General features: G+C 39.7%; 2 protein-coding genes and 1 long non-coding RNA gene across 15 annotated transcripts; 2 read left to right on the top strand and 1 right to left on the bottom strand.

The window, feature by feature from the left end:
- Window positions 1–944: 944 nt before the first annotated feature.
- AMN1 (antagonist of mitotic exit network 1 homolog) lies at window positions 945–57,274 on the top strand. Of its 5 annotated transcripts, none has more exons than XM_077870545.1 (9): window positions 966–1,108; window positions 15,995–16,400; window positions 27,139–27,271; window positions 27,665–27,820; window positions 32,303–32,447; window positions 34,736–34,953; window positions 35,279–35,335; window positions 42,402–42,513; window positions 53,012–54,226. In XM_077870545.1, the coding sequence occupies exons 2-9, from the start codon at window positions 16,342–16,344 to the stop codon at window positions 53,038–53,040; spliced, it is 909 nt and encodes a 302-aa protein (XP_077726671.1). In that variant the 5' UTR covers window positions 966–1,108; window positions 15,995–16,341; the 3' UTR covers window positions 53,041–54,226. The 5 variants fall into 5 exon arrangements, with proteins under 5 accessions (XP_077726672.1, XP_077726670.1, XP_077726671.1 ...); XM_077870543.1 differs by lacking the exon at window positions 53,012–54,226 and adding an exon at window positions 57,065–57,274 and having other exon boundaries at window positions 971–1,108; XM_077870546.1 differs by lacking the exons at window positions 15,995–16,400; window positions 53,012–54,226 and adding an exon at window positions 57,065–57,274 and having other exon boundaries at window positions 945–1,088.
- A 2,704-nt stretch (window positions 57,275–59,978) lies between these two features.
- On the bottom strand, window positions 59,979–67,244 carry ETFBKMT (electron transfer flavoprotein subunit beta lysine methyltransferase). 8 transcript variants are annotated; one of them, XM_077870550.1, is made up of 6 exons: window positions 66,976–67,239; window positions 65,776–65,910; window positions 64,836–65,375; window positions 63,838–64,279; window positions 61,638–61,768; window positions 59,979–60,512 (listed from the first exon to the last, which is right to left on the bottom strand). In XM_077870550.1, exons 4-6 carry the CDS (start codon window positions 64,161–64,163, stop codon window positions 60,169–60,171), a joined length of 801 nt encoding a protein of 266 aa, XP_077726676.1. In that variant the 5' UTR covers window positions 64,164–64,279; window positions 64,836–65,375; window positions 65,776–65,910; window positions 66,976–67,239; the 3' UTR covers window positions 59,979–60,168. The 8 variants fall into 8 exon arrangements, with proteins under 8 accessions (XP_077726676.1, XP_077726675.1, XP_077726678.1 ...); XM_077870549.1 differs by having other exon boundaries at window positions 65,733–65,910; XM_077870552.1 differs by lacking the exon at window positions 65,776–65,910.
- On the top strand, window positions 66,915–102,847 carry LOC144297023 (uncharacterized). 2 transcript variants are annotated; one of them, XR_013364060.1, is made up of 4 exons: window positions 94,048–94,085; window positions 95,285–95,489; window positions 101,870–102,076; window positions 102,473–102,847. It is a non-coding gene; the product is annotated as an uncharacterized LOC144297023 (long non-coding RNA). The 2 variants fall into 2 exon arrangements; XR_013364059.1 differs by lacking the exons at window positions 94,048–94,085; window positions 95,285–95,489 and adding an exon at window positions 66,915–68,696.
- The last annotated feature ends 7,344 nt before the right edge of the window (window positions 102,848–110,191 follow it).

Here is a 110,191-nt window from a genome sequence, read left to right on the forward strand (position 1 = left end):
CACCTTAAACTGTCTGTAGTCCCTGAGACCACAGTTTTCTCTGAACTGCCCCCCCTTTACTCAGGCATGGGTGTTTGCACAGAACTAACTTTATCTTAGCATTTAACAGTTATTCTCATTGCCCTTCTATTGGTCTGCTGCATGTGTTCACCACTGACCCCTCAGCACCAGCACTATCTCTACCCTCCTTCAGTGCTTGATAAATGTGTATAGACCGAAGAAGGAGTAGCATCCTGAAAAGAGGAACAAAACCGGGTTCCAACTTCCAGGAGCTTACAAAAGGCAGACAGACACATAAACAACAAATTAATCCACCAGGAAGAATGCAAAACACTGCAAAGCAGCCGGTACTCTGCAGCATCACTAACCAAAGAGAAATAATTCCACCTGGGGAATAGTGCCCCTTCTTCGGAATCCTTTCTGATTTGAACAGATTCCCCCTCCCCGCCCCCCACGATGACGTCCTTACAGAGCCTTGTTTGTTGGCATGCAGTGTCCTCATCTGTAACATGAGACTAAATAATTCCGACTTCGCAGGATTAAATGAATGTAGTTAAGAATTCAGAGCACGTAGCTCGGAACATGCCTCAGAGAAAGTACTCGGGAAGCCGCGGTCAGTCCTGTTTGCTCTAAAAGTCTCCGTTTCACGTTAATGGAGTCCACGATGCAAGGGGCGGGGGGGGGGGGAGTCTCCGGTGCGCGCCGCCAGAAGCACGGAGCCGCAGCAACCCCATCCCTGCAGAGCGAGCAGCGACCTCGGGGCAGAGCGCCGCCGCACGTGGCCCCGCCTAGGCTGCGCGCTGGGCTCCGCCCCTAAACGGAGCCGCGAGGCGGGAGAACTACAACTCCCGTCGTGCCTCACCGAGGTTAGGGCTGCTCTACATTTTATCACCTTCCCTTCTCTCCTTGCCCTCCGTAGTCACGAGCGAGGCTGCGTCCCGGTCGCCGGAAGAAGCCGTGTGACGTCACGAGGGCCTACGCGTCGCGCCGGGGGCCGGAGTTGACGGACGGTCTCTGGCTGCTCCGGGGCGGCCGGGGGACCGCGGAAGAGGCTCCCCGGGGCGGCCGCGATGCCTAGCTCGCGGCGGGTCAGTCAGCTCCTGGATCTGTGAGTCCACCCGGTCCCCGCCTTCCCCTCCGCCCCGCCCCGCCCCGCCGCAGCCGAGCTCTGGGCTCCCCCTCCCCTGCACCTCTGAGAAAGGCCCGGCTGGTGTTTCTGTGCCTGGGGTCCTGATTTGTCGGTTTCTCTTCGTAGAGGCCCGTTGTGCCAGGTGGGCTGCTGGGCGGGTCGGTCTCGGCAGCGCCGCGCCCAGCAGTCCCGGCAGCGGCCTGTTTGCGACGCGAGCTTGAAAGCCTCGGCGGAACAAAACAAAACCCTACACGTGGCTCTCGGAAGGTTCACCGGTTCGTGTGACGGGGATAGATAGCGATTTTTCGAGGCAGCGCCCCACCTTGCTCGCGGGGTTGCGATGGCTGGCCCTTCGCCAGCTGGGTAACCATGGAGACAGTAACTGGACCCACCGAATCCGCGAAGCGCCAGAGCCTCTCCCGTAGAGTTGCAGTGAGGAATGCGTTTAATCGGTGCAAAGCCCTTAGAGGGATGCCTGGTGTCAAAGGAAATTTCAAGGAAGCTTTACCTGATAAAACTATGACAGTGAGGGAGAAACGAGAATCTCAGAGTTTATGTCGTTGAAGGATGACTTACAAACAGGACGACCAGGTGGTTCAACCTTCACAGTGATTGGTTATCACAAGGCCTGGTTACTACAGTTTAAAGACCTGCAATGGGGTTGGTTAAAAGTGATTATCTGACACTGTTTTAACAGGGAGACGATTTAAGTCTTACGACTATTATCAGATTATGATAATGATCATGATGACTATCAGAGGAGCTTAGCGAGAAATACAACCTGTTAAATTCGCTCATGTTCATGAAATAAAATGTCACCTAACGGGCTGGGGAATTTTCAAGCATGATCTCCCATTTTATTTCACCAAAAAAAAAAAAAAAAAAAAAAAAGGACACCCCCCCCCCTTTTGGTCATTCCCTCAGCAAGCTGAAAGTGGGAGCCAGTATCCTGTTACCTTCACTCCCACTAGTGATGTAGTCACTGGGTTGCACGGTCGTGTAGTTGCATAGTCATCGTAGACATGGGCAGTGGGATTACGGAGTTCCTTGAGTTGTGCAGTCCTGACGGATGTCGTTTAGTGCGTGAGTGGCTGCTGAAAGGCATTTGATATTCTCAAGAGGATACCACGCACCAGTGTTAGAAGGTGGGAGAGGTAAAGTACCCTCCAGACCGAGTAGGCGCTTTGAAGCTGAAAAATAAAGCCACTCCATACTGTTTACACAGACCTTTTATTCAGGGTAACTATTGACAAGGGGGAGCCAGTGGATAGATGATCCAGGTGCTATGCACCTGTTCTCCACCCAATCCAAACCTTAGGCTATACTTTTATAGTGCAAGGGGCATTGTGGTGAGGTCAAAGGGTGGTTATCTAAAGAGGCCCCATCTATGCACCAGTCATCTATCCTACTTATCTAAAGTGGCGCCTTTTGTGCACCAGTCTGGCCTACTAGTTATCTAAAGTGCGCCTTCTGTGTGCCACTTGAGGGAAGATCAGCACACATTAACGTCCAAGAGGCCTGGAACATGTAGCCCTGAGGAGGTCATTGCATCAGCATAAACAAAACGGAGGGCCAAAGATGGAGTCAGCGTTGTCAGCACTCCTACAACTAGTGAGGTTAATATGATGTCTAAGAGGAAAATAACAGACAAGGATTGAAAAATTATTGGGAGCAGAGTCCCTGGGTGGCTCAGCAGTTTAGCGCCTGCCTTTGGCCTGGGGGGTGATCCTGGAGTCCCCGGATCGAGTCCTGCATCAGGCTCCATGCCTCTACCTGTGTCTCTGCCTCTCTCTCTCTCTCTCTGTCTCTCATGAATAAATAAAATCTGAGACACCTGGGTGGCTCAGCGGTTGGGCTTCTGCTTTTGGCTCAGGGCATGATCTCACATCGGGATTGAGTCCCACATCGGGCTCTGTGCAAGGAGCCTGCCTCTCCCTCTGTCTGTGTCTCTGCCTCTCTCTCTGTGTCTCTCATGAATAAATAAATAAATAAATAGTTTTTTAAAAAATGAATAAATAAAATCTTTTAAATAAATAAACCAGTGGAAGAAGCATCACCCATTTGATGAAAGATTGACATCTGATCTTTAAGATCTTTTTTTTTTAAGACTTTATTTATTCATGAGAGACACAGAGAGAAGGCAGAGACAGAGGCAGAAGGAGAAGCAGGGGGTGAAACCAGCTCCCCATGGGGAGCCCGATGTGGAACTCAATCCCAAAACTCCAGGATCACACCCTGAGCCACCCAGGCACCCCTGATCTTTATGATCTTTTAAACTGGGGTAATAACTCCTAATTTATTAACATGGTAATTAAAAAAAAAACGAGCATATGCATCTCCTTGTTAAGCGGTTAGGGTATCTAAGGCTGTGCAATTGTCTAATATAACTCTGGCTAGAGAGTTTCTAGATTTTTGTTGTAATTGTAGGTATTTTGCAGAAGAGATCTTTCCTAAAAAGATTTAAAAGCGATCTTTTGTTGGTGTCTTTTCCATTAAGTCTTTAAGTTTTAATGTCTTCTTTGGAATGATCACAGAAAGTTTATTAGACCTGGTGGAAAATAATTTTTAATATTGCGTTAGTGCCTTACGTTATTGGATCATGTTACGATTACTTAGGATGAACGTGAGAATGTCTTATTTCATGAGTGTTACATATGAGCTTCCACCTAAGTTGGGCCTCTATAAGGTATGAGCAATCAGGCATTTCTATGGAAACAAAAGAAATATAAAAATTAATCATTGGAGCAAATTACAAACTCAGTTTCTGAGTCTAGAGGGCAGCCAGTAAAGAAAATTCCTAGATTTGAGCTCAAAATACGTATAGATAGTAGAGGGAGGATGGCAGTTTCAATCTGTTAGATTTTCCTGGTTTGCAGTTTGAATGACTTTGATGATGTCATTAGGTGTTCCGGTGAACGCTATGAGTGGCCTGTATAGAAATAGGCAGGAAGATTGTCTGTACATGATCTGTCATGGTGATCTCTCTGAAGTTTATATCAAGTCGTCTGGCTTTAGGTTGTAGGGCTTGGATTAAAGGGCAATGTTAGTTTTTATTCAGAAGGGTAAGAGACAATTGGAAATGTTAGTTTGGAAAGTTGTAGCCAGATGTTGGAGGAAACTAGAAGAATTCAGGATCCATTACAGTTTACAGATAGATAACAAAATCTCAAAGATAATGAACAGGACTAGAATCTGCTACAGGTATGCTATAGTTTTCTATTGAAACATAATTTTTCTCTCCATAGTCACTTCGTTTTTACTAAAGATGATCACAATAAGACTGTTTGTTTGTAAAATAAGTCTAGTCTCATTACATTTAGCTTGTTATTTATATAAGTGCAGCAGAATAGTGATTTTATGCACATTTTCAAATATGATATTCCAGTCCAAGCTTTGGTACTTCAAACGGTTTTATTGGCTCTACAAATCAAACCTTAGTTTCCTAAAAACTATCTGGTAATAAATCTCAGATTAGATCTTTAAACACCCCTTCAGGGCAAGAAGCCAAGCCAAGGATTTATCCAATTGCATCCTGTTACGAAGAGAATAAATTTTTATTGAATTTATGCAAATACCTACACTGCCATAAAAATGAGTATACTCAGTAAGGGATTTTGTTGTTGTTGTTTTGTTTTGTCTTTAATTCTGAAAGGATCAGCAGAAAGAAAATGATAAATGTTTAATTTTAGTTTACAAAAGGTTACCAAATTGTGAAAAGCATATATATATATATATATATATATATATATATATATATATACACCTCTCTGTATATATATATACATACATATATATATACACACATACATATATACAGGTAAGTTTGGCTATTCTTGTGGCATACAACATTTAAAAATAATTGGTAACATTATATCAGGGCATATCAGATTCCTAGGAGTTCTATGCAATTTCTGGAACATTTATATTAATAATATATCCATTCAAATACAACCTAAGAAGATTAAGCATCCTCTTTACTTGATAATGTTTCCCATGCAATTTAACATTTGAAAAATCTATAGTTTAATGTCTCCCTTTTTATAAAAAGAGAAAAAGAACTTTGAGATCTTCCAGGAAGCCTTGGAAATATCCCAAAGTTAGTTCAAGGTCAAAAAGACTTCATTTAGAATTTGATTTCACAAAGTCTGTAAAAACTGTCAAAAGGTTTAAATCACTTAATTAGGGGTTCTGAGTTGCACAGTGAGTTAAGTGTCTGACTCTTGATTTCAGCTCAGGTCACGAACTCAGGATTGTGAGATCCAGCCCGATATCGAGCTCTGTGCTAGGCATGGAGCCTGCTTAAGATTCTCTCTACCCTGGGTGACGGGCACTGAGGGGGGCACTTAATGGGATGAGCACTGGGTATTATTCTATATGTTGGCAAATTGAACACCAGTAAATAATTTGAAGGCCTCAAAAAAAAAAAAAATTCTCTCTCCCTGTCCCCCTCCCCTACTCTTTGTCTCTGTCTCTCTCTCTCCCCCCCTTCCTCTCTCAAAAAAAACAAAAACAAAAACCTCATTTGATTAAATGGGATCACAAATCATTGTGAAATAATATTTAGTCATCTATTCAACCAAAGTGACAAAAAGATTTCAAAAGCAAATATAAAAAGCACATAGTTGTTTAAAAAAAAACCTTAGCTCTTTAAATATTAAAAAGATTGCTTTCCTAAGCAATCAAAAATCTGATAAAAACAAAGTGAAACACAAGTTATTTTCATAAGATATGGAATCTTTGTTTCCTAGACAAAATATACATAAGGTAAAGAAAAACCTTTCATAATCTCTTATTAAAAGCAGACTAACACTCTCAGAAACTTTGTTCTTTTAACAGAGAAAAAAAGTGTGGTTTGTATTAGTATATTATTCAACTCAGTTTTGGAAAACTTTGTAACTATATATGAATATAAATTATACATAATAAATATATTTATATAAAATATAAATTACAATAATATTACATATTATATATTTATAATTTATAAATCCGTTTAATTTTAGCTAACTTTGGCCATCCAACATTAAATTTCTTCACAAGTGTTCTATAACTTTCTGTATCTATTTAGATTTTTTTTTTTATTCGTTTTTTTCTTTCTCATTCTGGGATAACCAGTCATTTTACTCCTTTTTTCTTTCCTTAATAAAAACACATCCTACATTCTTTGCATTCTCTTCATATAAAAAACGCATCCCATTCTCCTCTCATACTTTGCATACAAAGTTGTTTTCTTTCATTCTTGTTTCTAATAGGCTTATTTTTATATATGGATTATAAATTTTAACCTTTAGAAACTTTTATTTTCCAGTGAAAACTAGGAAGCAGAAAGTTGTGAACTGTCTGGAATATATCAGCATCTTGTAGTAGATTAGCAGATTTATTAACACATTTTTAAAAATTATATTTTTAGAGACATCTGCATCTTCATAGTATATTTTTAATGCAGCAAAAGACATGTATCCAAATAAAAAAAAAACAAATAAATTGAAGTATCTTTTGTCTCTTTATAAAGTTTAAGCAGCCAAAAAAAAAATAAATTTAAACATGTGTTTTAATATATTACCTAATTTGGAAAGCATGTACATTTCATTTCTCTAGATTAGATGAATATCCATTATCTAATCTAATCGAGTTTATTTATTTGTTTTTAATATTTATGCTTGGATTAAACATGAAATACCTAACTAACATCTTAAGTTTTTCTTGCTTACAAATTTTGTAACAGAGATAGATAGCATCAGCTTATTTGACTAGTAAACCCAAGAAGAAAAGATTGTATGTTTGCACTATATTTAATGTTGACTACTGTGAAGGCATCCTGTTTTTATTAAGTCAACACATTTAAATTGTTTGCAAAGCTTTTATGCATTAAAGATTATCCCAGATCTTATGAACTTGAAAAGCATTTGGGTTAGTTTCTATATTTCTGAGAGTTTTAAGAATAATTTGTATGCTGTAAGAATTCTTTAGAGAACCTATTTTTGGAGTCATTTTGTCTTTTAGACACTTGGCATACCAACTAAAGAATACATTTATTGTCTTTAGGAAATATGTGGTCTCCTTTTTTTTAAAAAGGTGCCTAAGGGCTGAGTGAAGTAAGTCAGTCGGAGAAGGACAAACATTATATGTTCTCATTCATTTGGGGAATATAAATAATAGTGAAAGGGAATATAAGGGAAGGGAGAAGAAATGTGTGGGAAATATCAGAAAGGGAGACAGAACGTAAAGACTGCTAACTCTGGGAAACGAACTAGGGGTGGTAGAAGGGGAGGAGGGCGGGGGGTGGGAGTGAATGGGTGACGGGCACTGGGGGTTATTCTGTATGTTAGTAAATTGAACACCAATAAAAAATAAATTTAAAAAAAAAGAAACTCTGAACCATAAAAAAAAAAAAAAAAGGTGCCTAAGGGGGGGAAAAAGGTGCCTAAGGTGGGTTATTTTATCTAAGTTAAGGATTTTCCCAGGTGATCACTGCAGTTCCAGTTATTCTTTGTAAAGTTTGCCGATTTTCCAGAAAGGCATAAGATCCTGGTCTGAGTTTTAGACAAAGTAGAAACCATCTTTGTCTTATATTCCCTAAAAAATCTTAATTATCAGGGGTTCTGTTTTTCAACAGCTGTTCCAAAACAGAGGGAATCACACATTTCCCCCTCTTTTGTTTTTGTTTGTTTTTTTTTTTTTTAATTTTTTTATTTATTTATGATAGTCACAGAGAGAGAGAGAGAGAGAGGCAGAGACACAGGCAGAGGGAGAAGTAGGCTCCATGCACCGGGAGCCCGACGTGGGATTCGATCCCGGGTCTCCAGGATCGCGCCGTGGGCCAAAGGCAGGCACCAAACTGCTGCACCACCCAGTGATCCCCATTTCCCCCTCTTTTGAACAGAATAGCATGACTTACTGAAAAACTTCAACAAAGTTTGCTCAGTAAAAACCAGAGAGGTCAACACAAAGGGAGTAGAGTTTGGATCTGAGAAAGATTTACCCTGGAATTCCATGGTTAATAAGAAAGGAGTGTGCAATGGGTTTCATGGGTGTTGCACCAGCTGGCCTTGGGACTGAACAGGGGTCATCTTTGGATCCCACTTCTGACACCAGAAACTATCAAAAGAAAATTAAGAGTTTTACTTGATATGAATATTTTACTGGCTGAGAAACAATTTGTTAGCAAACAGAGAGACTTCAAATGAAAAGTGGTTAGAATCTCAGAGGTATGTCATTAGAAGATGGCTTATAAAGTGAGAACGAGGAAATTGTTTAACCTTTACAATGATTGGTTATTACAAGAGGAAATTACACAGTATAGAGGCTCCTCAGAAAGTTAAAAATAGGATCATTGTATGATCCAGTAATATCACTATTGAGTATTTACCTAAAGAATACAAAAACACTAATTCAAAAAAAAGAAATATATATATATATATATATATATATATATATATATATATATATATATACACTCCTATGTTTATTGCAGCATTGTTTTCAATAGCCAAATTATGGAAGCAACCCAAGTATCTACTGATAGATTAATGCATAAAGAAAATATGATACACACACAAACACACACACAGATACTGGAATATTATCCAGCCATAAAAAAAATGAAATCTTGCCATTTGCAAAACATGGATAGAGCTAGAGAATATAATGCTAAGTGAAATAAGGCAGTCAGAGACAAATACCATAGTATTTCGCTCATATGTGGAATTTAAGAAACAAAACAAGTGAGCAAAGGAAAAAAGAGAGACAAACCAAGTCTCAGATTCTGAAATACAGAGAATAGATTGATGGTTACCAGAGGGGTGGTGGGCAGGGGGAGGGGTGAAATAAGTGAGGGGGATTAAAGAGTACACCTATCATGATAAGCATTGAGTAATGTATAGAATTGTTGAATCACAGAGCACCTGGGCGTCTCAGTCAGTTAAGCATCTATCTCTTGATTTCAGCTCAAGTTATGATATCAGAGTTGTGAGATTGAGTCCCACGTTGGGCTCCATGCTTACTGTGGAGTCTGCCTGAGATTCTCTCTCTCCCTCTCTTTGTTCCACTCTCCCTGCTTGCACTCTCTCTCTCTGTCTCTAAAATCAATAAATAGGAGCACTTGGGTGACTCAATCAGTTAAGCATCTGCCATTGGCTTAGATCATGATCCCAGGCTCCTGGAATCAAGCCCCACATTGGGCTCTCCCTGCTTCTCCTTCTCCCTCTGCCTGCTACTCCTCCTGGTTGTACACTCTCCCTCTCTCTGTCAAATAAATAAAACCTTTAAAAATGAAAAAGTTAAATAAATAAAAATCTTTAAAAAAAAGAATTGTTGGGGATCCCTGGGTGGCGCAGCGGTTTGGCGCCTGCCTTTGGCCCAGGGCACGATCCTGGGGGCCCGGGATCGAATCCCACGTCAGGCTCCTGGTGCATGGAGCCTGCATGGAGCCTGCTTCTCCTTCTGCCTATGTCTCTGCCTCTCTCTCTCTCTCTGTGACTATCATAAATAAATAAAAATTTAAAAAAAAAAGAAAAAAAAAAAAGAATTGTTGAATCACTATATTGTACACCTGAAACTAATGTAACAACATATGTTAAGTATACTGGAATTAAAAATTTTTTTTAAATGGGAGTTTATAGATGGCAGGGGATTATTTAAAAGTGATTCTCATACCATTTTAGGAAGATGATTTAAGTGTTATCATTATCAGAGATATTTACAAGAAATAACCTAGGTTAAGCTTCTCTTGCATTCATGATATAAGCTAGATTAAGTTTCACTTATGTGACCTAACTGGTTTTGTCTGCTTGAGGAATTTTCAGGCTGATCTCCGTGTTATTTTATTTTAATACTAGCAAGTAATTAAACACCACTAAGTGTTAGTTACTGTTATTATTTCACATGAGATTTTTGTGTTGGAACTTGCAGTTACAATGGCAATTGCTTCTCTCCAGGAGCTTTCAGTTTGTTAATATTACATTAAAAATATTGCCATGTAAAAATTAAGGCTGAGGAGAACAATTATCGTAATCTGCTGAGTGCTTTTGAAATCACTGAGATGTAACATTTACATTATATCTCATAAACTTCTGGCCCTCAGTCCACAGTCATGTGTTTGTTTGTTTGGGTTTTTATAAGATTTTATTTGTTAGAGTGAGAGAGCACAAGCAGGGGGAAGAGCAAATGGAGAGAGAGAAGCAGACTCCCTTCTGAGTAGGCAGCCCCACATGGGGCTTGATCCCAGGACCCAGGGATTGTGATCTCAGCCAAAGGCAGACACTTAACCGACTGAGACACCCAGGCACCCCCACAGTCATTTTTTATAAGAGAGATTTGTTGATTTTTTATATAACTCAGGCTTGTGTAGAGTCCTGAGAACAGTATCTTGCTTTCATTCTTCGCTTAAATTTTATACCTAATCCAAATTGGAATTCCTTTCTGTCAATACAAACTGTTGGAGAAATAGTTAAGAGTGCAAGTTAGGGGATCCCTGGGTGGCGCAGCGGTTTAGCGCCTGCCTTTGGCCCAGGGCGCGATCCTGGAGACCCTGGATCGAATCCCACGTCGGGCTCCCGGTGCATGGAGCCTGCTTCTCCCTCTGCCTATGTCTCTGCCTCTCACTCTGTGTGACTATCATAAATAAATAAAAAAAAAAAAAAAAAAAAAGAGTGCAAGTTAGAAAGACAGACTAAAGCCTAGCTGAATACCTGGCTTTTAATTCCTGTCTTTATCCTGACACTTCCCTGACACATTCATACCAATGATCCTCTGAACTTCTATGGCCAGAAGTCTTTTATCTCTTCATAGCCACAGTTCCTTATTTTTAGGAGATGCTCAATATTCAATTAAGCATGTATTTAAAGTGCATATTTGGCATATGAAGCACTATGCTGATGATTGTGGGAAGTAACTAGCATTAAAAAGGTACAGTTTTGTGGAACCAGCATAAAGCAAATATATAAATAACTATAATATAGTTAGAATAATAGCACAAAAGAGGGATTAACAAAGTTTTGAAATTTCTGATGAGGAAAAGAATATAAAGACTAGGAGAAGGCTTTGTAAAGGGGGTTGTATTTGAAGATTGGTAGCATCTGACAGTTGGAAATGGAAAGAAATACATCCAAGAAGGAGTGGAATAATAAGGGCAAAGCCTTGACAAGCAGGAAAGGTAGAAATATGGGAGAAGGCCAGAAAGTAGCATTTCAATTTGTCTGGGGAATACAATATGAATAGCAGAGTACTGAGACATAAAGCCATATAATTAGGAGTAGAACTTTGGGGACCAGAATGCTATAACAGTGTTTAATTCTGTATGTAGCCATGGGAGCTATAAAAGGTTTTGGAACTATACTGGAGTAGAGAGAGATTTGAATTAGGGAGAAATTGGGAATAAAGAGATACTTAGGAAACTGTTGCAAAATCTTGGAAAGAGGTAAGGAGAGCCTAAACTGGAGACACACTTGTATGAAGATGTTCATTGTAGAATTCCACTGTGGTGACAAAGAATTTGCCCATCACTGGGAGAGGTGCCATCGAATATTATGCAGCTGTTAGGAAAATGAAGAGTAGGTGTATATGGATGGAACTTCAAAACATGGTGCTGGGGCACCTGGGTGGCTCAGTTGGTTAAGTGTCAGACTCTTGGTTTCAGCTCAGGCATGATCTTATGGGTGGTGGGATCAAGCCCCGTATCCAGATACATGTGCGCATGTGCTCTCTCTCTCATAAATAAATAAGTAAGTAAGTAAGTTTTTAAAAAAATCAAACATAGTGCTTGGTGAGTTAGGAAGAATGTTAGGTTTGAGGTTGGTGTTCAGAATAACGACCATGACTTCCAATGCTTTGACAAAACCTCAGATGTGAGGCTTTCTGGCCAAGCATCTGTGATTTCATATTGTTGGAACATTCACTGTATCCCTGGGGTTGCATCTTTCTGTAATTTTGCTGTGGTCTAATCAATACAGAAGGAGTATGCAGATTTATACAGAAATTATGATTCCTTGAAAGATTTTGAGGAGGTGAAGAAAGCTGGTATCTTTCAGAGTGCAAAGTGATTTTGAAACATAAAGAATTTGTTTGGGTTGAATTCCATGGGAGTTTGTCACTCACCTGTATTCCTGAACTAGGAAACATGAATATTGGATTATGGAATAGTTTCTCTTGATGAATAACTAACATATAATTAATAAATAAATAAAACAGTACTTAGTGAAAAAGAGGAAACAATAACACATTAAGAAAATTATCTAGACCTTGGAAATAAAGCAAAAAATGACCATATGACCTTTATTGTCATACTAAAGTGTTCCCCATATGAGAGTCCATATTTGCCTTGAGAATCATATTTCCTAATCTTTTTGGGGAAATGGATGTTCCGGCTGGTGGTTGGTCAGCAAGCTATTTCTAGATTGTAACAAGGTAAGGAGCTTGATCTAGGATAACAGTCAACTCTTACTGAGTGTACTGTTTAGTCCAGAGAATGGAACTTCTCTGTGAAGGAAACTGCTTGGTTTACATCCTTGCATGAGATCCCAGTCTCCTCACTTACTAGCACTTTGAATAGCACTGCCTTAGAGATTCCTTTGGATCCGGGATGTGGTCAATAGTTTTGAATAGAAGGATGAAAGAAAGGGAAAAGGCAAAACATATTCTAAAGTTTTTAGCTTTGTTGACCAGGAGAATTGTGATGTCATTAGATAATCATAGAGAAGTGTCTTATGAGGAAAATGAATCAGAACATCCAGTAGAAATATCATACAAGCAGATAAAGATACTATAATTTATAATCTGAAAGCAAGATCAAGGATTGAGTCTAAAATTAGAAGTAATATCTAATAAGTAATAGATGAAGCCATTTTTAAGTTTAAGAGAGAGAATATGGGGAGGAGAAAAGAAGACCAAGACTAAATTTTATGCAATATTCATAATAAAAGTAGGCCATTTTGCCAAAAATCATTTCTTGTTATATTAATTCACCATATAACTAATGGGTTAAATATAAATAAGTTGTTTCTTTTAACTACAAAATTTGGAGCAGTTCATATTGGATATCTATCTCTCCCCACCTCACCCTTTTTTTTTTTTTTTTTTTTTTTACAGCTTTTGAAGATTTTGCTAAGTTTTAGCTGGCCAGTTTTCATTTTGCTTGAGAACATAGACCACCTGTGTCAACTGTTAGGCCTGAAAACTGAGATCACTTATGTCAATATAACTTGCTCCAGAAAATTTTTGCAATCATTTTATCTAAACAAACATTTGGTTGTTAAAGCAAACATTATGTTTATCAGGATAGATTGTTCACCTGCTTTGAGACTCTGTGTCTATCAGTCTTACACTACTAAGTCACAGATTATGCCTAATATTAACCCATTCTCCATCTTGGAGGGAGAATCCTGATGTACTCTTTATGTAGCTCTTCCCTATTGAGACACTACCAAAATCCTGTCAAATCTGTGCTGCGGTAAATTTAATAAACTTTCTTGGTTTGACCAACAGACTTTTAGATAGTCTTCATGAGCTATGTAACACTTCTCAGGGCAGCATTTTTCAAAATGCTGAATTTGTTTGTGTCCCAGCTCACTGATGTTGCTGCTGGAGGGAACTGGAGCAGAAAGAGGAAACCATTGACTGTGGGAATACATGACACAGGCTAGACAGCTGAGCTCAAAGAGGACCCTAAAGGACTCAGATGAAAAAGACTTAGGGAGAGAGATGGGGCAGAAAAAAAAGGATGGCATTGTGGGGAAAAAGGAAACATTTAAAATATAGCTGCAATCTGCATAAAGGAAAATATAAGGGGAGTGAATATTAGTATAGAATTGATTTTACCCTTCTTATAAGCTAATACATTTTTTAGCCTGGTCTTGTTTCATGGACGCTGGTAGAACAAAGTCTCTTGGGTCAAAGGCACAATGGACTTTATTATTTATTGCACAACAAGCAGCATGAGCATTAGCATGTTTATGTCACTTCCTCTTGACCTCCAAGACACACAGAAGCAACACAGATGGCTCAGATGGATGCCAACACAAGCAGTGGGTAGCATTCCAGGAGAAAAACACAGCCCAAATGAATGTCTAATCAAGCCATGAGGTGCGTTACAGGAACGAAATTTGGGGACTTGCCATTGTATAGTAAGCAGTAAGCAACCTCTTTCTCCTGGAGGGAGACGTTACTTTATTGGACAGGGTTGATCATTTATAAACACAACCCTGAGAATGGACCAGATAAAACATATTAGGACCATGTATTCTTGTCATTCACAGCAAGATAGGCATGATGATGAAAAATCCAGAAAGAACTGCCTTTCCCAACATCCTACCTTTTGGTCCTACCATCTTGGCTCCTGACAAATTATCACATGAGCTTGACACTTTTTCAACCTCACTGATTAATTTGATCAGCAAAGGCTAGGACCAAATGTATTCAATTTGTATCATACAGCATTTAACAAAGGCTATTAATAGAGTTTCAAGAAGCAGGATGAGGCCAATCTGCAGTATTGACCTCAGTTCTGCCCCCAAGATCCCAGACTCGGCTAACTGAATAAATCCCAAGGGAGACCAATAGATCTTATTTCAGACAGCCAAGATGTAGAATAAGCCCAGAATAGTACCCATTATGACCTGCACAAGGAAATTTAAGCTCACCCATTAATCTTTGACAATATCATCAGTAATTACGAGGGACAATAGATGGGCCAAAGAGAAATCCTCAACCCAACTGAGAAATATTCCATAGCCTATTCTTCTCTACATATATCCATATAGACTAAAGAAACACAAGTCACTCTAGTTTGAATTTATCATTAAGCTTGATTTGGATCACTTTGACATCGTTTTGCTTATGCCACATGGGCAATGTCACTGCTTAATTGCAGCCTTAATTGTAATACAAGGAAGTTCAGAGCCATCCATATCCATGCAAATTTTTCTGGACAGGGATGAGAAACCCCACAGCAAGTCAGATTAACAGCTGCAGCTGCTGCTTGCCTCAGGTGGATCAAAAAATTGTCTTGCCAGAGTACATTGACTAGAGGTGGTATTTTTTTTTAAATACCATTTGGGTTGGAGCACAAATTGCTATAAATGAGGAGAGCATTTGCTACCACGTCTCAAAGAATCTCCTCATATCCCCAGACCTGGCCCACAGAACCTTTCTTTTCCCTCTTCCATAAAGCTCTGTTTCCATTAGCATCCAGTTCTCATCACAAAATCATTAGATCTACGACTTGATTTTACTTGAGACTGTTACTGTTTCGTGGATACTAGCAGAAGACACAAGATTTCTGGGCTAGAGACAAAGGACTTTGTTAAGGCATAGCAAGCCACAAGAGCAATTTGCCTCAGTTGCCCTTCTTCCCCAAATCCTATAAGGGTAACAACAGAGGGCTCAGATGGATGCCTGCACAGTGGGTATCTTACAGGAAAAAAACATTGAGCTTGAGTGATAACAGTTTCATAACTAGAAATAAGCAAACCTGTCTTTTCTTGGAGGGAGACAATGCCTTATCTCTCAGAACTGTTTGCTGCAAACACAATCTACCTGAGAAATGGCCCAAATAAAGAGCAGTCAGGACCTTACCTTCTGTGCATACCAATGGATGTAAAAGACCTAACTGTGACCCCCCAGCCAGAATTTGGAAAACTGTCTCACCTCAATTTTTTAAACAATTTACCAGTTTTATGGATTTTTTAAAATACATGAGTAGGTCTGTCTTTTGGTGAAATGTTTCTCACCATTTCTTTCCAAGAATTCTAGAATCAATTGGGATAGAAAGACCTCATACTGAAAAGTAATCAAACCTAAAATGACCAATTTATTTAAAGAGTCCAAGTACATCTTTGAAAGAAAAGGAGTTACCATGTTTCTTATTAATAGGATACAGGTGTTACATGGATGAGAAGATTGATGATATTTGGAAGACTTACAAAAAGACAACATGAGGAGCTCCACATTTGCTCCCTCGTTAAGTAAGAATAAAAGTTGAAAATTATAAAAGACAACAAACTGCTTAAAGTCTCTGGAAATCTTCCTAAGGGCATACAGCAAATGAAAAAACATTCATTCAATATAATCTTTTAAAACTCAATAAGAAAAATAAAATAAAACTCAATAAGAACAATGAGAGTCTACGCCACTCCAGATGGATATGGCTAAGGTGATGGGGCTACCTCTCCCCCAGAGCTCCTAGTCAAGGACTTCAGTATTTTCCTGAGAAGAACAGAATGCCAGCATTTCTTGTCACATTCCTCCCCCTGATGCTTGTTCACAGGCTAAATTATGGGTGAGTATGATCAACAGTTGGGGGATTGCTACCTTCACCTAACCCCTGCTTCTAGGGTAGAGGCTCTATTTCAGCATGGCATGTTGAGAATACTGGGATGCTGATCTCCCTTATCCCAGCTCATTCATGGGTAGAGGTTCCATCCTAGGAGAGGCAAGTTAGGGAGACCAGAGGCACTTCCCAGCACTCTGATCCTAAAGTAGGATTTCACTCAGAAAGATCATCCTTGGGGCACCTGGGTGTCTCACTGGTTGAGCATCTGCCTTTGGCTCAGGTCGTGATCCTGGGGTCCTAGGATCCATCCCCACATCAGGCTCTCCCCACAGGGAGCCTTCTTCTCACTCTGCATATGTCTCTGCCTCTGTGTGTGTATGTGTGTCTCATGAATAAATAAATAAAACCAGGAAGGAAGGAAGGAAGGAAGGAAGGGAGGGAGGGAGGGAGGGAGGGAGGGAGGGGAGAGAAAGAGAGAGAGAGAGAGAAAGAAAGAAAGAAAGAAAGAAAGAAAGAAAGAAAGAAAGAAAGAAAGAAAGAAAGAAAGAAAAGAAAGAAAGAAAAGAAAGAAAGAAAGAAAGAAAGAAAGAAAGAAAGAAAGAAAAAGAAAAAGAAGAAATCAGTCGTCCTTGTTTCCAGCTCTGAAATTGTAGCTTAGAGATTTGTCTCAGGAACAAAGAGGCTGCAAAACAATTCTAAAGCTGTCAAGAAGATTTTATTTGAAACAGAGAGTGGAGGAAATTCAAATCTAAATAAGTATTAACAGTCTGATAGCTTCATGTGAAATGCAAGCTGAACCATAGACCAGGAAATTCACCAGAGAGAACCAGGGAAAGGGACATCCAACAAGAGCCTGCCCTACAGTCAGAGCAAACCTTAAACACTGATCTCAAAAATGAATACTACAAAGGAGTCCAAAATGAAGTGGATGACATCAGAGGTTGCAGACAGTGAGGGAAATGGCCTTCACTAAAATATTCCAACCATGTCACTAAAGTAAATAATCAGAAATGTGTGGGATCAGTATCCAGAGTTACTACGTTATACTATCTAAACTGTCCTGTTTTCAAAAAAAACTTTTTTGAGACAAACAGAAACTTTGACCCATACATAGGGAAAAAATGGGCAGTAGAAACTGCCTTAGAGAGGACCCAGATGTTGGAGTTAGCAAGACTTCAGAGAAACTATTATAAATGTATTCAAAGAACTAAAGGAAGCCATATATTAAGACATAAAGGAGAAAACTGCTTGGCCATTCCTTAAGAAGTTAAACATAGAATTATCATATTACCCAGCAATTCTACTCCCAGGTATATATCCAAAAGAACTGAAACTAGATACTCAAATACTTGTATAATATATGTTCATAGCAGTAGTATTCACAATAGCCAAAAAGTGGAAACAACCGAAATGTCCATCACCAATGAATAAATAAAATGTGGGGGGTGTCTGGCTGGCTCAACCAGTAAAGCATGCTACTCTTGATCTCAGGAGGATTTTGAGTTCAAGTCCCATGTTGGGGGTAGAGATTACTTAAAAATAATTTTTTTTTAATGTGGTATACCCATTAATGAAATACCATTCAGCCATTAAAAAGAAATGAAGTAAAAAATAAATTAAAAAAAAAAAAGAAATAAAAAGAAATGAAGTACTGATACATGCAACAACATGGATGCACCTTGGAAACTATGCTGAGTGGATGAAGCCAGAAACAAAAGGCCACATATTATATGAATTCATTTATATGAAATATCTGAAATAGATAAATCCATAGCAACGGAGAGCTAGTTGGTAGTTGTCAAATATCCAGTGGAGAGAGGAATGGAGACTGAATCCTTAATAGGTACACATTTTCTTTTGAGCTAGTGCAGATGTTTTATAACTAGATAAAGGTGGCAGTTGCACAACATTTTGTACATTTGTGAATGTACAAAATGCCACCGAATTGTACACTTTAATTATTTTTTATGAATTTCACCTTGATTTCAGGAAAGATGATGACAGTGTCTCATCAAATAGACAATATCAGTAAGGAAATAGCAATTGTATATTCGAAAGAACCTAATGGAAATTCTGGAATTGAAAAAGTACAGTAATTGAAATGGAAGAACTTAAAAAATGTTATGCTAAGTAAAAGAAGCCAGTAATAAAAAACCATATATGGGGATCCCTGGGTGGCGCAGCGGTTTGGCGCCTGCCTTTGGCCCAGGGCGCGATCCTGGAGACCCGGGATCGAATCCCACGTCGGGCTCCCGGTGCATGGAGCCTGCTTCTCCCTCTGCCTGTGTCTCTGCCTCTCTCTCTCTCTCTCTCTCTCTGTGAGACTATCATAATAAATAAAAATTAAAAAAAAAAAACCATATATGATTCAATTTATGTGGATGTGCAGTACAGGCTAACCTAGAGAGACAAAATAGATTGGTGGGAGATGGGAGAGATTGGCAGCTGACTGCTAATGGGTACAAGATTTATTTTTTTTAAGATCTATTTATTTATTATGAGAGACACAGAGAGAGCGAGAGGCAGAGACACAGGCAGAGGGAGAAGCAGGCTCCATGCAGGAAGCCCGATGTGGGACTCGGTCCTGGGTCTCCAGGATCACACCCCGGGCTGCAGGCGGTGCTAAACCCCTGCGCCACCCGGGCTGCCCAAAGATTTATTTTTAGAGTAATGAAAATGTTCTGGAATTAGTGATGACAAATGCACAACTCTGGATATGCTAAAAAAAAGAAAAACCAATGTTATGTCAGTTAGATCTTAATAAAGCCATTACAAAATCTGGGAATGTTTTCATTAAGCTTTTAACTTTTAGAATAAATTATATAAATTTCTGTTGATGATGGAGTATCTGATTTCAATATAACAAAGTCAAGGAGAATGAGAGTTGGGAAATAAGAACTTACTACCCATTCAGTATGAATTACTTAAAATGTACAAACACCTAAATGAAAGGTAGTTTTGGAAAATGAGAGTGATACACATGGAGATGTGCCACTCAGATCACTCTTCTGGGAAGGACTTGCTGCTCACCCGTGGAGAGAATAGTCAACAGATAGTTTGCATTACTCAGCTCCTTCAGAATATACCCCTGCTGCAGAACCACCTAGCTTGAGGTTAATGCCCCACCCGCCAAGAGAAACCCGTATCCCCTAACAAGGATGTAAAGTCCCAGCCAAAAGTGAAATTCCTGTTGAAAAATTGATCTTTCATATTTATTATGCATAGGTGTATGGTTTGAATTTTCACCATGAATATGTTGCAGAAAGCTCAAGGTGAATAAATGACATTAACTTTGCTTTGGAACTTGTGAATACTCCTGGGATCTGCTATGGGCTAAATGTTTTTGTAAGCCCCAAATTCATATGTTAAAATCCTAAAACCCGCCCCTGGAGATCCCTGGGTGGCTCAGCGTTTTAGCACCTGCTTTCAGCCCAGGGCTGAAAGTGATCCTGGAGTCCGGGGTCAGGCTCTCTGCATGGAGCCTGCTTCTCCCTCTGCCTGTGTCTCTGCCTCTCTCTGTCTCTCATGAATAAATAAATAAAATCTTTAAAAAAATAATAAAAAATAAAAATAAAATAAAATCCTAACCCCCAAAGGTGATGGTATTAGTAGGTGTGGGCTTTTTGGAGGTGTTTAAATCATGAGAGTAAAGACCTCATGATTGGAATTAGTGCCCTTTAAAAATTTCCAGAGAAATCTCCATACCCTTCTACCATGTGAGGACAGAGAGATGGCACTGAATATGAACCAGGAAGAGGGCCCTTATTCAACCATGCTAGCTAGCACTCTGATCTCAGAATTACAGCATCCAGAGCTGTGAGGATTAAATTTGTATTGTTTATGAGTCTGCCAGTCTGTGGTATTTTGTGATTAAAGCCCAACCAGACAAACACAAGATCCTTAATCAGAGAAAACTCAAACCTTCACTATGGGAATGGCTTCACATCACAACACACAGGTCTCTCGTGCAAAACTACTTGAGTAAAAGACTTTAACAATAAAAACTTTTTTTAAAAAAAAGGAGGGTGGGTGGGCACCTGAGTAGAGTAGCTCAGTTGGTTAAGGGACCAACTCTTGATTTTGGCTCAAGTCATGATCTCAGGGTTGTGAGGCTGAGCCCTGCCTAGATCCCTGTGTCCAGCCTCACATCAGGCTCCAGACTCAGCAGGGAGTCTTCCTGAGATTAAAGAATTAAAAAAAAAGTCTACAAAAAAATAGCACGAAAGAGACTCAGCAGAAAATATAGAACTGACACTTGAAGAACTACAAATAATAGAATAATTTGAAAGGTATTTTAAAACAAATGTATTGAAAGTATTTAAAAACAAAGGAACAGGGGATCCCTGGGTGGCGCAGCGGTTTGGTGCCTGCCTTTGGCCCAGGGCGCAATCCTGGAGACCCGGGATCGAATCCCACATCGGGCTCCCGGTGCATGGAGCCTGCTTCTCCCTCTGCCTGTGTCTCAGCCTCTCTCTCTCTCTCCCTGTGACTATCATAAATAAATATAAAAAAAAATTAAAAAAAAACAAAGGAACAGTTATCCTTAAGAGAATACAAATAATAGATTTTTTTTAAAAGATGTTATTTATTTGAGAGAGCAAGAGAGCACAATCAGGGAGGAAAGGCAGAAGGAGAAGCTGACTCCTTACAGAGCAGGGAGCCTGATGTAGGGCTTGACTCCCAGGACCATGGGATCACATCCAAGCCAAAGGTAGACACTTAACTGACTGAGCCACCCAAGCACCCCAATTTTTTTCCTTTTAATTAGAATCCCTAAAAAAAACAATAGAATCCCTACAAAAGAAAAATATAGTCATTGAAACAACAATTTAAATTCCTTTGCATGTTTCATAGTGGATGATAGATTGGACAACATCTTGTCTGTCTAAAATAGACTTATTGTTCCTCCCCCCTCTTGCATACTTATTCACAGTTACCTGAGTCTGGGACCCTGGGGGTGCTGTCAAGGTCATTACTAAAGATGGGCTTTATCTTGCTACTTGGAATACTATTGATAGTAGCCTTAATTAAATGCTTTAAGAGACAAATTGAACAGATTTGGCTTCTGCCTTTGTTGGTCAAATTAATTAGAGTAGCTGACAGTGGTATACTCATACAAATATTTGAGTTCAGCCAAGAACATCTTGGGTAGATGTTGGGAGAAGCAATCTGCCATGAACCTTATGGGTATGCCAAGAATGTAGGATTTTTTTTTTTTAAGATTTTATTTATTTATTCATGAGAAACAGAGAGATAGAGGCAGAGACACAGGCAGAGGGAGAAGCAGGCTCCATGCAGGGAGCCTGATGTGGGACTTAATCCTGGGACTCCGGGATCACGCCCTGAGCCAAAAGCAAACACTCAACTGCTAAGCCACCCAGGCGTCCCAAGAATGTAGGATCTTGACTACTCTTTAGCTGGGGCATTGCTGAAGGTTGTTTGTGCAGCAAATATTGTCTCCTTCCCCCCAAAAAAGCAGACTTGCTTCAGTTTACTATAAAAGTTGTGAATCACCCAAGCTTAGTGTCGTCTTCTACAATATAACCTGCTGTGTGAGCAAGCATTCGTCTGAGCTCTATCTACATTATACTGTAGGACTTAAGACTGCATAGGGGGAAGAAATAAATTCTATTTTTTTAAAAAAAGGAGGGCATGGGAAACTAACATAAATGTGAAGCTCTGGCTACTGCTCTTGTCATGAGTAATAAAGCCCTTTTTCTTTGACCCAAGAATTTCTTGTTTTCTGCCAGCATTCAGAAATTGGTAATAGGCTCACTTGTAAGTTTGTAAGTGGGGTAAAACTCAGACACTGCATAGTTTTTTACACTTGCAACAATCAATTCCAGGTAGTTTTTATTTTTTTATTTCTTTTTTTTTTAAGATTTTATTTATTTATTCATGAGAACACAGAGAGAGAGAGAGGGGCAGAGACACAAGGCAGAGGGAGAAGCAGGCTCCATGCAGGGAGCCTAATGTGGGAGTCGATCCCGGGACTCCAAGATCATGCCGTGGGTGAAAGGTAGACGCTCAAACACTGAGCCACCCAGCCGTCCCCTCCAGGTAGTTTTTAAGTCGAAAACTAGGGGTGCCTGGCTGGCTCAATCAGTAGAGTATGCAACTCTTGATCTCAGGATTGTGAGTTTGAGCCCCACGTTGGGCATAGAGATCACTTAATTAAAAAATTTGTTTTTTAAGTGAAAGGTAAAACAATTCATGTAATGAATTTTTTTAGAAGAAAGCATAGCAGAATATCTTCATGAACTTAGGACATTGAAAGAGTTCATAAACAGAACACAAAAGAAATTTATCATAAAGAAAATATATTAGGCTGCATTAGATTATACTTCTCTTCAACATAAGACATAATTAAGAAAATGAAAAGACAATCCACAGAATGGGAAATATATTTGCAACATATATAACCAACAGAAAGCTCACATCCAAAATATAAAAGGAACTCTGCATACCACTAAGTAAAACATAGACCCCCCAAAAAACTGGGCAGGATACTTGAACAGATACTCCTCAAGAGACTATCCAAATTACAATAAAAAAATGAAAACATGCTCAAATTAATGAATAAATAAGGGACTACAATTCAAAGTCATATTGTGTTGCCACCATTATATTCATAAATTGGCTAAAATTAAAAAGACTGATAATGCTGAGTGTTGGCAAGGATATGGATTCCAGAAACTCCTATTGAATGAAAGTAGGATCAGTACAGTCATTTCAGAAAACGTTTGGCATTAAGCTAAACATTTGCATACCTTATGAGCCAGCAATTCCACTCCTAGGCATGTACTCGATCAAAACACAGGAACACATGCACCAAAAGACCTGTCCAAGAGTATTCATATGAATATTATTCATAATAGTAAATTATAAACCACCCAATTGTACATCAGCAGTTCAAACAATGGAGTATTATGCAGCATTGAAAATGGACATAAACAAAATTCAAATGGACAAACTACAGCTACCTGCAACAATTACAAGATGGTTCTTGTAATCATGTCAGCAAAGAAAGATGGTAGAACAATATTAAAAGCAGACTGAATACAATCTGATGTGAAAAATAATATGGATAGAGAGATATTACTTAATGATAAAGGGAATATTCCACAAGAAGATGTAATGATCATGAATTTGCCATTAACACCCAAGTCTTATAAAACAGGAAGATTGTCACATACAAGGACAATTGACAAGTTCAGCCATGGTAGGAAACTTAATACACTTCTCTACATTTTACAAGTATAGAAAACAGTGGCAGCCCGGTGGCTCAGCAGTTTAGCACCACCTTCAGCCCAGGGCATGATCCTGGAGACCTGGGATCAAGTCCCACGTTGGGCTCCATGCATGGAGCCTGCTTCTCCCTCTGCCTGTGTCTCTGCCTCTCTTTCTGTCTCTTATGAATAAATAAATAAAAACTTAAAAAATAAAAAAACAAGTATAGAAAACAATATTATTTATGCATATATACTATAGTTAAAATGATAATAAAATCATGGATACAAACTTTTTAAAAATTTCATGGTAGTGGTTACCTCTGCAAAGGGAGATAAAGAATAAACCTATGTGGATGTACACAGGAGGCTTTATTTATACCTGAAATATTTTATTTCTTTTTTTTTAATTTTTTTTTATTTTTATTTATTTATGATAGTTACAGAGAGAGAGAGAGGCAGAGACACAGGCAGAGAGAGGGAGAAGCAGGCTCCATGAACCAGGAGCCCGACGTGGGACTCGATTCCGGGTCTCCGGGAACACGCCCTGGGCCAAAGGCAGGCGCCAAACCGCTGCGCCACCCAGGGATCCCTGAAATATTTTATTTCTTAAGAAAGATCTGACACACTATGATAAAGAATAAATTTTGAATTTATTAAAAATTATTATTTTTTTTAAAGCTTTATTTTTTTTATATTTTTTTAATTTTTTTTTAATTTTTATTTATTTATGATAGTCACAGAGAGAGAGAGAGAGAGGCAGAGACACAGGCAGAGGGAGAAGCAGGCTCCATGCGCCGGGAGCCCGACGTGGGATTCGATCCCGGGTCTCCAGGATCGCGCCCTGGGCCAAAGGCAGGCGCCAAACCGCTGCGCCACCCAGGGATCCCGAATTTATTAAAAATTATTTAGAATTATTAAAAATTTAAAATTCTAGATTTATGCTGCATAGATTTTATGTCATCCTAGTTTATTTTTATGTATTTTTAAATTTTTCATTATAAAACAGTAATGTACAAAAAACAAAAACCAGTAGAAAGGAAAGTAAAATTTGATTTCAAAATATAAGTATTGTCAGGGCATGTGGGTGGCTCAGTCAGTTAAGCATCTGCCTTTGGCTCGGGTCATGATTCTGGGGTACTGGGATTGAGCCCACATCAGGCTCACTTCCCAGTAGAGAACCTGTTTCTCCTTTTCCCTCTGCATGCCCCCCATCCATGCATGGTCCATCTCAAATAAATAAAATCTTTTTTAAAAGTACAAGTATTGTAAATTAGAAATTCTACAAATTTAGGGGCGCCTGGGTGGCACAGTTGGTTAAGCATCCAGTTCTTGATTTCAGGTCAGGTCATGATCTCAGGGATGTGAGATCAAGCCCTGTGTCCAGATCCATATTCAGTGCAGTCTGCTCTTCCCCTCCACTCACACTTGTTCTGTCTCCCTAAAATAAATAAGATCTTTTTTAAAAAAAAGAGTTCTATAAATACTGTAGAAAAAATAACAGAAGAATTAAATAATACTATCATATTCACATAATATATCTGTGTACATATACATATACATGTAGAGATATATTTAGGCATACATGTAAAATACAACATTACATCTCTTCAAGAATATACATTCTCTGAATACTCATAAATACAAATTTAGTCATTTATTTGGCAAATAAAAAACAACTCTTAGAAATTTAAGTCAAAAAATAGCAAAATAGGCAAAGGAAATTAATAGACAATTTAGAGAAAAGCATATCCAGATGGCCAGCAAGTTCATGGAAAGATATCAAATTTACTAGTAATGAGAGAAATAAAAATTAAAGTAATAATGAGATACCACTTTTCACACATGAGACTGTCCAACATTTAAGGATAGGTACATCTTTTTTTTTTCTAATAAATTTATTTTTTATTGGTGTTCAATTTGCCAACTTACAGAATAACACCCAGTGCTCATCCCGTCAAGTGCCCCCCTCAGTGCCCGTCACCCATTCACCCCCACCCCCCAAGGATAGGTAGATCCTGAAAACATTGGTAAGTGAAAAACTAAACAAATCTGGGATCCCTGGGTGGCACAGCGGTTTGGCGCCTGCCTTTGGCCCAGGGCGCGATCCTGGAGACCCGGGATCGAATCCCACGTCGGGCTCCCAGAGCGTGGAGCCTGCTTCTCCCTCTGCCTGTGTCTCTGCCTCTCTCTCTCTCAATCTGTGTGACTATCATAAATAAATAAAAATTAAAAAAAAAAAACTAAACAAATCTATGACAAATACCAGATATGTAAATCAGAAATACAACAAGCATGTTAAAAGGACACATACAATGAAAGGATACACATTAGACATTAGAATGGATTCCTCGACTGGTGGGAGATGGGATTGGGAAACGGAGAAAACTGAGATAAATGGAAAAATAAAATGAACCTGTTGCTTGAAAGATGTAGAGGAATACAGTACTCTAGTACTGCTGATAAAAATATGAAGTATTACAGACTTTCTAGAAAACAATCTGACAATGTATATTAACATGTCCTAGAAACAGTGGAATGTTTGTAAGTAGGAGAATGACTAAATAAATCCTCCATGCTGTAAAATATATAAAGCCAGTAAAGAAGCATTAGAACTATACTTGATTTGAAGAATTTTGTAAGATATTATTGAATGAAAAAGGGTACAGAAAACTGAGTCTACAGGTGAGGCTATTTTAGGAAATAGTGATCCACCCCCAAAATGCAGGTGTGTGCACACGTACATATATATAAAAAAAGAATATACACTAGCTATTAGTGGGAGGAACTAATCTAACAGAAGGGGAAGGGATAGGGCAGAGAAATTCATGAACGTAAAATTATATATATGTGGAAGTATTTGTCATCAGAGGTTTAAGTAAGATTTATGTTTGTTTTTTGTTTGTTTGTTTATAGTATGAGTTTCTCAGAGAGTTGGAATTTCAGACTACATATGAGATATGTTGGTCATATGGGCCTTGGTTATTGCCTCCTCTGATAACTCTGCTTTATGCATATACATTCCTGGCACCAAGTTTGTTATCTCTATGACTTGTACAATTTGTGCAATCTTTGTGGTTGTAGTTCTCTCATGATTTCATTATATACATAACTTTTAAGAAAAATAGAGAAAATTTTGCTGCATTAATAGATAAAACTTGTCAGTTCGTAGGCCCTAGCTCAATATTTATTTAGGAATATGTAACTGAAATCTTGATAGTAACTATATCTTAGGAATTACAGAGGCTGCCTTAGGAAAAGGTTTTTTTTTTTTTTTTTGTAACTTAGAATGCATTTTAGTAAATGAGGTTTGCTGAGAAAAAAATGCAAAGGGAAAAGCCTCAGAGCCTAACCAGGCATGTGCAAGGCTTTTGAATCTTAGCAAGCTTTAGTTGCAAATATTAATAAACCATGTACACCCTGTTTATGAAAAGACTAAGTGCAAGCAAACAGCATAAGTTATTAGAAATCGGTACCAGTACCATGTAATTTATTATATTGTATTTGTATTTCAGATGCCTGTGGTGCTTCATGAAGAATATTTCCAGATATATCACAGACATTAAGCCTTTGCCTCCCAACATAAAAGATAGACTGATTAAAATAATGAGTACCCAGGGGCAGATAACAGATTCAAATATAAGTGAGGTAAGAGTGTACAATTGCAAAGCAAGCATATTATATTTTACTGTTTAGATATGGTTTCAGGGCCGCCCAGGTGGCTCAGCAGTTTGGTGCCACCTTTGGCCCAGGGTGTGATCCTGGAGACCCGGGATTGAGTCCCAGGTCAGGCTCCCTGCATGGAGCCTGCTTCTCCCTCTGCCCGTGTTTGCCTCTCTCTCTGTGTCTCCCATGAATAAATAAATAAAATTTTGAAAAAAAAAAAAAAGATATGGTTTCAGACTTTTGGAGCAATGACATATGGTGGGATTAGTAATAATTTTAAAATATAATAAAACATGGGGTTCTTTTTTTCCCCAGATAACCAAAATGTTCATGTGTAATAGTTACTAAAAATATCTTCTCTCACCATTCTTTTAGCTGCTCCCCTTGTCTTCATCCTACCAGCACCCTGGATCTCTACATTTTCAAAAAGTTTTCAGCTTTTTGATCAACTTTACCTCAATAAATCTGGAAAAAGTAAAAATAAAAATGCAAAATGAATACACAAATGGCAAAAAGAAAAAAAAACCTACAGTAAGGAATACATGCTATATTATGTCTCTGGTCCACAAACCACATTTACATGTAACCATACTATGTATAGCACACTTGGATATTTTCTACTTTATTCTATCTTATTTCAATTTACAGAAGTGTTGATCAGAGTCTACTAAATTGATTTTATCAATCAGCAGTTAGGGACACCTGGGTGGCTCAGTGGTTTAGCATCTGCCTTTGGCCCAGGACGTGATCCTGGAGTCCAGGGATCGGGTCCCACATCGGGCTCCCTGGTGAAGCCTGCTTCTCCCTCTGTCTATGTCTCTGCCTCTCTCTCTCTTTCTGTGTCTCTCATGGATAAATACAATCCTTTAAAAAATTTTTCTTTAAAAAAAAAAAAAAAACAATCAGCAGTTAAAAGCCACTCTTCTAAACTTCCCTAAAGTTAAAATAGCTAAAATTGGCTATTCTATAAGGCAATAAGTATAGTAAGGCCCTCCAGCCTGAATTAAAATCCTGGTTCTGCCACTCTTTCTGACATTGAGTCTCAGTTCTCTTAACTGTAAAATGGGTTTGCAGCCATCATCACTGTCTGCTGAGACTCTGCACTAGACTAGTCTACTACAGAAACTCTGGTTCTAATGACCAAAGCCTATGATCAAAAGAGAACAAACTGATGATAGCACTCCAGTACATGACTGTCCCTGTAACCTCGTATTGTAAATGCACTTAGACGTGCCATTACTGTTTCTTTTAACATTAACCCGATGTACCTCGAATGCTTTGTTTTCTTCATGACAGCTTGCATTGGAACATAGACATTTTAGTGTTGTAGTCTGCTTAGCTCTGTAAAGATAGAATAATATCCCTAGGTTCTTACTGTTGATGGTTCTGTGGATGTATATAGTTTGTGTGTGGCCCAAAGAAGAAATATTATGACACTACCCAAAACTGGTGGTTTTCTTCATTTTCCCATCATCTCCATTTTGTTCTCATCCTTTAGTCTATATTCCAGTGGCTTAAATTTTTGTTTTATGGCAATCCTTAATATTCATTTAAACCTAATTTTAATCTAAATAGAAAAGAGCTAAGGAGTGAATGAGATAGGAAAAAAAAAACTCAGGGTGCCTGGGTAGCTCAGTTGGCTGTTGCCTTCAGCTCAGTCATGATCCCAGAGTCCTGGGACCAAGCCCCTTGTCAGGTTCTCTGCTCAGCAGGGAGTCTGCTTCTCCCCCTTCCTCTGCTCCACCCCCAGCAAGCTATGCTCTCTCTCACACTCTATCTCAAATAAATAAATAAAATATTTTTTAAAGCCCAGAAGTATGATTTCTTTGTTGTTCTCCCTCAAATCTCTATCCGTATGAGTCCTGCTTATGAAATTATTCAAAAAGCCGGATTTAACATCTGTTGCAAAGTTGCATGCATCATTGGATGGCTCTCTTTGAAATATTTCCTAACTCTTTTTATAGTTGGATGGAGGAGGCCTTTCTAAACATGACACCAAAGTTAGAAACCAAGAAGAAAAAAGTTGATGGACTTGATTACGTAACAATATGAACTTATAGCAAGAAGAAAAAACAAGAAGCAGAGTCAAGTAACAAACTAGGAAAAATATTTGCCACACACATGCAACTCCATAAGTTTGTTATCTTGACAATTTAAAGAATCCCTACAAATTGATAAGAAAAATCAAAACAAATACTAAAAAGAATCAGGAAGTACTCAAAGGAAAAATACTAGGGGATCCCTGGGTGGCTCAGCAGTTTAGCGCCTGCCTTTGGCCCAGGGCGCGATCCTGGAGTCCCGGAATCGAGTCCCACATCGGGCTCCCAGCATGGAGCCTGCTTCTCCCTCCTCCTGTGTCTCTGCCTCCCTCTCTCTCTCTCTATGTCTATCATAAATAAACAAATCTTTAAAAAAAATACTAAAAAGAATCAGGAAGTACTCAAAGGAAAAAAACCGTATTAGTCATAACAGTCACAGTTTGCCTTTCAGTTTGGCAGACTTAAAAAATAATAATATCCAGTGTTGATAATAGTGTGGGCAATGGTCACTTTTATCTCCTGTTGGTGAGAGTGTAAATTGATTTAAAAAACCTTTTAGAAAACAATTTTTAAAAAAATTAAAAAAAAAAACTTTTAGCTAAAAGGACAGCTTGCCATTAACAGAAGTCCTAAAAATGTGCTTACTATTGTGACTCAACAATTTTAGTTCCAGTATTTTTCCAGTTTTATTGAAATATAATTGACATGTAACATTGTATAAGTTTAAAGCATGCAATATAATGTGATGATTTGACATGCTTATTTTTTAAGTGTTTGTTGTTGTTGTTTTATTTGAGACAGAGAAAGAAAGAAAGCACAAGCGGGGAGGAGAGTCGAGGGAGAAGAAGCAGAATCCTCACTGAGCAGGGGGCCTGATGGGGCCTCAATCCCAGGACCTTAAGATCATGACCTAAACTGAAGGCAGATGCTTAACTAAGCCACCCAGGCACCCCTTGATACATTTATACATTGCAAAATGATTACAATAGGGTTATTTAACATCTCCATCACTTTATATAATTACCATTTACTTCTGAGATTAATCCCCAGAAAATAATTGGGAAAGCACACAAGTATGCCTACCAAAATATCATTTATAATAATAGTTGACAGTTATATATAGCATATATTGTAAGCAAGCCACCTTTATTTCTCACAAAATATTATGCCCATTTTAAGAATGAGGATATTGAGGCGCACACACACACACACACACACACACACAAAGAGCTTGATCATACTTATAGGGTTCAATATCAGGCAGTCTGCCTCCAGAAGACATGTTCTTAACACTACACTATATTGGCTTCTAAATCAGCCTGAATGTTCAATTGAAGTGTTTGTCAAAACAGAGGATCATAGAAGAAGAGAGGAAAATATAAAATAAGGTGAAATCAGAGAGGGAAACAAACCATAAGAAACTCTTAATTATAGGAAGCAAACTGAGGTTCACTGAAAGGGAGGTGGGTGGGGAGATGGGGTAGCTGGGTAATGGGCTATAAGGAGGGCACTTAATGTAGTGAGCACTGGGTGTTATTTATAAGACTGATGAATCACTGACCTCTACCTCTGAAACCAATAATACATTATGCTAATTGAATTTAAATAAACTTTTAAAAATCATTTCTTTTAAATGAAGTATTGAGATCCCTGGGTGGCTCAGCAGTTTGGCACCTGCCTTCGGCCCAACGCATGATCCTGGAATCCCAGGATCGAGTTCCGCATCAGGCTCCCTGCGTGGAGCCTGCTTCTCCCTCTGCCTGTGTCTCTGCCTTTCTCTCAGTGTCTCTCATGAATAAATAAATATTTTTAAAATAAGTCCCAGATCGAGTCCCATATCGGGCTCCCTGCATGGAGCCTGCTTCTCCCTCTACCTGTGTCTCTCCCTCTCTCTCTCTCTCATGAATAAATAAATAAAATATTAAAAAAAAAAAAAAAAAGAAAGAGAGGCACCTTGGTGGCAGCCAGTAAACCATCCAACTCTTGATTTCAGCTCAAGTCATGATCAGGACTGTGAGATGGAGCCCCACACATCTGGCTCCAGGCTGGATGTGCAACCTGATTAAGATTCTCTCCCTCTTCCTCCGCCCCTCCCTATCCCCTCATTCTCAGAAAGGAGGGAAGGGAGGGAAGGAGGGAGGGAGGGAGGGAGGGAAGGAGGGAGGGAGGGAGGAAGGAAGGAAGGGAGGGAGGGAGGGAGGGAGGGAGGGAAAGAGCAAGACAAGGAAAAGAGCTCAGAACACTTTGAAATAAATTTGCTATTTGTTGCCCTCAAGTAAGCATTCAGTAATACTGAATTTGTTTGTACTCACAATAAGAATGAAGGAGGTAAATGTTCTAGATAAACAATACCAACATACTATAACCATCAATACGTAGCAATTAAAGACTCATACCTGCTGAGTAGAGGCACATAGGGAAAATCTCTAATGAGAGTCAGGAGCTACTAGAAAAAGATAAGCACATGCCACCACCTTGATTCTGCTTCACAGGTCTAGTGGATCCTTACTCTGTACCAGGCATCTCAACAATGCCATGTGTTCCAGTAAAGACTTTGGGGGCGCTAGAAACTGCACCTCCAGTTGAAAGTAGGCTTGTTTTTCCTGCTTAATGTATGTGTCTCCACTCAGATAGGTTTTTGTATTCTTTCTTTTTCTTTTTTTCTTTTTTTTTTTTTTAAGATTTTATTTATTTATGATAGTCACAGAGAGAGAGAGAGGGGCAGAGACACAGGCAGAGGGAGAAGCAGGCTCCATGCACCGGGAGCCTGACGTGGGATTCGATCCCGGGACTCCAGGATCGCGCCCTGGGCCAAAGGCAGGCGCCAAACCGCCGCGCCACCCAGGGATCCCTGTATTCTTTGTTATATTTTCCATCTACCATCTGTCATGACCACCAAGACACTGAATATGTAATATACATGTATATTTATAAGAAAAATTAATTTTTCAAAATCACGTATTTTTTTTTACAGATTTTACATCCTGAAGTCCAAACACTAGATCTAAGAAGCTGTGACATTTCAGATACTGCTCTCCTACACCTGTGCAACTGCAGAAAATTAAAGAAATTAAATATAAGTTCCTCAAAAGAAAACAGAATTTCCATAACTTCAAAAGGTATGTTTATTCACACTGAATAAATCAGTAGATTACTATTCACCATCTAGTATAATTTTGGAACAAAGGAGTAGTAAATATGTCAAAAGTGAGTATGAAGATGTTAAAGAAATAAAAACTGTATCAATAAAAATATTCAAACTAAGATAAAGACTCCAAATTAGAATTCCTGTTTATAACCATTGCTAAAAGTTAAGAAATACTCCTGGATAAGTCACTACTAGTAATTTAAATGTATCTGATATAGGGGCACCTGGGTGGTGCAGTCAGTTAAGCATCCAACTCTTAGTTTTGGCTCAGGATCATGATCTCAGGGTCATGAGATTGAGCCCCACATCCAGCTCCATGCTCAGTGAGGCATCTTCTTAGAGTTCCAATCTCCCTCTGACCCTCCTCCCCAGTCCCTGTGCTCTCTCGTGCATGCTCTCTCTCTCAAATAAATAAGTAAATCTTTAAAAAAAAAGAGAGAGAGAGAAACAAATTTAAAGTAAACGTGGATGGACATCTGTGTAAGAGAGCTCAGAACACTTTGAAATTGATTTGCCATTGACCAGTTCATACTTTGTTAGGGCTTTCTCAATGCAAAATTACAAGAGAAAGTTAAATCATCATCAGATTAAATTTACTAGCACTCTTCTATCAGTCTGTACAATGATAGCTTATTTTTTATTGAAAAAAAATTTTATTAGAGTTGACGTACAATGTTACATTAGTTTCAGATGTACAACTTCATGATTAGACAAACTGTATTTCATTATACTGTGTTCACCCCGTGTCACTACCATCTGTCACCATACAACACTATTATAATACCATTGACTGTATTCCCTATGCTGTACCTTTTATGCTGTACCTTTTATAACACATAGTTTTTTTATAACCAGTCAAACCACATTTTTTTAGTGAAACTATTACATAAATTAGAGGATTTTTATTCTTTTTTTGACCAAAAAGGATTTTAACTCTTTTCTTTCTAGAAAGTTTTGTGAGTAGTTTGCTATATTTTGCAATCATCTTGGTTAGCAAGTAGGCTACTCATAATATTACAAAAAAACATAAGTTTTTAAATATTTACACAAATGATAGCTCACTAAAAAGAACTTTTATGCTGGACATTGATGAATAAAACAAAAGTTCTTTCAGGGGCATAAAAATTAATTATTAATTAAAAGTCCTGTCTTAAGATATGGAAAACAGTAAAAATTACCTACACATGAATTCATCATCTTGTTTTTTGTGTATTTTGCTCATAAAGGCATCTTTTAACATTGTTATAATGTGTATGCATGCCCAGGATCCCCAAAGTATTCTTTTATTTTTGTGATACATTATGTACCAGTCTCCAATGTGCATTTACATCAATTTAATTGGATTTAAAAGTCAAAAGGGAAGAGAGAATGGAGAGACATAAATATGATTCTTAAGGATAAGCATGAAAACTGTTACCTAAGACATTGGGCAATTTCCCTTCAGAGTGCACAAGAAAACTAGCCTTATTACTTTATTTATTTTTTCAGTTTATTTTTTTTATTGGAGTTTAATTTGCCAACATATACTTTAACACCCAGTGCTCATCCCATCAAGTGCCCCCCTCAGTGCCCGTCACCCAGTCACCCCCACCCCCCACCCACCTCCCTTTCCACCACCCCTTGTTCGTTTCCCAGAGTTAGGAGTCTCTTATGTTCTGTCTCCCTCTCTGATATTTCCCACTCATTTTCTCTCCTTTCCCTTTCACTAACCTTATTACTTTAAAACTTTTTTTAAGGTGTAAAAAAATTTTTTTATGTATTTGAGAGACAGAGAGAGCACAAGTAAGAGAGAGGGCAGAGGGAGAAGGAGAAGCAGACTCCAAGCTGAGCAGGGAGCCTGACATGGGGCTCGATCCCAGGATCCTGGGATCATGACCTGAGCTGAAGGCAGATGCTTAACTGACTGAGCCATCCAGGTGCCCCTAAAACAAAAAGAAGATTCATCTATTATTTAATTAGCTAATTTGATTCTGAATGACTTTTGGCTATCTCCTAAAGGCAGATTTACTGGTCAACAACAAAGTCTGGCCATTCTTTGCAGATATTCTGAATGATATATTACAGACTATGTAGAGAATTCCTGAAATATTCCAAAAAAGTTTTAATAATCACAGCATCACTAGAAAGTAAGTATAACCTCAGAAATGGACTCCTTAGCAAAAGGCTAACATATAGTTGGGCATGTCAATACAGGTGATTGCTAAAAGGAAAACCAGTTGCATTTCTCCTATATATACATATGTACGTGCTTTCCCCCAGGAATAAAAGCTGTGGCTTCCTCTTGTTCATACCTCCATGAAGCTTCTTTGAAAAGATGCTGCAATCTTACTGACGAAGGAGTCCTTGCTCTTGCACTCAACTGTCGGCTGTTAAAGATCATTGATTTAGGTGGCTGTTTAGGAATTACTGATGTGTCCTTACACGCATTGGGAGAAAACTGCCCATTTTTGCAGTGTGTTGATTTTTCAGCTACTCAGGTAAGTGAAATACAGACTTGAGATATAAAGACTGCATATGTTTGCCCAGTGAATTTCAGTGACTCATCAGAAGAACATAATTAATTTTTTGGTTTTTGTTGAAATTGTTGACCACCTCATGCTTCAGTGGTTATACAATTGCAATATAATTTGGCACAGTCCCCTCAATTACTTTAAGTAAAGGCAAAAAAGGTAAGTGTGGCTAAAACACATGTTTGCTGAATGGGGAGGCAATAAAACCACATATAAATAATTAGTAATATTTCGAAAATTTTACTTTCAGCTTTCCCATTTATGTGCCATGTTGCATGTTCTCTTTGCTTAGGTATCTGATGATGGTGTGGTTGCTCTTGTTAATGGACCTTGTGCCAAGAAATTAGAGGTAATTTTAAAATCTCTATAAAGTTGATGCTAACTAAATTTTTATATTATCCTCAGAAATTGCTTTTTGTATATAGCAAACAACCAGCCCCTTAATAGCATTAGGGGTTCCCATGCCACCTGTTTGGTTTGGTTTGGTTTGGTTTTTGCCTCCATCTCTTTATTCCAGAGTGAGGAAAAACTGTTAAAGTTAGGAGGTAAAGCACACTTTAAATAAAAACCCATTTTAGTTCCAATGAAAGTTCTCATTTTCCAGAAGTTTTAGCTTCTAACACATCTGAGGATAATCTTATTACAGTAAAGATTATGAAAGTTTATCAATGTAAAGAGATATTATTTAGAATTTTCATTACCAGGACTACTTAGTGTCTTGCCATCCTATTTTCTTAATATACATGAAGGGATCCAGAATATACCTGTCACATAAAAATTATTTTGAGCTAGATGTTTCAGAATCAACAGATGCTTTTAAAAGAGGCTTTGTCTGAAATACTTTCCTTCCATCTACCTAAAAACAGAGTCAAAAGACTTCAACTTCCATCAAACCCCCTTCAAGGAAGACTACCCAATACCAAAAAGATTACTCCTCTCACTGCAGGAATCAAATGAGAAATTACATAAACATTGTCAGAAGACTATCATACTCCCATCTACTCTCTAAAGGCGCACTTTGTTTTCCCTAAAAGTCATTTGTTTTTCTCTAAGTGTCGTTTCTCCTCCTCCTTTTCTCCTATGAAGATGATATATAAACTCTATATTGTAGCCATTTCTTTGAGCCACTTTCTTTGTGAGCTTGTGTGTGACCAAATTTGCCTTTTCTCTTGCTAGTCTTTGTCATTTTAATCCACAGGCTCCCAAAAATAAAACCCAAGAGAACCTAAGAGGAAAAAGGTTTTCTTCTCCAACAGCCATATTTTACAGCTCCTTAAGAAGATTCTAAATTAGGAATGCCTGGTTGGGGATCCCTGGGTGGCGCAGCAGTTTAGCGCCTGCCTTTGGCCCAGGGCGCGATCCTGGAGACCTAGGATCAAATCCCACGTCGGACTCCCAGTGCATGGAGCCTGCTTCTCCCTCTGCCTGTGTCTCTGCCTCTCTCTCTCTGTGTGTGTGTCTGTCATGAATAAATAAACTAAAAAGAAAAAAAAAAAAAGAAGATCCTAAATTAGTGTTCAGCCCTACTATTCAGTGACTCATGTGGCACCTACAACCTGTTTTTAGGTTTCCTCCTTTCCCGATTTATAGTGAGGTTTTTAGTCTTATTTAATATAGATATGCTTTTCAATGATAAGCCACATCAAATTCTTTATGGAAGTAAACAGGCTATACATGAATTATAAATGTTACCAATAACTATCATGAAAGAATAGCAATACCATGTTTTTGCCAAAATATTTCTCCTTGAGTTATTGCCTAGAGACAATTTTTTTGTTTTTATATCTACATCATGTTTTTATGTATGTGTGTGCATGAGTATGTATATAGAGCATATATATAGCATATATTTATAGCACATATATTTTTACAAATCATTTGATTAAGAAATTACCATATTTTCTTATACCAAGTTCCAGATTCCAAATTGATCCTAACTGTAGGAGCAATAAACTCTGCCATAATGTTTACTGTTTAAAATACTAACATTTGGGGGGATCCCTGGGTGGTTCAGTGGTTTAGCGCCTGCCTTTGGCCTCGGGCACGATCCTGGAGTCCCAGGATCGAGTCCCGCATCGGGCTCCCGGCATGGGGCCTGCTTCTCCCTCTGCCTGTGTCTCTGCCTTTCTCTCTCTATGTCTATCATGAATAAATAAATAAATTAAAATCTAAAAATAAATTAATAAATGAATGAATGAATAAATAAATAAATTACTAACATTTATTGAATACTAACTATATTCCAGCCTCCATACTATTGCCTTATATTCATTAGATTTTTAATTCTTACAATAACATTATCTTATAATCATTTTTAATAAAATTCCCAAACAGTTAACCTAGTTTATCATTCCCTAATAAAACCACCAGATTAGTGGTCATGCAGTGATAGAAAACACACCTACATATTTACTTCAGCATTATAAAATTAGGAGCACCAGGATACCTGGGTGGCTTAGTGATTGAGTGTCTGCCTTCAGCTCAAGGCATGATCCCCAGGGTCAAGTCCCCTGTGGGGAGTCTGCTTCTCCCTCTGCCTATGTCTCTGCCTCTCTCTCTGTCTCTCATGAATAAATAAATAAAATCTTAAAAAAAAAATAAACTAAAATAAAATTAGGAGCACCAACCTAAGCAGACTTAAAAAAAGATTCAGTTACCAATAAGTGTTGGCAGTTATACTGCCATATCATTAAGGGTTTTGTTTTTTTTTTTTCAATTTTCCAAATCTTATTTCTGTAAGTGCCAAGACATTTCAGTGGAAATCTTTCTAAACTTTATTAGAACTTAATTCCTTCCTTAAACAAGGTGAATATACTTTAATCTTTGTTTCATAGCATCCAGTATTTTTGTGACCACAATTTCTTACTCAAATTGAAATACAAATTTTTTCATCTTTTTTACTGACTTTTCTCTAGTGGACAATATAATATGGATTCCTGCTTTTTATCACATGCTCTGTTTTAATCTCTCACTTTTCATATATTCTATTCCTGGAAATTATATTATCAATCTTGTTTAATTGCTTATAACTTGAAAATCAATTTGATTTAAAGTCTAAGGACCTCAGGGCACCCCAGCTGGCTCAGTCAGCAGAGCATGTGACTTTTGATCTCAGAGTTATGAGTTCAAGCTCTCTACTCTTGGGGGTAGAGTTTACTTAATAATAATTAAAAAAAAAAAAAACCTAAGGACCTCTTCTAAAGATTGACAAACACACAAACATGTTACAACATATATTGAGTGTCATGATTATTTCTGAAATTTCTGTTGATTTGAGCTCCAGTGACCAGAGACCATTTTGTTCATCATTTTATCCTCTTTTTATCCTCATGTTTTACTGCAATTCCAGGCACTTATTCAACAAGTATTTATTAAGTACCTGCTATGTTCTAGGCATTGATATATCAGAGAACAAAATCTATTCATAGGATGTATCATTCTTTCCTTTTGTTGTTGGCAATTCAGGTTATTTCTACTTTTTAGCTATTAGAGCTATTATTAGAGCTATATGTTGGGGTTTATACTTTTTTTCTTCCATTTCTGTAATGAACTCCAAAACCCAGAAAAAGTGGATCAGTAGATATGGATACTTTATGGTCCTAATTCATATTGTAAAATTGGTTCCTGTGAAGGTTACTTTGTGAATTCACAATTTTGCCAAGACTCCAGTTTGCAGCATTTTTTTTTTGTGCCTTGATATATTTTAAATGTTGAACACTATTCCTTCCATCTGTTCTCAAATTGTATTTCTTTGTAGACTTTGCCAATTTATAGCAAGATGCTTTTTTCCTCAAATGTTTTTAAAGATTTTGTTTATTTATTTGAGAGAGACAGAGAAAGATCACAAACAAGGTGGGGAGAAGGAGAGATTAGCAGAGGGAGAGGGTAAAGCAGACTTCCTACTGAGCAGAGAGCCCCATGTGAGGCTTGATCCAGGACCCTGGGATCCTGACCTGAGAGGAAGGCAGATGCTTAACCAACTGAGCCATCTAGGCACCCCTTTTTTCTCAATTTTTATGAGTTTTCAATATACTCACATTTCCTTTATTTATAAGATATGACTGATTATAATATATACACCAACTTAATAACTTTTCAGGAGGAAAAAATATTAATATCATAATATGTGTCAACTATTAGATAAATCTTATTTCCAGAAGGAAGGCAGATGCTTAACCAACTGAGCCATCTAGGCACCCCTTTTTTCTCAATTTTTATGAGTTTTCAATATACTCACATTTCCTTTATTTATAAGATATGACTGATTATAATATATACACCAACTTAATAACTTTTCAGGAGGAAAAAATATTAATATCATATATGTGTCAACTATTAGATAAATCTTATTTCCAGAATTCTTAAAATGTTTTTTTATTGAGGTCAGATATACACAACACAAAACTTACCACTTTACCTATTTTGGGGGTACAATTCAGTGGAATTAAATACATTCACATTGTTGTGTAGCCATTGCCACAATCCACCTCCAGAACTTTTTCCTCATCCTGCACTGAAACTCGTTACCCATTAATCAGTATCTCCCCATTACCCCTTCCCCTCAGCCTCTAACTACCTCTGTTCCAGTTGTTCTCTATGAATTTGCCTATTCTAGATAACTCATAAGTAGATCATACAATATTTGTCCTTTTGTCTGACATGTCACTTAGCATGTGTTCAAGGTTTTTCTGTGTTGCTACATGTATCAGAATTTCATTACTTTAAAGGCTGCATAATATTTCATTGTATATATATGACATATTCATATATATGCACACATGTATATATGTTTATATATGTATATGTTTATATACATGCTTATGTGTGTTATGTATATATGTAAATGTCTTGTTTATCCATCTATCAATATTTGTTTCCACCTTTCCACCATTGTGACTACTACTGCTAAGAGCATAAGTGTACAAATCCCTGACTTTCAAATCCCTGTTCTAGTTCCTGGCTTTCAATCCTTTGGATTTATACCTAGAAATGAAATAGTTGGATTATATGGTAATGCCACGTTTAATTTTTTAAGACACTGTCATACTGTTATCACAGTGGCTGTACCATTTTACATCCCCACCAGCAGTGCAGAAGGATTCCAAATTAGAACATCAAACAAGGGGTATATGATATTTCAAACATATGAAAAGGACAGAAAGAAATATAACACAAACCTATGGACCAACCACTTAAATTTCAACATTTTCTGTATTTATTTCCGTTCCTTGTTAAAAACAATATATCACGTATAAAGCTCCTCCCACATTTATTCTCCCTTTCTTCCTTCAAAATAACCACTATTCTAAAGACACTTGTATATGTTACCTTGTGTGTTTGTATACTTCCATATATATGGATAGACAAATATAGATATAGATCGATAAACAAGATATAGTATTGACTTATGTTTTAAACTTTCACATGATAGTTTTATAATGTATGTGTTCTATTACAGTTTGCTTTTCATTCAAAACTGTGTTTAATTTTTCATGCTTTATTAAGTTATAATTTGCATTTAAAAAGTTACCCATTTTAAGTGTACAATTTGATGAATTTTGGTAATTGTTGTACAGCCTTTGACCACCCAATTAGGTATAAAACATTTCCACCACCCTAAAACATTTTTTCCATCCCTTTCCAATCAGTTCTCTCCCATGCCTCCATCCCTAGGCAATCAGTGATTTACTTTGTCATTATGCTTTTAAAATTTCTAGAATTTTATATAAATGGAATCATGTAACACACAGTTTGTTTTTTCACTTTTTTCTTTTACCTCTTTAACCTAGCATGTTTTTGAGATTCATCTATGTTGTTGCATTGTTAATATTTCATTCCTTTTACTTATTTATTTATTTTGCTGAGTAATATTCCATAGTGGGGATATGACACAGTTGTTTAGACATTCACCATTTGATGGACATTTGGGTTGTTCAAATTTTGGAGTATTATGAATACTACTATGGAAATTTGCACACAAGTCTTTATAATAGACATACATGTTCATTTTTCTTGTGTAAACAGCTAGGAATGGAATTACTAGGCCATATAATAAGTATACATTTAGCTTTAAAAGATACGACCAGGGGGGAATCCCTGGGTGGCTCAGCGGCTCAGCAGTTTAGCACCTGCCTTTGGCCAAGGGTGTGATCCTGGGGTCCCAGAATCGAGTCCCACATTGGGCTCCCTGCATGGAGCCTGCTTCTCCCTCTGCCTGTGTCTCTGCCTCTCTCTCTCTCTCTCTCTCTCTCTCTGTCTCTCATAAATAAATAAAATCTTTTTAAAAATTAAAATTAAAAAAAAATAAAAGATACCACCATACTATTTTCCAAAGTGTCTCAACTAACATGTTTGAGATTTATGGCTATGAATACAAGTAGATATTTTTCATTTTAACTGTTTCATCTGTTCCATTAACAAACCACCATGTGTTTACTAATTATCCACCTCTTTACTATTACAAATAATATTAAAATGAACACATTTAGGGATGCCTGCATGGCTCAGTGGTTGAGTGTTTGCCTTCAGCTCAGGGTATGATCCCAGAGTACCGGGATCGAGTCCCACATCAGGATCCCTGCATGGAGCCTGCTTCTCCCTCTACCTATGTCTCTGCCTCTCACTCTCTGTGTCTCCCATGAATAAATAAAATCTTTAAAAATTTTTTTAAATGGGGGTGGCCCTGGGAGGCAGGAGGGGGAGGGCAAATAAAAAAAAATTTTTTTAAATGAACACATTTATAAATTGTTTCATTGTCCACATATACAGGAGCTACTCTGTATAGTGGACATTTGCAATTAGAACTGCTAGGTTCTGGGGTATACTCACCTTCAGCTTTAATAGATTTTGCCATATTGCTTTATAAAATGGTTGTGCACTTAACTTTTAAATTATCTATACTTTCCAAATTACTGCATACTTACATTAGTCCTTTCTCTAGAATTTTTCTTGCAAGGAGAGATTTGGTTCTTTTTGTTTGTCTTGTTTGTTGCTGTTATTTTTTAAGGATTATTTATTTATTTATTTATTTATTTATTTATTTATTTATTTGAGAGAGAAAGCACATGCAGACAGAGGGAGAGGGAGGAGCAAACTCCCTGCTGAGCAGAGAGCCTGACAATGTGGGGCTTGATCCCAGAACCCTGAGATCATGACCTGAGCCAAAGACAGACTCTTAATGGACTGAGCCATCCAGGCACCCTTGTTTGTTGTTTATTAAGTTTTATTTATTTGAGTAATCTCTACACCCAATATGATGCTTAAACATGACCCTGAGATCAAAAGTCTCCTCCTCCTCCAACTGAGCCAGCTAGGAGCCCCTGGTTCTTTTTGTATCAGAGTATTTCCTAAGTTTTTCATGCTGTAATCATAAATCTGTTTTTTCTTTTGACTATCCTTTCTTTATTTTTAAATAGGAGATTCATATGGGACATTGTGTGAATCTGACTGATGAGGCTGTAGAAGCTGTCCTTACTTGCTGTCCTCAGATACGTATATTACTCTTCCATGGATGCCCCCTAATAACAGGTTAGTATGATAGACTGGTTGGGCTCAAGTTCTGGATTCATCTTTTAACAACTGCATGACCTTAAGTAAACTACTCCACCCATTTCATTATTCAGTTTCCTCATCCGTAAGATGGATATAATAGTTGTACCTACCTCATAGGCTTAGTCATGATAATTATCCTTTATATGGTGGCTGGCACATAGTGAGGGTTCAATAACTGTTAGTGATGATGATGATGATGATGGTAATGGTCTTGATATTAAACATGATGTTTTATGTAGACCAAAAAAAAAAAAATCAAGCTTATTGTATTACATCTATAAAATGTGCCAAATGACCTGTCGATTCTAATCTCATCAAACTATAGCCATTGCGATTCAAACCAATAGGGACTCTTAGACTAAAGTGATAGATAACTTACTGAAGGAGAACAAAATAATCACAGCCCATTTTGGCCTGTATAAGAGCCCATGATACCAGAAATAAAAGGTACAGCATAGGGAATATAGCCAATGATGTTGTATGGTAACAGATGGTAGCTACATTTGTGGTGAACATAGCATAACATACTCAGAGCAGTTTGGATGCTTAGGCTAATGTGATCCTTCACTGAAGGAGAATAAATTAGTTACAGCCCATTTGGTCTGTGTAAGAGCCATGATACTGGAAATAAAAGGTACAGCATTGGGAACATAACCAGTGATATTTTTATATGGTGACAGATGGTAGCTACATTTGTGGTGAGCATAGCATAACATATAGAGATGCTGAATCACTGTGTTGTATACCTGAAACTAATATGATATTGTGTGTCAACTATACTCAAATTAAAAAAAAAAAAAAAAAAACTTTTTTAAAAGAGAAAAGAGGGGTACCTCTTTGGTTAGCCCTCTTTGGTTGGTTAAGTGTCTGACTCTTGATCTCAGGGTATTGAGTTTAAGCCCTATGTTGGGCCCCCACGCTGGGTGTAGAGCCTACTTAAAAAAAGAAAAAGAAAGGACTACTAAAGATAGTAAAATATAAAGATTCTACCTTGGGATCCCTGGGTGGCGCAGCGGTTTGGCGCCTGCCTTTGGCCCAGGGCGCGATCCTGGAGACCCAGGATCGAATCCCACATCAGGCTCCCGGTACATGGAGCCTGCTTCTCCCTCTGCCTGTGTCTCTGCCTCTCTCTCTCTCTCTCTCTCTGTGACTGTCATAAATAAATAAAAAAAAATATATTAAAAAAAAAAATTTTTTTTAAAAAAAAAAGATTCTACCTTTAAGATTCTGCCCTGAGTCAATCTATTATATCTATAAGTAATCTATAAGTAATAATAGATTTTAAGTAATCTATAAGTAATAATAGATTTTATTGTTTATAAAATCTAGTTGAGCTAATAGTGATATATAAGAACATAAATTTTAAAATTGCAAAAATATCATTTTGGTGTCATAATTTACATAAAATAATTAATAAACTACAATATTATTGTGGTGAAAAAAAGAGCCACGATACTATATATGACCATGTCAGCCCTTTTGCATTATACCTGCAGTGGGCCGCGTACCACAGTATATAACCTGTATCTCACTTGTGGGTTTTTTTTTTTTTAAGATTTATTTATTTATTTTATTCAGAGAGAGAGAGAGACTGAGAGGCAGAGACACAGGCAGAGGGAGAAGCAGGCTCCATGCAGGGAGCCCGACATGGGACTCGATCCCAGGTCCCCAGGATCACACCCCAGGCTGCAGGCGGTGCCAAACCGCTGCGCCACTGGGACTGCCCTGTACCTCACTTGTGAGTCAGCACTGATGCCCAGTCCTTCTAGCTTGTTTCTCTAATTACAGTCTAAACAGTTACTCTCCAGGTTGAGTTATGATCCTAGAAGTCCTTTTAACCTCTGTTCTTTTTTTTTTTTTTTAAACCTCTGTTCTTTCTTATGTTTGGACTGTCAATGTAAACCAAGCCTACCAAGCCTACAATACAAGTTGTATTTGGTATCAGTGACATCTATAATTTAGACTAAAAAAATAATAATAATAATAATAATAATAATAATAATAATAAAAGACTAAATCTTTTGGGCAGGGACGCCTGGGTGACTCAGCATTTGAGCATCTGCCTTTGACTCAGGGTGTGATCCTGGAGTCCCAGGATCCAGTCCCGTGTCAGGCTCCCTGCATGGAGCCTGCTTCTCCCTCTGCCTGTGTCTCTGCCTCTCTCTCTCTCTGTGTCTCTCATGAGTGGATGGATAAAATTAAAAAAGAAAGAAAGAAACTGTTAACAGTGCTTACCTCCAGAGAAAATTATGGAGGGACAAGTGTAAGAAAAAGCTTGCACTATATAACCTTTGTACCTCTTGAATGTTATATCATGTGGATAGTTTTATCTATTAAAATTAGTAATAATAATTTAAAGAAAATTACTTAGAACAAGAAAAGCTCATAGGACTGAGTGCAGGGGACTGGTACCTGTGAATGTTATCCTGAGGATTGTGAGAAGGCAGAGGTTCTCTGATCATCAAAGAAGGCAAAAAAAAAAATGTATTCTAACAAGTAGGATCTTATTTTAAGATAGAGGAGACCATAGTACATGGAATGTGATAACAGCAATCTTTGATAATCTTTCCTGAATACCAACCAAAGTGTGTAAATCTGTCCACTGAATTATATGTGCATTTGATCAATATCAAGCAAGGGGTACTCGTAAAGTGACTCTATTTTCTTCACATTACTTTATTACAAATCTGCTCTAAAGAGGCTGATTTTTCCCTACTGCCAGATGAAATCTCAGGTGTGATTGACTTTTCTTATCATTCTCAGATAGTTAAAATGTCTTGCCATTTCATATCACTGAAACTGCTCATTTCAGTAATTAGAATGTCTTAGGTACATGCAGTACTCCAAGCAAGTTCAAATTAAAGATTTTGCTCCTCCAGTCAGTTCATATTTGGCTGCAGTGGGTAAGGGAACATTGTTGTTTCTGCATTTTACCATCCCTCACTTCTCTTCTTTCCCCAGCTTTCCCACCATTCTGATCCCACCAGTGTTAGTACAGGGTGGGATGGAGATAAGCAGGAACAGAGGGAAGGGAAGGAAAAATCTTACCTGACCAGTGCTACTGTGATCAAGTGTCAGCACTCCAAGCCCTATGGGTGAGCTGATCCATATTCTCTCAAAAGTGGGGCACTTGGGGGTTCCAGGACACATCCCCTATCTGCTGTTCTTTTTTATTCAAGCCAGCATGTCTCTTCTGGCTAGTAACTGCTATTTTCTTCCTCTGTCCCCAGGCATCCAGCAATATACCTTCAGTCGCTTTCTGTTCCGGTTTCCTAACTTAGCTGGGTTGCTTTCATGAGCAAAATATAAGGCAACCCCATCTGTCCACAGGAAACCCATACTTTAGGCAATGAGAGTATAGGTACATCCCAACCTCCATCTTCTCTTTAGCTGCAGAGATTCTCACCATAGCCTTTTCCCCTTTAGTTTTCTCAGTGGTGGGTCAGATATTAGTGCCCTGTGTTTCCCCAAGCTCCAAGGGACATGTCAGACTCTCCAAATGATCTTCTCAGAGTTTCCTTTCACTAGGCTTAAATGGAAAAGCAAGCATCTCCAGCCCTCTTTTGAGAACTCCAATCACAGCTGTCTTCAAAGAAATTCTTTCTTCAATTTCCAATTCTCCATCCCTTGTCACTTTAATACTTTTGTATCTTTGAATGGATGAAGTGCCATGGATTCCAAAATCAGATTTCAACCAAGCATTTGCAAGTCACATATAAGTGATCTGGAATCTCACTGGAGTGAGAGAGTAGCTGGTACCTCTAGTCCTGGAACCTGAGCTGAAATAGTTCTATTTTAATGTTCTGTTATATTCATCTCAGAATAACTTGGCTAGGCAACATATAAAATCAATCTTTGCTAATTTTACTTTCATTATCTTTCTGGTTACCCTGTGGACACTCTTCTTTGATATTACCCCCAAACTCAATAAGTGGTCATTCCTTAAAGGTTAGTTTCAGTGTGGAAAGTGAAAATATATCAATGAAATTTTTATACACTCACATTATAATCCATTGGTCTATCTTGTATTTTGATTGGATCTTTTACCCATACATGATTTTGTAATGTCATGCATTGGCAGTTTGGAAAATATTGATTCTCTTAGTAATATGGATCCTCCAATGTTGACATTTTATTATAGCAAAAAAAATCACATTTGTTAATATCAGTATTAGGTAATTGTCAAGATCATAATGGCAGCTACAAATTTTCCAAAATTCATTTGAAAGCTAAAATTTTATCATTGGCCACAAACTCTGAGATTTGTTTTATTTGAAGTGATAAGCTCATTTTTCTCTTTTCCAAGAAATAATCTGTGCTGGAGCCATAGGGTAACTGATGACATTAAGGAGGGCACCTGATGCAATGAGAATTGGACATTATATGCAACTGAGAAATCACTAAACTCTACCTCTGAAACTAATAATATCTTATATGTTAATTAATTGATTTAAAAAAATTTTTTTAAGATTTTATTTATTTACTCATGAGAGACACAGAGAGAGGCAGAGGCATAGGCAGAGGGAGAAGCAGGCTCCCTGTGGTGGGGAGCCTGATGTAGGACTCGATCCCAGGACTCTGGGATCACAATGTAAGCCAAAGGCAGATGCTCAACCACTGAGCCACCCAGGTACCCCTAATTGATTTTAAATTTAAAAAAAGAAAAAAAATCTTTAATAAAAATAAAAAATAAATTAAAAAAAGAAAAGAAATAGCCTGATGAGTCTGAACGACTTTGGGTTTTCAGCTGTTCTTTCAAGTAGAAAAGATGTTCCATGAATAAAGTGACTGTCTTAATTCATAACCCTAAAAGACTTTCAGACTGTAAGAGCTACAGACCATACTCTGAGAACCACTGCTTTACAATAAAGAACAATCATCAGTTAACTTTAGCAGTTGGAGCAGGAATACAATATCCCTTCCAAATCACTTCTTATATTTTCCATGTGGCTATACTGGAAGTGAAAGTAGACATTAAAATGACAAGAGTTCAAAAAACTTGGAATAGGATAACAGTAGTTTTAACCTAGAAGGTTATCTAGGCCAGCATTTACCAACAAAGATGGTCTTATGTAGTTGTTTCATCACAGCAGATTGGGACTATTAGTTCAAAAGCCCACTGGCACCAAATATCTATTCACCCAGTGATTTGATTTTATTTATTTGAGAGAGACAGAGAAAGAACATGAACAGGATGGGGGAAAGGAGAGAGGAGCAGAGAGACAGAGAAAAGCAGACACCTTGCTGAACAGGAAGCCTGAAGCAGAGCTCAATCGCAGGACCTGGGTCATGACCTGAGCTGAAGGCAGACTTCTACTGAGCCACCCAGGTGCCCCATTCAATGATTCTAAACACAACCTAAAGCAGATTTTTAGTCATCTATAGCCTTCCTGCTCTGCGTATCCTGAAAAACTGCACTCAGGCCAGTTTTTGGAACTCTCTGACCCAGAGACTCCTTATCTTGATGCTGAGCGACATTATGACACATAAACCTTCTCTCCAGTCCTCTGGGAGTTCCTTTACCCTCCTTCCTTTCTCAGTAGTGCCCCCACATACATACACACACACATTTTGTCTTAGGAAAATCTCATGTTGTGAGGGACTTCTGAAAGGAAATCTGTCAAAGTGCGGCCCAAATACAACTTGTTGTGTCCTACTGCCACCTTGTGGTCATATCTTTTTCCTTGCTCTGCCCTGAAATCCCTTAACTACAGTGACATGGTATGATGTTCTAGAAAATACCATAGGGATAATTCTAGGGCTTAGGGCAGACCACTCCAAAATATGCCATGGAGTATATTATTTTGAATTAAAGTTACTGAAGAAACAGCCAGTGCAAGAAGAACACTCTGACCTTCTTTTGTCTCCAAAAACCGGGAAACAAATCTTACATGTGAAAGGTACCATCCCTGCACCAGGAGCTAGAAAGACATCCTTATCGTCAGAGATGGGGAATTCAGGGCCTAAGAAGACTATATAAACAAACCTTGTTACTTTTAATAATTTACTTTCCCAGCCTCAATTCTGTTTAGATTTCTGTTCAAAGCTCTCAAACATAAGTTTTCTTTGTCTTGTCAGTTCCTCACAAAGTTATTGTTTCTCTGTCTAAGAAGTATAAAAGCTTGAGACTCCTGGGTGGCTCAGTGGTTGAGCACCTGCCTTAAGCCCAGGTCATGATCCCAGTCCAGGGATCGAGTCCCATATCACATCCCTGTGAGGAGCCCGCTTCTCCCTCTACCTATGTTTCTGCCTCTCTCTGTGTGTCTCTCATGAATAAATAAATGAAATCTTTTTTTTTTTTTTAATGAAATCTTTTTAAAAAAAAGAAGAAGTATAAAGCTGTCTGTCTTGGTCATATCTTATGTCCCATATCTTTGAGAACTGCATACATGCAAATTTAATTTAATTTTCTCCTCTTAATCTGTCTCCTGTTAATTTAATTCAGTGACCAGCCAGAAGAATCTTGAAGGGTAGAGGAAAATTTTTCTTCCACAACAATAGCGTAGAACTAAAAGTGGTTTTTGGTGGGGGGGGGGGGGTGTTAGATTTTATTTATTTATTTATTTATTTTAGAGAGAAAGCATGCAAGACCAGAGGGAGGGGCAGTGGGAGGAGATGGAGAGAATCTCAAGCCTACTCCATACTGAATGCAGAGCCCAATGTAGGGCTTGATCTCATGACCCTGAGATTATGACCTTGGCTGAAACCATGAGTCAGATGCTTATCTAACTGAGCCACCCAGACACCCCAGACCTAGAAGTGTTCATGCATCCAAAAAAGTTTGAGAAATGCAACATACCACTATAATGAATGTGATACAGGAAAGGTTGGTTCTTGTCTCACAGAGTCAAAGAATGAATCTGGTGGACAACAGAGAGTGAGTAAAGAGATAGAAGTTTATTAAACAGAGATACAGAGAAAGCTCTCAGAAGTGAGAGGGGTCTTGACAGGGATGACACTAAGGGCTTTTTGATTGGCCTTTTATGAGAACTGACTGGGAAACTTGTGGCCTTGAGACTCTTGTGCTGTTTTGGTTTGAGTTAGAACAGATGATAACATCTTTAATGGCTTACTTCTTCTTTGGGGTCTGATTATTCTTTGTTGGCCATATATGACCGTCATAAAAAGACACCCTCCCCATCCACACCTAGGGCAGGGTGGTCTGGCTTGCCAACATTTTGGGTATTTCTGTGAGCCTGATTCCGTGGCCCCCTACCTAGCCCTAGCCTAGCCCTGTTTGTCCCTAACTCAAATGTTAATTTATCAAAGGCTCTGAGAAATTATAGCTAAGAAACTTGTTTAACTGTCTTTATGCAAGCATTTCCCAAAATTTTTTTAGCATAGAACACTTTTATGGACCTCAATTTGCCCTTACGTATAATTATCAATTATAAAATTGGGAAATTTGATAATAATGCAAAAGAATTCATACACCATGGCTTTATTAATAAAGGCTCATAAAGAGAAAAGCAGTTGAAGTTTTTCAACTACCCAGATCATTTCTACTCTTCCCTTGTATATTATTGCTACCATTAATGAATGAAAATAAAATGGGGTAATATATTCACCTTTTATTTTAATTTTTATTTATTTTTTTCCAAAGAAAATAAATGGTTTTTTATTTATTAGAGTCCCCCTCCCCTTACCTAGGCTGGTAAATGAAAGTTTTTTCTTCTTTCTTGATAACTTATATGACATTTTTCCTCATGCTTATATAGTTTTGTGGTTGTTTGTATATGACGATGTAAAACAATATGATTTATTATCCGTGAAAATATATGTATATAAGTATGTTCAATTATAATGTTATCCTCAAAGCAATCTGACCCCCAAATTGACAGTGTCACCATCATTTCTCCTCAAATTCCTTAAATTAATAGATTTATCTTCTCTACCATAATTCTGTGTACTTTTTTAAGTTTCTTAACCTTAAAAGTCAGACTATAAACAAAACTCGACATTATAAATCAGGTCTTAAACTGTTAGAAACACTCTGACTTGGAGCAGCCCGGGTGGCTCAGAGATTTGGCGCCTGCCTTGGGCCCAGGGCGTGATCCTGGAGACCGGGGATCCGAGTCATGCGTTGGGCGCCCTGCATGGAGTCTGCTTCTCTCTCTCTGCCTCTCGCTCTCTGCCTGTGTCTCTGCCTCTCTCTGTGTGTCTCTCATGAATAAATAAATATAATCTTTAAAATAAATAAATAAAATAAAATACTATAAATTATAATTTTTAGAAAGAAAGCCACAGGCCCAAGGTAGAGTCATTTGCCACAGTACAGCAAACTAAGACTTAATTGCAGTTTCAGCTTTTCCAGAAGTAAAATTTTGAGCCAATCAATGTAAAAGTTTCTGGTCAGCACCAATGAGATAATCTGTCACGTGAGCCCTCTTCATCCCCCTCAAAGAAGGGTGAGGTAATCCACTTCATAGGACCCTTTGTCTCTCCTCCTGTGAGAAGGTGAGCTCACTGAAGCCAATCCCTATTTTTCTTTTGATAACAACTTCTTGCCCTACTCTCCTTCCTATAAAAACCCTCTATTTTGTACAAGTTGCTAGAGCTACTCTCTACTTGCTAGATGGGATGCTGATTCATGAGTTGTTTAATAAAACCAGTAATTCACTTGTTCTTTAACATAATGTACTTTTTATAGATGTTATGGAAGCAGGAAAATAATCTTACAAGTTATTAAATTCTTTTTAATTCAATTATGTCTGCAGTGGTAATCAGTAAGTTCAACCCACTCACCTTTACTAATCTACTACAACAGACATGCATTTCAGTTTCTCATAATTCTCTAAACATGTTCCAGAGTGTTTGCAGGCATGGAGGTTTAGATTTTAGAAGGACAATAAAGCAATAAGACAGCACTAAATTAATTTATGTCTTACACTGAAAGGCAGGAAAAAAACAGGAAATCTGCCACTTGTGATTGAACTGACCCAAATTTTAGTAACACGTGAGGATTTGTTTCAGCCTGATTACTATACAAGGAGGTTTTTTACTTAGATTCCTAGATCGCAAATATGTCAAGATTTACCACATAGAGCCCAAAACAAAAAGTATTTTAAGACCCAAGTGGTTTCCTTCAGTTTCCTTTAAGTAAAGTTGATTCCTTGCTTAAAGGACAACTTTTTTGGGATCCTTGGGTGGCGCAGCGGTTTAGCGCCTGCCTTTGGCCCAGGGCAAAGTCCCAGGATCAAGTCCCGCATCGGGCTCCCGACATGGAGCCTGCTTCTCCCTCTGCCTGTGTCTCTGCCTCCCTCTCTCTCTCTCTCTCTCTCTTTCTGTGTGTGTGTGTGACTATCATAAGTAAATAAAAATTTTTAAAAAAGGACAACTCTTTCATTATTTTATATTTTAATTTTTTCTAAATCCTGTATTATTGTTTCCTCATCATTATTTATTCATTACCGATACTGTGCCACAGAATTTCATTATTCCAGACACTGTAATGAAGCATTATAGCCTTGACCATTATTTGTAAAAATCTGCCAGCCTTACCTTTTTCATTGTATATTCTACAAAAATATCTAAATTACATTTTCCTTGATCAATTGAAAAATCTAATTTATATTTCCCACAGTTTCTTCTTTTTCTTGGTGCTCTAAATCTCCTGCCATACATCTCTTTCAAAAGGTGGTCTCCATCTATATTAATCATATATTTTGAGAGATAGTAAAATCTCCCAGAGACTTCATCTACACAACACCCTTGTTTTAAGGATAAGGGAACAGAGAATGAGCTTAAGTGGAAATACTTGATAGTAGAACTGGAAATAAAAACCTTAAGTGACCTTATCTACAATCTCTAATTCTTTCCCTAGTGGAACAATTTCCTGAGTCATTGATGTCCAGTGGCTTAACTATTACTAGAAAAGGGAGGGAAAAAGGAGCGTGACATCAAGCAACAGCGGTGTGATTCGTATTGATGATGTTTTGAGTCTTTTTCAATCTTGAGAATCTGTGTTTGGAAGGGTGCCACAATATGCCACCCCAAAATATGCTTTCTTCAGGATAAGGACTTTTTTGACCTGATTATTTTTGAGAAACAGCAGACACTAGAGGAGTTCTGAATATGGAGAAGTTACCCTTTTGTAAGAGAAATTTGCATTTATAAAGAAAAATCTCCATTTGTAAGTATCTCCCTCTATATACTAGGAATAAATGGGTGCCTCTAAATCACAAGAGAATCTTATCAATGGCGAAGACACCAACATAAATCTATATAGTAAACCTTACCTTTTACTTTTTACTGTGCTATGTCTAGTTGTCTAGTAACCTCCTGTAATTGGCCTTCCCACCCCTACCCACCCCAATATCTTTCTTTTGTCTTTAGCCGAAGATGGTACTTAAGGTTGTAGCTAGGGCCATCTCTGAGTGTTTCTCATTTTCCCTGGGTATCTCTCATGCATATATGAGGTATACATATTGATAAGGTGTTTGTTTTTCTCTGATTAATCTATCTTTTATTACAGGGTGGTCTCAGCCAAGAACTCAAAGATAGAAGGGAAATTATTTTTCTTCTCCTACAGTTTCTACATTGTTCTGGCAAGGGATCACCAAATCCTTAGAGAACCCAACCCACAGTTTCTCTTTGGAGCATTGATTATTCCTACTACTGAAACTCAGTCCTAACTACTCAGCATTTTCTCAGGAAAAGGGTGCCTGACAAGACTTTGAGTAATGTAATACTGCCACCTAGCAGTATTACATTACAGAATTTTAAAATTACATAAAAATATACTGTATGGAAAAATATATATATACTGTATGGTTTATTGGAGGGAAAAATATCATCCAATTCATGTGCAATAATAGATTTCTACAGAAGGATGACACAAGTAAAGTTGGAAACAAATATGTATTTGTAATGTTTGATAACATGTTCATAATTAGTAAAAATGTCAAAATAATCCTAAAAACACCAATTAAAATGAAATTGGGGGCAGCCCGGGTGGCTCAGCGGTTTAGCACCACCTTCGGCCCAGGGCCAAAGATCCTGGAGACCTGGGATCGAGTCCCACATCGGGCTCCCTGCATGGAGCCTGCTTCTCCCTCTGCCTGTGTCTCTTCCTCTCTCTCTCTCTCTCTCTCTCTCTCTCTCATGAATAAATAAATAAAATATTTAAAAAATAAAAAAATTAAATAAAATGAAATTGGGAAGTATAAATTTCCAATTGTATTCTTCTTTTTAAAATTGTATTAGTTCTGGATCCCTAGAATCCCACATACATATTAGGATCATCTTGTCAATTTCTGAAAAAAAGAGAGAGACAACTGGGATTCTGAGAGAGATTGAATTGCATCTGCAATCAATTTAGGGAATATTGCCATATTAATATTATCTTCTGACCTATGAACACAGATGTCTTTCCATTTCTTTAGATCTTGAATTTCTTTCAACAATGCTTAATAGTTCTCAGACTAAGTTTTCCAGTTCTTTTATTAAATATATCCCTAAGTATTTTATTATTTTTGATGGTAACATAAACATAATTCTTTTCTTAATTTCATTTTTGGATTTTTCATTGCTAGTGTATAAATACGTTTGACTTTTGTATATTGATTGTGTACTGTGAAGCCTTGTTGAACTCATTTATTCTAATCTTCTAGTGGATCCGTTGGAACATTATATATACAGACATTTTATATGTATGTGCAAATACAGATAGTTTTACTTCTTTCTAACATGAATGCCTTTTATCTCTTTTCCTTCCCTAATTTCCTTGGCTGGAACTTCCAATGCAATGTTGAATAGAAGGGGAAAAAGCGGGGGCGCCTGGGTGGCTCAGCAAGTTTAGCGGCTGCCATTGGCTTGGGTTATGATCCCAGGGTCCTGGGATTGAGCCCTGAATCAGACTTTCTGCTCAGGGTGGAATCTCTTTCTAGTGCTCTCACACTTGCTCTTTCATAAATAAATAAATAAATAAATAAATAAATAAATAAATAAATAAATAAATAAATCTTTAAAAAGAAAAGAAAAGATGAAGTGGAAAGAGCAGACATTCTTGCCTTATTTCTCATCCTAGGGGGAAAACATTAATCTTTCAATATTAAGTATAATCTTAAAACTTTAGTTCTTTCATAGATACTCTTTATTAAGTTGAGGAACTTCCCTTCTACTCCTCGTTTGCTGAATGTTTTAATCATGAGTATTGTCAAATGCTTTTTCTGTGTCTATTGAGATGATTATGTGGTTTTTGTCCTTTATTCTATTGATATGGTATATGTCATAGGCAGAATAATGCCCCCACCCAAAAGTGTTTAGAACCTGAATATGTTATATAGGATTGCATATGGAACTAAAGTTGCTAATCAGTTGACCTTAAAACAGGGAGATTATCCTGAATTATCCAGGTGGGCCCAGGGTAATCATAAGGGTCTTTTTTTTTTTTAAGATTTTATTTATTTATTCATGAGAGACACAGGAAGAGAGGCAGAGACACAGGCAGAGGGAGGAGAAGTAGGCTCCATGCAAGGAGCCCGATGTGGGACTCCATCCTGGGAATTAGGGATCAGGCCCTGAGTCAAAGGCAGATGCTTAACCACTGAGCCACCCACGGGTCCCCATGAGGGTCTTTATAAGGGAAGGAGGCAGGCAAAAGGAAAATCCTAGAGAAGGCAGTCTGAGAAGGACTCTAGCTACTGTTGTTCATTTTGAACGTGGAGGAATGCCAGGAATGTGGTAGCCTCTAGAAGCTGGAAAAGTCAGGGAGGTGAATTCTCTTCCTTGAGCCTCCAAAAAGGAATGCTGATTTATTTTAGCCCAATGAGACCTAATTTGGAATTCTGACCTCCAAACTATATAATAATAAATTTGTGTTGCTTTAAGCCAATAAGGCTGTAGTAATTTATTAAAGTAGCAATGGGAAAGAAATACAGTGTATTACATTAATTGATTTTCAGATGTTAAACCAACCTTTCATTCCTGGGATAAATCTCAGTTGATCATGGCATAGGAGCTTTTCTATATGTTGCTAGATTTGACTTGCTAATGTATTGTTGAGGATTTTTGAGTACATATTCCTAAGAGATACTGGTCTGTTGCTTTGTATGTGTATGACGTCTTTATTTGGCTTTAGCATCAGGGTAATACTTGTCTCATAGAATGAGTTAGGAAGTACTCCCCATATCTGCTATTAGTAAAGCCATTCTAGCTTTGTTATAGTTACGGTTTTCATGATATATCTTTGTGCTTTTACTTTCAACCTAATTGAAACCTCTCTTTGATTTAGAAATCAAAAAAAAATTGAAATCCTATATAATGGATTTGTTCTCTTATGAGCTGTTTTTGAAAATTAGTTGTTGATGTAAACCTTTGTTTTTTTAATTGTAATTACTTCTCATTTCCATACATTCTGTTTCTCTTGCTTGCACTGCGTCTTGGTATTTGGCTTATTTTTGTTTAGTTTAAAACAAAATTTAGGAACCATATGTAGGGCCCACTTTTTTTTCTATTGGTTTGTGAAATCCATAACTAACAACCACTAAACTAGAAAATTTCCAAGACTGGTTTGGAGCTCTGATGTCTATGCAACATAGGCTGTATCTATTAAAAAAGCTTGGTAAACTTATGAATAATTTGTAAAGTAGTAACATTTTATTGGTATTTTTGCTTTAATTCATGTTCTTAAAAGACATTATAAAATTGACTTTGCAAAAGAAATGTAAACCAGGGCAGCCCCGGTGGCTCAGTGGTTTAGCGCCACCTTCAGCCCGGGTTATGATCCTGGAGACCTGGGATCGAGTCCCATGTCGGGCTCCCTGCATGGAGCCTGCTTCTCCCTCTGCCTGTGTCTCTGCCTCTCTCTCTCTCTCTCTCTCTCTCTCTCTCTCTGGTCTCTCATGAATAAATAAATAAAATCTTAAAAAAAAAAGAATTAAAAAAAATGTAAACCATATTAAAATCACTACTATACATTGTGAATAACAGAGAATCTAAATGCCCTAATTATTAAAGTATATTGAATTCATATAAGTTATCTATTAAAAAATCATGCTTTATAATACTATTGCACGATGTGGAAGATGTTTACCTACAGGTCAGATTACCCTCTTCTAGTAACTGCTCCTTCCCCTAACCATTTTGGGCAAGTTGTATCTTACCACCCCTATAGGCTTTTTTTAATCCTGCTCACTCCTTTGTAAATAATTGCTTTGTTAAACTCTGTTCAAGCTCTTCATGTTAGTGTGTCTGTTGCTTCCCAGAACCCTGAGAAAGTTTATTTACAGGTTAATGGTGAAATTATACCTTTACTCTCTAGTTGATGAAATTAAGACAAAATTACAGAGAAAACAATGAATGCCTATTTTTTTACAAGTATTACTATGGTATGCGCACAGCAGCTAATAAGGAAGGTTACCACTAATTGTTTTTAGTTGTATGTGATTCTTTATAAATCATCCCCTTTAATCTTTTCAACAACTCTATGAGATATAGTAATCGTCATTCCTACTTTATACCTGAAGACGTATTAAGTATCTTTGATTATTGCGGATTAACAGACTGTCATTGTTTTCTTCTGTAGATCATTCACGAGAAGTCCTGGAGCAATTAGTAGGCCCAAACAAACTAAAGCAAGTGACGTGGACTGTTTATTGATGCTTATTGAAGCTTATCAAAGCAATGATCTTCATACTACATTCCCAGGAAACAATGGTTTTAAGAGATTGGCTTTCCAATAATGTGGTTTTTGCTTTGAAGTTAACAGACTCTTAAACATTTTAATAGCGCATTATCCTGTTTGTTTGCGGAGTCATTGTTTTTGACGTGGTAAGCCTAGCATGCCCGCTAAAGTATTGGGGGGGGGGGGTGGGCAGGGACTATTGTGTTTGTTCCTTAAATAACGAACTTTTAAATTACCGGTTTTCCCTGAAGATTTCCTTCTCCTACCTACATATTTGAGCTGTTGTAAGAGAAATTTACCGTTATGAATAACCATTAGGCAAATTCTCTCTAAAAGCATAATTATCTTCCTTGCTATTTTCTGGCCCCTACCTTCCATAAGCATTTAAATGTTCATTGGCCAAAAGCAAAGCTGAACATCAGGCCCGTAAATCCTCACAGAATTTATTATTTCAATTAAAAAATAATAATAAAATAAAATATAATAGTTTAATGTCATAAACCCACATCATCCACCTTAACCGTTCTGAGAGGCCTTTGCCCAGATACTTATTTGATTTCTATGGCTACTTTTCCCAAATAGTTGCTATTCATCTATGAAATTTCTTCCTTAAATACTGCATTCAGGAACATGTAAGAATGAGTAAATACAAAATATCATTGGACAGTCCAGGTGGCTCAGCAGTTTGGCGCCGCCTTTAGCCCAGGGCATGATCCTGGAGACCCAGGATTGAGTCCCACATCGAATCCCACATCAGGTTCCTTTCATGGAACCTGCTTTTCCCTCTGCCTGTGTCTCTGCCTGTCTCTCTCATGAATAAATAAATAAAATTTAAAAAGAAAAATACATGGGGCAGCCCTAGTGGCTCAGTGGTTTAGCGCCACCTTTGGCCCAGGGCCTGATCCTGGAGACCAGGGATGGAGTCCCACATTGGGCTCCCTGCATGGAGCCTGCTTCTCCCTCTGCCTATGTCTCTGCCTCTCTCTCTCTCTCTGTCTTTTTCATAAATAAATAAATAAATAAATAAATAAATAAATAAATAAATAAATAAAATAGGGACGCCTGGGTGGCTCCTTGGTTGAGCATCTGCCTTTGGCTCAGAGCATAAGCCCAGGGTCCTGGGATCGGTCCTGCATCAGGCTCCCAAAGGGAGCCTGCTTCTCCCTCTGCCTGGGTCTCTGCCTCTCTCCCTGTGTTTCTCATGAGTAAATAAACAAACAAACAAACAAATAAATAACAGAGAAGAAAAGAAAAGAGTGAAACACCAAAAAACAAACAAGGAACTAGGGCAACAAATAGGAAGCAGTTATAAATATGGTAGAAATTAATCCAGCTATATCAATAACCACTTTAAACATGAATGGTCTTAATACAAACCTGGTTGTTAAACTATGAAGTCATTCAAGGCTCACCATTATATCCATGGGAGATTTTAAAATAAGTAACACTTGGATTATCTCAAAGACCTTCTTGTGCCCTCCTGAAAAGTCATTAAGTTAACAGAAATAGATATTTAAACTTAAATCTTCTCTTTGTTCCATCAAGTTGATTTCCACAGTGCTCCAGAATATAATTTTCTCTTTATCTTGCTGAGAAGGGCAATAACCAACAGAGTACTCTGAATTTTCAAAGGACGTGGTCAACAAAACCCTTTCCTCTCAAATATCACCAGTGTAGCCTGTAATTTCTATTAATTTTAACCCAAAGCTGAATCAAAATTCAGAGCTGATAACGTTTAAGACCCAGTAGACCAATGGGAATTAGATGCACAAGAGTTGTTTCCCTGGACTGGAATAAACTCTGGCTTCCAAGTTCAAGAATCACAAGATCCTCTGCAGCCTCAGCTCTAAAACTCCCATCCAATTATCCTCTTTTCCTATCTAAGCAACAACTTGCTCTTCACTGTTTTCTCCACATTTCTGCTATATCTGTAACTGTGATCACATCTCCCTGGTACCCAAATCCCAGTGGTGTGCATGCATTATTAGAAAGTTTATATATGATGCACATGTTGTAAACCATTCCTATGCAGTGTGTAAGAACATGAGAGGACATTAGCAAGGCTGCATTTTATATTTTTCTCCCAACACATATAATGCTCGTATTCAGTTTTAAATTAGAGATTAGAAAATTTACAGTACATAATTAGTACAAAATCATAAGTAAGACCCAAAGGTATAACCTAAGTCTCTCTCTCACCCCAGTCTACCAGCTACTCTGTACCCTCCCAAAAGGCAACCACTGTTCAGTTACTTATTTATCTTTTCAGGGACATTCTATGTATGTTGCAAGCAACTCATGTATTTTATATGTATATTCATATGTAGCTATATTGTGTATCTTTCCTATACAAATAGCAGGGTCCTATACCTATTCTTCACATTCTCATTTATGTCCTAGAGTTTTTATTGATATAGAAGATCCTGACAAGTTGGTACATGTCGAGATAGCATAACCAATTTCTAGCTAACCTTGGTGAGCCATAAAGAGGCATGAATCATAAGGTAACAGTATATAGGATATTCTAAAATCTTTATTTTTATCCAGGACTGCCAGTTGAGGTCCTATTATGTACTAAATACTGTATGAGGCAATTTGATGCCTCTTTGATCTTTACAGGTAACTTTTTTGACATACAGTATTCTTCTATATTTTTTATTGTATCCAATTCAAAGATACAACCTACAGTTGTCCTCAACTACTGAAACAGACTTCGCTACACTTTCTCATTCCTCTCCACTACTTGAATCACATGTTGCTACCATTTCGGTATTGTCCTCTAGGATCTATTCCTACAGCAGTAAAACTAGAAAACTGCAGACAGAGATTTGTATATTTGATGTAATGCAGAACAAAATTACATGACAAAGGCTGACAAAACTTTAAGACTTCATATTTTAGAAACAAGATTTGCCATTTTACAAGAACTACATGCTTTAAACTGGAGAGTCTTTTAGGGTTAAACCCAAACATAATATATTCATACTTGGAAGCACTTGGATAACTCAAGGCTGAAAATCCCATACTGTGCTTGTTGTCAATCCATTGTTTTCCCTCCTAGTGGGCTCTGGAAGTGAATATTCTATCAGTTTGTGTAGCTGATGTTGAATGCTATGTCCACTGAATTGGGGTCGTCCAGGGTCACCAATCAGTACTCGAGTTCTGTGGGTCCAAAAGCAATTCTTCAGCCATTGATGAAGACTGTCTGCAAGGTCCTCATCATAAAACATATCTCCAAGCACAACAAGGTCCCACTTATCTTGTTCCAAATCCAAAATGTTTTTGGTTAAAATGGGAAAAGGATTCAGTTGGTTCAATTCACAATTCAGTCTGATAGCCATTCCTGCAACTTTAAAAAGCATATAATGAATTGGTATATGCTAGGCAGTTTTAATCCCCTATTAAGTAATTTAGAAAATCTCCTAATAATATTTTTTTCCCTTTTGTTGAAAGTGGTTTTTTAGGTAAAGAAGTTTCTACCAATACAAACTATTTACTACAATTTTCAAATGCATGAGTGGACATCCTGAAAACAAAACAAACAATACAAAACACCTAGAAACGTGGAGGCTTTCAGGAACATTTGCTGATCTAATAACCAAGAGGTTTGGTTTGTTATAGCTGTCCAGGAGACAGGGAATCAAGCCTTGAGCTTGAGCAATGTGGCAAGTTAGAACTGAGACCCCTGGGTGGCTCAGTCTATTAAGCATCAACCATCAGACTCTTGATATCGGCGCAGATCATGATCTCAGAGTTGTGAGATCAAGCCCTGTGTCAAGCTCATGCACTGGGCGTGGAGCCTGCTCAAGATTCTGTCTCTCCTCTTCCCCAACCCCTTTGAAAAAAAAAATAAAATAAGGATAATCAAGAGCTAGATCCTCAGTAAAACTGTAAAGTAAAAGAAAATCAGATAAGATTAAAACTGACCTGTCTCAACTTGGGGTTTAATGGAATAAAATCTCCCTCAAAACACAAGGCCCATCCTTACTTGGGTTTTGGGTCAAATACACACAACCTACATATTTCAAGAAATCTCTAGCCCAGAAATTAACAGTAAGCACTCCCAGGTTGGTACACACATCAATACAAATCCTCTTAAGAAATATGCACTTCAATTCAGGCCTCATAGGAGCCTCACAGTAATAAGTTCACAATATCAGATTACAAAATACACATGGAAACAAGCTATCACGTTGAGGCATCTATAGATAATTATCCCAAAAGAGAATAAAGATAAGCTTTAAATATTTTTAAGTAGTGGGACACCCAGGTGATTCAGTTGATTAAGTGTCTGCCATGATCCTGGGGTCCTGGGATTGAGCCCCAAGTTGAGCCCCAGGTTGGGCTCCTTGCTCAGCAGGGAGCCTGCTTCTCCCTCTTCCTCTTAGTCCCATCGCTCATGCCCCCTTGCTCTCTATCTGAGGTAAATAAATAAAACCTTTAAAAAATATATTTTTAAATATGAAATCCTTACTAGGGTCTATGTCATTGGCCAAGATCCTTGATGCCCCACTCATCTTAGCAGCAATAGCTGTAGCTCCACATCCACTCCCAAGATCTAACACAGACTTTCCTCTAACAACATCAGGATTATCCAAAAGGTACCTAATTTGGAAAGAAAGCAAAAAACACTGAGATGGGAGAAGGTCAGTAAGAGGTTTAAATAAAAGTCTTTTTTAAGCTCTATACCCAACATGGAGGTTGAACTCCTGACCCTAAGATCAAAAGTCTGCAAGCTCTAATGACTAAGCCAGCACCCTCCCCCCAAAAATCTTTTTTTCAAAAATGTCTTTTTAAAATATTGAGCACTTCCTATGATCCACAAACTGTCAAGCCCCAAGAATACAGACTAACAGAATGCTGCTATAATGTGGACTCAGTAAGCTAGATCCAAAATTCACTGTCCTCTTGATTATTCATCATGAGTGTTTTTCCTACTGCTTATTTTGTGTTACAATAACCTCTGGTAAGGCACAAAGTCCAGTTCAACCAAAGAATTTGGACAAGGGCAAAATAGTTATCAAACAATGCAGATGGATGAAAAACCCTGAAATAAAGTGTCAACTGACACTTGAGCAAAACCACTGGAAAATAAAGAATATCTGGGATTATGGCAAAGTAGGGGTGTATATGGCCTGTCTAAAGGGAAAGCTGCTACCCATCTTCACCTCACTACTGCCATGTAGAAATTCTATGTTATCAGATACTCCTGTTCCTCAAATCAGAGATTTTTACATTTAAAACTTCCCAAGTTTTAAATGCTAGAAACTGATTTTTTTGTTTTAAGTTTACAAGTAAAAGCCAAACAAAACACATCTGTGAGTGCACCAACTTGTGACCTCTGATTCAGTCTGTTAAGGAGTTTGATTGTATTTATATTTAAAGTTGATAAACAATCACTTTAATAGACGTCACTGAAAATGTCAGTATTTTTGAGGTATGATGTAAGTAATAAAGCTTGAAACTTTGGCAACAACAACCAGAAAATCAGAATTGTTTGAAAATACCTACAAGGGATCCCTGGGTGGCGCAGCGGTTTAGCGCCTGCCTTTGGCCCAGGGCGCGATCCTGGAGACCCGGGATCGAGTCCCACATCGGGCTCCCGGTGCATGGAGCCTGCTTCTTCCTCTGCCTGTGTCTCTGCCTCTCTCTCTCTCTCTCTCTGTGTGACTATCATAAATAAATAAAAATTTAAAAAAAAAAGAAAGAAATTACCTACAAAGCTCCCATCTCCAGGGTTCCCCGAAAAACTATAATATGCATTTATTTATTTTGCATTTAAAACTACATACAACATTAATTTTGTTAGGCCATACCCTTGCTGCAACTCCTTATCCTTTTCAAAGCTCTATAACCTCAAGGTATAAGCACGTTTAATCATTTACCAATATAAGAGCAAAAAACCAGATTGAAATGCTGAAAACTCTTGCCTTTGTCTCAGCAGCTGTGTTTTAATAAAAAGCATAGTGCGAATGTGTGAGAGAATGTCCTAAAGCACACTTCTGCAGGATGGGGGCTGAGGAGGTGGAAGAGACCTCATGCAGATTCAGGGACACCTGGCTGGCTCAGTAGGCAGAGCATGCAACTCTTGATCTTGGGGTTGGAGTTCAAGCCCCAAGATGGGCATAAAGCTTAATTTAGAAAAAAAAAAAAATTTTTTTTTAAATGCAGATTCAAGTCCAGAGTTCACCTGAGATGTCAGTAAGCCACTAAAGAGGGAATCCTTGCGGGGCCCACTCGCATCTCTTGTTCTTTGGGATTGAGAAGAGGCTCAAGGGTGGGAGTATAAAACTCAAGGAGCAACATTTATGAGATTAAACTAGGAGAACTAAAGGGTTGGGGCTTTGGGGTCCATCTTGAAACTGCACTGGCCATACCTTATGAACCATGAACCAGACAATACTGTGAATTTAGATTACTTACAGCTATCTAGGGTCTTGACAGTTAATCCTAGGGTTTCTCTTAAAGAACTGTATTTGAGGAAATAGCTTGATAAATCTGGAGTATGCTTAAACTGCTCCGTATGTGACAAGACTTTGAGGTTTTACTGTTTGGTTATTTTTGTGTGAGGAGAAAGGAGAATATAGAGTTGGAAGGGGCTGAAAAAAGAATCTGCAGAAAACAGAAAGGATCTGGAAGGGCCTTAAGGCTTCCCATTTCAGTCAGGAGAGTACCTAGACAGGGCTTGGCCTCCAGGCCAGTAGATTGCCCAGTATGGTTCGCTATAGGGCCACAGGTCAGCTCTCTGCCACCAGAACTTGCATCTGGGTGTCAAAAGCCGCAACTGGATTTCAGGGGTGAGGCTGCCACTGCTGGTGACTTCAGTGTTCTCCTCCAGGAAAGCTTTCATCTCAGGGTCCAAAAAGCTTCCAGTTCGTCTCCAAGGGCAGTGGCCCCAGGGAAACAAGGAAAGACCACTACTCCTCACTGCTTTCAGAAAGACACTACAGTGATTCGTGGCAAATGGTGCAAATGTTCTCCGGCCTAGGTTCAAAGCCATGAGTCCTTTTCCAAACCACAGGTTCTGTCACTGTTGCTGTTGATAAGAGCTGCTGCTTCTTGTGAGGAAGGAAAGGTCTGGCTGCCACGGTGATCTCAACTGGAATTGGTGGGTCTCTAAAAACAGAAAGAATACTGAAAATCCCAAGGCTGATGGACACTTCCACATCCCATTGTGTAGTAAGAAAATAGTGCAGTGTAAAAATCTGTAGCAGAGGATTCACAAGTGCAAGTCCATTTCAGATGGAAGTGTTGGTACATCAACTCAGGAAAATCCAACCGTTTTAAAGGAAGCCTTTTGGGGTGCCTGGGTGGCTCAGTCAGTTAAGTGGCTGCCTTCAGCTCAGGTCATGGTCTCAGGGTCCTGGGATGGAGCCCCGGCATCAGGCTCCCCACTCAGTGGAAAATGTGCTTCTCCCTCTCCCCCTACTCATGCGTGCTCGCTCGCTCTCCCCCTCTCTCAAATAAATAAAATCTTTAAAAAAAAAAAAAAAAAAACACACACACATACACAAGCCTTTTTCACAACAAAAGCCTTTTAATACTTTAGAACAAATATACAAGCGTTTGATTTTGAGAGAAATCCTCGGAAATATGCCTGTTACATAAAATAAGGTTTACCTTTAAAATCCTTTCTCACATACACACAAGATACATTTAATAAACCACTTACTTTTAAGCAGGCACTGTGAATAAAAGAAGTCTCCGACTTCAGGAACCTTAGACTAGAGGTGAGGTAGAGCTATTACCAGGGCAAACACGCTTCTTGCCTATATGAAGTCTTGCCAAGAGTTGTGGAGGTTACCAAACCATAATTGTGGACAAAGATAATACAAATTATCCTCAGTACCCTCTATTTCAATAACGGTTGTTGTAGCATAAAACATCAAGGTAATCAAGCTTCAAATTTTTTTCTTTAAAGAAATTTTTACAGATTTAATTGTCATTACAGAATATCAATTCACAAACATCTTCCCGTAAATATCTCCTGATTCATGTTAACCAAGCCTGGGCCAAAAAGGCTTGTTCCAATAGGAAAAACACCTTGATGAGAGTAAGAATAGGGCAGCCCGGGTGGCTCAGTGCTTGAGCATCTGCCTTCAGCCCAGGGCGTGATCCTGGAGACCCGAGATTGAGTTCTGCTCTGCGTTGGGCTCCCTGAATGGAGCCTGCTTCTCCCTCTGCCTGTGTCTCTGCCTCTCTCTGTGTGTCTCTAATGAATAAATAAATAAAATCTTTAAAAAAGATAAAAAAAAAAAACAAAAAGAATAAGAAACAGCAGTTTGAACTATATGCCCAGTTATCTGGGACCTCTGACCAATTCCGCATAAATGTTCTAAATATCCCTACATCCATCCACCCAAATATTTAGAGGCCCCAAACTCAAATGCCTCGCAGGGGCCAGAGGGCTGACCCACAACTGATGCCGCTGGTTGTAACAGAGCGGCTCTGGCGACCTGAGCCTGCTTCTGAGCAGACCAAAGGGGCCAGCAAACTGCTTCCCGGTTAAGCACACGGCTGCCACATCTTGCAAGCTCTCAAGATAATCCAGATATTTGCATCTACAAACCACATGGTAGATGCAAGCGGTCAATTAAAATATCAGAACACACAGGGCAGCCCGGGTGGCTCAGCGGTTTAGCGACGCCTTCAGTCCAGGGCGTGATCCTGGAGACTCCGGATCAAGTCCCACGTCGGGCTCCCTGCGTGGAGCCTGCTTTTCCCTCTGCCTGCGTCTCTGTGTGTCTCTCATGAATAAATAGATAAAATCTTTAAATATGTATTATAATTATATATTGTGTCAATATATATTATCATATATTTATTATTATATAATCATATAATTAAATTATATGATTATATAATATATACATAATACATTATATGTGTTATAGTATATTATACAATATATTTAATTTAAATTAATATATATTTGATGTATTAATATAGTATATATGGTTAAATTACATGTTAATATATACTTAATATTTAATATACATTTAAATTAAATGTGACAAAGATTATGTATTATATATTTAGTATATTAATACATTTAATTCATATATGTAAATATATCAGAACACAAGGCAGGCGAAATGCCCGTCAGGCCACCTGTGTGTGAGCTCGGGCTAGATTCTCAGTGGGTGTCACCCCCCACGACGCCCCGGGACCCCAGGGTCTCCGACAGCCTCGCTTCTCTCACTGGACTGATCCCGTTAGGAAGTGCTGGGTCTGCCCTTCAGGGCCGAGGCCTAAGCTTAAAAACACAGCGGAGCGGGTGCCTGGGCGGCTCAGGCTGTTGAGCGTTTGCGTCTGGCTCAGGTTATGACCCCGGGGTCCCGGGGTCCCGGGATCAAGTCCCATAGGGGTTCCCTATGCAGTGGGGACTCGGCTGCTCCCTCCATCTCTGCCCCTCCCCACACAGTGCTCGCTCTCAAATAAAACCCTTATTTTTTTTCTAAAGATTTTATGTATGTATTCATGAGAGACGCAGGCATAAATAAAATCCGTAAAACCAAAACCAAAACCACAGCAGGGACGCCCGGGTGGCCCAGGGCGGGATCCCGGGTCGCGGGATCGAGGCCCACGTCGGGCTCCCCGCATGGAGCCTGCTTCTCCCTCTCTCTCCCTCTCTCTCTCTCTCTCTCTCTCTCATGAATAAGTAAAAATAAATAATTAATTGAAATGTTTTTTTAAAACACAGCAAATAGGATTGTGGTTCGGGACACCCCGCGAGCTAGCGCGGCGCCTCCCCGCCCCCGTGAAGCATCCTCTGGGAACCCGGGACTGGGCGCGGCACACTCGGTCGGTACCTGCGTTCCTTGTTGAGGAGAGAGGACGGGTTAAAAGGGGGAAGCTCCAAACGCGTCCGTGACCACGTTATTTCCCTCCGAGAACGGGAGTCCGCCTTAAAGGCGCAGGCGCAGTCCTTTTGTCCTTCCCAGGCTGGGCTATGAGCGCGCGGGGAAGCTAAGCCCTCGCCTTTGAGCGTCTTTCCCGGCATGCTTTAGAGCCGCACCGGGCGCGCGGCGGCCCCGCGGGGAGGCGGACGCTGGGCTCCCAGTGCGGAGCGCGGAGCGCGGGTCCCGCCCCCCTTCCCAGCAGCCTCTCCGCCTTTGCCTACCTTTCTTAAAGGGGCCGGGCCTCCCGAGGAGGAGCGGGGCACCTGAGGTCGCTCAGCGAGGGAGGGACCCCGAGCTCCGGTTCCTGCGAAATCCAGTCAAACTGTGGAGCGTCTGCTCTGTGCCAGCCACGCCTTGGAGACGGGGCAGCGTTGCTCTTCCCTTCCTCCACCCTACAAAGCTGCTTCCAGCTGCTCGCAGAATTACATTGGCCTTAAACACATCCGCAGAACGACCCCGAGTTGCATGTTGTGCCTGGGGGGACGCCAGTGCGGAGACAGAAGGGGCGAGGAGCTCTGGGTGTCATCCTGAGCTAAGGAGAAGGGAGTTGGGCTCTTCAAAGGGAAGGAGAGTAATTCACAGAAGACGACAAGGAGTAAATGTGTGCTGGGCCGCACAGGAGCAAGGGGATGGCGAGAGCGATCGTCAGACTTTGCTAAACTCCTACCTGTCTCACCTGCGTCCCACGGTACTGCAGTTACCTATGGTGAGAGATCTCTTCTGGAGCAGGTCCTCTGTTGAAATTTTTTATTTTTTTTATTTTTATTAAGAGACACAGAGAGAGGCAGAGACACAGGCAGAGGGAGAAGCAGGCTCCATGCAGGGAGCCCGACGTGGGACTCGATCCTGGGACCCCAGGATCACGCCCTGGGCCGAGGGCAGGTGCTCCTCCGCTGAGCCACCCAGGCGTCCCATGTTTAAATTCTTTTAAGCAGTTGGAGGAGGCCAGTTTCTCCCTGAGTCTTTTATACCTTGATGGTTTTCAGCTCAGAAATAATCCACAAAAAACAAAACAAAAAAAAAAAAAAAGAAAGAAAGAAAAGAAAAAAGAAAAAGAAAAAGAAAGAAAAGAAATGATCCACAAGCCAAATAATCCACACACACACATATGAAAAAAAAAAAAAGATCCACAAGCCAAAGTGGCACCTCTCGGGGCAATTCCTCCACAGCCCCTACGCACACCTGGGCACCAGGCATGCAGCGCGGAGCAACCCAGACGCACCGTAAGCCCTCCGTGACAGCTTAAATCCCGAAGGACGTCCTCTCTTTTCTAATTTTCATAGATATACACTATAAATCTGTTTGCAACCTTTATCACTCAAGTTCTGGACCCACGTGTCCATCTTGCAACCCTCCACCTATTCCAAACTCCACTCGCCTCCGCACCTGACCCTGAAAACCCTCTCTGGGGTGTCAAAGGAGAAAGAAAATTGACCTCCAGTAAGGAACAGGCAAATCGGGTTTCTGCACCTGAATCTGCAATTGGGGGAATGGTTTGGCAGCCACCCGTTCAAAATTAGAGGCTGTTGCTTCTGTTCTCCATCTCGGCCCTCTGTTCGAGGGGTTTCCCACTTTCCCTACAAACTGGAATCTCTAGGAACTACTTAGAAGGAGATGAAACCTTGTTCCAGGTAACAACCCCAGAGGCATCCTTCTCATTTGCTTTTGCAGGAATGGCTGTGCTTCTTTTAGAAGGAAGGATAGGCACCTAGCCTCTCTGAGTCCCTCTGCCCTACATTTCCTCTATAAAAACTAATATTGATAAGGGAGAGCTTGGTTCTTGTCTCACAGAGTCGAAGACTGAATCTCATGGACAACAAAGTGAGCAAAGAAGTAGAAGTTTATTAAGCAGAGGTACAGAGAAAGCTCTTAAAGGTGAAAGGGGTCCTGAGAGGGTTGCCCCCTGAGGCCTTTTATGGTCTTTTATAGGAAACTGACCAGGGAACTTGGTAGATTTCTCATCAATATCAGGGTGGATTTGTAAATATCATGTCTATATTTAGAAACAACATGGTGAATTTGTAACTATCACAATAACAAACAAGATGTTCTTATAAATATCATGAGCCCAAACAAGGGGTTCCCTTCTCTCTGATTAGTATCTCCTGCATAACATTTCTCTACATCTGGGATTTCTCTGAGCCTAGTCAGGTAGCCCTTGGCCTTGAGATGCCATCTTATGCCATCTTGGTTTGAGCAGGGACTATCAATAACACCTTAATGACATTTCTTTGTAGTCTGGTGAGTTTCTGCGATTACTCAGTAGCCATTAAAGGGGGATACTCCTAACATGTTGGAGCTAGGGAGCCAGGTTTATTTTTTTTCTGTTTTTACTGTCTTGTGTCCCTTTTCTTGAGATGGGTAAGAGCCTGACTCTGGGGCCTTTCCCTTATCTTTCCCTGCCTAGCACCATCTGCCCCTAACTCATGACTATGAATAAAATTGTATTTATTAACTAGCTATTTAAAAAAAAAAAAAAGCTGCTGATGTATACCTTTGTTTTCTCAACCAGAATTTCTCATTTCCGCACTCCGATTATCTTACTAGCAATAAACCTTAATACATGTTCAAGATCAATTGGTCAAAGAATTGTTTTCAACTCGCTTCTGTATTCTATCCCTGTGAATAGCAAGGACCTCCCAATTATTCCCCAAGACACCAGGGAGAGGAGACAGACCTAACATTTCTACAAAAGAGGGTTTCCAGTAAAAATCTTAAGTGCTCATCATTGAAGATGCATTTAATAATGTGAAGGAAAAAAAAAAGTGAAGACACCTTAACTAAAACTTGGAACTAGGCTAAAGGGACTGCTAAATGTCCTTTCCCCACTTTAGTAATTTTAAAATTGATCCATTTTCTTTTCCTTCTGCTATTGCCTTAGTTCAGTCTTATGATCCGTTGCCTGAATTCCTAGAACTGGTCTCTTTCCAATCCTACCTTCCTCTCTCTCTCATTCTCTACAGTACAACTTAAATGTTTTTGTTTTGGGTTTTTCTTTTTTTCTGGACTATTCTATAGTTCAGAAAAGCCCTTATATTCCTATAAAATAAACCAGATAAGCCATGAAAAATACACCTGGATTTTCTTTTCTATTGTTGCGGGGTATTGATGTATTGTTGTTTAATTAAAAGAAAGAGCTGTCATGCTTTTATTAAAATGGACCCAAGTGCTACCAAGCAGATTTGTCAACTGATAACAACTGAGCTATCATGTGGCTTTATGATTTTTGGCGCAGGGCCTTGTTCTCTCTGTAGGCTCTCTCTCCTTGGTTAAGACAGCAAGCTGTGAACACTGCCCCATAAACAACCCATCTTCACTGTTCCATCCACCTTCTCAACCTTCAGAGCTCAGGTCAGGATCAAGGCCCTCTGAAAAGCCTTCTGCAACATACACACACTAATCTCGACATTTTCTTAGCTTCCTATGGGTACATCCAATGAGAATATCAAGCAGAACTACCATTGCCTGGCTTCTCTACTAGACTTAGAGAAAGTCTATGTCTTTCCTCTTTTATCTTCTGGCACAGTTAAGACAATTCTGTTAAATGAAAGACAAGCAAACAAATGAATAAATTAGCAAACATTACATATCAGTGTCTCATTATTAAATTTTATTTTTAACAGTTTTATTGTATAACTGACAGGCAATAAATTTCACATAAAGTGTATACAGTCTGATGTTTCGATATACATATACACTCATAAAACCATCACCAAAATCAAGATAGTGAGCATATTCAGTGCCCCCCTGTCTTTGCCCACATCCCCCCTATCCCATCCCCAGGCAGTCACTGATCTGCTTTCTGTCACTATGGATTAGTTCGCATTTTCTAGATTTTTATATAAATGCAATCATACAATATGTTCTCTTTTTTGTCTTTGTTTTCACTCAACATGCTTATTGTGAGATTCATCCATGTTGTTTGAGCATCTTTCTATGCTTCTTTGCCATCCATTCATCTTCTATTCAAATTGTGTCTCATTTTAAGTCCAACTTTTTGCATTGTTTTTCTTTGTGTGTGTGTGTGTGTTTCTGTTCTTACACAATTCAGGTACATTAAAAATAAGTGCTTTGTATTTTTGTTTTTCCTCAATGCTGGGAGAACAATTCAACAAAGCTAATGGAATTATCTGGAATGATGAGAAAAACATAACTTCTTTTGCCACTTTGGGAGACTAGTGTTTATAAATATAACAGCTTTTAACTGTTTATAAATATAAATGACAAATATAAATATATTCATTTATTTTTTTGGTAAATATATTTCTAGTAAAATATTGACATTTCAGTCTTGTTTTCAAATCAACCCTGAGGGCAGCCTGGGTGGCTCAGCGGTTTAGCACTGCCTTTAGTCCAGGGCGTGATCCTGGGGTCGTGGGATCAAGTCCCACATCGGGCTCCCTGCATGGAGCCTGCTTCTCCCTCTGCCTCTCTCTCTCCCTCTGTGTCTCTCATGAATAAATAAATAAATAAATTTTTAAAAATCTTAAAATAAAATCAGCCCTGAGATGCAGAAAACACATAAATTGCCCCCAAGAAGGGGTGCCTGTTTGGCTGTCTGTAGAACATGCAACTCTTGATATTGGAGTCTTGAGTTCAAGTCCTTGACTGAGTGTAAAGCTTACTTTAAAAAAAAAATAACACACACGCAAGGAAGCGTGAATTTGCCTCTGCCATCTCAGAATGTGTTTCTCCCCAAACTTGTCAAGTGTGAAGTTTGGGGTTTTCTAAGAGCTTAAACTTCCTCCTAACTTCTCTCCACAAAACTATCCTTGCAACCGTTCTGTAACACCATGTCTGTGTGAATGTGCAAGTTTCCTCTTTTCAGTTCCTCATCTGAGGTTTGCACTTGCTGCTCCTTCAGGAGGCACACTTATAAATCCAGAGTTAAGTCACACCTAAAAATCCTGACTGCGGGTCCCTTAAGACCTGTTTGCTATAAAAGGGATTGAGAAGTTGCAGAGCTGCTCAGTCATCAGCCAACTAAAGCTATAGTGCCATCTAGTGAAAATTTAGTTTAACATCTGCCAGGTGTGTCAGTTAAAATGGTGAAAGCAAAAAACTAAAAAAAAAGAAAAAAAAAAAAAACCAGCAAAACTGAAACTGTGAAATAGACTTAATTCTGTATAAAGAGCAGATTCTCACCCACAATGTTACCACACTGGTACACTTGTTCAGTTGTAAAATACAGTGGAAATACTTATCACTGGTAATAGTTAAAGCCTAAAGTTTAAAGAAAGACTGTGTTGGGGTGCCTGGGTGGCTCAGTTGGTTAAGCATTGGACTCTTGATCTTAGGACCTTTTTTTTTTTTTTTTTTTTTTTGTTAGGATCTTGAGTTCAAGCCTTATGTGGGGTTCCACACTGGGTATGGAGCCTACTTTATTTTTCTTTTAAGGGATCCCTGGGTGGTGCAGCGGTTTGGCGCCTGCCTTTGGCCCAGGGCGCAATCCTGGAGACCCGGGATCGAATCCCACGTCGGGCTCCCGGTGCATAGAGCCTGCTTCTCCCTCTACCTGTGTCTCTGCCTCTCTCTCTCTCACTGTGTGCCTATCATAAATAAATAAAATTTTTTAAAAATAAAAATAAAAGATTGTATTTATTTATTCATGAGACACACACACACACACAGAGGCAGAGACACAAGCAGAGGGAGAAGCAGGCTCCGTGCAGGGAGCCCGATGCAGGACTCACAACCTGAGCCAAAGGCAGACGTTCAGCCACTGAGCCAGCCGGGCACCCCTGGAGCCTACTTAAAAAAAAATTGGTGACACAATCCATGACACATTCTCGGCCTCACACATACACACACACACACACACACACTCCACAATTAATCCACCTGCCCATCCTCTAAGTGATAGCTTCAAAATATACCCAGAATCTAACCACTTCTTACCACCTGCACTGTTACTCTAGCCCAAGCCACCATCGCCTATAGCCTGGATTATTACAGCAGCATCCTAATTAACTCCTCCAGTTCCATCCTTGCTCCTTGAGGTCTGTTCTCAACAGAGAGCCAGATCCATCCTTTGAAAAGGAAGTCAGGTCATGTCACTGCCCCACTGAATACCCTCCAGTAGCACCTCCACCCACCATGCCTTCCAATCACATGCCTGGCGCCTTCTCTGGCTTCCATTCCTGCTACTTTCTCCCTTCAATAATACCTTTTCCAATGCACTGGACTCACCATGTTGCTGCCATCTTGCTGTTTTCAAACACATTTGCTGTTTCCCAGCTTGCTATACCACCAGCCTGGAATGGTCTTCCCTCGGAAAATGAACACCACTAAATCCCTCATTTCGCTTGATTTTGTCAAATGCTTTTTCTGCATCAATTAAGAAGATCAAGTGGTTTTCCTGCTTCATTCTGTTAATCTGGTATATGACAGTGATCAATTTTTGTATGTTGAATCATCCCTGCATTCCAGGGATCAATCCCACTTAGTCATCATGTGTAATCCTCTTACTAGGCTGCTGAATTCGGTTCTCTGGTATTTTGTTGCAGATTTTTACCCCTCCTCTCTTCTAAGTCCGCTCAGATGCTAACATCTCCACAAGGTCTGACCACCGTACTTGAAATTGCAATGCTTTCTTTCCCTGCTCTGCTTTTCTCCACAGGCATTCATCACTTATTTTGCTTATTGAACTAAAATGAGCAGAAGGACTCTCCATGAGGACAGGGATTTGTCTCCTTTTCTTTTTCCCACTAATTGAGGCCTAATTCACATGCACTGAAATGCACAAATCTCAAGCAAACAGTCTGATGAGAGGTGTTGGGTTTTGGGGTGGTTTTTTTTTTTTTTTTTAAGATTTAATTTTTAAGGAATCTCCACACCCAACATGGGCCTGGAACTTACAACCCCGAGATCAAGATTCAAATGCTGTACCAACTGAGCCAGTCAGGTGCCTCTGATAGAGTTTTGACAAATGTATGCATGCATGTACCCACACCTGTCAAGATGCAGAACATTCCCTTTGCCCCCAGAAAGTCCCTCCTGCCCCTTCTCAGCCAATCTCATCCATCCATCCACCCATCTCAGCAACCACTGTTTGGATGTCTGTTCACCATTTGTTTGTATTATTTGTTCTAGAGTTTCTCATAAATGGAATTACACAGTGTGTACTCTTTTGTATCTGGCTTCTTTTGCTTAGCATTATGTTTTGGAGATTCACCATGTTATTGCTGATAGTGGTACCTTACTCTTTGCTGTCTTTCCGTAGCCTTCCATTGTGTGAACAGACTTTACCTCTTTTTCTGCTTATTGAAATTTCTGTTGTTTCCAGTTTGGGGTTATTACAGATAAAGCCATGAAGCAGCTTAAACATTCTTGTAGGACTTTTCTTGTGGTTATATGTTTTCATTTCTCACCTAGGAAATACCTAGTAAATACCTAGGAGTGGAATTGCTGGACTATAGGGTAGGTGATGGGGTTCAGGGCAAACTGCCCCAGGACATTCCACTTTGGCATGTAGATTATTTCCAGCTGAAGACAACAAAGCCCAACAGACTCAAAAAGAGTTTCTGACCTCCCCCTTAACTGACTAAAAGAATTTAGATAGGGAGCCTGTACCAGAAAGAGAGCTATTCCCAGAGAGAAATTTTTACATCAGAAAGACTTATCTGCTGAGGCACCTGGGTTGCTGGGTGGTTAAGCATCTACCTTTTGCTCAGGTCATGATCTCAGGATCCTGGGATCCAGTCCCACATCGGGCTCCCCACAGGCAGCCTGCTTCTCCCTCTCCTATATCTCTGCCTCTCTGAATGAATAAATAAATGAAATCTTAAAAAAAAAAAAAAAAAGGAAAGAAAGAAAGATTTATCTGCATAGCATGGCAAACATTTATTTATCAAACATTTGCTCTTCCCATCCCCCTGTGAATTGTCTTCCTTCCCCTTGAAACCCTAGACCCCAGACTGATATGAAATCATACAGAAAAGTTTTGGGACAGCAAACAAGTGTTGAATTCTACGGCCAGTCACGACCTAAGCTTAAAGTAGATGCTTAACTGACTGAGCCATGCAGGTGCCCCTAAACCAAGTTGAGTTTTTTTTTTTTTTTTTTATGATAGTCACATAGAGAGAGAGGCAGAGACACAGGCAGAGGGAGAAGCAGGCTCCATGCAGGGAGCCCGACGTGGGATTCAATCCCGGGTCTCCAGGATCGCGCCCTGGGCCAAAGGCAGGCGCCAAACCGCTGCGCCACCCAGGGATCCCGATTTTTTTTTTTTTTTTAAGAAAGTTTTTTTTTTTTTTTTTAAGATTTTATTTATTTATTCCTGAGAGACAGAGAGAGAGAGGCAGAGACACAGGCATTGGGAGAAGAAGGCTCCATGCAGGGAGCCCGACGTGGGACTCGATCCCGGGATCCCAGGATCACACCCTGGGCGGAAGGCAGGCGCTTAAACCGCTGAGCCACCCAGGTTGCCCCCAAGCTGATTTTTAATGTTTCATTTGTTTAAAACAAAAATGGCCCTGCAGCAGCACTGAGCCTTTGCCAATTTTCTCATCAGCAAAATCTTTTTTCAAATGAAATATACCCCAGAACCTAAAAAGGTGTGGTGGGCCCCTTCTCCCAGCTGACTTGGTGCCTCCCCCCTGGAAGGAGACCTTTGCTTGTCCCACATAAAATTGGGAATCAAAATACTTGCAGTTCCAAGTACCCCATGGCAGTGCTTCTCAAACCAGGACATGCATACCAACCAACCTAGGAATCTTGTTAAACATCCGATTCTGGTTCAGGTCAAGGAGGTACCTATTTCTTTCTTTGCTCCTTTCTTTCAAGATTTTATTTGAGAGAGAGAGAGAGCACAAGTGGGGTGGGAGGGGCAGAAGGAGAGAGAGAAGCAGACTCTCCACCGAGCAAATTGCTCAATGCGAGGCTCAATCCCAGGACCCCGAGATCATGACCTCAACTGAAGGCAGACTCTCAACCACTGAGCCACCCAGGTGCCCCTGAAAGTCTGCATTTCTCACAGGTCCTCCAGGAAGGCAGTGCCATCAGTGGGTATCACCGAAAAAGAGTTTTAAATTACACACGCACTCTCCTCAACACATGTTTAGGTACAGAATCCTCAGAATGGAATCTGGGAGCTATAATTTTTAAAGCTCCCAATGCCAGTTCTATTTACAAACACAATTCCAGAACCATGTGTTCCAAACTCCCTTGGTGATAAGACCCATCTGAGACACTTGATTAAATTCCAGTTCCCAGACTCTGGCCTAGAGATGACGACCTAAAATGGTGTGTGGGATGCAACCCAGGAATCTGTCTATTTTATAAAAGACACAGCTGCGTAGGAGACCAAAAGTTTGACAGACAGTGGACTTCAAACATAATTTTAAAGCCACTCTATTCTGCGTTCCAGCTCTCAGATTTCTTCATTCTTTCATTCATGTGAAATCCCTGTTAACTTCTGAATGATCTCCTCCAGGTCTTGATAAGCTGCTCTGTTTCTTTATCTTGACCTTAATCAGACTTTCCAGGGGTGTTTCTAAAAGGAACTCAAGCATTCCCCCAGAGGGCAGTTTAGAAAGTTTAATTATTGTTTACATAGGAAAAAAAAAATAACCCAAGAATTTTAGCATGACCTTTTATTAGAGAATGCCTGGCATGAGAACTCTCAAGAGGAGCAGTCAGTTTAGAAGAGTGGAATGCTTTATAGGACGTTAGCAAGGGGAGTCTGCCAAAATTCAGGTGGCTTTGGAAATAGAGAGGAATTGTTCTGGAGGCTCAGCAGCCATACCTTGAGCAATCTGGATTTTACCTAGAGTGATGATGGGCAGGATCAGATGGGGCTAAAGTCCTGTACAGGAGGGATGGAGCAGAAAGCTACTGGACAGACACCTACCAGGTCCTCGGAGGAAAATGTCCAGCCTTTCAGGGTCTTGAAATCTCTCATCTTGGTCAACAGGGATCTCTAATTTCATATCTTGGTTTGACCATCTTAGCTTGTTTAGTTCACGAGATCTACATGACTCCTGAAGATTGCTATCCCGGACTCTGGTAGGAATGAGCATCAAGGCTCCCTGTGCCTTTTACCTTTGTGGTTAAATTCCAGTCATTTGTCAAGTGAGTGGTAGCACAAAGGGGACAATAGGGAATGACTATGGAGACAAGTATTAGCATGAGATTTATCTGAAGGTCTTGAACAGTGCCTCTAAGTCCTGTTCATAACGGCTCTTAGGGTCTGTGTGTTTATACCCCCCTCCAAATCCATATGTTCGAACCCTAATTCCCTGTGTTGATGGTATTTGGAGATGAGGCCTTTGGGAATCAATTATGGCATCAGTGTGGAGCCCTCATGATGGGATTTGTGCCCTTATAAGAAGAGACAGAAGAGAGTTTGCTTCTCTCTGCTCACCACCATGTGAAGGTGGCCATGCGTAAAACAGGAAGAGGAACTTGACCAAGAGCCTAACCATGTGGCACCCTAATCTTAGACTTCCACTCTCCAGAACTGTGAGAAACACGTGTTTGCTATTTAAGCCACCCAGCCTATGGTATTTTATTAATTCTGAACTGGACCACCTGGGGTTAGGAGGGAAAACCAATCTCATCCTCATCCTAAGCCTATAGAGAAATGAAATTTGATATTAACGGTTTTGTGTAACATTTTCTTTGTTCATCCTCCTTCGTTACCCAAAGTATCAAATATTAGAGAAGGAAACTTTATTTATTTTTAGCAATAAAAGCTTTAAACTAGGGGCAACTGAGTGGCTCAGTCAGTTAAGCATCTGACTCTTGACCTCAGCTCAGTCTCGGCCTCAGGGTTGTGAATTCAAGCCTAGATTGGGCTCCATGCTAGGCATGGAGCTGGGCATTGTTTCCAAGGTCTTGGGTAGAAGCTATTCATGGCTAGCCACCTACTGGGTACATTGAGGCCCTTGAAAAAATGATCTTCACAATGTCCTCTGTTTCTTTCTTTTTTTTTTTTTTTAAGATTTTATTTATTTACTCATGAGAGACACAGAGAGAGACACAGAGACACAGGCAGAGGGAGAAGCAGGCTCCCTGCAGGGAGCCCGATGCGAGACTCCATCCCAGGACCCCGGGATCACACCCTGAGCTAAAGGCAGATGCTCTACCACTGAGCCACCCGGCCATCCCAATGTCTTCTCTTTCTGATAGAGTTCTTCTTGATACTGTTGGAGAACAGTCTTACATTGATATGATTTTCAATATGCCAAGTCTCTAAGATGAAGGTTATGAAGGGATTCTTGTGGTTTATCTTTTTTTTTTTTTTAAGGTTTGATTTATTTATTTATTTAGAGAGAGCTTGAGAGCATGAGTGGGGAGAGGGGCAGAGGGAGGAGAGAGAATCTCCAGTAGACTCCCTGATGAGTGTAGAGCCCAGCATAGGGCCCAACCTTCTGACCCTGAGATTACAACCTGAGCCGAAATCAGGAGCTGGGCACTCAACCAACTTAGCCCCAGGTGCCCCAGCTTATCTTTTGGATTTGATTGGAGAACATACTTTGTATGATTTTAATACTTTTAAACCTATTGAGACTTGTTTTTTCACTTAATATATTATCTATCCTGGAGAATGTTCCTGTGTACTTGAGAAGCACATGTATTCTGCTCTCATTGGATGTAGGGTTCTATCAATGTCTGTTAAATCTAGTTGATTTGCAGTTTCTCTTCTGTTTCCTTGTTGATCTTCCACCTAGTTCTAATTATTGAAAGTGGGGCATTAAAGTCTCCACTTTTTTTTTAAGATTTTATTTATCTATTCATGAGAGACAGAGACAGAGAAAGGCAGAGACATAGGCAGAGGGAGAAGCAGGCTCCATGCAGGGAGCTGATGTGGGACTTGATCCCAGGACACCCTGAGCCGAAGGCAGACACTTAACTGCTGAGCCACCCAGGTGTCCCAGAGTCTCCACTTATTAAATTTTCTACACCTCCTTTCAGTTCTGTCGGTTTTTGCTTGATGTATTTTGTGGCTTCATTATTAAGTGTGTATATAATTATAATACATTCTTGATGGATTGGCCCTTTTGTCATCATAAATTTTTTTTTTTTTTTAATTTTTATTTATTTATGATAGTCACAGAGAGAGAGAGAGGCAGAGACACAGGCAGAGGGAGAAGCAGGCTCCATGCACCGGGAGCCTGATGTGGGATTCGATCCTGGGTCTCCAGGATCGCGCCCTGGGCCAAAGACAGGCGCCAAACCGCTGCGCCACCCAGGGATCCCTGTCATCATATAATGTCCTTTGTTTCTCATAACTATTTTTGTCTTAATTGTCCGTTTTGTCTAATATTGTTTTAGCCACTCCAGCTATCTTCTGTTTACTCTTTTCATGGAATATAGTTTTCCATTCTTTACTTTCAAGTGATTTATGTCTTTGAATCTAAAGTGAGTCTCGTGGAGACAGGATATACTTAGATCATGTGGGATTTTTTTAGTTCACTCTGCTCATCTCTGCCTTCTAATTGGAGTTTTAATCCATTTATACTGTGCATATACTGATAAGGAAGGATTTCTCCCAATTTGCTACTTGTGTTCTGTCTCGTGTCTCTTTTGTTCTTTCATCCTTCTATCACTGCCTTCCTTTGTGTAAAGTAAATATTTTCTTGTGTACCATTTTAATCCCCTTGTTATTTGTTGTAATATATATTTTTTGAATAACAGTAGTCCCCCTCTTATCCAGGATTTCATTTTCCATGATTTCAGTTACCTGTGGTCAATCTTGGCACATGTTTTTTATTGTTGTTGTTGCTTTTTAAGATTTTATTTATTTATTCACGAGAGACAGGGAGAGAGAGGCAGAGACACAGGCAGAGGGAGAAGCAGGTTCCATGCAGAGACCCCGATGTGGGACTTGATCCCAGGACTTCAGGATCAGGCCCTGAGCCAAAGGCAGATGCTCAACCACTGAGCCACCCAGGCGCACCTTGGCACATGTTTTGAAGACAAAATCCTTGTCCTAATGGAGTCCTCTTTCTCATGGAGGAGACAGGTAATGAAGACATAAAGGCATATGTCAACTATTGATAGTTTCTAAGAAAAAAGGATGTCTAGGTGGCTCAATTAAGCATCTGCCTTCAGCTCAAGTCCTGGGATGGAGCCCTTTGTTGGGCTTCTTGTTCAGTGGGGAGCCTGCTTCTCCCTCTCCCTCTGCCCTTCTCTCTACTCATGCTTATTCTCTCTGTCCACTCTCTCTCTCTCTCAAATAAATAAGATCTTTAAATTTTTCTTTTTTCTTTTTTTTTAAAGATTTTTATTTATTCATTTGACAGAGGGGGGGTGGCACAAAGGGGGAGAGTCAGGCATAGGGAAAGGGAGAAGCAGACTCCCCACCAGGAAGAAAGCTTGATGCAGGGCTCCATCCCAGGACCCTGGCATCATGACCTGAGCCAAAGGCAGCTACTCTACCAGTTGAGCCACCCAAGTACCTCTAAAAAAATTTTCTAAGAAAAAAGCAGAATAAAAGGATTAGAGAAAAATGTGTTAAAGTGTAATATGCAATAATGTTTCCTTTTTTTAAGATTTATTTATTTATTCATGAGAGACACAGACTGAGAGAGAGAGGCAGAGACATAGGCAGATGGAGAAGCAGGCTCCTCGCAGGGAGCCTGATGCAGGACTCGAACCCAGATCCCAGGCTCACAACCTGAGCAGAAGGCAGGCACCCAACCACTGAGCCACCCAGGCATTCCACAATAATGTTTCATAGGAAGGGTCAAGGAAGTAAAAAGATGTCAGAACAAATGTTTCATAAGTTACACAGGATGGGGGATGTCTAGGTGGCTCAGTAGTTGAGCACCTGCCTTCAGCCCAGGGTATGATCCTGAAGTTCCGGGATCGAGTCCCACAGGCTCCCTGCATGGAGCCTGCTTCTCTCTCTGCCTGTGTCTCTGCCTCTCTCTATCTGTGTGTCTCTCATGAATAAATAAATAAAATCTTTTAAAAATTAAAAAAAAATAGTTACCTGGGAGAAAAATAAATGTATGTACAAATTGCTTTTCTCCTCAGAACAAAGCCAAAGTCCTTACAATGAGTTTTAAGGCCACCACTGCACCTCTGAGATCACCCCCAACTCTCCTCCCCTGGCCCTGTTGAGGATTTAGTCACCCTGGCCTTCCTCCTGCTCCTCCCATGAGCTAAGCTAGCATTCCCACTGCCCTTTTGCTCCCCACCCAGACAGCTAAGATTCCCCCTTGCTTCCATCAGAGCTCTGCTCTGGGTCACCTTGTCCTAGGGTCTCTTCGACCATCCCATATAAGATGACACTGCCACGCCCACCCCAGCATTCCCCAACCCTCCCCTATTTTTTCCCCCAACATTTTTATTACCATCTGACAAACCATATGGCTTCCTTATCTAATTTTCCAACTGCTTGTGTCCCCGCTAAAATATAAGCTCCACAAAGACAGGGACTTTGTTTTGCTTACAACACTGAGAACGTTGAATGGCACATCACAGGCACCCAGCAAATATTTATGGAATGAGTGAATATGTAGCAAAGAAGTAACAGAGACAGTGTATGAATTTAGAAAAAGGAGCTGTTATTGTGAAAAGGTTCAGGCCAGAGAAGACAACACGAACAGTAACAGCTGAGCGGACGTGCTGTGGTCACACTACCCACCAGATAATGTTCTCAGTCCTTTACTTAAATCGTCTCTTTCAAGCTTCAAGATAAGTCTAGAATGTAGGAACTATTATGACTTCTGTTTTACAGGTAATGAAATGGAGGCCCAGAGAGGTTAGATAACATGCTCGAGGGCTCAGAAATGATTCGCAAGGAAGCTGGGATGGCAAAGTCTGGTTCTGGAGCTGTTCCCTTATAAGCTGTGCACCAGGCTCTATTCCCTTAGCCTTCCAGGATTTAGACTTGGTAATGAGAAAGGAGAAAGATATTTCAAGCACAGAGTGAAAGGCAAGAATTTACATGTTTTTTTCTGGAGTGAATAAAGAGCATTCACGGATGCCAGGGAGTGGGAGATGAAATTAGGATAAGGTGGGGGCCAGTTGGTAGAGGGTCTCAATGGCCTGGCTTAGAAGCTTAGATTCCATTAGTAATTTTAATGGGGAATCAATCATGGCAGGTGGGTGATCAGAGGAGTAACAAAATGAAGATGGCAATTTAGTTCCTGTCAACATGTTAATGGCCTCTGAAAATAAAGTACACAAAATAAGGACCATTGGGAAAGATAAAGGAAAAGCTTTCTCATCACCAAGCTCAAACTACTGTGTTTTAATTATGCGTTGTAAAAAGATGGTAAGACAGCCAGGTATCACCAACTTTCCCTGTCTGCAAAAGACAGATGTACAAGTCAATAATTAGCCATTGTTAGCAGTGATGATACAATCATGACCTAGTATCACCCATGTCCTTCATTTCATGTCCTTTACATAAAGTATTTCGTTTAATCTATGCAGAACATGATGCTCAGTTCTAGAATCTTAGGCTGTTATAATAACAGAAAAGAAACTTTCATGTCACCCACATATGTCAATTTTTTTCTACAACATCTGAAGATGACTGGAGTCACTAGACTCTAGTGCCCTGCCTATTGAGCCATGTCTGCCTCTGTAGCAGCATCTCACAGTCTGTCCCCAACCCTCAGCCCACAGTGATCCTTGGGAGCTGAACGTTGGGGACAGCGCCAGTGCTCCTTTGATGAAATCAACACATATGGCACTGACGTTTTTTGAATTTGCTAGTCCATGTCCCTCAGGGGCCTACTGCGAACATAGAAACCTCGTGTATGATGGCTAATGATAACCATTAGAGAGATCGCCCCAGCCAGCTCACTCGTCAACAACACTCTGCTGAGAATCTGCTAGGGGCAGACACTGTGGGAGAAATGAAAATGGGTAAGACTTGGTCCTTGCCTTTAACAGTGACCTTGATTAAGTAACTTAGCCTCTCTTTGCTTCAAAGTTCTGTTCTTGCCCATAAAATGAGACAGTGAGAGGTACCTGCATCATAGGGCTGTGGTGAGGATTAAATGAACCAATGCGGGGACGCCTGGGTGGCTGAGTCAGTTAAGCCTCTGACTTCACCAAACCTCTGACTTCAGCTCACATCATGATTTTGGGGTCCTGGGATGGAGTCCTGAGTCCAGGACTGCCCTGCTTCTCCCTCTCCCTCTGCCCCTCCCTGCTTGTGCTTTCTCTGTCTCTCTCTCAAATAAATAAATAATCCAAAAAATATTATATGAGTCAATGCATACAAGCTTCTTAAAGCCTGACCATAAGAAATACTCAATAAGTGTTTATAGTAATAATAATTATTTAAACTACCAATGAGTATTATATCCCTACATGAATCAATCAGCTAAAATTTTTATAAACTCACCACCTGAAGTCCTTGTCTGTTTGTTATTTCAGGAGTTGGAGTATATCTTTACACAATAACATTGTAATAAATGATTCTTAGTTCCCAGGCCCTCAAACAAAAGGCTCATTATGCCATGCTAGTTTAAAAACAAATTTAAGACTATTCTATTGTAATAACAGAAAATAAATGGAACAATGATTAAAAATATAATCAGTAGCTTTTTATTTATCTTGAAAGTTGGCACCTGAAGAAAAAGAGTAGAGTTTTAAAAGGATCTAAAGGGGGACGCCTGGGTGGCTTAGTGGTTGAGCCTCTGCCTTCCCTCAGGGTGTGATTCTGGAGTCCCAGGATCGAGTCCCACATCGGGCTCCCTGCACAGAGCCTGCTTCTCCCTCTGCCTGTGCGTGTGTCTCTCTCTCTGTGTCTCTCATGAATAAACAAACAAAATCTTAAAAAAAAAAAAAAGTCATTAAAGAGTGACTTTGTAAGAAAATAAAATAAAAGGATCTAAAGGAAAATAAATAAATATTTTAAAAATAAAAAATAAATAAAAGGATGAAAAGGAATGTGGAAACGTGTGACAAGAGGAAGAGAAGCATCTAGGTACTTAAAAGTTTTTAGGGGTTGACACTTCAGTTTTTTTAGAAACTCTTATTTTATTCACTACTTATATGGCTTTTGTTTTCAGCCACTATTAAAAGTAGTTTTGCAGGGTGCCTGGGGGGCACAGTTAGGCATTGCACTCTTGGTTTCAGCTCAGGTCAGGATCTCAGGGTGGTGAGATGGAGCCCCTCCCCACCCCACCCCCATCCCGACCCTCAGCCTAGGGGCTCAGCGGGGAGCCCACTTGGGATTCTCTCTCCCTCTGCCCCTCCCCCCATGCCCTGTCTCTCTCAAATACATAAATATTAAAAAAAAAAAAAAAAGTGGTTTTGCACCTGTACACGGAATTAGGGACAGAAGAGGACCAAAAGAAGCTATATTTTTCTTAAAACTATGTGTATACATGTAGGAGGAAAAAACTGGAATGGAACTAAGTTCTTCATTAAGAAATAAGGGCAAGCTAGTTGGCCCCAAAAAGAAAAAAAAGTATATTGCAGCAGTTCTTGACTTTCATAATTTCAACCCCTGCACGTTTCAAACCTGCACTGCTACACAGTAAATATTGGAACCCACCGAATGAGGAAGTTGAGCCCCTCTGCAGAGGTTTCTAACAGCCAGCAGCACAGTGTGCCGTCTTTGCTTGGTGCTGTTTGCCATGTGATTTAATACCCTGTTTTGTTTTCCATTATTTTAATTTTAAAAATGTGAAAAAAAAAAAAAAAAGCGGGGCGCCTGGGTGGCTCAGTGGGTTGAATGACTCACTCTTGATTTCTTTGGATCATGATCTCAGGATCCTGGTGCCCCTCGCTCCACCCAGCCCCACGGAGTCGGCTTGAGATCCCCTCCCTCTGCTCGCTCTCTCTCTCAATAAATACGTAAATACATACATACATGCATAAAATCTTTTTTTTTTTTTTCAAAAATAAAAAAGAAATGCTGTACATAGGTAGGTACAAGTGGAAAGAGATGGGCAAGCCCAAAGCGAGCAGCACGCGCGCCTGGTAGGTCGCCCGGGTGGCCACCAGGGGGCGCCCTCGGCCCGTAACTGCCTGGCAAGCGGCGCTGCGAGTGGGGAAGGGCCGTTTCCAGGGCAGTTGCAGTAGGAAAAACCACCAACCTGCTGTTTCATGCATTCATTCAGCTGAGATTTTTACAAACTAGTATTTGTAACCTAGAGACTGCCAGAGATTCAGGGTGTGATTAGGGGTTCACTGTGTCACTAAGATACCTTGTTTATGTGTTTTTAAAATGTAGTCTTGGGAGTAGTTGACTTCTCCATTCTCTCAAGAGCCTGTAGAATTATTCCAGTTCTGGCTTGGCCCTGTAACTTCTATCTGCCCGAGTAGATAATCTTATCTCTTTGAACTCTGAAACACCAAATCTAAGAATCTGACCTTAGATTTTTATCTCTTTAAATGAGATAAATGGGAGACACCAGTGGCTCAGTTGGCTAAGCGGTTACCTTCCGCTCAGGTCATGATGCTGGCATCCTGGGACCAAGCCCCAGGGGGGGATCCTTGCTCAGGGAAGTCTGCTTCTCCCTCTGCCTCTGCCTCTCCCCCCTGCTCCTGCAGCTCTCTGTCAGATAAGTAATTAAATCTTTAAAATAAATAAACGGTTTGCACTTACATTTATTTGCATAAGTAGTGCTATTTATGTCAAGACAAGACTCAGATTCTAGACCAAACCAAACCCCCAGTCAAGGAAATGGCAGTCATCCAACCCCACTCAGTTTCCATGGCTCTGCCTGTCGTGAAGGCATGTACTGTTGCTGCATGATGGGTACAGGGCCCCTTTCTCTTGCATTCGTACAGTTCAGTAGTTTGCTTTTCCCTTTCAGCTATTTCCTCTTGCTGACGATCTGCTTTTTTAAGGCCTCAGTACTTTAAACCACTTAAAGGACAGCTGAGCTGCGTGAGAGACTGTGGCTGGTAAGCTTAGGTGGCCACTAAGGTAGGGCTTCCTTGGAGCAGAAAGCAGGCGGGGACCTCACATTCCAGAGTCTGATCCTTCTTGCCACACAGTCCAAAAACCAACTGTGGCAGGGCATGATGGTTGAGTCTTATACTACCACATTCCCAAGCGGTTGTTGCATGAAAAACAATAAGTTGCAATTTATTAAATCATAATGAACAACTAGGGCATAGAAGTAATGGTGGAGGCACACTGTTAAATGGAAAGAGCTCTGGAGTTATTAAAGTTGGGTTACTGAAGTTATTTTAACAGATGGCAGGGGATCCCGGGGTGGCTCAGCAGTTTGGCGCCTGCCTTTGGCTCAGGGTGTGAACCTGGAGACCCGGGATCGAGTCCCACATCGGGCTCCCAGCGTGGAGCCTGCTTCTCTCTCTGCCTGTGTCTCTGCCTGCCTCTCTCTCTGTCTTTCATGAATGAATAAATTAAAAAAAAAAAATCTTAAAAAAAAAACAACAAAACAGATGGCCGCCTAATCTATTAAGTGTGAGTTTTGTTGGGTGATTTCCCAGTGGGTACATTATTTCCAGGTATGGGGAATACCTTTTCCTGTAATATCCCATATATTACAATATGAGTGTGCCTTACTTTGTACTCACCATACTGTATATTCCTGAACTCTCAGGGTCTTAACACTATAAAGGTTCCTTTCTCATGTATTCCTGGTCAGAGGGTTCAGCAGGCAGTTGTTCTCTAAGCAGCAAATTAGGGATGGGTGCTCCTTCTTCTATGTGCTTCTGTCATCCTGGAACCTTACTTTCGAGCCATGCACATGGAAAACAAGCCAGCCTGAAAGATGGTGAGAGGTATTTTATGCAAGTGATGCTGGGAACTGTAGTCTTCTTCAAGAGCTCAAAAGGAAAATGAAATGGAACACATGAAACTGGCTTTGCCACAATTATTAATCATTATTTCTCACCAAAGGAACTTTCTGTAAATATCAATTTCATCTTTCTGTTTCAATTTTACCTTTCGGATTCTGTAAAATTTCTAGGACTTTTTTCTCTCTTTTTTTTTAGTTAATTAGTTTGTTTAATATTGATGTACATAAACACGTCAATATTTACTTTATCTCTATACCCAATGTAGGGCTTGAACTCATGACCCCCCACATCAAGAGTCACATGCTCTTCTGATTGAGCCAGCCAGGCATTCCCTCCAATTCTGTAAATTTTTTTTTTTAAGATTGTATTTATTTGGGATCCCTGGGTGGCGCAGCGGTTTGGCGCCTGCCTTTGGCCCAGGGCGCGATCCTGGAGACCGGGGATCGAATCCCACGTCGGGCTCCCGGTGCATGGAGCCTGCTTCTCTCTCTCTCTGCCTGTGTCTCTGCCTCTCTCTCTCTCTGTAACTATCATAAATAAATTAAAAAAAAAAAATTAAAAAAAAAAAAGATTGTATTTATTTACTCATGAGAGACACAGAGAGACAGAGAGGCAGAGACACAGGCAGAGGGAGAAGCAGGCTCCATGCAGGGAGCCCAACGTGGGACTCGACCCCGGGACTCCAGGATCATGCCCTGGGCTGAAGGCAGACGCTCAACCGCTGAGCCACCCGGGCTGCCCTAAAATTTCTAATAACAGAGGAGTTAAGTAGAACTTTTGCCTCCTTGTGACATTATCAAAAACATTTTAACCTGCATAAGCATTTTAATCTGTGTAAGATTTTACTTAACCTGGAAGAAATAAACCACTGACCATAGATTAAGATCACTGACCCTACTACCTCTCACCCCACCATTCTCTCCCTTAGACTTTAAACCATGTTATGGTTAGAACCTAAAAGTCACATGTAGGTTCTTGCTTCTCCGCAGTTGCAAAGCCTTAACCCTCCTATACATAACAAAGAACATTAACTAGAATAATGGGGACACCCGGGTGGCTCAGCAGTTGAGCCTTGGCCTTTGGCCCAGGGCACAATCCTGGAGTTCCAAGATCCAGTCCCAAGATCCAGTCCCAAGATGGAGTCCCACATCAGGCTCCCCTGCAGGGAGCCTGCTTCTCCCTCTGCCTGTGTCTCTGCCTCTCTCATGAATAAATAAATAAAATCTTAAAAAAACTAGAATAATGTTTCCAAATTCCCGACAGATCTTGTCTTTGGGATTTAGGCATGAGAAATCAGAGTTCCCAGGAATTCAGAAATCTTTAGTTTTTAAAACACTCCCAACATTGGTCCTACTCTTTATTCATTGTGATGGATATCTGATACAAATTCTTTTTAACATTTATTTATTTGAGAGAAAGACAGAGGTGGGAAGGGTCAGAGAATCCTGAAGCAGACTCCCTGTTGAGCGTGGAGCCTTGCAATTCAGGCTACATCCCAGGACCCTGAGATCATAACCTGAGCGGAGAAATGAAGAGTCGGCCGCCTAACCAACTGAGCTACCCAGGCACCCCTATATCTGACATAAATTTAATAATCAATTGACATTGAGTCTAGTAGTATTTCAAAAAACTGTAGCCTATAGGCAGTAGTCAAACACTGAAGAACCACAAGTGAACACATTAGTATTTGAATAATGTGACATTGAGATCTCTAATAGCACTACCCAAATCACATTGGAAATTGCCAACTTAAGCATTCATTTTGCTTCCCAAATGTGTTATCTCTATGACACCACTCATAGGATTCGAATAACATATACCATGTACATAAACATGTCAATATTTACTTTATTTGCACAGATGACTTCCCATTAGCAGCAGATAGGGCCGTGAATACACACAATAACATGGCAACAACTACAAGCAATGTTGACCATTAAACCGTGACCACCTCTAAGTGCTGACGTCAACCCTCAGCTCCCTACGTCAGCAAAACCTTCCCAAGAAAAGCTGGAAAGCAATTCTGACTCAGATGCAGTGAATCAGGACAAGCTCTTGCATCAGGGCTCACTGCAGTCACCTGTTTGCCAGCTTGCTCCCAATGACTGCCAGGCTCCTACTCTGAGGTTGACCTTTTTTTTTTTTTAAGATTTTATTTATTTATTTGTGAGAGACAGAGAGAGAGGCAGAGACACAGGCAGAGGGAGAAGCAGGCCCCATGCAGGAAGCCCGATGTGGGACTCGATCCCGGGACTCCAGGATCACGCCCTGGGTTGAAGGCAGACACTCAACCGCTGAGCCACCCGGGCGTCCCAGGGCTGACCTTTGGAAGAGTCTTTTGCCTCTTATCCTCTTCCCAGTATTTATTGACTAGTTCCTATTCACTTTTTTAGTCCTCCCAAATCCGAATACTCATCCCCATCAGGACCCTTCCTTCTCACAGTCCCCATTCACGTTTTCCTGCCTACACACTGCTAGGGAGCCTTGTCCCCCTGCTTAACAATTAGATCTGAGGACTGCTAGCGCTTACTGATGTCCAGGTGACACACTCATGGTGATAACTCACCTCACCTGTGGGGGCCTTCATGGGCAATACGTGCATATATATCTTACTTAAATCTGCACACTGAGATAAAATACTTTATATGTCATCTTCATCTCATGATGTCTCTGAGAGGCTAAGAAAACGGCAGATGTTATTTCTTCTTTCTCTTAAGATGAGAAAAACTAATGCATATGGAAAGTGTGATGAATTTGAATGTCTCAGGACTGCCTGCCTTCGGCCCAGGGTGTGATCCCAGAGTCCCAGGATCGAGTCCCACGTCAGGCTCCCTGCATGGAGCCTGCTTCTCCCTCTACCCATGTCTCTGCTTCTCTCTCTCTCTCTCTGTGTGTGTGTGTGTGTGTGTGTCTCATGTATAAATAGATAAAATATTTTAAAAATTAAATGCCTCAACATGTAATAGGGCTGGACTCGGACTAATGTTTCCTTTTTATTCTTTGAAAAGATATTTGAATGCCTACTGTGTGCTAGGCAATGCAACTTTTTTCCCCCATTGCTCTGTACTCCCTAGGAGGGAATGCACTTATAGTAGCAGAAAAGAGTAGCTTTCTATCATTACCATATTTCAACCAGATTTTCTTAAATTTTTTTAAAGGTTTTATTTATTTATTGAGAGAGAGACAGAGCATGTGAACATGAGTGGAGGAGGAGAGGAAGAGTAGAGGGAGAGGGAGAAGCAGAAGAAGCAGACTCTCCACTGAGCAGGGAGCTTGACATGGGGCTCGATCCCAGGACTCCAGGATTGGAACCTGAGCTGAAGGCAGATGCTTAACCAACTGAGCCACATATTAACCCTGAACCACATATTTTTAACAAGAAGTTACAGAGGTAGACTGTGTTGTTTGAATGTTCTGTGGAAAGCACTAATCATGAGGGCACCTGGGTGGCATCTGCCTTCAGCTCAGGTCGTGATCTCAGAGTCCTGGGATTGAGACCCACATCAGGCCCCCTGCAGGGAGCCTGCTTCTCCCTCTGCCTATGTCTCTGCCTCTCTTTCTGTGTCTCTCATGAATAAATAAAATCTTAAAAAAAAACCACTAATCATGTCTGATGACTTTCATTCATTGTTTCTTAATAATTGAAGCACAGGGCAGCCCCAGTGGCGCAGCGGTTTAGCGCCGCCTGCAGCCCAGGGCATGATCCTGGAGACCCTGGATGGAGTCCCACATCAGGCTCTCTGTATGATGCCTGCTTCTCCCTCTGCCTGTGTCTCTGCCTCTCTCTGTCTCTATGAATAAATAAATAAAATCTTTAAAAAAAAATAATTGAAGCACAGAGCTAATTCACCCATCTTTACTTGGAGATCTTTCCAGTTGGTAAAATGCCTTCGGTTAAATGTCCTCTAATATTATCCTCACAATTTTCTGAAGGAACAGGGCCAGGAATATCCTCATTATATAGATGAAAGATGAAGATGGGAGTATAAAATGGGATTCAAGGACAAATCTACTCTTTGGCTCTTAATAGATTGGAATAGTATCTGAAGAACCCAGCTGGGAGTCAGGAATGTGGCAAGAAAGGGGTTGTGATGAAATATCCCCAAATTTAATTTTATTCAACCAACGAACTATGACAGCTAAATAAACCTTGCAGTTTCATTGAGAAGCTGACCTCAGTTTTTGACGATACATACAGGTTTAGACTGGTTGCATTTGTGGCTTCAAGCTAGCAGCACTTTAGTAGTAGTAATAGTAATAGTAGTATTTTAATTCCAGTATAGTTAACATACAGTGTTATATTAGTTTTAGGTGTACAGTATAGCAATTCAACAATTTCATATATCAAGACAAGTATACTTCCAAGGCACTTGGGTGGCTCAGTCAGTTAAGTGTCTGCCTTAGGCTTAGGTCATGATCTCAGGATTCTGGGATCGAGCCCTGTATTGGGCTCTCTGATCCTCAAGGAGCCTGCTTCTTTTCTTTTTCTTTTTTTTTTTTCTTTTTTTAAAGATTTTATTTATTTATTCATGATAGTCACACAGAGAGAGAGAGAGAGAGAGAGAGAGAGAGGCAGAGACACAGGCAGAGGGAGAAGCAGGCTCCATGCACCGGGAGCCCGACGTGGCATTCGATCCTGGGTCTCCAGGATCGTGCCCTGGGCCAAAGGCAGGCGCTAAACCGCTGCGCCACCCAGGGATCCAAGGAGCCTGCTTCTCCTTCTCCCTCTGCTTCTCCTCTTTGTCAAGTAAATAAATAGAATCAGGGGAAAAAAAAAAAAAAAAAAGACATGTATACTCCCACTCTCCATCACCTGTTTCACCCATCCCTCCACCCACCTCCCCTCAAATAACCCTCTGTTTGTTCTCCATAGTTAAAGTTCGTTTTTGGTTTGTCTTTTTTTTTTTTCTCCTCTGTTAATTTGTTTTGTTTCTTAAATTCTACATATGAGTGAAATCATATGGATTTGTCTTGACTGACTTATTTCTCTTAACATAATATTCTCTAGCTCCATCCACATCATTGCAAATGGCAAGATTTCATTCTTTTTTTTTTAATGAATGAATAATGTTCACCTTCTTTATTGATAAGTAGTTGGGCTGCTTCCCTAATTTGGCTATTATAAATAATGCTGCTATAAACATAGGAGTGTATCTATCCCATAGAATTAGTGTTTTGTATTCTTTGGTGAATACCCAGTATGTGATTACTGGATCATTGGGTAGTTCTAGTTCTTTTTTTTTTTTTTTTTTTTTACCAACTTCCTATTGCCTTTTATGGCAACTACACCAGTTTGCATTCCCACCAACAGTGCATGAAGGTTCCTTTTCTCTACATCTTCACTAACCTTTGTTTCTTTTCTGTTTTAGACATTCTGACACGCATGAAGTGGTATCTCATTGTGGTTTTGATTTGCATTTCCCTGATGAATAGTGATGTTGAGCATCTTTTCATGTGTCTGTTGGCCATCTGGAGGTCTTCTTTGGAGAAATGTCTGTTCATGTCTTCTGCCTATCTTTAATTGGATTATTTGTGTTTTTTTTTGCTGTTGAGTTCTATGAGTTCGCCATATATTTTGGATACTAACCTTTTATCAGATATGTCATTTGCAAATATTTTCTCCCATTCCATAGGTCGTCTTTTAGTTTTACTGGTTGTTTCTTTTGCTGTGCAAATTTTTAAATTTTTATGTAGTCCCAATAGTTTACTTTTGCTTTTGTTTCCCTCACTTCAGGAGACAGATCTAGAAAACTATCGCTATGGCCAATGTCAGAGAAATTACTGCTTGTACTCTCTTCTGGGATTTTTATGGTTTCAGGTCTCACATCTAAGTTCTTAATCCATGCTGAGTTTATTTTTGTGTATAATATAAGAAAGTGGTCCAGTTTCATTCTTTTGCATGTAGCTGTCCAGTTTGCCCAACACCATTTGTTGAAGAGATTTCTTTTTCCCATTGCATATTCTCGCCTCCTTTGTCAAAGATTAATTGACCATATAGTTGTGAGTTTATTTCTGAACTTTCTATTATGTTCTACTCATCTATGTGTTTATTTTTGTGCCAGTACCATATTGTTTTGATTGCTACAACTTTGTAATATAACTTGAAGCCTTGGGATTGTAATGCTTCCAGTTTTGTTTTACTTTTTCAGGACTGCTTTGGCTATTTGAGGTATTTTGTGGTTCCATATGAATTTTGGGTTTGTTCTAGCTCTGTGAAAAATGCAGTTGGGATTTTGACAGGGATTGCATTAAATGTATAGAGTGCTTTGGGTAGCATAGACATTTTAACAGTATTTCTCCTACCAATCCATGAGCATGGAATGTCTTTCCATTTGTATTCTTCAATTCTTTCATCAAAGTTTTATCATTTTCAGAGTACAGATCTTTCACCTTAACTTAGACTGTTTATTCCTAAGAATGTTATTATTAAAAAAAAAGAATGTTATTATTTTTGATGCAATTTTAGCTAGTAGCACTTTTAACTGTGTTTCTTTTGTATTTATACTACAGGGAAGCATCCCAATAGTTCTGGTTCAGCTGCCCAAAGTTGCCCAGTAATCAGTTGTGATTATCTACACAGAACATGCAGGTAGTTAACTTCTGTGGCTAGCAAACCAAAAAGCAGCTGGGGTGATACTGACTTGCCATTGGGGGGCAGCACAGTGTAGTGGTTGGGAGTTTGTGACACTGAACTGACAGCTTGGGTTCAAAATCTGATTTCATTATTTACAGTGGTATGATTTAAACAATGTAGTTACTGCCCCTGTGATTCCAGCTCCTCACCAGTAAATGGATAATGGCACCAGCCTCAAGGTTGTTGTGAAGATAGAGGGTGTTATGAAGATGAAGGGTGGCATATATGCCACCCCAAAATAGGTGCTTTGGCATAAGGATTACTTTGAGCTAAAGGCACTTAAAAACAAGGTAGGGTCAAGAATAGCACTCTCTCTCCTTTTTCTTCCTAATGGCAGAAGATAAAACCCCCATATTGGAGATTTTCTCCCTATAGCAAAATGAAAGCAACTTTTTTATCATCAAGGGCAGGAAGTTGGAGGCATGAGAATTCAGTACAAACAGACCTCATTCAAATAATTCTTATCTTCATTTAGCCTCCCCATATATTTAGCTGCTTTTCTACAATTGCTTCTTTCTGTTCAACTTGGTATAAAGGCATATTTAGATTTTGCCACTTCTTTGGATCTTCATTTCCTTGTAAGGACTCCCATGTCACATAAATCTTATGTTAAATAACTGTATGCTTTTCTCCTGCTAATCTGTCTTTGTCAAATTAATTTTCAAGCCCAGATGAAAAGTCTTAGAGGAGAGAGGTAAGTTTTTGCCTCCCCTACATGGATTAAATAAGATAACAATGTATCTGAAACATTTCAGTACAGAATAAATGTTTACTATTATCTACCAAATATGTCTATATACAAGGATATAAATGCAAAGCAAATGATCTGGAAGGAAGCACACACAACTGGAAATAGTGGTTATTCTAGGGAAGTGAGATTTTGGGGGAAAGAGTCCAGAATTACGGGTGACTTTTTTATTTACTCTGTATATTTACTCTGTATATTTCTGAATTTTAGTTTTCTACAATGAGAATTTATTTATCAATGAATTATTTGTGGAACTTTAAAAGTGATATGCAGGGGGATCCCTAGGTGGCTCAGCGGTTTAGCACCTGCCTTTGGCCCGGGGCACAATCCTGGAGTCCTGGGATCGAGTCCAGCGTTGGGCTCCCGGCATGGAGCTTGCTTCTCCCTCCTCCTGTGTCTCTGCCTCTCTCTCTGTCTAAGTCTATAATAAATAAATAAATAAATAAATAAATAAATAAATAAATAAATAAATCTATCTTTAAAAAAAAGTGATATGCAGGTTATGAGTGGTCATTAAAGCACTGTTAGAAAACATCACATCATATACTAAAAATATCCATCATTTCAGTACATAATACATGTTTTATATTTTCTAAAATAAACCGAAAATATCTAGAAAAAATACAAATGTGATTAAAAATCATATTGATTTTACCATATGGGATTATTTTTACCATAAGGGATTATTGCTTTAGGAAATACCTAAAGCAGTGTCATAGAGACCTGCATTAATATGCTCAGTCACATCACTTCAAAAATCTCATGTAGTATAATCATAACGGAAGTCAAGCACATGACAATGTTATCCATTTTCACTACCACGTTGCAGAATACAGTGGTTATTGTCTTCATTTTGCCATGGTCACGCCATATATATTTGAATTTCTGCATCATAAACTTATATGCATGTGACACAAAGTGTTCTAGACATGTCATTATGTCATTGGGGCCACAGCTATGAGTTGTTATATAGGACATTGTCTACAGATAATAAAAGAAAGTTTCAAGAAAAGTAAAACTTTTAAATTTGGAGCCAATGTTCTGCCCATTAAACAAATTTTTTTGTGATTTCTGTGATTAGTGTTTGGGAATAATAGTAAGAATGATAATTTAGCTGTTTGAACAGTTTTCTCCTTCATCCCAAGGGCCCAAATGTAACATAAGAAGTAGATTGGGAAGAAATGCTTCTGGAGTCTCTTATTCAACAGATAGAATCTGAATATACCAACAGAAGTCTCTGTTGACATGTCTCCTCCATTTTTCGGTGTGTCAAGAAACTGCAGGGAGACTTTGGATTCCCGAGCTGGCAAATCTGAGTTGAAGATAACCAAGTTAGACCTCTTCAGTACGGTAAACCATTTACAGTATCCTAAAGGAAATAAAGCCTTTTCCAGAGGAATTTGAAGGGGAAGAAGGCAGGAGTAGGGGTGGAAGAATGGTTAAGAAGAAGAGAAAAAGGAGAGGAAAGTTCTAAGCAGACAGAAGCAAGCAATTTGCTTCTGGAAAGGCAGAAGCAAGACCCAGTAGAAGCTCCTGCCATTACAAGGTAGAACTACCAGGTGAGGCCTCAGGAAGCATCAAATCCATGCCTTAGGGAACTATAGGCTTGTGCTAAAGCCCACCAGCTCACTAGGTTCACACTTGTAATCATAAAAAGTAGGGTTCATTACTTGCTGTAGCAAAGATAACTATAAACCTTGGGAACTTGGTAGTATCTAGTAAGAGGGAATTAGAAGGGACTTACATTAGGATTGGGGTTTCTGTTAGATGATTTGGGGAATGGTTCGATAAACTGAAGATTGCTCTGGATTGGGTTCTGTCAGAAAGTGGGGGTATTTTAGTGATTGAGAATCTTGATTTTTATCAAGGAGGTGGCAGGGGTGGGATCAGGCTAATATTGTCATTGATAAAAAACTACCAGTTGCTCATGTTAGCCAGGAGAGGGAGAGGGAGATGTTTGGTCCTTGCTGTGGTTCATACAAGTATCTTGTTGTTGTTGTTGTTTTTAAGATTTTATTTATTTATTCATAGAAACACAGAGAGAGAATGAGAGGCAGAGACACAGGCAGAGGGAGAAGCAGGCTCCATGCAGAGAGCCTGACGTGGGACTTGATCCAGGGTCTCCAGGATCACGCCCTAGGCTGCAGGCGGCACTAAACCGCTGCACCACCGGGGCTGCCCAAGGATCTTGTTTTTGTGCAAAAGGTACCACTGTGGTATGGGCTCTTTTTCGCATCACTCCAGGTCAGTCACAGAGGGACCTTACTAGACATGCTGCTGTGGGAAATGGTTTATGTTTGCTAAGTGGTAAACCAGTTCCCAGCTGTTGATGCCAGGTCAGTGCCTAGCTTACACTTGCCAGGATTTCTTTTTTCTTTTCACATGCTTCCTATCCATAGAAGGAGCATCCCCACGAAGCCATCCCCAAGGAAAGCCCATGGCATGGTGGTTAAATTCCAAGCTGTGGCCCTGGACCAACCTGACTTCGTGTCCCAACTCTGTCACTCATTGGCTATCTGACCTTGACTAAGTTATTTAACTTCTCTTTGCTTCAGTTTCCATTTTTGTAAAGCAGAACTAAAAATAATATCTAGCTTGTATGGAATTTGGGGAAATTAAATGAGATAACACATAGAAGCACTTAAAACAGTACCCAGCACATGATAAGCATTTAACTTAGATTATTTACCCTTTTCACCATTTGTCAGAGGTCGTCTTTTCTTGGTAAGCTGCAGTCATGCTGGAAACCCATTCAAGGGGCCAAAGAATAAAAGAATTTTTGATTTCTATAAACATCTATAGATAGAAGGAGTTCAGAAAAGGAGCTAATGGGTTGTCGTCCATTTCTGGTTTGACATACACACAAAAAAAATTCCAGACTTAGTAAGAGACTTGTATTCAAAAGGATTATGAAAAAAAAAAAAAAAAGGATTATGGCAAGAGGGATGGGGGAAGGAATTATAGCAATAGGAGAATGCTGTGACCATAAGGTGTGCAAGCAGTTTGAGGGTCAGGTAAAAAGAGTTTTTCTGTTATAGAGAAGAGTGAACCAGGCAAAGAAGAACCCCTGGTGAAGGAGATGAAAGACTGCATGACTAGATGGTGGGTCAGAGAACGTTTGACCCTGAGCCCTGTCCATTATCACCACCGGCTGTATGCAAGCCTCAAGGGTGGGCCAAAGTTCATAGACCTGGAGGTAGAGAAGCTTAAGCAAAATTTGGTTAACAGCATTTTGTTGCAATTGGTCAATGGAGACAAGCAATTCAGCTAATCATTTATGAGGCTACAAAGGGAATTTTGAGTTTGTGCCCAGGCTTTTCACAGGTAAACAAGGGGACATCAGTAAGTCTTATCTAAATCCTATGGGGAAGGGTGGCTCTTTGCAGTAAGCCCTGTTCCAGAACAGAAAGGGTTGGGGATTTCTTAATTCCCGTTACTCTTTTCCAGGAAAACAGGGCTCAGGTCAAATTCAACATGTTTCCTATTGCTCAAATTGTTCTAGTTCAGATAAAAGACAAAATTTGGGCTTTAGTATGATCTGAGACATTCTAGATCCTTACACAGAGACACAGGTCTGTAAGGCAACAGGGTAGGTGAGAGGGCTCAATTATTTGTAATGCCCTTGGCAAACTGTTTGGAATCTACTCGCTTGTTGCACAGCTCGTGTGGCTCTTGTGTTTCTTCTGATCCACAAGACGATCCATGAGAAATAAAACTTAAAATGAGGCAACATCAGCCCAAATGCTGAAATGCACTTCAGTTCAACCCATACTGAGAGAACAGCTCTCTCCCCCCGGACACTTCAGCACTTGGGCCTTGCCTCTGCCTTTAGCTCAGCATCGAAATGCTGCTCACCGGCCAGGCAGTGACTTCCCCTGCAGAGCTCCCCCTGCCTCTCCTAGATAGCTGCCTGTTTTCCTGTGCTGCTTACTTTGCTTCCCTTGGGAATGTAAACATTGCCCTTGCGAACCAGGGCTTTCTCGACCAATTTGCCCCTATAACATCTCCCCTCTCATTCTCCCCTTTTCATAGCCTTCTGTTTGCAGTGACATAGCTCGAGGGCTGATAATCCATTCTGCAGTAGAGCTGGGCCATCCTGCAATTTTCACAACTTGCTGTTATTTTTCTGGAAGCCAGCCTGGATCGAAGTGGACCCTGAGAGATGACAGTGGATCCTCAAGCCTGCTCCCACTCCCCATAAACATCTTTATTAAAGTGTTCCTGCCAGGTTCTGAGCAGTCAAGCTCTGATTTACTTTCCCTTTCAAGAGCCAAGGGAATAAAAGCTGTCAAGTGCCAGCTGATGATTTGAACTAATTCTGAGGATTTGTGGAAATGCTCAAAATCCAGAGTCAGGAGCAGCAGCCGCCTGACAACTACAACTGGAACCTGGCTGAAGCGTGTCTTCCTGTCTCCACTCACCCTTCCCTCTCTCCTGAAGAGACTCCTCCCTCCCCACCAGCCACTTCAGGAGCCAATGCCCTCTCCCCTTCTTAAAAACAGCACCCAAACTGCCTGTCCTGAAAGACAGACTGTGGACCACAGACTACTATACTGAGCAAGAACTGTGGTGGTGTCTAACCCAACTCCGTCCTTCTGTAAAATACTTGTCACCCCACATTTGGAAATCTAGCTCTACCCTCTTCCTTCACATCTTGGAAGATTCTAATTATGCATTTTCCTAGGAGCTGAAGGAAAGAAGTAGCTTTTCATCTGCTGGCTGCCTTCCTTCCCCTGGAGGCTGCTTCTCCTGAGAAAGATGGATGTGTGGTGGCACCTCAAAGGGGAAGTGACTAAACGTTTAGAAATATCCTTGCATCCAGAGCACTGAAACAAAGCCGAGGCAGTGTGAACCGCAGGTGTCTGAGACAACACTCAGACTCTCATTATATGGGGGGGAGGGGCAGGCCCAGTATTTAGTCAAACACCATAGCGTGGTAGGAGAATTCCTGCATGGGAACAGGAGACAGCCAGATGCGGTGTTTGGCAGCTGCATTCGGGACACTGTCCTCCTACTTACCCTCCCCGGATCTCAGTGTCTAACCTCTAGAAGAGGCTGACTCAGAGCTGGGATGGAACGCGGGGCCCAGCCTCAGCCCATCCGTGCATCCTCATCCTTTCCCCAAACACACCCCCACCTCACCCCAGGCCACGTGATTGGTTCAGAGGCTGACTCACCACCAAGATGGACTGTGTGGCCCAGCCTCAGCCCATCGGTGCATCCTCACCCTTCCCACCCCACCCCCGCCCAGGCCACAGGAGTGGTTCAGAAATGGGTGCAAGATCGGGGAGGTTACAGTCCTTGAATGCCAGGGCTTGTGCCTGGCCCCGTGAAAGAATTTCTCTCTTTCATTGAACTGGAACTCAAGAGGCCACAGGGCTGGAGCTACTATTGCCTCAACCAACTATGCAGAGCCTGAGAAAAGAACCAGCGCTCAACCAAGGGTCAGCCCAAGAAACGATAAATCTGTTCCTCCTTTGTCTTGTTTGGCCCTGGGTCGGGCTTCACCTGAAACCAATCCTCGATTCCATGTGCCAGTAAATTCCCCTTAGCCTTAATCTGATTCGACTTAGTGTCTACCACTTAGATACCTGAGTATCTGAGCAAATCAATATGCTTAACACATAGGAGGTGCTCCAGAAGGTTTTGGAATGAATTGATAAATCAAGTGTATGTTTATCTTTGATGTACCTTAGAGGTATCCATACACACTTCAGCCCTTCTCCGTTCCTTTCTTGAAGGAATTTCAAATTGCTTTGTATGTTTCAATTCAAAGTAGGCGAGCGGCCGATATTATTTTTGTTTGAGGATAAGCAGAACCTAAAATGGGGGGTGGGGGTGAGGTGAATGGGGCAAGAAGGAAGGACATATACCAGAGATGGTGAGGGTAAGAAAATCAGAGGTCTCCAAAGTGAGCACTTACCTTCTCAGAATAGAAGCAAAATTAAGAGTTGGATGCTCTGGAGGATCCCTGGATGGCTTGGCGGTTTAGCACTCGCCTTTGGCTCAGGGCATGATCCTGGAGTCCTCAGATCGAGTCCCATATCAGGCTCCCTGCATGGAGCCTGCTTCTCTCTCTGCCTGTGTGTATGTGTGTCTCATGGATAAATGAATAAAATCTTTTTTTTTAAAAAAAGGAGTTGGATGCTCTTTAAATGAAGTAATTCAGAAACAGCACAGACAATACAATCCTTCTTAGGCTTGCATCTTGAGAAGTGTAGACTTTTTAAGGCACTGCAAATTGTACAAACTGGTTCAGTTCTGTTAGAAATGCTTTTGCCAGCATTTGGGATTTTTTTTTCTTTTAATCTTTTGACCCACGTCAGGGAGAAAGACTTTCCTCTGCCCTTCAAGATCCTTCTAGCTGGACTGAGAATTAAATTGACATGAGACAGATTAATGGGAAAAAATCAAATTTAATTTCATGTGTAGGAGGAATCCACACAGAAGACAGGCAAAATGAGGTATGCGTGTCATTCTGAACTAAGGAGAAGTGGGTAGGAGTCTGGGACTTCAAAAGGAAGGACTACAATTCACAGGAAGATGAAACAAAGTGTTTGGTGAACAAATGTTTGGTGGGCCCCTCAGACACAATGGGATGTAGGGGACTTTGGTCAGGCCCTCCTTCCTAGGTTCCTCCCTGTCTACCATACCTAGTTCCTCTTCAAATGTAATTATCTATGGTGATAGCTCTCTTCCTAGAACAGATTATCTATCTTTTTAGGCAGCTGGGGGGGGAGGTAAAGAGCTTTTCCAGAATCTGCTGGGGTTTGATTGCTTTGTAACTCAATCACACCAAAGTGGTCCATCTTAGGACAGTCTGCCCTTGGCCCCTACACTCATGTTTCAAATACCTATGACCAGGTAACTATCACAAAACTTAGTGGCTTAATACAACCATTTATTTTTTCATGCAGTTCTGTAGGAAGGGCTCTGCTGGGCAGTTCACCTGGCTTCGTGTGGGGTTGCGAGGTCTAAATGATACATTTCCAACGTGGTGTCTTTGTTCATATGTCTGATGTCTCACTGCTGTTGTGCTATTCCTATCGTCCACGTGGCATCTCAGACCCCAGGGCTTCTTCATGTGGCTTAGGTCTTGCACACCATGTAATCTCAGGATAGTTATGCTTTCTAGAAGCAGGAAATAGGTGTTATCAGGCCCATTAAGGGCTACACGCAAAACAGGCATAGTGTCACCATTACCACATTATAAGTCAAAACAGTCACAGAACTCAGCCATGTTCAAAGGGGAGTGTCACGGTCACATTGCAGAAGAGCAATGGGATGGGAAGATATTGTTGTGGTCATCTTTAGAACATAGAGCCTGCCACAATTCATAATCTTAGGAATTCATCACATGGAAATTATGCCAAAGAAGGTATAAAAAGAGATGGTCATTACAACTTTTATGGCCAAATGACGAGTTATTACATAACAACTAACAGGAATATGAAGCCATAATAATTAAGAAGATTATGAAATAACATGAACAAATATTGCTATAAGAGGAGAAAAAATAAAATTGAAAAGCACGTGCACTGTGACACTAATTATATAAAAACCTGCATGCAACTGGGCAAATTCTGGAAGAAAATATGTAGGAATGAATTGCATTGAAGTAAGATTATACATGCCTTCCATTTTCCCCTTTATTGTTATAGCTTCACGAAAAATGAAATTAGAAGAAACGAGAATAGAAGTCGTAATTGTCTGTGCTCAATGTTTGGCAGGTATTGAAGAGGTGCAGAGAAGACAAGGGAACCCACGGACTCCGTATAATTCATTCAGATTCGGACAAACTGCCAGGCCAGTGGATCCACACCTCTTTTTATTTATAATTAACCTCCTGCCTTGACTACTCATCTTTGGAATGCTGATTGTCATGGAAGCAATAATTATTATATTAGTCTTGCTGTGTTCCTGAAGCTGTTCATGAGGTAAGGCTGAAAACACTCTAGGGGCACCTGGGTAGCTTGGTCAGTTGAGCATCCTACTCTTGGTCTTGACTCAGGTCTTGATCTCAGGGTCTTGAGATCAAGCCTCACATCCAACTCTGTGCTCAGTGGGGGGATGTCTGCTTGAGATCTTCCTTCTCCCTCTGCCCCTCCCCTGCTCTATTTCAAATAAATAAATAAATCTTTTTTTTTTTTTTTAAGGCTGAAAACACTTTGAAAAGCTACTATGACATATAAACATAAGATGATAGTTTCATTTTTTTATAAGGAATCCATTTTACCCAGGCTTTCTAAAATCACCAGTGGTGATATGGCCTGCAAATTTACCCTTGAATGCTCCATTGAAAGCTACTTTAACTTTATTCCCCCTTTTTACAGCTCTTGCTTGCCTAGGATTCCATGTTTTATAGAGGAAGAGACTGTGGAGTCTGGAATAGTCTATGCTCATGAAGCTGCAAGCGAACTTCCTGGAGTGGCCCTGAATTAACCTGGGTGTCAGAGACCATGGACCAGCCCTCTTGGGACTATGACACTCATAGCTGTGTGTGACCTCCAACCCTCCATAATCAAACCCAACCTTTGAACAAGCATTGCTTTTTAATATTACTTTAACTTGCTAGTCATTATTGTGTCTTTTTCTGAAGGCTTTTAAAAGGGTTATTAAGGAAGGTGGAAGAAAATGCAATAAAGGTCAAAGTCTTAAAGTCATGTTAAGTAATTGCAAAAATGAATAATAAAAAAAAACCAAACCTATCTGACTAGTTGGCATGACCACTAGTTGTGTTTATATAGTTAATGATTGGAGAAAACTTGGAGGAGAGAAGGGTTTAGATTACATCCTGGTAAATTATTTTGATTTAGTTCAATTGCCTTTTGGCAAGTTAAAAAAAAAGGAGTGGTTATCTACTGTTTGATAAATGTAACTACTGATGTTGTTAGAATTAACATTTCAGTATTTTTTTTCTTGAAATTTGTGTTTCATTTAACAAATGCTTACGTACCAGTTACTGTATGGCATTATCCTGTACTTTACAGATACTAACCAACTTAATTCTCAAAAACCCGTTATGTAGTTATCATTCTTGCTCTTCTCATTTTACAGACGAGGAGACTGAAGTATGAACGGGTTAAGCAGTTTGTTCAAGATCACCAGCTAGTGGGGATCCCTGGGTTTAGAACCTGTCTTCGGCCCAGAGCGTGATTCTGGAGTCCCGGGATCGAGTCCTGCACAGGCTCCCTGTATGGAGCCTGCTTCTCCCTCTGCCTGTGTCTCTGCCTCTCGCTCTCTCTGTCTTAAATAAATAAAATTAAAAAAAAAAAAAAAAAAAGATCACCAGCTAGTAAGCTGTCTCGCCAGGACTCAAACTCAGGCTGTCAGGCTCCAGTGTCCTGTGCTTAACTACTGTGCTATGCTGCCTGGATAAGGATTTCATTAGAATCCCATTTTAAAAATACAGCTACAGAGTCTATAATAAAACGTGTCCATCTCCAGGTGTATGGTTTCTGATCAAGTTGCAGCAAAGACTGACTTTATTATTTATTTATTTATTTATTTATTTAACAGAGCACACAAGCACGGGCGGGGGGGACGCTGAGAGGGAGAAGCAGGCTTCCCGCTGAGCAGAGATTCCCATCACCTGAGCAGCAGGCAAACACTTAACTGAGACCCAGGAGCCCCTGCAGTAATGACTCCTATATTCAAAATAATTAATAAGCTTTTTCTTTTTTTTTAAAGATTTTATTTATTTATACATGAGAGACACAGAGAAAGAGGCAGAGACACAGGCAGATTCCCTCGATGCGGGAATCAATCCCGGGTCTCCAGGATCACGCCCTAGGCGGAAGGCAGGCACTAAACCGCTGAGCCACCCAGGGATCCCAAGCTTTTTCTTTATTCTGATTCATACACCTCTGCATTAGAAAAGATGCTCTAATTTGCAATACAGCCAACTCTCTAAGGAATCTCCTCCTCCAGCTATCAGATAGTTGTAATAACAATAAGCAAAATACACTGAGCCTTTGCATGGAGTGCTTGCCAATTTCACTGGTTGCCCCCCACTCCCACCACCATCCCCATGATACACACCCGGTGTTCATGTCCCTGAATAATCCCTTGAATCTGGGCTGGCCTTTTTGACTCTATTAACAACACACTATGGCAGAAGTGATGCTGTGCTAGTTCCTAAGTCTTGAAAGGACAGTAGCTTCCACCATTTCCCTCTTGGGAACCCTGAACTGCTATGTAAGAAATCCGACTACTTTGCTGTGGAGATCCTAAGCAGAAGCCATGTGGTGAGGGAAGGGAAGTCCAGCTGAGCCCAGCCTCAGCTGTCCCTGGCAACTACACAAGTAACTACTGTCAACACCAACAGAAAAATCACCCAGCTGAGCCTAGCCTAAATAAACCACTACGTTTTGGGATAGCTTGTAATGCAGTGATAAATAACTGGAACACCCGCCTTTGGCTTTTATTGCACTCATGCCAAAATATTTATTGAATCTCTAGGAACTAGATATAATGATGGAAATTAACAATTAAACATAGGTAAACAATGTAAGTACACTAAATAAAATGTAGTTAGATAAAGTGATTAGAGTGATTGGTGGGAGTGGTTATTTTAGACGGGGAGGCCAAGGAAGGCTCTTCTCAGGACATTACTTTCAAGCACAGATCTGAATGTAAATTAGAAGGACCAATCACAGCAAAGATTAGTAGGAAGCAGGCTCCAGATGAAGGGGATGAATTAAAAGGCACTGAGGTGGGAGGAGGGGCTTGGCATGTTTGAAAAGCAGAAGTCCCTGGGCTAGCCCACAGCAAGTGAGGAGGTAAATCAAAGAGGTAAGGAGGGACTAGATCATGTTTGAACCCTGGTAGCGTTTGGATTTTATTCTACCTCTGATGGAAGACCATCAGAATGTTTTTATATAGTAGAGGGATGTGTTCTAATGTGTGAGTTCTTAGAAAGATGGCAATGGCAGTTGTGTGGAAAAAAAAACTTCAAGGGCACCAGGGTGGGATCAGGGAAATTAGTTAGGCAAGTCTTGGAATAGTCCAGACAGTAAGTGAGAGTGGCTCACACTAGGGACGTGGTTCTCAAAATGTGCTCTCTCCATTCTCCAGTTTCTCAAAAGTTAAGTTTAGAGTTGCTATATGACCTGGCAGCTCTGTTCCCAGGTATGTACCCAAGAGAACTGAAAACCTGCCCACAAAAACAGTTGTACACTACTGTTCATAGCAACATTACCAGTAATAGCCAAAAAGGAGAAGCAAACCAAATGTCCATCAACTGATGAGTAATTAAAATGTGATATACTCATAGAAGGGAGTATTATTCAGCCTCAAAAAGAAATGAAGTATGATACATGCTACAACATGAATGAACTTTGAAAACATGCTAAGTAAAAGAAGCCAAAAAGAAAAGATCACATATTGTATGGATTCAACTTTTATGAAGTGTCTAGAATTAGCAAATTCATAGAAAAAGAAAAAAGATTAGTGGTTATCACCGGGGATACCAGGTGATGATATGAGGGGGAGTGGGTAATGCTTGCTAATGGAATGATGAAAATGTTCTGGAATTAGATAATAGTGATTGTTGCATATCTTTGTTAATATCTTGAAAACTATTAAACTGTATAATTTATGAGGGTGAAGTTTATGGTATGTAACTTTAATGTTAAAAAGAACATTAAAAAGTGTGGCCTGAGGAACCCTAGGAATCCCTAAGACATACTAGTGGATCTGCAAGATCAAAACTATTTTCATAATACTAATACATTATTTGCCTTTCCTATTCTCATTCTTTCATGAATATAGAGTTTTCCAGAGGCTACATGACATGTGATACATTTCAAGCAGAAGTTATTGAATGCAGAAGTAGATATGAAAAGCCACACTTTGGACAGCCTGGGTGGCTCAGCGGTTGAGCATCTGCCTTCAGCTCAGGGCGTGATCCTGGAGTCCCAGGTTCAAGTCCCACATCTGGCTCCTTGCAGGGAGCCTGCTTCTCCCTCTGCCTATGTCTCTGTTTTTCTCTGTGTGTCTCTCACCAGGCATCTCTGGACTTATTATTTTTTAATGAATAAAGGTTTTACATTTGCTGCAGCCCTTAGTTCTAATAATGATGACAGATATTAACATAACCACATAAACAAAGAAAGGCCTTTGGAGTCCACAATAGTTTCCAAGAGAGGAAAGGGATTCTGAGACAGAGAAGTTTGAGGATTACTAAAGCTAAGATAATAGCAATGTAGGTGGTACAGAGTGGTTGGATTTAAGAAATATTTGAAGTTAGACCCCATTGCTGAGAGAATTTTTTTTTAATTGAAATATACTTGGCACACAGTGTTACATTACCTTCAGGACTGACAGTTGATTTTAAGTAATTTAGTGTGGTTGGGGTCAGGGGACAGGAGGGTATTAAACAAGACTGGTCATATGTTGGTAAATGTTGAATGCAGGTAATAGAAACATGAGGACTCATTCTATTCTTTCTACTTTGTGTATGTTTGGAAATTTCCATAACAAAAAGTTTAAGAAAAGAGTTCAATATTTATCCAATGTTTGGAGACTGTGGCTGCTGTTTAAAAAAGAACACACAAGATCCAAGACTGTAAATTGTTCTATATTTTATTCACTTTAGGTTTTTTTTTTTTCTTGAGAGGATTGTGAGCAATTGTACATTTCAAGATGAGTATAAAAAGTAGTGTGTATTTATCCATAACCTCCTTTATAGTAGCTTCTGGGTACCTCCTATATGCTTCCAATAATAGCAATGAGAGTAAATAACTCCCCCTAATTTGGTCTTAACATTTAACTGCTGTCACATTAATTGCTACTTTTGTGGAGCTACTGCCTGCCTGTAGCCAGTGATAACATTTTAAAATACATCACTAGACAAGACAGACATTTTAGTGTCTAAATTCAGATGCTAAGTTAGCAAGCTTTTCATTTTTCAGTAATTTTTTTTAGGTTAGAATTTTTAAATTCTGTTATTGACTTAGTTCTTTATAATAACCCAACCATATTTTTGCCTTAGAGGAGTCTCCAAAACTCACTCTTTTACCCAACAATGCTGAAGAGGTCACTCCACAATATTTTAACATTTCTAGCTGTCAACCATATAATATACACATGTATCACTAACTAAGAGATTCTGAACCCTTTTCACTGCTTCTCCACCCACTTGTGAGGACAAAATGCAAAAATGGCTGTCTGCAAACCAGGAAGAGGGCTCTTTCTGGACACCCAATCTGCTGACACCTTAATCTTAGGCTTCCCAGACTTCAGAACTGTGAGAAATAAATTTCTATTGGTTAAGCCACCCCATCTATGGTAATTTGTTGTAACAGCCTGAATTAAGACAAAGAGTTTGCTTTCTGGTCGTCTTGCTAGTCAACAACTTTGCATAGTGATAAAGGGGTAAGCAAATTTATCCAAATTTAAGGACAGAGCAGCTAAATACAAGGAGTTGAAGTTGTTTAATCCGACTTAAACCTTGAAGAAACTAGAGTATAAATTTTAAAAGGGTTGTTTCAATCTCCTGGCTCTTCACTACTAGATAATGCTCTTTCCTACTCTTAGTTAATAACATGCATGTCTAAAATTAAGCCTCTTGTGTTGCCTTGGATTCTGTTACTTTAAATAGACACCCACCAGATTATAATTTTTACTTGTTTGAAGATTGTTGGAGTCTGATATTAATTTTTTTCCTGCCAAAAAAAAAATCACAATGGGCAAGCTGAAGTCAGAAACAATTATTCGGGCTAGTACAATTAAATTGGCTTTTCTCCCAGCATCTTTCTTGCTACCTTTAATTATTGTTTGAGTCTGCAGTTCAAGGAAATATCATAGAAGAATTCTTTTAAAAAGAGAGAGAGAGAGAGAGACCATAGTTTTCCTAAAACAGAATAGGTACTTTCCACAGTGTATTCCAAAAAACTATTATATAAGCTAAAATTGCTCCCTAGAAATGATGCTTATCAAGGGGGCTATAAGTTTGAAGGATAACAGTTGCTTAGAAGCGAGCTGAGGTGAATAAACATCCTGAAATTTCTCTCTACGATATGAAGACTAATTCAATGATGGGATTATGTCTAAACTGCTAAGCTTTAAATAATTACTTCATGAATAGTCATATTGATTATGACTGAAAAGCACAAAGGATCTGCCTTCTATTTTTAGTTTAAGTGTACGTTCTTTGTTGAGGAAGCTGAGGTAAGCATTTGGTCAAATTCCTGAAAGAGTAAACTGCGATGTATGATTGCGAGGAAAGAGAAAACAGTTCCTGACCTCCAGAACCTCTCAGCTCCACAAGTTGGAAAGAAAAGATTTGTATATCTAAATTAATTAATATTGCAATACTAGGAGCACCTGGGTGGCTCAGTTAGTTAAGCATCTGACTCTTGATCTCAGCTCAGGTCTTGATCCTAGGGTTGTGAATTCAAGCCCCGAGCCCAGCATGGAACCTACTTAAAAGAAATTATACAACAAGTCTGGAACTGAGAACTCAGGTTCAAATTCTGGCATGTGGTAAGGGTCTTAAGATGTTGCGTCAAAAATATACTTATTCAGCTATCCAGTTCAGTGCTTTCAACTATGAAGCTTATAGATGAAATTGGGAAAGGTTACCAATTTATAACATGAAGTCGAGTTCATCATTGATTAACCAAATTAAATGTTTTGATGATTGAAAATTATATATAATAACATATACAGTTTGCTTAATTTCCAGATTCACTTACATTCTTAGTGTCTGACTCTTGATTTTGGCTCAGGTCATGATCTCAGGGTCGTGAGATGGAGCCCCACACTGGGCTCTGAAACTGGCGTGGAGCCTGCTTAAGATTCTCTCACTTCCGGGCGGCTCAGTGGTTTAGCGCCGCCTTCAGCCAGGGCCTGATCCTGGAGACCTGGGATCAAATCCCATGTTGGGCTCCCTACATGGAGCCTGCTTCTCTCTCTCTGCCTGTGTCTCTGCCTCACTGTCTCTCTGTGTCTCTCATGAATAAATAAATAAAATCTTAAAAAAAAAAAAAAAGATTCTCTTATTTCCTCTCCCTGACTGTGACTCCCACCCTGCCAACCTGCTCCCACAGGCTCTCACACTCTCTCAAAAAAATTACTTACATTCTTGAGGCTATTTTGTATCTATATATGTGCAGTACAATATGTCCAGTGGACTTTTACTCATTGACATATCCCTAGAACACTGCCTGATTTATAATAAGCACACAATAAGAATTATTGAATAATGAAGAACAGCCATGAATACATGTACATATACACATATGAATGAATATGTGTATAGTCATTTGAATTAGCCTCAGTAAGTCAAAAAAATAGTTACATTTGAGTATTTACATAATCATACCCATGATTCACAATGTTGATAATCCTTTTTTTATTTATTTTTTTTTAATTTTCATTTATTTACGATAGTCACACAGAGAGAGAGAGAGGCAGAGACACAGGCAGAGGGAGAAGCAGGCTCCATGCAGGGAGCCCGATGTGGGATTTGATCCCGGGTCTCCAGGATCGCGCCCTGGGCCAAAGGCAGGAGCCAAACCGCTGCGCCACCCGGGGATCCCCGATAATCCTTTCTCACAAAGATACACACACACACACACTTAAAAAGAAAAGTTTTGAATTACAAAAGCAATAGATGCTTGTTGTAAACATTTTTAACAGTACAGAAATATGAAAAATAAAAGGTAGAAGTTTTTCATGTTTTTTTAAGCACAAACATGTATACAGTTTATTTTGAATATAAAGGTCATGTCATATATTTTTATTTCCTGATTTTTCCATGAAGTTATATATTAGATATTTTTTTTTCTATCAGCACAACCACATTCTTAGCATTGCATTGTATAGATATACCAGAAATTATACAACCATTTCCTCCTGGTAGAAGTAAGATTGTCTCCCCCTTTTTAATATCATGAACAATGTTCCAGGGAACATCACTGCACATATATTCTTTTCTTGTGTGTTTTTATAGGAGAGATTCTGAGAAGCAGAATTGATGAAACAAAGTGTATGAGTGTTCTAAATTGTGAAAGCAGGTACACATTTTAATTGCTATTCTTGTACTC

Source organism: Canis aureus, chromosome 25 (genome assembly GCF_053574225.1).
Source record: "Canis aureus isolate CA01 chromosome 25, VMU_Caureus_v.1.0, whole genome shotgun sequence".
Taxonomy (NCBI): domain Eukaryota; kingdom Metazoa; phylum Chordata; class Mammalia; order Carnivora; family Canidae; genus Canis; species Canis aureus.

Bases quoted from the DNA above. Each gene is read 5' to 3' on its own strand.
- ETFBKMT (XM_077870554.1), bottom strand. From the start codon at position 64,163: ATGGCTTTGAACCTAGGCCGGAGAACATTTGCACCATTTGCCACGAAT. The intron at 61,769-63,837 runs GTACTCTCCTGA...TTTCCAAATTAG, and splicing joins GGAGGCCAAGCCCTGTCTAG to GTACCTTTTGGATAATCCTG. The intron at 60,513-61,637 runs GTAAGGATTTCA...TGCTTTTTAAAG, and splicing joins GGCCAATGACATAGACCCTA to TTGCAGGAATGGCTATCAGA.
- AMN1 (XM_077870543.1), top strand. From the start codon at position 16,342: ATGCCAGCATTTCTTGTCACATTCCTCCCCCTGATGCTTGTTCACAGG. The intron at 16,401-27,138 runs GTGAGTATGATC...TTTGTATTTCAG, and splicing joins GTTCACAGGCTAAATTATGG to ATGCCTGTGGTGCTTCATGA. The intron at 27,272-27,664 runs GTAAGAGTGTAC...CCATTCTTTTAG, and splicing joins CAGATTCAAATATAAGTGAG to CTGCTCCCCTTGTCTTCATC.